This window comes from Vitis riparia, chromosome 10 (genome assembly GCF_004353265.1).
Source record: "Vitis riparia cultivar Riparia Gloire de Montpellier isolate 1030 chromosome 10, EGFV_Vit.rip_1.0, whole genome shotgun sequence".
NCBI lineage: Eukaryota > Viridiplantae > Streptophyta > Magnoliopsida > Vitales > Vitaceae > Vitis > Vitis riparia.
Genome location: NC_048440.1, coordinates 9,540,694 through 9,684,872, shown reverse-complemented (window position 1 = coordinate 9,684,872; position 144,179 = coordinate 9,540,694). Strand labels below are relative to the sequence as shown.

Below are 144,179 nucleotides of genomic sequence, written 5' to 3'. Positions count from 1 at the left end.
TGGAAAAGTGAGGGAAAGCCTTGAAAATAGTAAAAATATAAATGAATGCATGTGGGAAGAATTATGATGTGTTTTTCGTACCCACGTTTGAAAAAATTAAAAGAAAAAAAAAACAAATCTAAGTTAGTGTTTAGATATATTTTTCACTTTTTTAAAAATTAGAAAATTTTATATAAAAACAGCACATCTAATGTAAAAGTATATATTAACCTTAATAGTTATAAAATTTATTTTCAAAAACTTTAAAATTTAAGGGTTTGTTTGATTACGTCTTTTTAAACTTGTTTTTGAAAATTGTTTTTTAGCATTTTACTTAAAAATAATTTTTAAAAATAAATTTTAAAAAATATGGTTAAACAGGTCCATGTTTTCCTTTTTCTTTTAAAAATTAATAAAAATAATTTATACTTATTCTCTCAAAATTGTTATCTATTTGACTTTGTTCTTAAAAATTATTTTCAAAAAATAATGGTCAAATAATTTTAGAAAATTTTAAAAATAGTTTTTGTATTTTAAAAATAAAAAATTATTTTTAAATTACATGACCTGACTTTAAGATGTTATAATTTTTTTGAAATAGTTTTTAAAATTAGTAATAAAAAAATGCTCAAGAGTTTTTATATCTTACATAAAAATTACTATTATTTTTTATTTTAAAGATAGAAGATTCGAAAGTATCAAAATAGATATTAGATTGGTAAAATCCAAATTTAACACATGTGACTAAAAATAACTAAAATATTGTACTTTTAATCATCCAAATGTTATATTTTTATCACTGGGGTAAATTTTAGGGATAGAAGTACCATCTTTCACGATTCTAGGTATATATGTACTATCTTAAAGATACAATGCATTTGAATTATCTTTAGTGGGTTTTATTTTCTTCTCCTCTTTATTATAAGCATGTGCGTAAAAACACGGGGTGTGAAGGGCTGTCGGGCTTTGACCAGGCCAAAGTCTGTGGTTAGATGGTGGAGGGAGGGGTTGGAGATGCAGAACATGGGGGGCTGCGTGGAAAAATTAGCAAGAAGAAAAAGCTAAAAGTAGAGAGAAATGAGTGTGGACACTTGAGCCTTGGCCCTTCAATATTCAATCATGGATTATTCCCTTCTGCTGGCTGGTTCACATTCGAAGTCTTGAAGTTTGAAGTTTTAAGGTTAGAAGACTCGGAAGAATCTAACCTTCTTTTCCAGAATAAAACTTAAAATAAAAATAATCATATTTAGTTGTTCCAAGAATCTGACTTTCCTACTCAAAAGCCTTTGTCGATGGTGCCCAAGGTCATTGCTCTCTCTCTCTCTCTCTCTCTCTCTCTCTCTCTCTCTCTCTCTCTCTCTCCGTTGTTCCAAGAATCTGACTTTCCTACTCAAAAGCCTTTGTCGATGGTGCCCAAGGTCATTGCTCTCTCTCTCTCTCTCTCTCTCCGTTGTTCCAAGAATCTGACTTTCCTACTCAAAAGCCTTTGTCGATGGTGCCCAAGGTCATTGCTCTCTCTCTCTCTCTCCCCGTTGTTCCAAGAATCTGACTTTCCTACTCAAAAGCCTTTGTCTATGGTGCCCAAGGTCATTGCTCTCTCTCTCTCTCTCTCTCTCTCTTCCCGTTGTTCCAAGAATCTGACTTTCCTACTCAAAAGCCTTTGTCGATGGTGCCCAAGTCAAGGTCCCTCTCTCTCGTTTTAAGAAACATGTTTGATCTCTCTCTCTCTCTCTATTTTTTATTTTAACAATTAATACTTTTTTTCTCCTTAATTTTTTCAATAGAAAAGAAATTAAATTAAAAATCAAAAATAAGGAATTCTAATAAAGTGTTTACAAAACTATTGACTCTCTCTCTATTTTTTATTTTAACAATTAATACTTTTTTTCTCCTTAATTTTTTCAATAAAAAAGAAATTAAATTAAAAATCAAAATAAGGAATTCTAATCAAGTGATTACAAAACTATTGAAAATAAAATGGGAATGAAACCAATTAATTCATTTAGGTCAAATTTGCTATGCGGGAAAGAGGAGTGAGAATGGAGATCTCATTCCCATTCTCATCCACTCCTGTGTTTCGATAACTAAGCAAAGATGGGAATGAAATTAAAAATAATTTTAAAGAAAATTAAATTTCACTTATAAGTGGAATTTCAATTTATCCTCTAATAAGAAGTATTTTAATTCCTTAATGCAGTTTATTTTAAACACACTTTTCAAAAATTAAAAAATCAAAAAATGTTTTAGATAAATAATTTTTAAAAATATTTTTATTTAGATTTTGTAAAAAAAAAAAAAAAAAACGTGTAAATTTCATTTACATAATAGAAACTAACTTTAATTCAAGTTTTATTAAAAATAAAAATGGTTTTATAATTATAATTAAATTAAAAAAATTAATAAAATATTAATATAATATTATAATAAAATCATAATCTATATTTTTATAAATATTATAAAAATATAGATATTAATATCTTATTAAAGAATAATTGATTTATTTTATTAAAAATAAATAATAATAATATAAGATTAATAATTGCTAATACTATTTAAATGAATTTAAAAACAAATAAAGTTTAATTTTTTTTTAAGGTATAAATGAATCAAAATTTTTATTACATGCATATCTTTAGTATTGAACTAATGACATTCTAATTTTTATTTAATCTTTGAAAATTTTTATATAATCTATAATTAATTAATCAGTTTTTAAATTTCAAATTATTCTTAGAAATTAAAAGATTTATTAAAAAATTTAAAACATTAATTATATCTATTAATTTTTATAGTTATTATAAATAAATATTGAGTTTCAAATTATTTTTAAAAATTGTTTCTCTTAAACAATAATCAATAATGATATAAATTTTTAATATAAATATGTTTTTAAATTACACACCAAAATAATTTTTATTTTGAAAACTATGCATAGGAGGTTTTTTTTTTAATGAAAATAATTATTTTAATATTAAAATAAAAATAAATAATCATTTCAACTTTATATTCCTAAATACATCCAAAAGCATGAATTGAAATCACCAAATTTATTCATATTCAAGGTAGAATGAGAATGAAATAATCAAAATATCCATGCTAATTCCTCGTTTCCACATATCCAACATACTCTTAAAGTACTTACCGAAAGGAAATATTTCATAATAACAAGTTTATATAAAATATTTTGATATTTATCATTGCAAAAAATAAAATTTATCTATTAAATATATTGTTTTTTTTTTGTTTTATAATGTTATTTGATTAAATAAATTTTGGATTAAAAAATAAACTTTTATTTATTTATTTAAGATAAGTTTTGTTTTTATTGTTAAATGATAGAGCATAGAAATAAACTTATTTCTTGAATTTATTATAATTTTTGGATAAAAATATATTCCTATTTATAAAATTGACATTTAATTAATCTATTCTCTCTACCTTAAAAAATTTATTATTTATATTATTTAATTATTTTTTATTCTACAAACTTGTTTGAATATGGGAAGGATCAATTTCATTTCAGAATACCCATCTTATCATTTTCTCTCTCTCTTTCTACCAAACCTAATTTTAATTTCTTTTTCTCTTTTTTTTTATCTTAATTTAATTTTTATTCTATAAAAGTGTTTGGATAATGGAAGAATCAATTTCATTTCATAATAACCCTCTTAGCATTTTCTCTCTCCATTCTCTCTTTAACCAAACCTAATATTTTTTTCTTTCTCCTTTTCTTCCACTTTCCCCACGATCTAACAATAATTTTCCCTTTTTTATTAAATAATAATTCAAGATTTGAAAATACAATGAATTTGCCACTATATTAAATAAAATAGTGTAAAACTTGAAGCGAACATCTATCATTTCATTTTTTTTTCTTCACAATCAAATAGAAAATTTACCATTATTACAATCTACACAAGACGTGACTAAAAAATTTTGACAATGCTCTCTTCTTTGTCCCTTGTTTCCACATCCATAAAAAAAATGATGAAAAGAAAAAAAAAATCATTTCTATCAAACAAAAAGTATTCGTTGTCATCAAATAAAAATAATATAACATATAAAAAATAAATAAATATTAGAATTTTATTTGGAATTTCCATTTTGTTGCATAACTAATCATGTGCTTTTTCTAATTCTTGCTTTAAGTGAGGAATAATAATAACTAAAATGTTTGACAAAATGAAAATTATGGAGTTGGTGTAGACTTGCGATTTTCATGTGGGTTCTTATTCAATAAGACTCGTTTTCTCAGTGTAAATTTGATTTTTTTATAGAATTGGAGTCACTACTTATTTTTAAAAAAGAAATAAAATAATAAATAAAATTCTAAACAATTGACTCCTTATTTTTTGAAAAATGCATCTTTGAAAACCTGAGCTTAAGTTTGGAGATTGAGTTACTTGTTGGAAAGGTACCATAAAGGTCCTTTTAAACCCTAAAAGCAAGTCTCTACTAACGAGGTTGAGGAAAGTATAGTAATTAATCGATAAATCATGGATATCAAAGGAAACAAAGATGATTACATCTAAAACCAAACAACATGCTATTCATATTCAAACAATCATACCAAAGTAATCAATCACGCAAGAAGGATATAAGCATACTTGGGCTGCATCGCAAAGCACTTTCATAGAAATATTAAAAGTTAGTTTGACAAAAACAGTGTACAACATGTATTGCATCTCAATCAGGGAATCAAACAATGAATCAAGGCAAATAAGGCAATATCAAACATGAAGATGTTCACATACAAAGTAAGCATATTCACATAGTTAAGAGATAAGAAGGTGATGAACGTACTTAGATAGCATACACAACTTACAATGCACTTATACATAGCTAGATGAGTTAGCATACAAGCAATAATGATAAGTGGAAAAATAACATGATCAAAAACTCTAAATGTTACATGATATATATATATATATATATATATATATACAACTTAAATAAAATGTAAAGAAACCTAAGTTAATGTCAACCATCATATAGCACATGTAAACAAACTTATTGTTAAAGTTAAACTATGTACAAGAGAGCTAAAATACCAAAATGAGTGTCAAAATCAAAGTAAGCGCAAGGGATAGAATGGTTACTATCACTTGAAAAATCCCAAACAAATATCTAAAAACATTATTTCAACATGAAAAAAAAAAAAAATCATACAACATCCCCATTATATTTACATTACAAAACACAAGTCAAAGCCAAGCCAAGATATGTCCAACAACACCGGATTAAATAACAAAATAAGCATTATACAAGAACTTTAGCATGCGGTCAAAATAGGAAGGTTCACAAAACAAATCCTAAAAAAAAAAATCTAAAATGTGAATTTAATTACAAAAAAATTTCAAGAAGCATATCTTACATGTCTAGTTTAGCATCCAAATGGCCACAAATGTTATTGAAGTTCTAATTAATCACCATTTATATAAAAAAAAATCTTTTAAATGGTCCAAGATAGGATTGAATTCAATGGCATGCATAGACCGGATTTTTTCGCCAACTTAGATGTATGATAAAATCATTCAAAAAATCACATAACATATTCATAAAAACTATTTTATAAAAATAAATAAATAAATAAATAATATCAAAGCAAGAAAGCATACAAATCACTTTTAAAAACAATAAAACCACTCTTCTATTCAAAGTTAGGGCAATGTAGTGGGTAAACAATTCAAAATTATCTCTCCTAATTAAAAAAATATTTTTAAATATTTTATGTATCTAAAATAATCTTGAAAAAGTCTAGAATCCAAGAAAAATATCAAAATTATTTTTCTTAAGAAATTATGAGATTAAACTAAAAAAGAAAAAGAAAAAAAAGTGCGAAAAAAAATTATATCAATAACTTCTTTTTTTTATGTTTTTTTTTAAATTTTATTCACCCTTTACAAGAAAAATAAAGAAAAAAACAATTTAAAAACATTTAGATGTCTTAGAGTCCCTTTTCCCTTGATTGGATTTAAAAGGTAGGAGGAGAAAATAATAAAATAGTAGAAAATTCAAATTCTACTATTTATTTTTATAAAAGAATAATTTTATACTCTTTTCAAATTGTTTTCTCTCTATTTATAAGAGAAAAAAAAACACGAATAAAATTGAAAAAAAGATGAGATAAAAACTTCACTCACCTCATCAATTTTATTTTATTTTTTAAATTTTATTGACCTTTTATAAGATTTTAGCTAAATTTACTTATCCATCATTGGTTATAATTTTATCAAACGTGTCTCATGTCACCCTTACATCCACGTTCAATCATTCTTAGCCATGTTTTCTTTGACTAAAATATCACAAAGGGAAAGCAGGTAACCTAAACCCTTAAGTGTAGTCAACTTAGTTTTAGTCCTTTTCATGCATACTTTTTATTTGATCATGGATGGATGATTTGTTGGACTTTTTATGGTTCTCCCTTCCCTATCAATGGAAAACATGAACCTTGAATATATACACACCATGCATGTGCACTTCTAATCTTCTCCACAGAATTAAGGTCATGCATGACGCAAGAGAGTTAGGCAGATATTTAGGGAATTAATTTGGGAAAACAAATAAAAAATTAATTTAATTTAAAGTTTATTGACATTTTAAATAGGTAAAAACCAAATCAATTATAAACATTTAAAAAAAAAAATTATAACCTAACCCATTAAGATAATACCACTAACTAATGAGAAAAGTGTGTTTTCATATACTCGTATGCTAAAAAACCATAAAATAAGAATCCAAATTTATAAAATATAAATTTCAAACAACTATTTAAAAATAATTAACATTACACGCATTTTTTGGTCAAAAATATTATCTTAGATTATTCAGATGCTATCTTTTAATGATATAATTAATCATTTTAGGTATCACGTTTGATCAGTAAGACCATAAAATTTGAATTATTTTTAGAATATTCATATTTTATAATTAATTTTTATATGAGGGCATGGAAACTCACTTTTTTTAAAAGTTTAAAATTATTTGTATTACCTCTATCTTAAATCTTAAAACAACTTACCTTAAATCTTAAGTTAAAAAGCAAACAATCCCGATCTTCATAATAGTTAACCCATATAACAACTCCATGCATAATTTTTTAACATTTTTTTTCTTGAGCTTAGTGATAATGCACAAATATGAAGAGAAAAATATTTGAGTTAAATTTTAGCTTCAAACCTAATGAATGGAATTAAACTTTCATAAATTGTAAAAACTAAAACTTTAATTTTTCAAAAACTAATTTAATTCATTATCTTGCACAAATCTATTGTTTTATCAAGGAAGTCTAGAAATTAAATTTCTACATACTATCAATTCAAAAAATATCCAATGGAATGTTTGAATCTTTTGTTAGCATATCTACAAAAAAAATTCATAAGCAAAATCAGATTTTCATGAAAAATGAAAAAAAAAAAACATAGCATATCATTTTCATCTACTTTAAACAATTTATATGTGAATCAAACTTAAAATACAATATTTTTCTTCACTTTCTTGGCTACCAAATAGTTTCAGAAGCAAGAAAAATGGTTTTAAAATATATATATATATATATATATATAAAATTCATACATACAAAAACCTAATTTCTAACAACATTTTCCCAAAGAAAATGTGAAAATGAAGAAGAAAAATATATAAAATGAGATTATTTGCCTCTAATGTCTCCTCCAAGTAGATATGAAAATCTCTACTCCTTGGTGTTTGAATCCAACATCTACATCATTTTCTCTTAATAAATTTTCAAGGAAGCAAAATAAGAACAAGAAGAAACCTCTAAGGAAAAAATGAAGAGAAATAGTTTTTCTTTAGATTTTTCTCCTTTTATATTTTCTTTTCAAATTTGATTTGACCTAACTATCCTTATCTACATTAGAAAGTGACCAAACTACCCTTGATTGCCACAAAAATTTAAGGCATACTCCCCTTATCTTATAGTGCTTATGTTTTTATGTGTGACATTTGACAACCCTTAATTGTGACATGTGGTGCTTTTAGTACATTTAATTATTTTACTAAAATTTTATTTTCTCTAATTTTAAGATACAAGCATATGGAAAAATGAACATTTTATTTCATTTGAACTTGGAAGGCCAAGGTATTCAACCTTCTTACACTTAGCTTACTAGGTTCTAATGAACCTTTACAATCTCTTCAAGTATCTAACCAACTTGAAGTCTTTTCCCTTACAATGAGTAGATGAGGAATGAATTTAATATTTCTGATCCTAGAATAAATTTAGCTTAAAATACAAGAGAAAGCTAGGATGATTTTGAGATGCACTAAAGAATTTTCAAGTGTGAAATTAATGTACTTGAAAAAAGAGCCTTGAATATGAGAAAATAAAGGTTTTTCAATTGAATGCTATTATTATCATCTCTATAAATGTTGTAAAGCTCTTCAATTTATAGAAAATTAATTCTAGAACCCAAAAAGTTACATGACACCCTCGATCAATCGAGTACCAGTTCAATCAGTTAACTAGTCATTGGACATTAAGCACTCTACAACTGACCGTTGAGATTTCTAAGCTCAACCAATGGTGCAATCAAACCTCAACCATTCCTTGACTAGTTGAAGCAAAGCCTTAATTGACTACACACCAGCTATTAAAAGAGAAGAATGAAACATGGAACCATGCCTTTGACTAGTCGAGTCTAATAGGTTGAGTCGGTTCCCCAACTAATTCAATGAGTTTTAGCCTCCCTCAATTGGTTGCACTTAAAAGTTCCTATAAAGACCCAATTTGAAGTTTGAAACTTCCAACAATTTGTGTGACCCTTCTTAAAACTTTTTTAAGTTAGTTTAAAAAGAATTTGACTCAAGGTTTTGCATTAAAACAAATATTCATCCAATTTTATAATAAATACATTGTTTTTAAGCTTAAGTGAGAATGAAAACTAGCTTTTAAGTGCATGAGAAAAGTTTTAAACCTAACTATACTAATAAATAGCATTTTAAAAATTTTTCCTAAAACACTTTGAGTCTTAAAAAAAAAAATTCCAAGTCTTTGTTACAATGAATTTCTTCCATAGTTCTTTAAAGTTTCTTTATATTTTCTCATTTAAACCTAAAAACTTCACTTCATTTAAATCTTAACATTATTTTATAATTATTAAAACCTTATTAAGAAAATATATATAAACTTCTATATATAAAAATATAACATTTTGTCTCAATTTTTTAAATAAATTTTAAAATCATTATTTTTTTTCAATGTAAGCTGTTAAGAATTTCAGGAATCTGATATATATATATTATTTTTTTTAATTTTAAGAATAAGTCCAAGTGGGGCTGAGATTTAAGACAAAAGTATATGGCAAAAGTGACAAAAACAATTAATACTCTGGTACATCCCTTTTGTAGCCATTATTTTATAACAGAAAAACAATTTGCTTCTCGTGCAAATCCTTTGACATCTTCTACTACCTCCATAAAAATAAATAAATAGAAATAAAATTAGGTGAAGCTGATTGACTTTTATTGCTTTGACATCGTAATATCATCCTTTCCATTGACTAAAATAATAATTGAGCTTAAAACAATTGTTCACCATATGTGACATCCCATTTCCTTGTTCCCAAGATCCAATAGGGGATGATACAATATGGGAAAGAATTAACACCTACCCACCGTTTCTAACCTTTGATTTTTTTATTTATTTTTCCATAAATCTATATATGGGTAATGAACTATAGTATTATTTCTCTAGTCAAATTAAGCATACTGAGAGTCTGAGACTGAGGCTGGATTATATCTCTATTTGAGAGGTGGGATGCTCTGCTCATTCCTGAAAAAATTAGTAGGATCCACTGCAGTCTTCACCTTCACCAATCTATCAAAATTGTTCATGAAGTACTTGGCACCGTAAACTTTGCCTTCATCGTAGGACCAGGTCTTAGTGACCCCAATGTCAACGTCTCTGTAATTGAGAAATGAACCTCTTGGGGACTTGGAGACGAATGGGGTCATGTAACTGTAGAGCCTTCTTATCTGGGTCATGTACTCTTTGTCTGCTTCTTCACCTTCTTCGCTCCAGTTCACTGAGTACTGGATCTTGTATATGTTCCCAGCTCTGTGGGGGAAGGCCGTTTCTGAGCTGGGAATTTCGCTCATTCGCCCTCCATATGGGTTGAACACCAGCCCTGTTTTGCCTATCGCAATCATCTTCTTCCACATCCATTCCAGTCCATCCTTGGAGATTGGTGTCTGCACATAATCCGACTTCCTCTTCAAGAAGTTCACTGAATCCGGAGTCCTGCTCAGCAGAGCATCAGCTGATGTTCCATTATCGAAATTACCCCAGTACAGAACTGACTCAATCCAGCTCATTTCCATGCAGTCCTCTTTCTTCAGCCCCAGTGCAGGAAAATCCTTGTCCATGACAGACAAGAGCCGAGCAGCGTCCCCGAGAAACAGCGAAACAAACGATGCTCTGATAGTTCTTTTCTTATTCACGGTCACGGGTTGCAGGAGAACCCTAATGAACAGATCATTGTCGATCTTATCGGCAACGAGTTGCCATTTGTACACAAGGTCGGTGGCATTTTGGTCCAAAGTCCTCTCTACCCTGAAAACTGTGACAGTCTCGGGGACAGCAACGAGCTTGATTTTGTATGCAAGTATGACCCCAAAGCTGGATCCACCACCTCCTCTAATGGCCCAGAAGAGGTCCTCTCCCATGGCCTTCCTATCCAGAATTCTGCCATTCACATCCACAATTTTGGCGTCCACAAGCTGATCAATGGACAGTCCATATTTTCGCAACATATTGCCATACCCTCCCCCACTTATGTGGCCTCCAGCACCCACAGTTGGGCAAACCCCAGCTGGAAATCCATGTAGTTTGCTCTTCTCCCAAATTCTATAATAAAGCTCTCCAAGAGTGGCACCTGGCTGCACCCAAGCAGTCTCATCGCCTATGTTAACGTCGATGGCCCGGAGATTGAACAAGTCGAGGATGAAAAAGGGGATATCCGAGATATACGAAAGCCCATCATAGTCGTGGCCGCCGCTGCGGATTTTCATCTCCATGCCGACGTTTTTGGAGCAAAGAATGGCAGCCTGGACATGGGATTCAACCAAGGGGGTCACAATGATGAGGGGTTTGGGCGTGGAAGATGTGTTGAACCTTCGGTTTCTGATATAAGATTGAAGGACTGTTGTGTAGGAAGAATTGGATTGATTATAAACTATTGATGAAGCCGGTGGAGATGGATCTGAATGGCTGGCTAGGCACTGAATAAAGGTGTCATAGACTGAATCTGAGGCTTCGCATGATGACGACGATGAAGAGAAAAGCAGAAAACCAAGGAGGAACACAAGCCCGGGAACAGAGGCAGAGCTTGCTGTCCTCATATTTGCCACTTTTTTGTTGTAGGATTCAATAGGCAGAGGCGTTGGGGACCCTTTTATAAAGACCAAGTGGACTTTCCTTCTGGCCCCATGCATTAAATTTAGGAAAAAGTAAAAGCAAACCGCCTTGGAAAATTCTTACAGGGAAGAAAAGAAATATGGAAACCTGTGATAATAATAATAATAAGCTTCACTTTTCTGTATCATACTTTTATAAAATTTAGGAGCTGAATAACAGTAGTTGAACCCTATTAATATGCATCGTATTCAGAAAGAAGGATCTGACGGATGGGGATTAGTTTCAATGGTCACACTATCATGCCTTGATTTTGTTATGAAGGAGTTGTTCCTAGTCTACGTAAAAGGAAATTTTAGTTGCCATTTTGTTATTATCTTAAATTCAAATTTGGAAACTCACTTTCTGTTTGGAGTCTTAGAAAATCCCTTTTTTTGAATGGTATGAATATTGTGTTGACCAAATCCGCGTGGTACTATCGATGGCGCGAGATTAGTCATCGGTGCTAAGCTTCTAGGCGGCCGCGGAAGGCCGGCTGAACTTTTCATTTTGTTTTACATGAAAAAAAAAAAAAACAATATGTTTTTAAATGATTTTATAAAAGATACCATATTCATTTTTCATAAATAGTCACATAATATTTCAAAATATTTTCTAGAAAAGGTTACCTTTGGCTTTCTAACTTAAAAAATCTGAGCATTTGTTTACATACATTTTTATTTTTTATTTTTTAAGAAAGAAAATAATATAATTTTTTAAATAAAATACAATAATTCTTTTATATTTACATTGAAAAAGTAATTATTTTTAAAATTCGATCACATAAGTGTAGTAGTAAAGACTTTTTACTATCTCAAATTTTAAAATTTTTTAAAGTAATGTTTAAGAATATAAATTAAGTTTATATTTTTTTAATAAAAATTTCTACTTTTTATATGAAATTTTTATTTTTTAAAAGAAAAAAAGCATAAATAATCACTAACCTTTAAATCATCACCTTATATATTAGATCATTTTTTTATAACATAACAAACTACTAAAAATACCATAAAAATGTTCTATCCAAATAATAATTAAAAAAAGAGCTATTAAGAAAAATGCAACTAGAAAAAAAAATACCTTTGTTAGAATCATTCCAAACTTGTCCTTAAATCTTTTGTTTTTCAAGTTGAGATTTTTTTAAATATTTTTTTTCTAACTACAAAGTGTAAAAATTTTGACTTTTATACAAGATTTAAATAATAAATGACACTTTCACAATATTCAAAGTTTAAAAAAATGTAGACCTATTCATACTTCAATTTAAATTATCATACATTGACATTTTAATGGGATTGAAAGTGACTTTTATTTAAACAAAATATATAATTAGGTTAACATATATTACAAATTAATTGGTGATATGAAGAAAGAATAATTGACAGTGATTTTAAAAAACGTTTTTAATTCTTTTAATATTTTAAAAAATAAAAATAAAAATTTAAATATTAAACAAATTAAAAATATTTCCTAAAATCATCTTTAAATATAATCAAAATTCCCATGTAATCTAAATTTAGGGATTTAGTATGTTACAAATGTCATCGTATCAAATAAAGTAAATATTTATTTGATAAACTCTCTTTTGAATACAATTGAATTGAATACTTTATAATATTTTAAAAAGTAAAATCATATAAGATGTTTTCTGCATTTAAAGATGGTATTTCTCTACAAGTCTTATGTAATATGTAGGGTTAATTTTATTGATATCCCTTGAAATTTAGTGTAAATCCATTAAGCTACCACAAGTTTCAAATTTTATCGGCTAGCACCCATATAAATATATTTTATATATATTTTTTTATTTGTTAAAAAAGAATAAAATTTAGTTTTTAGAGAATTATTAAATATTCTTATTTAAAATATTTAATAATTCTAACCTAACCCACTAAGATAATACCACTAACTCATGGAAAAAGTGTGTTTTCATATACTCATATGCTAAAAAAAACCACAAAATAGGAATCTAAATTTATAAAATATAAATTTCAAAGCAACTATTTAAAAATAATTAACATTACATGCATTTTTTTATCAAAAGTATTACTTTAAACTATTCAGATACCATTTTTTAATGATATAAGTACTACTTTTGATCATTTTAGATACTACGTTAGATCAATAAGAACATAAAATTTGAATTATTTTTAGATGATTCCTATTTTATAATTAATTTTTATATGAGTACATGGAAACTCACTTTTTTTAAAAAAATTAAAATTATTTGTTTTACCTCTATCTTAAATCTTAAAATAACTTACCTTAAATTTTAAGTTAAAAAGCAAACAATCCCGATCTTCAGAATAGTTAACCCATATAACAACTCCATGCATAATTTTTTAACAATTTTTTTTCTTGAGCATAGTGATAATGCACAAATATGAAGAGAAAAATATATGAGTTAAATTTTAGCTTAAAACCTAATGAATGGAATTAAACTTATGCTAACTCGAACGGATTTAAATTAATAATAAATAAGTTTTAATTTAATTAATATGGACCAAATCCAACCCAACATGAAGCTCTCCATCGCTTCAGTCAAAATGCTGTTATTATCAACTTACATGGCATGTCTAAAGTGCCAGCCCTTTTAAATAACAAGAAGGAAAAGAGAAAAAACTTGGAAAAGTGAGGGAAAGCCTTGAAAATAGTAAAAATATAAATGAATGCACGTGGGAGGAATTATGATGTGTTTTTCGTACCCACGTTTGAAAAAATTAAAAGAAAAAAAAAAACCAAATCTAAGTTTTTGTTTAGATATATTTTCCACTTTTTTTAAAATTAGAAAATTTTATTGAAAAACAGTACATCCGGTGTAAAAGTATATATTAACCTTATACTTTTATAATTTATTTCAAAAACTTTGATTATGTCATTTTAAACTTATTTTTGAAAATTGTTTCTTAGTAATTTACTTAAAAACAAATTTTAAAAAATATGGTTAAACAGGTTTATGTTTTTCTTTTTCTTTTAAAAATTAATGAAAATAACTCATACTTATTCTCTCAAAATTATTATCCATTTGACTTTGTTTTTAAAAATTATTTCCAAAAAATAATGGCTAAATAATTTTAGAAAATTTTAAAAACAATTTCACTTTTTAAAAATAAAAAATTCTTTTTAAATCACATGGCCAAACAGACTTTAAAATACTAAAATTTTTTGAAATAGTTTTTAAAATTAGTAATAAAAAAGTGTTCAAAAGTTTTAATATTTTACATAAAAAATTACTATTATTTTTTATTTTAAAGATGGAAGATTCGAAAAGTATCCAAATAAATATTAGATTGGTAAAATCCAAATTTAACACATGTGACTAAAAATAATTAAAATATTATACTTTTAATCATCCAAATGTTATATTTTTATCACTGGGGTAAATTTTAGGGATAGAAGTACCATCTTTCACGATTCTAGATATATATGAACTATCTTAAATATACAATGCATTTGAATTATCTTCGGTGGGTTTTATTTTCTTCTCCTCTTTATTATAAGCATGTGTATGAAAACATGGGGTGTCAAGGGCTGTCGGGCTTTGACCAGGCCAAAGTCTGCGGTTAGATGGTGGAGGGAGGGGTTGGAGATGGAGAACATGGGGGGCCGCGTGGAAAAATTAGCAAGAAAAAAAAGCTAAAAGTAGAGAGAAATGAGTGTGGACACTTGAGCCTTGGCCCTTCAATATTCAATCATGGATTATTCCCTTCTGCTGGCTGGTTCACATTTGAAGTCTTGAAGTTTGAAGTTTTAAAGTTAGAAGACTCGGAAGAATCTAACCTTCTTTTCCAGAATAAAACTAAAAATAAAAATAATCATATTTAGTTGTTCCAAGAATCTGACTTTCCTACTCAAAAGCCTTGTCGATGGTGCCCAAGTCAAGGTCATTGCTCTCTCTCTCTCTTCGTTGTTCCAAGAGTCTGACTTTCCTACTCAAAAGCCTTTGTATTGTTCTGTCTCTCTCTCACACACACATACATGGTTTAGACACTTGTTTTAAGAAACATGTTTGATCTCTCTCTCTCTATTTTTTATTTTAACAATTAATACTTTTTTTTCTCCTTAATTTTTTCAAACAAAAAGGGAATAGAATAGAAAAGAAATTCAATTAAAGTCATTATATATATATATATATATATATATATATATATATATATATATATATATATATATATATATATATATATTAAGTTTCAAATTAGTTTTAAAAATTGTTTCTCTAGAACAATAATCAATAATGGTATAAATTTTTGAAACAAATATATTTTTAAATTAATACCAAAATAATTTTTATTTTGAAAACTGTGCATAGGAGGTTTTTTATTTAAAAAATAAAAATAATTATTTTAAGATTAAAATAAAAACAAATAATTATTTCAACCTTATTCTAAATACATCCAAAGGCATGATTTGAAATCACCAAATCCATTCCTATTCAAGGTGGAATGGGAATGAAAACAAAATATTTATTATGAATCATTATTTTCATATATCAAACACTCTTTTAAAGTACTTACAGAAAGGAAATATTTCATTATAACAAGTTTATATAAAATATTTTGATATTTATCATTTCAAAAAATAAAATTCATCTCTTAAAGATATTGTTTTTTTTTTTATTTTTTTTATAATGTTATTTGATTAAATAAATTTTGGATTAAAAAATAAACTTTTATTTATTTATTAAGATAACTTTTATTTCTATTGTTAAAATGATAGAGCATAGAAATAAACTTATTTCTTGAATTTATTATAATTTTTGGATAAAAATATATTCCTATTTATAAATTTGACATTTAATTAATCTATTCTCTCTATTTTGAAAAAATTATTATTTATATTATTTAATTATTTTTTATTCTACAAACTTGTTTGAATATGGGAAGGATCAATTTCATTTCATAACACCCATCTTATCATTTTCTCTCTCTTTTTACCAAACCTAATTTTAATTTCTTTTTCTCTTTTTTATCTTAATTTAATTTTTATTCTATAAAAGTGTTTAGATAATGGGAAGAATCAATTTCATTTCATAATAACCCTCTTAGTATTTTCTCTCTCCTTTCTCTTTTTAACCAAACCTAATTGTGGACCCCGCATTTCGGTTCATGCGTTTCCCACTCGAAGGCGAGCTCGATTTTTATTTTGAAAAATTGATTTTATTTGATTAAGAAAATGACTTGGAGTCACCACTTATTTTTGTTTTATTTTTAAAAGGGTAAACAAAATAAGAAAGAAAACCCTAAGTGCAACTCCTTATTTTGGAAAATGTGATCTGCGAAAAACCGGATCGAGCTCGGGGGTCAGGTTACTTATTGGGAAGGTACGGTAAAAGACCATAGCACCCCTCTAAGTCCCTAAAGTCGGGTCTCTACTAATAAAATGAAGCTGACGTGGCAATTGACGAGTAAATCAATGAATACTCAAAATGATCATGCAGGTGTGAGAATCAATACATATATATAAAGTGACCAGAGTGAGAAAAGGTCATACCTTGGCGTCAAACGATCAATGTGCTATCAAGAAAGATGGTTAGTACACAATTAGAGAATAATGACATGTACGTCAAAGAGCAGGATAAATCAAACATGTATGATAATCAAATCGAACAATCAACCAATCAATCATCAAAAACATATATGTGGGGCCCCCCACCAAAGCACATTTGTTTTTGCATGAATTAATTCTATAAATCCCATTATGCGGAATTACGGAATTTGATTCTTGCTTGTTAAAAAAAAAAAAAAAAAAACATTTTTTTTTAAAAGGTCATGAAAGATTCAAAAACAAAAATGGAAGCAAATTTTATTAAGAAGAGATTTATCGACTTTAAGATTACTAAAAATAATAATAATAATAATAATAATAAAATAAGTAAAATAAAATAAAATAAAGTAAAAATAAAATGATAAATGAAGCAATAAAATGAAAATAAGATAAAATAACGAGAAGGTTAAGGAGTAAGAGAAAACTACTTGAAGATCATATATTTTTTAAAAAAATCAATTTTCGGCAGTGGAGATGAAGAATTTAAGGAAAGAAACATCCACTTGTTTTAAGACTAGCTCACCCCAAGGTGGCCATGCATCTCATGAGAGAAAAAGGATGGGGCCCACGGTTAAATTATGTCTTCTTCACCATACGTAGCACAATTATCAAAATCAAATATTGACTCATGTTACCCAAATTCCTCCATGCAGTCAATTTTCGCCTCTTTGATTGTGCTAGTAAAAAGCCTATCCTCTGCAATCTCAACATGTGTCTCCCTTTACCATTCGGAGTAGCTAAACCACTTTCATAACTTATCTCCTGTCGGAGCTCTTTCTTTAAGCTAGTGGAAACGCCATTCACAATGCCTTCAACCTCGCATGTTTGCTGATTTTTCAGAAAGAGCAACTGAAAAACTTTCAGAAATTCTTTCCTTGCTGCCACAAAAATTCGTTCGGTGTATTCTTCAAGCCCAGAGCGTCATCGGTGCAAACCGAAGCAAGTGGCTTCCATTGTTGCCGCTGCTGAACCCACCGGAACCACCACCAGCGCTGCCGCCTATGCCGCATCCCAGGTTTGGGCTTGCGAAAGGGGCCCTCGATCACTTTCTCCACGACCTTGTGTGGACCTCGCATTTTGGCTCATGCGTTTCCCACTCGATGGCGAGCTCAATTTTAATTTGAAAAATGATTTTTATTGATTAAGAAAATGACTTGGAGTCGCCACTTATTTTTGTTTTATTTTTAAAGGGTAAACAAAATAAGAAAGAAAAACCCTAAGTATGACTCCTTATTTTGGAAAAGGTGATCTGTGAAAAACTGGATCGGGTTCGGGGGTCAAGTTACTTATCGGGAAGGTACGGTAAAGACCATAGCACCCTTCTAAGTCCCTAAAGTCGGGTCTCAACTAATAAAATGAAGCAATCATGGCAATTGATGAGGGAATCAATGAATGCTCAGAGTGATCATGCACATGTGAGAATCGGGACATACATAGACAGCGATTAGAGGGAAAATGGGTACATACCTGGGCAACAATCCGTCATGCGCTATCAATAGAGGGGTTAGTGCACAATTTAGGAATAATTTCTAGCATGCATGTCAGAGAGCATGATAAATCAATCATGTATCAAAATCAAATCGATCTATTAGTTAATCAATCGATCAGTCACATATGTGGGGCCCCCACCAAAACCCGTTTATTTTACATGAATTAATCCCATAAATTCTATTGTTTGGAATTACGAAAAATTCGTTCATGCTTATTAAAAACAAGAGGAGCAGAAGATCGTTTGAAGACCAGAATGGAATTAAGCTATTTGAGAGAAAATCGGATTTTTGAAATTCATTTGAAAAATTGGAATCTCGAAGGTCACTAGAAAATTAGAGTTTTAGAGTTTATTTGGAGATTAGACTTTTAGAGATTAAATGTGAGAATGAGAATTTTTAGAAACTGAATTTGAAAGAGGTTAGGATTTTGAAAACGATTTGCAGGTTTGGGATCTTAAAGAAAGGTTAAGTAGTGAAAATTGGGACTTTGGGAATTGAATTTTGAAAGAAATCAGAATCGTAAGTTATTTGAGAAGTAGAAATTATGAAAGTCGATCTATGAAAATTGGAAATCTCGAGAATCATTTGAAGACGGACTTTAATAAAATGGTAGTAAAAATAATGATGATAACAAAAGAGTAACTGGGTAAATACGGTAATCGGAACATTAGGAATTGAAAATTAAGTTCGGAGGTAGGACACTTGGAATTTTAGATAGCTAAATTTAGAAATCGGAATTTTGAAGAATTAGACTTTAATGATTGAGATTTTTAAGAGAAATAAATAGGTAAATATAGAATAATGTTATTAATTAATTAAAATGATATTTGGACATATGAAAGTGAATAGTGAGATCTGTAAGATTAAAAATTAAATTTGGAAAACGAAATTTTGAAAAATTGAACTTTAATTATTGGAATTTGTAAAATAAATGAATGAAATAATTATAATAATAATAATAATGAGAATAATATTTAAACGAACGAAAGTGAATAGTGGAATTTTTTTAGATTGAAAATTAAATTCGAAAGTCAGATTTTTGAATAATTAAACTTTGATGATCGAAATTTTTAAAAGAAACAAATAAATAAATATGGAATAATAAGAATACTAGCAAAAAATAATGTTTCAACGAATGAACGTGAATAATGGAATTTTTGGAATATTGGAACTGAAAATTTGAATTTTGGGAAAATTAAATTTAAAGTTAGAGTTCTAGAAAATTATTTCGAGAATTGAATTTCGAAGAATTAGATTTAAAATATTGGAGTTTTGGAAAATTGAATGTTAGATCTGAAGTTTTGTAAAATAAATTTAGAAATCACATTTTACGAGATTATTTTGGAAAGGGTATGTGTGTATATATATATTCTTAAAAATAATAAATAAATAAATAAATGGACAAATAAAAAATATTTGAATAAAATAGATAAAATAAATGAATAAATGAATGAATTGGAAACAGTGGGATTTTAAAAGAATTATTTGATGACGGGACTTTAAAAAAAAATGAAATTTTTGACATGAAAAATGGGATTAAGAAGATGGCACGTGGGAGACAATGGAAAAAATAATAATAAACCATCTTGAAGCCTGCTGGAACCATGCCACTAATGAAAAATAAAAAATAATAAAAAACTCATGTCTTTGACTTTTATCCACCAATTTGCTTAAACAATGCCATCAGTGGGAAACAAAAGGGCTTCGCCATATCCCTCCCTAAGGCAAACTCCAGCACCTGTTTCCTTAAAAACTCCTCATTAAACTTTGACTTCAACCTGAACCCAGCTGCCATTTGCATAAACATAGCTGCCTCCGTTGGACCAACCATGTTTCTGCTGCATGCATGCATGAAAGTAAATGGAGCAAGTGGGCCTTGGCAGTGGGCTTAGGGGGGTGGCCATGCGAAATGAAGCCATGCGGTTGGATGCGCGCATGAGTGCGCCTAAGGTGGATAGGGAATGATGATGTCGCTGCAGAAAGACGAGAATGAGACGGGACATCTTGGTTTTGCAAGGGCTGCCAGTCAGTGAGTTTTCCACCAACCATCAGAAGAGAGGGAAAGCGAAGGAGCTTCAATGGTTGCTCGGCTGCATGCGTGCCCCGTCCCTGGACCCAGCAAAGTGGAATTCCTGGGCAGCCTCTCTGCTCTGTTTGAAGTGCCCGAGAGCCAAACGTTAGGCTGGAAGTGCAGCTGCGTGCATGGGGTCTCGTTTGTATGAGAATGGTGGAATATGAGAGGGATGAGTAGGCATGGTGGATACGTGGTAGGCATAGGCATAATGGAAATACGGTACCGGTGTGCTTGAGCATGACATGAGTAAGAAGGGTGGAGAGTTAGAGAGAGAGGCATGGTATAAGAAAGACGGAACGGGTTAGTGAGCTGGATGGATGGGTATGAAGAATGTTAGAGAGAGAAGTGGGTTGCTTCAGGCTTGTTTCATGCAAGCTGGGAGGCACGTTGGGTATAATGGGCAGCTACCGCCAGTTTTGGATGATGAACTCTTTGCATGCAAGCTTCTCTGTTTACATATATTAAAAGAAGAACAAAAATTCTAAAAACAGAGCATATGTCTCGTCCGCGTCCCTGCTTCATCTGAAAACATGGGTTGCTCAATCGGTTTTATCAAATACAAGAAACAGCCTTTGTGTCTAGGTCTTCATTCACAGAAAGAATCACAAATATAGGAGCCAAAGCAACAAAAAAAAAAAACGAGGGAAGGATAATCAAGGAATAAGGAAGAAAAACATGAGTGTATCAAGCCTCATGTCGGGTGGTATCCATGGACAGATACAGGTGAGAAGATCTCAAGCCAGTGCCACAAAATACGTGAGAAACAGATCTCGTTAACTCCAAACTAAACCACAAGGATAACGGCAAAATCAACAACAACAAACAAGTGATCCAGAAAAATCAATGAAATTCAACATGAAATCCAACCCAAACTGATGAGCAATGCAAAGCAAACCAAAATGAGAAAGGGATGAGGAGAATATGAATCAAAGGGAGCAAGAGACTCACCCCAAACTCAACTGCAGCTGCCTCCTTTCTCTGTCATCTCCTTCTCTAGTCAGTTCCCCTCTAATGGCTTCCTCCTCCTCAGATATCAGACCCCCATCTCGTATATGTTTTTTCTCTCCTGTTTCTATCTTCCACCGCAAGCCACTACCAGCTCCACTATTCCTCCATCAGCAAGCATGGTCGGCCATCACCTTCTCCTGCTGTTGCACGTCTCACGCAGTCGGGCTCCATGCCTAGAGAGGGGGCCCCCCACTCTCTTAAAAAAAAAGATGCAATGAAGGAATGAAAGAAAACTAAAACTCTCCCCCCGGGCCCTCACCTTCACAGGGGTCTACACCTTGACATCGTGTTTTGGTGCTCCTTCTCAGTACCCGCCGACATGCGCTTCAGGCTTAGCATCGCTGTGTACCTAGGTTGCCATGAGAGATGCCCTTAGCTTTGCACTTGCCATTCTTTCCTTTTCTGGAATTCCCTCAAGAAGCTTTAAAGAGAGTTTGAGAAGCTCTGACGAGTACGGAAGTATCATAAACTTCAGATTGTACACAGCCGAGAATAGAACCTTATCAGTGGGTCAGATTCAACTCTTCCATTAACTTCACTTGCCACATCTTCATGGACTACCCGCGCGTAGCCTCTGCATGAACCCTTAGCTGAAAGATCTTGTCTCCGCCACTGCCACCTTAGCCTGAGATGACATTGCATCACCCACAATATGAAACGAAACCACATGGATGCCACCAGACTTGATGGTTTCGGGGAATTCGACGTCTTTGAAACTGAATAGGATTGATAATGCTACTCCTTCACGTACAGCTTCGTCAAAAAGTTCAGTATGTCAGCACAAAATACCCTCTCTAAATCCCGTCACATATGGCCAACCAAGCTCTAAGCGCACCAAACATCTCCATGCTCCTCAAGCTGGTACAACAGAAGCACCCCTCTTGTACAACTACTCATCCAGAAGTTTTGCAAGCTCCAGATGAAGCTTGACTCTCTTTGATCTTCTTGCTTTGGCATGTGTGATCAAGAATTGGAGACACCTGTACCAGTTGATGGCACCAGGTCCAACGATGCCACTGCCTGGCTGGTTCGTTAATTTCCTCAATTGTTAAGCTATCCAATATTCAAAGAAAATGACTTAGACCACTTGCTCTTCTCGCGTGTTTCATGGCTCTTTTGGCTTGTATCAGAATCGAAAATCATCACTGAGAAGTTCATCATCACTATCATCACCAACAGCAATTGCAGCCACTGCAACACTGCCACCAGAAGGAACTGAGGCCAACTTCTCTCACCCAGATGTGATAGGCTCTGTTATATCTTTGCCCTTAATTTATGAGAAAAGAAACTCAATTTCCATCGTCATCAACTTCAGCTCCAACAGTGCCAAGAATGTCCTTCAAATCATTGGCCGAATGACGGGTGTTCCTTCCCAACACAGCCAACAAATGCGCAGCCATCACCTTCATCTCTGCTCTAAACAAACGGGTGCGGCTATCGAAGCTGAGAAGTTGGAGAAATGAGGGCGCGGAGTGCCTCTGGCAGCAATAGCAACAGCATCAGCTGATAAAGCAAGGTGGTCCTCTCACTCCCCCTTCTTTTGTGCCTCGACTGTTACAAGACGAGTGATGGGAGAGCCCCTAATAGCACAATATAGATCATCATTGATAGTACTGTTGAAGGAATTGTGATTTGGTCTATGATTGAAGACTTGGATGATGAAATAGGCAATTCCTTTCATAGCCTCCGCACCTAGTTCATCAGTGAGACCTCTCTTGATTCTTATCTCCTTCAATGTCAACAAATATGTACGAGCATCTGGAGTACCTTGAGTTCGGGTTTGAATGGTGTACTGAATTCTTTGGGATTTTGCAAACAAGTCTGTCTTCTCTCTTACAATCTTCGTAACCTTTGCATGCCCAAAATAACCACAAGAATCAAATACGTTGCACTGGTTATCGTCTGTTTGCCACCCTGCTTACCAATCATGCTCTTGGCTTGTGTCGGAGACCCTTGCATATGCTCTATGGAGGTGTGCCAAAGAGCCCTGTGAACTCATCTCGTCTGGAACTTCATACCCATAAGCACTCAAAAACTCTTTACGCCTCATATTCATATGCCCAGCTCTCCTCAAGTAGACATCAAAACGCGGGAAAGAAGAAAAACACAAAAGAAAACAAAACATAAACCAATGAAACAAACAAAACAAAACCAAAGCCGTGTTTCCTGTTTAGATCCACAGGCTTGGTTGTAGGTGGGTGAACTAGAATGTGTCCCAAGGAGATAAGAACTAAACAAAGCAACTGTTGATGCATAGCACCAACTAAAACAGAACCATGCTATTCTCAAATCATCCTAAAGAAAATAGATGGGATAGCCACCAATAAAATCCATGAATCATACAGGAGCAATAAAAAAAAGAGAAGTGAACGTATAAGCAGTCAATCCACAAAAAAAGAATGAGACTATATACTCATAAAGAAGAACGAATGATCTATGACAGTCATACCTCTCTTTCCTTCTCCCTCAAACTCTCTTTGTCTGGCCTGTTCTCTCCAGCTCTCTCCTACTGAAAAGATCCATCTCCTTGAAAAACTCCCCCCAAAGGCTCCTTCTCTCAGGTGTCCTCCCCTCTTGTTCTGCCTCAAAAGCACCCGAAAACCTTTCTCCAACTGTGGAAGTATTTCCCCAGCAAAGACTAACCAGACTCCTAGTTTTTTTTTTCCCCGATCCTCTCTAATGGCTTCCTCCCCTCAGGTATCCGACTTTCCCTCGTATATCCTTTTTCTCTCCTGTTTCTATCTTCCACAGCAAGCCACTACCAGCTCCACTATTCCTCCATCAGCTAGTATGGCTTCCCTCACCCACTAGCATGGCCGGCCATCACGTCTTTGCCGTGTCTATGAAGCTGCTCTCCTTGCAGAAAGGGGTCCCCCCACTTGCCTAGGGTGCCGCTAGCTGCTGGTTATGAGGAGGCCCCCTTCCAATGTCATAAAAAAACTAAAGGTCCCCGACTCTTGAAAATGGGGGTCTACACTAATATTTTTTTTCTTTCTCCTTTTCTTCCACTTTCCCTATGATCTAACAATAATTTTCCCCTTTTTATTAAATAATAATTCAAGATTTGAAAATACAATGATTTTGGAATTATATTAAATAAAAAAATGCAAAACTTGATGCGGGCATCTATCATTTCATTTCATTTTTTTTTTTTCTTCTTTCACAATCAAATAGAAAATTAATTTACCATTATTACAACTACACAAGACGTGACTTAAAAAAATTTGACAATGCTCTCTTCTTTGTCCTTTGTTTCCTCATCCATAAACAAAAAAAAAAAAAAAAAAAAAAAAGATGAATAAAAGAAAAATGAAAAGAAAAAAAATGCATTTCTATCAAACAAAAAGTATTAGTTGTCATCAATAAAAATAATATAACATATAAAAAATAAATAAATATTAGAATTTTATTTGGAATTTCCATTTTGTTGCATAACTTATCATGTGCTTTTCTAATTCCTGCTTTAAGAGAGGACTAATGATGACTAAAATGTTTGACAAAATGGAAATTAAGGAAATGGTGTAGACTTGCATTTTTCATGTGGGTTCTTATTTGACAAGACTTGTTTTTTTTTTAGTGAAAATTTGATTTTTTATAAAATTGGAGTTGCTACTTATTTTTATTTATTTTTAAAAAAGAAAATAAAATTCTAAACAATTGACTCTTTATTTTTGGAAAAATGCGTTTTTGAAAACCCGGGCCTAAGTTTGGAGATTGAGTTACTTGTTGGAAATGTATCATAAAGGTAACACCCTTTTAAACCCTAAAAGCAAGTCTCTACTAACTAGGTTGAGGAAAACATAGTAATTAATCGATAAATCATGGATATCAAAGGAAACAAAGATGATTAGATCTAAAATCAAACAACATGCTATTCATATTCAAACAATCATACCAAAGTGTTAGCCCAAGGGTTCTCCTAATCGGGTTTTGATGATAACAAATTATGGTTAAGTGACTAATTGTTTTAAATGGTAAACAATCTCAGGTATAAATTCGAAAATTCATCAAATGACCAAATGGATACAAGATCAAGACTTTGGGAAGACTTTTGATCATAGAAAACGAATGTAAGATGAATGTATGGGTGCATTTAGGATTTTCATACCATTTCATACATCTTAGAAAACTCGGTTTATCCTTTAAAACTTCGATTTCATTAAAACCCGAGTTTTATCAAATGTACCTTAGGAAAAACTTTTTAAAATTGACACATTATTTCACCTAAAGACCTTACCTAAGTGTTAGAAAAGAAAGGAATTAAAAAAGGAAGGTTTTTGGGGTCAAAAGGCTGAACCAATCAAGGCTCTAGCCAACCGGCTCAATCGGTTGGAGAACTGGTCAATCGGTTGGGGAACCGGTCAACCGGTTGCCCTTGTCCGATCGAGGTCCAATCAAGGAGTGCCAAAAACACTCTCTCTCATCCAGTAGCTTCCTCTTCCTGGTTGAAGTTCACCCCTTCCTGGTCGAGGTCCGGTCGAGGTTTGGTTGAGGTTCAGTCGAGGTTTGGTTGAGGTTCAGTCGAGGCAACGGTAACCTACCAAGCATTAAATGCTCCAACGACTAGTGAACCGGTCAACTCCTAACTCGATTGGTCAAGGCTCCCTTTTGCTATTTTTGGCTCCCGAGCTTACAAACTTATAAATTGAGAGCTCCACTTCATTTATGAATAAGAAAACACTTGCAATCAATTGTCTACCTACCTATTCTTGACCCAAAAGCTCTCATTTCTTTCTTAGTGCATTAAATCATCACTTGCATATCCTTTAGTGCACTCTTGTGTGTCATCCTAGCTTTGTCTTGTATTTGAGTTATCCTTAAGCTAGGTTAGGGGACTTATTCTTGTAGAAACTGAGTATTAAAGCCTTCAAGAGGTTTGAATCTTGAAGAGATTGTGTAAGAACCCATTGGAGCTAGAATCCAAGTGTAAGAAGATTGGAAGTTTGGTTGAAGCTTCAAGTTAGTGGAACCCTCACTCGGTTAGGAGATTGAGGAGAGTGGACGTAGGCAAGAAAGTGTCAAACCACTATAAAACCCGAGTTTGAATTCTCTAACTCTATTTCTTTATTTTTGTTTATATTGTGCTTGAACTTGTTGTGTTTGAAAAGATTTTAAAAAACCCAATTCACCCCCCCCCCCCCCCCCTCCCCCCTCCCCTCTCTTGGGTGTTTTTTCTTAATTAAGCATAACCTTTATTTTCTCAATTGGTATCACAGCTAGACCTCTTGTTTGAGACCTAATAGTCTAAGAGGAAATGATTATTCCATCAAGCTCATCTCACACTGAAATTTTTTCAAAACATAGAGCTCCATTTTTTATGGGAACCGACTATCCCTATTGGAAAACTAAAATGACTTGGTTTTTACAATCAACCGATTTAGACGTATGGGATGTCATTGAAGATGACCCAACTTTTCTTACTAAACTAGTTGATAAAGTCTTGGTTCCAAAACCCAAGCAAGAATGGAATAAGCTTGATAGAAGAAATTTTCAATTAAATGCTAAGATTGTTTTTACTTTGCAATGTGCTAATGATAGAAATGAATATAATAGAATATGTCAATGCAAATCAACTAAAGAAATTTGGAGATTACTTGAGATAACTCATGAAGGAACAAATCAAGTGAAAAGTCAAAAATTAATTTACTTGTTCATAACTATGAATTGTTTTCAATGAAAGAAAATGAGACTATTGTTGAGATGATTACTAGGTTCATTGACATTGTCAATGGTCTTGAAGCTTTGGGAAAAACCTACAAGGAATCCGAGAAGGTGATGAAGATATTGAGGTCTCTCCCATCAAAGTGGCATACCAAGGTCACCGCAATTCAAGAAGCAAAAGACTTGACTATGCTACCTATGGAAGAGCTCATAGGGTCATTGATGACATATGAGATTAACTTGGCAAAGAAGCTATAAGAATGTGAAGACAAAAAGAAGAAGAACATAGCTCTCAAAGCTACAACCAAGGAAAAAGAAGATGTTGAAGAAGAAAAACCAATTGAGGAAGATGACGATTTAGCCCTCATCACAAGAAAACTTAACAAATACATGAGGAATGAAAGGTTTAGAGGAAGAAAATTCACCTCTAGAAGAGACCTTTCTAAAAAGGAATCCTCATCTCATAGTGACAAGAAAAAATGGGAAGAGAAAAGAGATTTGGTGTGTTTCAAATGCAAAAAACCGAGACACATCAAATATGATTGTTCTCTCTACAAAAGTGAAGCCAAGAGAAGAATGAAAAAGGCAATGATGGCCACTTGGAGTGAAAATGAAGAATCCTCCGAAGAAGAAAATGAGAAAGAAGTGGTAAACATGTGCTTCATGGCAATAGATGATCTTGATGAGGTAAACTCTAACTTTAGTGATGAAGATATGCATGATGTTTTTGAATAATTATATGAGGATTTTGAAAAACTTAGTTTGAAAAACCATTCTCTTAAAAAGAAAATTTAAGAACTTGAAAAAGAACTTGAAGAAGTGAAAGAAAAATTTTCAATTGTTGAAATATCTAAAACTCATCTTGAAAAAGAAAATGAGATTTTGAGAAGTGAAAATAAGATTTTGAAAAAGAAAAATGAATGGTTGACCCCCTCTCTTTCAATTTTCTCTTGTGGACAAAAATCTTTTGAAATGATCTTAGCTAGCCAAAAATGTGTTTTTGACAAACAAGGGTTAGGATTCAAATCCTCAAAGAATCAAAAGTATTTTAAAAACTATTTTGTAAAATAATCCTCAAGTGCAAGTCCTTCTACTATTTGCAACTTTTGTGGAAGAGAAGAGCATATTAGTAGCACGTGTCCCTTAAGAAATGGATCTCAAAAGAATTCAAATGCTAAGGTTAAAAAGGTTTGGATTGAGAAATCCAAGGTCACTAACCCTCAAGGATCCAAAAAGATATGGGTATCTAAATCAACTTGAATTTTATTTTGTAGGGTTCAAAGAAGAATAAGTGGTTCTTGGATAGTAGATGCTCAAGACACATGGCCGGGGATGGATCCAAGTTTGCTTTCCTTACAAAGAGAAAGGGAGGATACGTTACCTTTGAAGACAATGCAAAAAGAAGGATCATTGGTCAAGGCAACATTGGTAATGACACATCCTCTCTTATTGAAAGTGTTTTATTACTGGATGGTTGAAAGCATAATCTTTTAAGCATTAGTCAACTTTGTGACAAAGGTTTTAAAGTAATTTTTGAAGCATCTCATTGCATCATCAAAGATATTGAAAATAATAAAACCATTTTCATAGGTCATAGATGTGATAATGTTTATGCTATAAATATTTCAAAATATGATGGTCATGATAGATGCTTTTCAAGCATGCATGATTAAAGTTGGTTGTGGCATAGGAGGTTGGGATGTACTAATAAATGGCATTTTAAAATTTTTCCCAAAACACTTGGAGTCTTAAAAAAAAAATCCAAGTCTTCGTTACTATGAATTTCTTCCATAGTTCTTTAGGTTATGTTTGGTTCCCGGAAAATACCAAGGAAAGAAAAAAAATGCAAAGGAAAATGATTTTTTCATGATTAGTTGTCATATGAAAAATATCAAAGAAAATCAAATATAATTAAAACTAATTAGAAGCTTATATATTTTTAAATTAATTAATCTTTATATTAATGAGTTAAAATAAATAAAATGAGTTTGAAGTAACAAAAAAAATAATTTATCAACTTTTAATCTATTTTTTTATTTTCCTTCACTTTTTCTTTCCTTCTACTTTTCCTTTGTATTTTCTTTCCCTTGCATTTTCCTTCAAATTTTCTGGGAACCAAACATAGCCTTAAAGTTTCTTTATATTTTCTCATTTAAACTTAAAAACTTCACTTCATTTAAATCTTAACATTATTTTATAATCATTAAAACCTAATTAAGAAAACATATATAAACTTCTATATATAAAAATATAACATTTTGTCTCAATTTTTTAAATAAATTTTAAAATCATTATTTTTTTCAATGTAAGCAGTTAAGAATTTCAGGAATCTTATGTATATTTATAAATTTATTATTTTTTAATTTTAAGAATAAGTCCAAGTGTTGTACAATCATATGGCAAAAGTGACAAAAACGATTAATACTCTGGTACATCCCTTTTGTAGCCATCCTCTTATAACAGAAAAACAATTTGCTTCTCGTGCAAATCCTTTGACATCTTCTACCACCTATAACTAGTAGGACCATGATATTCCTCCATAGAAATAAAATTAGGTGAAGCTGATTGACTTTTATTGCTAATCAGCCAATGCTTGATCGTAATATATCATCCTTTCCATTGACTAAAATAATAATTGAGCTTAAAACAATTGTTCACTATATGTGACATCTCATTTCCTTGTTCCCAAGATATAATAGGGGATGATACAATATGGGAAAGAATTAACGCCTACCCACCGTTTCTAACCTTTGATTTTTTTATTTATTTTTCCATAAATCTATATATGGGTAATGAAATATAGTATTATTTCTCTAGTCAAATTAAACATACTGAGAGTCTGAGACTGAGGCTGGATTATATCTCTATTTGAGAGGTGGGATGCTCTGCTCATTCCTGAAAAAATTAGTAGGATCCACTGCAGTCTTCACCTTCACCAATCTATCAAAATTGTTCATGAAGTACTTGGCACCGTAAACTTTGCCTTCATCGTAGGACCAGGTCTTAGTGACCCCAATGTCAACGTCTCTGTAATTGAGAAATGAACCTCTTGGGGACTTGGAGACGAATGGGGTCATGTAACTGTAGAGCCTTCTTATCTGGGTCATGTACTCTTTGTCTGCTTCTTCACCTTCTTCGCTCCAGTTCACTGAGTACTGGATCTTGTATATGTTCCCAGCTCTGTGGGGGAAGGCCGTTTCTGAGCTGGGAATTTCGCTCATTCGCCCTCCATATGGGTTGAACACCAGCCCTGTTTTGCCTATCGCAATCATCTTCTTCCACATCCATTCCAGTCCCTCCTTGGAGATTGGTGTCTGCACATAATCCGACTTCCTCTTCAAGAAGTTCACTGAATCCGAAGTCCTGTTCAGCAGAGCATCAGGTGATGTTCCATTATCGAAATTAGCCCAGTACAGAACTGACTCAATCCAGCTCATTTCCATGCAGTCCTCTTTCTTCAGCCCCAGTGCAGGAAAATCCTTGTCCATGACAGACAAGAGCCGAGCAGCGTCCCCGAGAAACAGCGAAACAAACGATGCTCTGATAGTTCTGTTCTTGTTCACGGTCACGGGTTGCAGGAGAACCCTGATGAACAGATCATTGTCGATCTTATCGGCAACAAGTTGCCATTTGTACACAAGGTCGGTGGCATTTTGGTCCAAAGTCCTCTGTACCCTGAAAACTGTGACAGTCTCGGGGACAGCAACGAGCTTGATTTTGTATGCAAGGATGACCCCAAAGCTGGCTCCACCACCTCCTCTAATGGCCCAGAAGAGGTCCTCTCCCATGGCCTTCCTATCCAGAATTCTGCCATTCACATCCACAATTTTGGCGTCCACAAGCTGATCAATGGACAGTCCATATTTTCGCAACATAGTGCCATACCCTCCCCCACTTATGTGGCCTCCAGCACCCACAGTTGGGCCAACCCCAGCTGGAAATCCGTGTAGTTTGCTCTTCTCCCAAATTCTATAATAAAGCTCTCCAAGAGTGGCACCTGCCTGCACCCAAGCAGTCTCATCGCCTATGTTAACGTCGATGGCCCGGAGATTGAACAAGTCGAGGATGAAAAAGGGGATATCCGAGATATACGAAAGCCCATCATAGTCGTGGCCGCCGCTGCGGATTTTCATCTCCATGCCGACGTTTTTGGAGCAAAGAATGGCAGCCTGGACATGGGATTCAACCAAGGCGGTCACAATGATGAGGGGTTTGGGGGTGGAAGATGTGTTGAACCTTCGGTTTCTGATATAAGATTGAAGGACTGTTGTGTAGGAAGAATTGGATTGACTATAAACTATTGATGAAGCAGGAGGAGATGGATCTGAATGGCTGGCTAGGCACTGAATAAAGGTGTCATAGACTGAATCTGAGGCTTCGCAAGATGACGACGATGAAGAGAAAAGCAGAAAACTAAGGAGGAACACAAGCCCAGGAACAGAGGCAGAGCTTGCTGTCCTCATATTTGTCACTTTTTTGTTGTAGTATTCAATAGGCAGAGGTGCTGGGGACCCTTTTATAAAGACCAAGTGGGCTTTCCTTCTGGCCCCATGCATTAACTTTAGGAAAAAGTAAAAGCAAACCGCCTTGGAAAATTCTTACAGAGAAGAAAAAAAATATGGAAACCTGTGATAATAATAGCAATAAGCTTTACTTTTCTGTATCGTACTTTTATAAAATTTACGAGCTGAATAACAGTAGTTGAAGGATCTGACGGATGGGGATTAGTTTCAATGGTCACACTATCATGCCTTGATTTTGTTATGATGGAGTTGTTACTAGTCTACGTAAAAGGAAATTATAGTTGCTATTTTGTTATTTTCTTAAATTCAAATTTGGAAACTCACTTTCTGTTTGGAGTCTCAGAAAATCCCTTTTTTTTAATGGTATGCATATTGTGTTGACCAACTCCGCGTGGTCTACTATCGATGGCGCGAGTTTAGTCATTGGTGCTAAGCTTCTAGGCGGCCGCGGTAGGCCGGCTTAACTTTTCATTTTGTTTTACATGAAAAAAAAAAACAATATGTTTTTAGATGATTTTATAAAAGATACCATATTCATATTTCTTTAAATAGTCACATAATATTTCAAAATATTTTCTAGAAAAGGTTACCTTGGCTTTCTAACTTCAAAAATCTGAGCATTTGTTTACATACATTTTTTATTTTTTAAGAAAGAAAATAATATAATTTTTATATAAAATACAATAATTCTTTTATATTTATATTGAAAAGGTAATTATTTTTAAAAGTCTGTTACTATCTCAAATTTTAAATTTTTTTAAAGCAATGTGTAAGAATATAAATTAATTTATATTTTTTTAATAAAAAATTCTGCTTTTTATATGAATTTTTTTTAAAGAGAAAAGCATAAATAATCACTAACCTTTAAATTATCACTTTATATATATTTTTTAGATAAATTTTTTTTATAACATAGCAAACTATTAAAAATACCATAAAAATGTTCTATCCAAATAATAATTTTTTTTTTTTAAAAAAAAAAGAGCTATTAAGAAAAATGCAACTAGAAAAAAAATACCTTTATTAGAATCATTCCTAAACTTGTCCTTAAATCTTTGGTTTTTCAAGTTGAAATTTATTTTTAAATATTTTGTCTAACTACAAAGTGTAAAAATTTTGACTTTTATACAAGATTTAAATAATAAATGATACTTTCACAATAATTTTTATTCAAAGTTTTAAAAAATGTAGACCTATTCATACTTCAATTTAAATTATCATACATTGAAATTTTAATGGAATAGAAAGTGACTTTTATTTAAACAAAATACATAATTATGTTATTGTATATTACAAATTAATTGGTGATATGAAAAAAGAATAATTAACAGTGATTTTAAAAAAATATAAAATACTTCCCCTTTTAAATATAATCTAAATTCCCATGTAATCTAAATTTGGGAATTTAGTATGTTACAAATGTTGTCATATCAAATAAAGTAATAATTTATTTCATAAACTCTTTTTGAATACAATTGAATTGAGTACTTTATAATCTTTTAAAAAGCAAAATCATATAAAATGTATTTCTCTACAAGTCTTATATAATATGTAGGGTTAATTTTATTGAGACCCCTTAAGATTTACTTTAAATTCACTAAGCTATCACAAGTTTCAAAAATTTCATCGTTTAGCACTCATATAGATATATTTTATTTTTTAAAAAGAATAAAATTTAGTTTTTAAAGAATTGTTAAATATTCTCATTTAAAATATTTTTATTTGAAGTTTATTTAAAATAAATAAATTTTATAAATAATATAAATTCTTAGGGGTTATAATTAATGAAATTTAATACCAATGATAATGAAATGTATTTACATCAAATAACAGGATCTGGAATAAATAGACCCTAATATTTAAAAAATTTAGATATATTTAAAAGATATGTATCTTTACTGCTACTACTCAAGTGACTCTCCCAAGGGAAGAAGTAGTCAAACTATGGGGAGGTGGGGATATTATATATTCTTGGATTGTATTTTATTAAATAATAGTAAGAAGAATAATAATCTCACCTTTGAACTATCTCCAAATGTTAGAATGGATGGACAAGTCCACATTGTTATCACATGGAGCCCACATGTGATTTAAGCATAATTGGTAATCAAATTTAATTGGTTCAATTTCTTAAGAAGGAGAGGAGTGGACTAAGAATGTGGGTTGTTAGTTTATGTTCTTGAGCACATAGGCTTGAGGATTGAAGATTAAAGAAAGTCGGCTCTCTTTTGTGAAAAGGTAAACCCTTTATCAATTGAGTTTAATTTTCTTAGGTATGGTGTCTACATGTAATGGATTTCTATTAGTCATAAAATATTCCATGATTGATGCCATCAAATCTGTTCAATCAATTTGTAAATTCTAACATTTGTTTCCAAACTGTCATGTCTCATGTGTAAGTCGTTGTTGTTGTTGTTTTTTTTTTTCTTTTTGTGTGTGTGATTTTATACATGTGTGCATGCTATTTGAAATCAACTTTGGAAATTTAATAATGACTATAATTTTTTTAAAACCAAATAAAACTTAAAGTCGTCTTAAAATAATCGGTCACGATAAGCTATTCATGCATTTAAGGAAATATCTAAATTTTCTAGTTCGCAAACTTTGACTTTTGAGATTTTATTTCATACCTTCACAAATTTTTATTTTTAAAATATACTTTTTTTACAAAAATATTTTTAAATAAAATTGACAAATTATAGTGACATGTATAGGTTTCGACTGACATTTTAATATTAGTTTTTTAACTAAACTTATTTTTTTGTAAGAAAAGTAGCTCAAAATAATATGGGTTTTATCTTAATTAATGATCAAAATTTGAGGATCAAATAAATTAAAATTTTCCATTTATGATAATATATAGTCACAAAAAAAAAAAAGTTGGCAGCCAACCAAATTATTAATAAATAAGAACTATAATACATATTGCGTCTTCCACATAAACTATTTCTAAATAAAAATAAATAAATAAATTTGAGCCATTTAATTGTACATTTTTTTTATAGTAAAATTCAAAATACATGAAGAGATTCTAGCATTTACATAATAATAATAATAATAATAAGAAAAAAGAAATGTTAGGGGGATATTTTGAATAATGCACATTGATTAAAGAGTGGTTAAAGCCCTGACAATTGTTTTCAATAACAATTTTATATTTTTTAAAACAAAAAATTGAAAAATAGGATTAGTAATCAAAAAGTTATTTTCTATTTTTTTTATTTTTTATTATTGAAAAATAAGTTATTTTTAGAGAATATCTTTTAGTTATTTTCAATTATTTTTTAAAATCTGTTTTAAATAATAATTATATAAACATATATGATGATTAAACATAAGTTATGAACATAAAAATTATTTTTAAAATATATTTAAAAATATTGAAAAGATGTTTAAAATAATTTTAGGTTTTTAAATAAAATTTTATTTTATAAAATATTAAAAATTATTTTAAAAAATTATTCTTAAAATCTATTTTTTTAAATTATTTTTTTTAAAAATGTCAATGTGAATGGGAGGTATACGCGTAGAAGGTGAGGGTCAGAGCCCTCAAAAGTCAAAAAACCAGTGGCGGAGGGTGGATTCAGACTTTTCAAAGCCGACAGCCTTTTGAATATTTTGGGCACTGGGACCGGGGACCCTCGACCCAACCACCATTGCTGTCGGGCCTCGAGTTCCAATTATTTTCCGCCGCTTACCCAAACCACACGTCTCCCACGACCAAAACTTCGGCCTCACCACCAGTATTCTGCTTTTGAATACAGAACATCTCATTCAGTGAATTTGTGGTTAAGCTTTCTCCTCATCCTTAACGATGAAAGTATCGGACTCACAGATTAAATTCGATTTTATGGATTTATATGGATATTTTGACAATCTCAAAATATATAAATTGATTTTATTAAAAAAAATGATTATATATATATATATATAATTATTATATTTAATAATAATATTATATAGATCAATAAAAAAATATTTATTATTAAATTATATAAAATACTATTCAATAATAATATTATGATATTTGATTATAATATATCTAATTTTAAAATATATTTAATATTAAAATTATGAATTATTTAATTTAATCATATTAAATAATGCGATAATTTTATCATCAATTAAATAAATTTTTTTCATTTAATTATAAAATAATTATATTTATTATTTTTTAATATTTTTTTTATTTGAGGACTTTTAATGTATATATATATTTGGTGTGGTATGCTTAATAAGGGGCAAATCTGTCTCAATGGTTGGTTGAGGTTCATGGTGAACCTTTTATTTGGGGTACCTTGATAAATGAACGAAAATATCATGATATTTTAATCCGTCCCCTTAGCCAAACAAAACATATCCTTTAGAGGTATTTTGTAATTATCGTTCAAACTAACTAATCATTATTTTAAAAAGAATATTTTATTTTATTTTTTTCAATTTTCAAATTTAAAGAAATTAATAATTAATAAGACATCGTCTTAAATGGAAGGTATAGAGGATATTAGAGATGATTTCTAGAAACAAGTTTTGAAAGTGAGTTTAAGTAGTTTTTATATACTTCACGGCTCTTCTTCTGGCCTCCATATGGGAAGATGGTTACGACTTGTCCAAGGATTGGCCATAAATTTTAGGTTTATTGTGGTTGATTGTTATCTTCTTTGCCTTTTACCTCTCTCCTTAGTCAACTCTAAACAAGCTGACAGCGCTATTCTCGAATAAATTATAATTATTTAATAATAATATTCATTAAATATTAAATTAGCTACGATAATTATATTATAATGACCTAATATTAAACCTTCATCACATCTTGAATATGATAGTTGTGATAGATTCTTTTTCACTTGACATTTTTTACCATAGTGAAAATATTTAATTGGATTTAGATATTCTTTAACGTGATATTTGATTTTTCACTTAATTTAACTTAATTCCAAATACAACTTAATACTAATAAGTACTCTATTTTGTTTACTATTATTTTATTTTTCTTAAGTATTAATAGGGGGAAGGTTGTATTGAGATTTTATTTTGGTTGTTTTAATGAGTTTTTTTTACCATTAAGCAAATAATAAAATATTTTGATTTTTTTATTCAATCAATTTATTTTTTATATATATAAAAAAAAATAAGTAGAAAAATAAAAATAAAAACACACAATTTAATGTCTAAAAGCAAAATACATTCAATAATAAGTCAAAAAAAACAAACATCACATCCTTTGCTCTTGTTGCTTCCCCTATGTTCTATAACCAAGGTTTGTACACAAACTATACTAGAAGTCATCCTTTTCATTTCTTTATTAAAACATCGCTCTAGGCCTTACCACACAATGACATAACATGATTTCATTTATTTTTTTGCAAATTTAGATTTTACTTTTCTGTGGATTTTTTATTTGTAGCCATTGCTTGTTTTTAAAGGATGTGACAGTAATTTTAGAAAAGTATTTTTAACCTTTTCATCACTTGAAATTTTTATTTTTCAAGTATTGAAAATATTAAAAACACTTTATAAAATTATTGTCAAATACGTTTTTAGACTCCATTTGATAGTGATTTTAAGAAACTTTTTAAACTTTTTTAACGTTTGAAATTTTTTATTTTTAAAACATTAGAAATATTAGAAATACTTTCAATAATTACTGTCAAATAGACTCTTAGTCTCTTCAAAATCATTCCTAGACAAGCTCTCAATCCAGTATTTAATGGTCTTACAAAACTGTCACACAGGAAACTTTGATTGCTATTTTGGATTTTAGAGTATACAAGAAATTAAACTAAGAACTGTCCTATCTTCTGCAAGAAGGTGAACCAGTAGCCTAGGAATTAAATAATCCACATGAAAAAAAGGGTTGTGCAGAGGCAGAGTTTATATAAATAATGCATCCAAAAGAAACTTCCGTTAATTTAGATTAACTCTGTCACAATTTGTTTAAAAGGAGGCAAGTAACTTGATGATGCAGTAGAATTTCAAAAACCAGACATCTCCTGAACAATAGCTCACTGGCTGCAGCAATGCTAGACTCTCATCCTCATATGGCCTTTGATTCCAAGGTGAAAACCAACCATGGAGACACTCTATTATTCCAAGATGCATTCTTAGATGAGAACATTAATTAAAGATTTAGCAGTTTTAACCATCCAAAGTACGAATTTTAGACAGACATACCACTACGAAACAACCATAAAGATTAAGATTAGTAATTTTGCTATTTGATGTCATTGAAAAGAAAAGACACTGAAATTCCATAGATTGAATTGATCAGATTAACAAAAAGAAAATGAGAAAGATTGGATCAGATTAAACATTTCAAGGAGAACTATCAGCAGTTCAGCAAATTTTCAACCTTCCAAGATCAAATGTGACATCATCTGAGCTATAGTAATGTTTGAATAATAATAAGCTGCAGCAAATTTTGTAATTTTTAGCATTTGATTTCATTTCAGAGGAAAGAAGACAAATTGAAGACCAGTAAATTCAATTCTGCATATAAGTAGAAGGAAAAAAAGAAAAGTTTAGACCAGATTAGACCTTCTGAATAGAATTATCTGCATTTTATAAGCATTTTTTCAAGCTTCTCAAATCAAATCTGATATATTTGAGCCATCATCACAGTATATACAAAGTATTTGAGAAAAACAGAAGAAGATGAAGACTCGATTAGATTAAACCTTCCAAAACATTTTATATGCAATTTTTACAGATTCCAAAACCAAATGTGGTCTTATCTAAGCAACTATATGTTGTAATTCGAACAAATAGGAGATTGGAAAAACCCCAACAGCTTGGGGAAAAAAAAGAACACCAAATGACATCACAAAAAATGTCCTTCAAACTCACTCCAAAAGTGAAAACATTTGGAAAAGAACTGTCAGCATTCTATATGCAAATTTTCAGCTCCCAAAACCAACTGTGAAGAAGAAGCATCAACCCCAACATTAAAGAAAAAGAAAAAAAGAAAAGGAAAAAAAAGGAACATTTGGGGAAAAAAGAGCTCCAAAAAGGATAATCATACCACCACTTAGCCAGTAAGCATTGAGCCCCCTAAAGGGAAAGATACCAATGAATACAATCCTTAGCAAATCTGCAATGGGGCAAAGTTCTGATTTGTTTTTAATGTTTTCCTACATTTTCTAGGGGGCTATGTAAGTTCCAATAATATCATATTGTGATCCTGTTTGCTAAAAATGCCATTCCAGTAAAGTTGGAAGAGGAATAAACACAAAGTTTAGTGATGATCAATAGAATGGTGGTTCACAACAAATTGATAGAAAACCAATTAATTAAAGAAACATCAAGTAAAAATATACTTTACAGACTAACCTTCTGATTCTTCTCTAGTTCCATAATCAAATATTTATTCATGCAGAGTTGCATACTGACTGGAGCTAATAACAACTTTTTCTACCATGATGGCTCTACTCTGCCATTACATAATTCCTATTTGTAACAGATGGAATGCTTTGTTCATACCTAAAGAAATTGTCTGGATCAACCCTGCTCTTCACTTGTACCAATCTATCGAAATTGTCCTTGAAATACTTGGTTCCCCAGATACTAGCTTCTTCATAACTTACATTACCATTTTGATTGACGCCTAAGTCAATATCTCTGTAGTTCAGGTATGAACCCCTTGGTGAATTTGAAACATAAGGTGTCATGTAGTCATAAATCCTCCTTATCATATTTAGATTGTGATCTGCAGCCTCCATGCTTTCTTCTTTCCAGGTTACCGAGTATTGAATTTTGTAGATGTTCCCTGCTCTATGAGGAAATGGAGTCTCAGACTCTGAAATCTCGCTCATTCTGCCACCATAAGGGTTGAATGTCAAAGCTGGTTTCTGTAAGTCCATCATGGTATTCAATATCCCTTTTAGATCTGCCTTTGATATGGGTGCCTGCACATAGTCTGATTTCTTCTTCAAATACTTTCGTGATGGGGGTGTTCGATCGAGCAATACACTGATTGGTGTTCCCTTTACATAATTGGACCAATAAACAATTGATTCAACCCAACTCATTTCAATGCAGTTGTTGCCATTTATGCCCAACTCAGGGAAGCTTTCACTCATAAGAGCAAGAAGCTTTTCAGAATTTCCAAGAAACAAGGAGACAAATTTAGCTTTTATTGTCTTATGGTCTTTCCTATTAACTGGCAGTATGACAACCCTAATGAAGAGATCTTCATTTATCTTATCCGCTACATATTGCCATTGATGAAGAAGGTCAATTGCACCTTGTTCCAATGTTCTTTCAACTCTGAAAACAGTGACAGTTTCTGGAACAGGAACTAACCTAATTTTCCAGGCAACAATCACTCCAAAGCTAGCTCCACCTCCTCCTCTAATGGCCCAGAAGAGATCTTCTCCCATGGACTCCCTATCTAGAATTCTCCCATTTGCATCAACTATCTGTGCATCAAGCACATTATCAACAGATAGGCCATATTTCCTCATCATGTTCCCATATCCCCCACCACTGAAATGGCCTCCAACTCCAACAGTGGGACAAACCCCAGCTGGGAAGCCATACAAATTGCTCTTCTCTGCAATTCTATAATAAAGTTCACCCATTGTCGCCCCAGACTGCACCCATGCCCACTCATTCTCTATATCAACACTCACTTCTCTAAGATTGAACATATCTAGAATAACAAAGGGAACATCAGACACATATGAGAGGCCATCATAATCATGACCTCCGCTCCGAATTCTAAGCTGCAAACCATGGATCTTGCAGCAAATAATCGTGGCTTGGACATGAGACACATGAGAAGAGGCTACAATAAACGATGGTTTTGGGGTTGTGGATGACATGAACCTGAGGTTCTGTATGTATGACTGCAAGACATATGCGTATGAAGAATTAGTGGGGGTGTAGAAAACACCTGAGATTGGTGGGGAGGGCGCTGAGAGGTGTGAAAGGCATTGGAGGAAGCTGTCATGGACTGGATCTGACATAGTCAACGAAAAATGGAGCACAAGAGCCGAAAGTACTGAGAGAATTGCAAATCTTGAAGTCGCCATTTCATCTACTGCTCAATTCCATTGGAGAGATCTTTCTAAGACTCCATGGAAAGTATTTGGGAATGATTAAGACGGTTGAAGGGCGTGAAAGGGAAGGGTGAAAAGTAGGAAATAACCAGGAAATTTCTCCTTTCAATCCTTAGATATGGCCACCACCATAACTCAATTCTAAATATCTCACCAGCTTTTCTGTTTGCTTTTGCCATAATTTTGTAAAAAGGGAAATCAAAATAATAGTTACAGTGGAAAAAAACAAGTAAATGAAACATCTTGGAAGTTGATAAAAGTACTAAATTGTGCTGGTAAAGGCAGAATATGCCTAAAAACTGACAACCCCTACCAAATTACTGATTTGTTATTTTGTGATAAAGTTTATTGACCAAAAAAACCAGTTCAGTATAGCCAAAACCGCGTATGGAAAATGGAGTTTTTAGCAATATTGTTTGCTTATCCCTTAAGTCTCTGTCTAAATACTTAATCTGCAAGTCACCCATTAAAATAATGAACAAAACCCATTTACCATTGAGAAATTCAATTTGTTAAAAAGGGTCAACTATTGAGAATATCACCGGGTTCTTGAATGCATCTCACCTGTTTGATGAAATGCGTGAGCCATCATAGTGGCCTTGGACGCAAAGGGACCACAAAGCTTCATAACGGCTGCCATTTGGGTTCCTAATGCCGCGTCAAAAAAATTGACTAGTATCTGTTTTCTTATCATCTTAAATGGATTAATTTCACTCCTACTCATGACGAAAATACACTCAATTATTTGGCTTCAAATTTTATGACTTTTATTAGTTTATACATGCATTTCATTTATAAAATTTATCTTTTTAGAGAGAATGTATTTGTGTTTAATAATTTTCTAAAAAATATTTAAAAAAAAAACCAATAAATTTTATAAATGATATATATTTATAGGGGTGTTAACGGATAAACTTTGAAACCAATAACACACTTCAGAAAAACTAACCCTTTCCTATTATTGTTGAGGTAAATCTAGGTAACATATTTTTTAAAATTATATTTTAATTTTACTTTTATGGTAAAATGACATTTTCAAAATACAATTATAGTTTGACTAATATTTTATTCTTGAAAAAAAAAATGGCAATGATACTAAAAAATTAAAATGAAAATCGCACGGTATGGATTAAGGTATTTTCTATATTAAAAAGTGGAGATTTTAGAAGCACATCATAACATTGTTTTGATTGAAATATTGAAATCCAATCCTCATATATAGTATTTGTGATCAACTATTAAGAAAAACTTCAATTAATAAATATCAAATGAACTTAATTAAGGTATTAAATGATGTCATGAGCTTATCATATATTATATATGTTGCACTCTGTGTTTGGTTCCCGGAAAATACTAAGGAAATAAAAAAAATGTAAAGGAAAATGATTTTTTCATGTTTGGTTATCCTATGAAAAATATAAAAGAAAATAAAATATAATTAAAACTAATTAAAAGCTTATATATTTTTAAATTATTTAATCTTTATATTGATGAGTTAAAATAAATAAAATGAGTTTGAAGTAACAAAAAAAATAATTTATCGATTTTTAATTTATTTTTTATTTTCCTTCACTTTTTCTTTCCTTCTACTTTTCTTTTATATTTTCTTTCCCTTACATTTTCCCTCAAATTTTCTGGGAACCAAACATAGCTAGAGAAATCTAGTCCAAGCCCCAGCATGCGTCTAAGATCCCAAGTGCAGTAAAAAAACTAGATGGGCCTTTTCAAATTTTATTTTGAGGGAGAGGGAATAAGGAGAATCCATACCTCAAAATTTGGATGTTCCTAATTTTTATTTTTCCAATTTCAGTAGAATAGCTCCAAAAACCTAAAGATTTTTCACCTTATCTCTCTTTTGTAGAGCATGACAATAGAGATGGGTAAATTTCTCTCTAAAGAGATGGAAGCTAGCTTTTTTTTTTCTCTCTCTTTCAAAGACAACGGTGAATTAAGGTGTCTAACCCTAAACCTTAAGAGGGTTCATATAGATCTCATTGTGGGCTTAAGTGAGTTAAGCTCATCTTGAGCTCGAGTCATTTAATTTAGTCCACTAGATCCTAATTAATAATTTAGCCTTTTTAAACTTTAATTAATTAAATAAGTCATTCCAGAAATACAATTTATAATCTCTTGTGCAACCTTATATTTTTATCAAAACACTTTCATGTGCACATATGATAAAAACCTAAATATCCCTTAAAATAACATACCACCAAAGAGTGTGGGTTTGAGTGGGAACCATTAGGATCCATATGAAAATACAAATCATCCAACTTTATCAAAACTGTTGCTAAGGCCTTAGCCATGAGTTTAACTTGCATTTTCGAGATTTATCTCAAGTCTAAGGAAAAAAAAAGTGCAAGTTGAATCACTTTAGATTTTGAAAGATTAAGAAAGGGTTATGAGGAAATGAACGAAGCAAGACTCATGTACTATGAAGAAAGGCAAGCGAACATGGATAATGAGGCATGAAGCAAATTCATTAAGTTGAATGGAAATTTGGAACACAAAATCTGGTGGTAACATGTACTTTGAATTTGAGGCAAAATTTGGAGTACTTTCCGAAGTCCATTTTAGGAAAACTATATATTGTTACGAAGCTCTGGAAGTTAAAAATCCAATGCTTCAAACATTGTGCAAATTGGAGCTAAAACAAAGAAGTTATGACCATTTGAAGATAATTGTGCAGAGATGAAAGACCATTTCGAAATGATTTCGAAATTCCAACTTATAAATTCGAAATCCAATTCGAAATGACCCCAATTTCAAATTCACACACTACCACATTGATATTTTGTCTCCTCTACTTCAGGAATTGCATCTTGGGCATTTCATCTACCCTAAGTGTGCCCCACACAACTAGAAATCACTATTTTATTATTATTATTTTTAATTATTTTAGGTAATTATTTGTAAAATAAGTGGCCAATAGGAACATGTCACGTGTTAAGTTTTTTGGTGGAAACTATAAAAACTCGATATTTAGGTTTTCTAGGTAGTTCTTGATTTTTTTGGAGGAGTGGAGATGGCTTGACGATTCTTGAGGGGAGAAAAGAAGGCCTTAAAGGATTTTCTTGGTTTGTTTTCTTTATTCTTTTTATTATTGAACAAATTATTGTTTTTAATTTCTTTGAAATCAAGAATGGTTTTTTCTTATTCTTTTATGACCTATGTATGTGAGGACATGCTCATAAGATGTTAAAAAGCCAACTTGGGGGTTCAAGTATGAAAACCAAAGGGCTATAAACTTGCAAGAACAATGGGTAAATTATTATGACAAGAGATTAATTATTGATTGAGTTACAATTTATCAATTTTTATCTTATCCTTATGAGTTATTTTAGGGAATGATATGGTAGGTTATTACCTGATATTAGTGATTCTTTATACCACTTGATCATTAGTTATCCTGGTCTTCCCTATCATTATTTTCCCTAAAACAAAGCTATAAGGAGTAGGAAGGGTTAAAAAGCCAAACCTTAAACTAGTAATCAATCTCATTCATTTGATGGTTTTAGAAATCTATTTAAAAAAGGGAAAAATTAGGTTTCAGATGTAATTTTAAGTTATAGAACTCAAGTTGATTGCGAGCGGCCAAGAATCCTAAAACCCTAAGATCACTTTACTTAAGAAACTCTTGTTCTCTCTATTTCTATACCTTCAGTTAGATTGTGGAAAGCCTCAAACTTGAATTAATTGAATTAAAAATCAATAATTATTCTATAATTCAAATAGGTTTATTTTAGGAAATTTTCATCCATATTTTATTCTAATTTGTTTAAATTAGATATTTCTTACCTTTAGTAAATAATTAATCATTTGAATCTAAGAACAAATATATATATTAGAGCTGATCTCAAAGGATGACAACCCGAAATACTACAAAACCGTGGTAACTCCATCTTTGGTTTTTCTTTACCAAAGTTATCATGTATTTAGGCTTTAGTATTTTATTTATAACAGAGATTTACGGTCACTCACTCATAATCCAATTTAATTAAGTCGACATCCCACTATAGAGAGTTAATTATGTTGACTTCTCAAATCTATGCCAAGAAGTAATACCAAATTTTCTCAAAAATTAATTTTTAGGGTTAAAATACTAACCTTAAGTTTTGGATTTTCCCAAACCTTAAATTCCAAGTATTAAGGAATCGAATTGATGTCCTTGGAAGTCTCGTAGACCCATGATCGTCTACTTGATGACTCAATTTCATTCCTTAACACACAAACAATGGATAGTTAGGGAAAGCGGAAGCTAGGGCTCTCTTTTTTCTTTGGAATGTGGAAGACAAAGGTAATGAAAACCCTAACCTTTAAGGTGCATTTATAAGGTTTCTAACTAGGCTTAAGTGATTTCAACACTTAATCTAACCCCACAAGGCCATTTAATTAATCAATTAGCCCAATATAAAAATGTTGTTCACTAAAACATGTATTAGAATATTGTTTTTAAAAGCATGACAAAATGTAACAAATTTGAAATTCATTCTTTATTTAATAATATTTTAGATTCACTTTTATCTATCTTTATTTCATGTATTGTACTTTATGAACATTATTGTCTAACATCTTTTGCATTGTATATGACTTGAGTGCATTAAGAGTTGCACAAAAGATCCAAGTCACGAGTTCCTTGTAAGTGAATGACTTGTTCACAATTAGGGGATAGTTCACTACAATATTTAATAGGTTTCCTAATTGGAAGGATGATTGGTCTTAATCATCGAGATGAGTTTCCTATGGCACTACAAGAAATAGGATTTTTGGTGATGGTCACCAACCGTCACCAAATCTTATCAATCAGTGACCAAAACCTATTGTCACGGTCTTATGAAACCGTCTCAAGCGTTACAGTAAGAGGCGTAGGTAAATGTATTGGTCACGGTTTTCTAAGTGATCGTGACCATATGATTTTTTTTTTTTTGACCAAAAGTTAGGAATACTTTGTTGTTATTTTAGCTGATTTAGTCACGGTCAAGTAATAAATAGTTACTAAATGTACACTTATAGCCACGAGTTAAGTTAGCCACTATGACTATATGTAGGCTTATGGTCATGGTCAAGTAAGTTATCGTGACTAAATGTCAACTTGATGGATTAAATGTAAACTTATGGTCATGGCTATGTGAGTGACCGGGACTATATGTAATCTTAGGGTCACGGTTAATTCCTTAACCATGACTAAATATGGGTCTATGGTCACAGTTAATTAAGTGACCATGACTAAATGTTAGGTCTATGGTTGTGGTTAATTAAGTGATTGTGACTAAATGCGGGGCTATGGTCATAGCTAATTTAGTGACTATGACAAAATGTACACTTATGGTCACGACTATTAATGACCGTGACTAAAATTAATCATGTGATGTTCTCCCCGTCACTAAATTTTGGTCATGGTTCATTACTGATCGTGACTAAAAGAAACTTATGGTCACAATTTTTTAATGGTCATGACTAAAATTTGTTATATTTACACATTAGTCTTTTATAAATTCAGATTTTCCAAACCTATTATAAACCTATACAAACTCATTTTAGACCTGTATATGCAATTAAGCAATTAAAAAAATTTTAAAATTCAAAATTTCAATGCAGTACAATATACTACAATCAATTATCCCAAGCTAGTTAAAAACTTATATATAATATAGGTCATTAAATAACAAAAACATAATATAACAAAAAAAAAAGAAAAAAAAAATAACAAAAGAGATTCAAATTCAGTTTCACATTCTAACATAATATAACAAATCAACCAACCAAACATCACATAATAGTCATAGAAAACAAAAAAGGTTAGGATAATCCATCATATAAATAAGCAACATAATCTTCAAAAAAGTTAAGAGAATCTATCATATAAAGATGCCGCATAATCTTCAAATTTCTACTGCCTTTGTTGAAATTGTTGCATTATTTGCATCATCTGTTCTTGAATTTGTGCTTGCATTTTTCTTTGCATTTCCATTATTTTTTCTTCAAACTCTTCTTTCACTTCTTCTCGTGTCTTCCTTTGAACTTCTATCAACCTTTCTTCAAATGTTTCTTTTACATGTGAGAGTTCCTGTTTCACATTTGAGAGTTCTTCAGTTGCTGTTGTAAACTTTTGTTCTATAGCTATTAGCATCTCTTAGGCATTTTCAAGTTATGTTGAAAGACTAGCTCCTGATCGCCTTCTACTAGTAGAACCAAATATTGAGGTAGGAGTAGGACCAAATCCATATCCTCGAACATGACCATGCCTTTCTGGACCCATGACTTGAGTATATATCTCATCTACAAATTTAGATGTTATAGATGTAGATGCTACAAATGTAGATGCTCCAAATGATGTAGAAGTAGAAGAAGATGTCCTATCAGGTTGAGATAGTAATTGCTAAAATTGATCTTGAAATTATAAAAAACAAAAATAATTGTTAGACTTTTAAAATAATTTAAGTATGTGGTTATAATTGAAATACAAGTATATAAAATTTATTTATTTCATTACCATAATCTCAAAATGATCATCAACAGGCGTCCCATTTTTTGTTTGTCAAAGCAAACATTTCAATTCTATTAGGCTTACTTCGATCTTCTTTCTTTTGTGCCTATTCTTACAAGTAAAACAATTGAATTATTTATGTACAAACAAATCATATTAATAATAAATTTCCAACCTATTCATATCGCATTTGAGCATAACTTTTTGATCCCAATGTATGCATTATTAGTTGCTTTGCCTTATTTGCCTTGTTTTTCATTTTTTATTTTTTATTTATGAGGATATCTACATCAATTAAAAAATAGCATGTCACCTATATAGGTAATAGAAACATAATAAAAGTTATATACATGAAGTATTAGGTTAGATATAACTAATAAATATCATTTTATGTGAATATGAGTATCATAAGATACACTATCAAGAAAAGATCATTAAATTTAACTTGGCCTCAAGTGTACCGCAAAAGTGGATGAGCCACCTCCAATCATCATCCTATAAGTGTGGAGGTCGATGGCGTAATCTCTCATCATCTGTATTATAAGGGCTATCATACTTGACTTTCATTTTATTTCTCTAGCTTCTAAACAAATTTCCACAACATTGGAGGACTCTTACATGTTTCTTCTAGTTCATATTTTTCCTATATTACATTAAAATGTCATGTATAAATAAGAGGTATCATTTTTAAACTTACAATTTAGATTGAATAGTAACTAGCATATACCAATATTAAGGCCCAAATCTTTTCCTTCACATCTTCACTAACATGATTCCAATCTTGAACTTGGATGGGTACATTGTGTTGAGATCGCATCAATGTCCCCATATAGCTTGACAATCTTTCTCATCTTCCATCATAAACAACTTGCCATCTGGTATTGAATCGTGTAGTTTTTTTTTCCCCTGGTTTCATGCTAAGTAAATCTAAGTTGCGTGTTGGGCCACATGTCCTCTTTTTGCTAGAGGAGGAACCTATTAAAAGTAATAATGATATTAAAAGAAACATAATTTATTTATCTTATATAAAATTAAACATTACAAACCTATCATTCAAGAAATTAAACATGTAAATACATTTATCATATGTAAAGTTAAACATAATCTTCTTAATCATACCAACAACAGAAAGATCTAAAGAATTAGAAGGACCATAACTACTAGGAGTAGTAGTTGCAGTAGGCTATATGTTTGAGAGTTGTTGTAGATTGTCCAACTCATTTTCTAAAGACACTGTTTGTACTCTTCCTCTTCAATGTGACATTTTCTACATAATAAAGTAAATTCGAAAATGTAATATAAAATGAGTTACATAAATAATATGAAATAAATTACAATTTGTATATCAAATAATCTATATTTATGTGCTTACCAATATTATTAGCTACACATCATCTATATCATCATCATGAATAAATTCATTATCTCTTTCAACAATGTTTTCTTGTTGTGATATTAGAATATCCATTTGGACAGTTTCTCCTGTAATATCATTTCTATTTCAATTGATTAAATCATTTTCGACCAACTCATGCACATCACGTTGACTATGAAGTATTATAGGCTATTGATATAACTTTGGATCATTAGTAGATACTTTCTGATTGATATCATAAACCCCTCGAGTTTGTATCTCAACAACGGTGTGCCAACTTTCCTCATTTGAATTTTGAACATAGAAGACTTGTTTTGCTTGAGATGCAAGCACAAATGGTTCATCTGTGCATATGGTACGTTCAAAATTAAAACATGTGAACCCATATTCATCATTCTTTATCTCTTTTCCAATATTGATTACATCCCACCAGTCACACTTGAATAAAATAACTCTATTTCCACTAAGGTAATGTAACTCAATTGCATCAGTTAGCATACCATGGTAAGAAACATGACCAGAAATTGGGTTCATATCTCTTGCACTTGCAAGGCCTGATACATTTATGGTCACAAAAACTCCACTATTTTGAGTTTTTTTTTTTTCCCCTTTTCTCGTTCTCTTGTTGAAATATGAACCCATTAATGATGTTTCCTCTATAACATGTAACTGATGTACTTAGTCCATGAGACAATGATAGCATGTGTTTAGAAATTGGACCTTCATGTCGCATTTGTATAATCTATAAATTCAAATATAAGATGTTAATACATATATGTTTATTAGATAATAAAAAAATTTATGTAGTGAATGTACTTACATGTTCTTCAAACCAATTAATGAATTCTCTTGTGTGAATCAAATCTACATCTCGTGCACGAATACGAGGCTTAGCCCTTATGGATTGCTTATGCTCTCTGAAAAATAATAATAATTATAATGCTCATAAAGACCAAAATTAAATTTTTGCATGAGAATTAGTATAACTTTTTATTCAAATAAGTGTCTTACTCAATAAATGATGTCACTTTCTCACAATTAGTCAACACATAAATGTGCTTGGGACCATTCTTCTGTGCTAAGAACACGAGATGTTGACTTTCCTATTGTAGGTCCCATGCATTTGAAAATGGTTAACTCTCCATTTGTTATGTTATTTTCAATGACATTATTTCTTTCTTCACGATCATGATTTGTTTCAACATCATACAAATATCTTAAATAAAAGGATGTACATTCTTCTGCTATGTACCCCTCTGTGATAGAACCTTCTGGATGACTCTTATTACGTACATAAGACTTTAATGTGCGTAAATACCTGTCATTCCACAACATGATAGATTTGTTTCATGAACTATATAAAACCTAATATACATAAGATTAGTTGAATGAGAACATATCGCTCGATAGGATACATCTATTTATATTGCACTAGTCCAACGACCTTTACCTCACTTGCAAGATGAATAGGTAAATGCACCATAACATCAAAGAATGATGGAGGAAGTATTCTTTCTAATTTGCAAAGTGTGACTATTATGTCATTCTCAAAGTGCTCTAATTGATTAGTCTTTAGCACTTAAGAACACAATAGTTTGAAGAAACTACATAGTTCAACTATAACAACACAAACATTCTTATGTAAAACTACTCAAATTGCAAGTGGAAGGAATTGTTGCATGAAAACATGACAATCATGAGACTTCAATCCAAATATCTTTCTTTCATTCACTTATACACATCGAGAGATGTTAAAATCATAACCATCTGGACCCTTCACTTCTTTAAAAAATTTACATAATTCATTTTTCTCATTTGAAGTTAGTGAATAACATGCAACAAACAATATAACCTTATTCATTCTTTGTATGGGGTGAAGTTGATCTCTAATACCCATAGCTAGCAAGTCAAGACAACTATTGAAGTTATTCTTCGATTTACCATTGATACTTAATAAGGTGCCAACTATATTGTCACATATATTCTTTTCAATATGCATTACATCCAAATTGTGACGCAAAATGAAGGTTTTCCAATATGGAAATTGGAAATATATATATATATATATTTTTTTTTTTCCAGTTGTGCTCAAGTTTAGCATGTTATCTTTTTCTTTTAGCTGACATCTTATTTTTTGATGTTTTTCCTAAAGTAATATGTTTCATTCCATCTAATTGATGTAGAAAATATTATCTAGACAATAGTTTAGGTGTTGCTCTATGCTTCTCATTTCCATCAAAGGACTTTTTATCACGTTGAAATCTATGATCAATCGGCAAAAAATGACGATGGCCCATGTAACACCATTTTCATCTGTTTTGTAATAAATATAAAGAACAATCCTTATTAGAAATAGGACAAGCTAATTTCCTTTTAGTGCTCCAACTTGGAAGATTTGCATATGTAGGAAAATCATTAATGGTCCATAATAAAGCTGCACACATACAAAAATTTTGTTTTGTTGAAGCATCATATGTTTCAACTCTAACCTCTTATAAGTCATTCAACTCATCTATCAATGATAAGTATATGTCAATCTCATTCCTAGGTGTAGTTGGACCAAGAATAAATAGTGACAACATGAAGAATGTCTATTTTATACACATCCAAGGTAGTAAGTTATATGGAATAAGAACCACAAGCCACATGTTGTATGAAATTGACATATTCCCAAAAGGATTGAACCCACTTGCTAAACTAAGCCTAACATTTTGAGGTTCTAGTGAAAATGAAGGGTGTACGTTATCGAAGTTTTTTCAAGCCAAAGAGTCCTCTAGATGCCTCATCATCTCACTTTCCATGCGACTATCAACATGTCATTTCATGTGAGAAGCTGTCTTAAATGACATATATGACATTTAAAGCCTTGGTTTTAAGGGAAAATAACGCAAGAAGTTAAGTTCTCCCATCATGCTCATTTCGAACTCACTATGCATGCATTTAGAGAATTCTTCACAAAGAGAAACATTAGTAGCTCCAAAAATGATATCATCAACGTATATTTGTACTAAGAGCATGTCATTTTCTTTGGTTTTTATGAAAATAGTTGTGTCAATTTTTCCCATTTTAAAACCCTTTTTCAAAAGAAATTTCCTCAATCTTTCATACCATGCTCTAGGTGCTTGTTTCAAACCATAAAGTGCCTTTTTAAGTCTAAAAACATGATTAGGAAAGTTAAACTTTGAAAACCGGGTGGTTGTTCAACATATACCTCTTCATTTATAAAGCCATTTAAGAAGACGCTTTTCACATCCATTTGATATAAAACAAAGTCTTTAAAACATGCAAAGGCAAGTAGCATCCTAATGGCTTCCAATCTAGCTACGGGAGCAAAGGTTTCTTCATAATCCATCCCTTCTTCTTGATTAAAACCTTGGGCTACCAATCTTGCTTTATTCCTTATAATTATGTCATTTTCATCCATTTTGTTTTTAAAGACCCATCTAGTTCCAATAACACTTTGATTTTGAGGTCTGGTCACTAATTCTCATATTTCACTTCTTTCAAATTGGTTTAACTCTTCTTGCATCGCAATCATCCAATTTTCATCAACTAGAGCATCTTTTATATTTTTAGGTTCAATTTGAGAGATAAAAGCAAGATTATTGCAAATATTTTCTAAGAGATGATCTAGTTCTTACCCCACTAGATGGATTACCTATAATTTGATCTTGTGGGTGGTTGATGACAAACTTCCAATCTTTAGGGAGGTCTTGGCTTGATTCACCTTGCATTTGTTGAGGAGGAGGTAGTGCCAAAGGTGATTCTTCTTTCTTGGGATCCTCTACAACTTCTTCTTATTGCCTTCTATCTTCAATTCGTAATTTTCCCATGGAGGTCTCCAAGCTTAAATCATCATCAAAGCTCTCTCTTTCTTGGAGAGAATTGTTAGATTCATAAAAAATAACATGGATGGACTCCTCAACAACCATGGTTCTTTTGTTAAAAACTCTAAAGGCTTTACTTGAAGTTGAGTAACCAAGAAAAATTCCAACATCCAATTTTGCATCAAATTTTCCAAGATTGTCTTTGGTGTTTAATATAAAGAATTTGCACCCAAAGACTTTGAAATAGCTAATGTTGGGTTTCTTGTTTTTCCAAAGCTCATAGGGAGTTTTCTTAAGAATAGGCCTTAATAAAATTCTAGTTAAAACATAACAAGAAGTGTTAACCGCTTTGGCCCAAAAGTATTTTGGTAAATTGTTTTCATTTAGCATGGTTCTAGCCATTTCTTGAAGAGTTCTATTTTTGAGTTCTATTTTTCCTTTCAACTACCCTATTTTGTTGAGGAATTCTAGGAGCCGAAAAGTTGTGGTTAATACCATGCTCATTGCAATAGTCTTCAAAATCAATATTTTCAAATTATCTCCCATGATCACTTCTTATACAAGTAATTGTAAAACTTTTTTCATTTTGAACTTTGTTGCAAAACTTTGAAAACTCATAAAAGGCTTCATTCTTTTGACTTAAAAATAAGACCCAAGTGTATCTAGAGAAGTCATCCACAATAACAAAAGTATAAGATTTTCTTCCAAGGCTTGGTGTCCTAGAAGGACCAAATAAATCCATATGCAACAATTCAAGAGGCCTAGTTGTTGAAATGAAATTTTTGTTTTTAAAAGAGTTTTTGATTTGCTTTCCCATTTGATAAGCTTCACAAACTGTCTTTTTGAAACTTTATTTTGGGAAGGCCTCTAACAAGTTCATCTTTGTTGAGTTAGGAAATGAGGTCCATGTTAGCATATCCCAACCTCCTATGCCACAACCAACTTTGATCATGCATGCTTGAAAAGCATCTATCATGGCCATCATATTTTGAAATATTTATTGCATAAACATTATCACATCTATGGCCCATGAAGATGGTTTTATCATTTTGAATATCTTTGATGATGCAATGAGATGCTTCAAAAAATCACTTTAAAACCTTTGTCACAAAGTTGACTTATGCTCAAAAGATTATGTTTTAAACCATCCACTAATAAAACACTTTCAATAAGAGAGGATGTGTCATTACCAATGTTGCCTTGACCAATGATCCTTCCTTTTGAATTGTCTCCAAAGGTAACGTATCCTCCATTTCTCTTTGTAAGGAAAGCAAACTTGGATTCATCCCCGGTCATGTGTCTTGAGCATCCACTATCCAAGAACCACTTATCCTTCTTTGATCCCTCATCAAGATCATCTATTGCCATGAAGCACATGTTTGCCACTTCCTTCTCATTTTCTTCTTCAGAGGATTCTTCAATTTCACTCCAAGTAACCATCATTGCCTTCTTCATCCTTCTCTTGGCTTCACTCTTGTAAAGAGGACAATCATATTTAATGTGTCCCGGTTTTTGGCACTTGAAGCATGCCAAATCTCTTTTCTCATCTCATTTCTCCTTGTCACCATGGGATGAAGATTCATTTTTAGAAGGATCCCTTCTAGAGGTGAATTTCCTTCCTCTAAACCTTTCACCTCTCATGTATTTGTTGAGCTTTCTTATGATGAGGGCTAAATCATCATCTTCATCACTTGGCTTTTCTTCTTCAACATCTTCTTCTTCCTTGGTTGTAGCTTTGAGGGCTATGGTTTTTTTCTTTTTGTCTTCACCATTTTGTAACTTCTTTGTCAAATTGATCTCATATGTCATTAATGACCCTATGAGCTCTTCCATAGGTAGCTCAGTCAAGTCTTTTGCTTCTTGAATTGCGGTGACCTTGGTATGTCACTTTGATGGGAGAGACCTCAATATCTTCATCACCTTCTCAGATTCCTTGTAGGTTTTTCCCAAAGCTTCAAGACCATTGACAATGTCAGTGAACCTAGTAATCATCTCAACAATAGTCTTAGTTTCTTCATTGAAAACAATTCATAGTTATGAACAAGTAAATTGATTTTTGACTCTTTCACTTGATTAGTTCCTTCATGAGTTATTTCAAGCAACCTCCAAATTTCTTTAGTCGATTTGCATTAACATATTCTATTATATTCATTTCTATCCATAGCACATTGCAAAGTAAAAACGGCTTTAGCATTTAATTGAAAGTTTCTTCTATCAAGCTCATTCCATTCTTGCTTGGGTTTTGGAACCAAAACTCCATCAACTAGTTTAGTGGGAAAAGTTAGGCCATCTTCAATGACATCCCATACATCTAAATCAGTAGATTTCAAATACCAAGTCATTCTAGTTTTCCAATAGGGATAGTCGGTTCCCGTAAAGAATGGAGCTCTATGTTTTGAAAAATTTTCAGCTTGGGATGAGTTTGATGGAATAGCCATTTCTTCTTAGACGATTAAGTCTTTAAAAAAAAAGAGGTCTAGCTTTGATACCAATTGAGAAAACAAAGGCTATGCTTAGTTAAGAAAAACACCCAAAAGAGGGGGTGAATTGGGTTTTTAAAATTTTTTCAATCACAACAAATTCAAACACAATATAAGAAAAGTAAAGAGATAGAGTTTAGAGAATTCAAACTCGGGTTTATAGTGGTTCGGCACTTCCTTGCCTACGTCCACTCTCCTTAACCTCCTAACCGAGTGAGGGTTCCACTAACTTGAAGCTTCAACCAAGCTTCCAATCTTCTTACACTTGGATTTCGACTCCAATGGGCTCTTACACAACCTCTTCAAGATTCAACTCTCTCGAAGGCTTTTAACACTCAGATTTTTACAAGATATAATCCCTCAACCTAACTTAAAGATAGCTCAAATACAAGACAAAGCTAGGATGACACACAAGAGTGCACTAAAGGATATGCAAGTGGTGATTTAATGCACTATGAAAGAAATGAGAGCTTTTTTTTTATCAAGAACAGGTAGGTAGGCTATTGAATGCAAGTGTTCTCTTGTCAATAAATGAAGTGGAGTTCTCAATTTATAGGTTTTCAAGCTCAGGAGTCAAAAACAGCGAAAGGTAACCTCGTCCGGTCGAGCTAGGGGTCGACCGATTCACTAGCCGTTGGAGCATTTAATGCATGACATGTTACTGTTGCCTCAATCGGATCTCGACCGGTAAGAGAAACACCTCGACCAGGAAGAGAAGGCTACTGGGAGAGAGAGAAGGTTTTTGACCTCCCTCGACCAGTCCTCGACCGGACGAGCACAACCAGTTGACCGGTTCCTCAACCGGTTGAGCCTGTTGGCCATAGCCTCGACCAGTTGAGCCTTTTTTGCCCCGAAAACCTATTTGTTTAATTTCTTTCTTTTCTAACACTTAGGCAAGGTCTTTAGGTAAATTATTAAGCCAATTTTGAAACATTTTGCCTAAGGTACATTAGTTAAAAACTCGGGTTTTAATGAAATCGGCATTTTAAAGAATAAACCGAGTTTTCAAAGATGCATGAAACGTGTGAAAATCCTAAGTGCACTCATGCATTCATCTTACATTAATTTCCTATGATCACAAGTCTTCCAAGCGTCTCGATCTTGTATCCATTTGGTCATTTGATGAATTTTCGAGTTTATACCTGAGATTTTTAATCATTAAACCAATTAGTCACTTAACCATGGTTTGTTATCATCAAAACCCGATTAGGAGAACCCTTGGGCTAATAGCTTCCTCCAAGAAATGGCGGCTATGGGTAGGTTTTGTGAGAGAGAAATGGTGCCCTGTTTTTGTTTGGCCGTGGGTTTTAGGGAGGGAGAAAGAGTGAGTTTTGTTTTGTTTGGTTGTGTGGGTACAACTATTAATGAGTTATGTATGGAAAGTAATCAAGTGTAAAACATTTTGAAAGTATTAATAGTATAAAGACTTTATAGATGCAATGATAATTTGTTTTACATTTATGTAGTGTATTTTAAATATTTATGGTTAAAATGTTTTACTAAAATGTAACAAGAACTATTAATTTTGAAAGTTCAAAAATTTTATATTGGAAGTTATTTTAAAATTTTTATTAAGTTTTATCAAGTTTTTGAAGTTTCAAAATTATCAAGTTTAAAATTTAAAAATTTTATATTAAAAATTTATGAAGTTTTATATTTGAAATTTTTTATTTTAAATTTTTTATCAAGTTTTAAAATTTAAAATTTTATAATTATATATGAGAAATTTATCAAGTTTTATATTTTAAAATTGCTATTTTCAAAGTGTTATTTTAAAATTTTTTATTAAGTTTTATCAAGCTTATCAAGTTTTAAAATTCTAAAATTTATATTAGAAATTTATTAAGTTCTATATTTTATAATTTGAATAGTTAACTAAAACATTATTCTTGTTACATGTTTAGTAAAATTAAGTTTACTAAAAAAAGAAGTAACCACATAGAGAGATAAATTTGAATTGAATACTATAAATTGATAGATAATATTAATGATGATAAAATTTAATAAAATTTTCTTATAATAACTGGTCTTATTATCATCCTAATTTAAAAAAACATATCAATTGGATATTAAATTCTTAATGTCTTTATATAAAACCTATTACTAACAATTATACAATAAGAAAAATAGGTACTTTATATAAAACCTAATATCATTAACCTCTTATTAATAAACCTATTATGAAGATTATTTTGATCTTAATTGTTAATAGTAAAATTTAGTTATCACTTTTGTTAGTACTTTAAATATAATAAGAATTATTTGTCATATATAAATTTTTTTTTTTTAATTTGCTAACTCACTTGTATTTAAACTTTTTATCAAATAATATTAAATTGAACTATCATATTTTTAAACTAATATATTAAACTTTATTTTACTTCTTATTAAAACATTAATCATAACAAGGAAATTAAATAATTTTAAATAAAGAAAAAAAAAAGGTAACAAACCAATCTGTTTCTTAACTTAAAAAAATATAATAAATTAACTTTGAACTTTTTATAATTAATATGAACTATTATTATTACCATTAATGATATATAAGATTTTCTAAGAAATTATAATAGGTAACCCAAAAATTATTTAAAATAAATAATAGACTTTGGTCATGATTGTGTGAACCCTATGACCATAGGTTCAAAATATTTAAAATAAATATTTGTGCATTTGGTCATGGTCAAATGTGAAATTTGTGACTATAGGTTCCCATACAATCATGGTCAATTATATATATATAGTGACGGTTTCACAAAAAACTATGACTAAAACATCATTTTGTTACACTTTTTGTCACAAATGATAAAATTACTATGACTAAAATTATTGACGCCAAAATTTCCTTCCATAAATTTACAGATAGTCACATTCAAATAAATCCATGACTAAAATATCCTCTCATCAATCCTTTTGGTGACGATTGATAAAATCATTGTGACTAAACATGTTTTTTTTCCACCCTATATTGATAAACACATATAGTCACAATTTTACCCTAACCGTGACAAAAGAATATCTTTGGTCACAATATTTTATGGTCGTGACTAAAGATTCGTCATTAAAAACCTTTTTTATTTTTTATTTTTTATTTTTTTATAGTGTGGTGAGTGTACTAGAGTGTATATTTTACATTGGATATGACCTACAATATGGTTATCAGGTAGTCATTGTGTTGTCTCTTAACCTTGAGAGAATACTAAGTTTGTGCCCAAGTTAGTAGTGACTTTGACATAAAGGTGAGGTCTTAAAGTGATTATATATTTCATATGGATTATGTTATTATTGATGGAAGTTAGTAGCAATAAGTGTTATCAATAGAGGCACCATGATATTTTATGGGATTGAGACAAAGTGTCCTCTTGGGTGATCCTCAAGAGGTGTGTTTATGTAAACTATGGTCATAGTAGTTTTTTAAGTGGAACTTGACATAAACTCTTTGTGAGCTAAAATATGTAAGTTGATCACACAATAAGAGGATCTATAACGCGAAGATAGTAAAGGTAATCTTGAAAGGTTGATAGCATTCTACTTGTTAGACGATGAACACCAATTCATAGAGAGACTAAACGAAATGGATAAAATGTCATAGACCCCAACACTTTGTGTCTCGTAATCATTTATATAGGGTATGCAATTGATTCTTTGTAGTGGGATGTTGAATTGACTTCAAAATTAGATTTTGAAGGTGCCAATACTATCCTATGGGTCCCAAGGTCCCTACTCAAACTCATATATCTTGTTGGCACGGTTTATGAGGATTGGATTGACTCTTGATTCACTTATGTGCATAAGGTTATTTTGGTAATTATGTAAGGTTGCACATGAGTTAGTGAACAACATCTTTGGATTGGGTTAATTGATTGATTAATTAAATGGTCCCTGTGGGGTTAATTAATTAATTAGGATCCAATTTGAATTAGATTAAGTGACCTAAACTCATGTGGGCTTAAGTCACTTAAGCCCCTTTAGGATTTGTATAAATACTTCCTTAAGGGTTAGGGTTTCCATGAATTTTTATTTGCACCATCCAAAGAGAAGAGAGAGTCTTAGCCTCCACCCTCCCAAATTACCCATCGTTTGTGTGCTAAGAAATGAGGTTGAGTCATCAAACGGAAGATCTGGGTTTACAAGACTTTCGAGGGTATTGATTTGATTCTTCAACATTTGAAATGTAAGGTTTGGGAACATCTAAACCTTAAAAATCAATTTTTTAAAATGATTGATATTGCTTCCATTACATAGATCTAAGATGCTAACAATTGGTATTAGAGAACCATGTTATAAGCATGTGTAAATCTTTGTTTAGGGTGTACTAACATATTTTTTGTAGTCTTAGTATCATCCCATGACCAAATGACGCATGCATGCTATTTTTTTTTTATTTGCAAGTGATGATTGAATGAGGCTAATTATTTTCTTTATTTGTTTTTTGATAGATCCGATTGTAAGATCCATTAAAGGAGGAACATAGGTTTTCAAGCTTTCTTGTAAAATTTTGATCATTTCCATAGATTGAGAATTAAGCTTCATTATAGAAGAATATGATTTAATTTTATAATGTAAAGTTAAGTTTTTTTATCATCTATGGAGGACTACAAGAGAAGAATTCTTCAATAATGTCAATAAAGATTTCATCTTTATTAGAGCATCATCTATGAATCATTCAAGAATTTAATGGCTACAGAAAATGATGAATCTTTCCTTTGAATAAAAAAAAAAAAAGGAAAAGAAGGATTCTTGAATTTTTTTTATTTTTTTAGATCCATGGCAACATAGTAATGTGGACTTTGACTCAAAATAAGGGCAGCCTCCTATGAGTTCCTTGGGTCAAGCTACATATGTTTTGAAACTTAAGAAATTAAGAATTCAATGCTTCAAACGGTTTACAAGTCAGAGTTGAAACAAGGGAGATATGACCATTTGAAGCAAGGTTGCGTAAAGAGCATGTTGTTTCAGGATTGAGTTCGAGCCAAATTCCTTTTGGTTGTTTAGGCTCCGTTTTGGGCCTCTTGTTGGACTCAATTTGCAGCAGAAATCTGGTACCTCACAAACTGAACATGGATCCACAAAGTTGCTATTTTTTGGTAGCAAAAGTTTCTAATTTTTTAGTTGAGAAAGTTGTATTTTTTATAACAAAAGTTCCTAAATTTTTTGCTAAGAAAGTTTCTATTTTGCATGCACAATGGACAACCATATAGGAACATTATTTTGGCAAGTTTTGATGCCAAAAGTTGGAGTCAAGTTATGGCATGTTGAAGACCAATGGCTCTTGAGCACAATTGAAAAATTACTTGTGAAAAAATATCCCTTGGTCATGAACTCTTTTTTATTATTCCATTTTTTTATGCATATTGATTATATTGCATGTGACGAGAAATATTTTCAAAGTTGGTAATTTTGGATTTTCTTATGAAAAATAAATTTTCATGAGAAGGTTATGATTGCAAATCTCTGTTATAAATAAAATATTAAAGCCTAAGTACATAATAACTCTGGCCAAGAAAAACCAAATATAAAGTTACCACGACTTTGTAGTATTCCAATTTGTCGTCCTTTAAGATCAACTTTAATATGTTTATTTGTTTTTAAATTCAAAGGATTAATTATTTTCTAGGGTAAAAATACCTAATTCAAATAGATTAGAATAAAATATAGATAAATTTTTTCTAAATAAACCTATTTAAATTATAGAATAATTTTTTATTTTTAATTCAATTAATCAAGATTGGGAGTCCATAATCCAACTTCAAGTATAAACCTTTAGGCGAAACAAGAGTATGATTTAATAGTCTTAGGGTAATCAAAACGCATGGTTTAACAAGGTTAACCTGAGTTCCACACTTCAGAGTTGATTTGTATCATATCTTTTAATATTTTATTCCATTGAATTACCTAATAGATGAATGGACATGAAATCTAGGTTTAGGTCTAAGATCTTTAGGCTTTTACCACTCTATGTAGATTTGCCTTAGAGTAGATAATAATGACAAAACCTTTTATAACTAGCGATCAAGAATTACCAAGAATCCCTAGTATAAAGGAATATGCGATCGTACCATTTCCAATATGACTTTTAGCTTCTTATGGTCATGTCCTCACATACATAGACCATAAAAGAATAAGAAAGAACTATTCTTGATTTCAAAGGAATTAAAAACAATATTTTATTCAATAATAAAAAGAGAAAGAAAGCAAACCAAGAAAAACCTTTAAGGTCTTCTTTTCCTCCCCCACCCCCCAAGAATCGTTGAGCCATCTCTCTTCCTACAAAAATAAATAAATAAATAAATAAAATCAAGAACTCCCTAGAAAGCCTAAAAATTGAGTTTTTATGGTTTCCACAAAAGAACCTAACATGTGGCATGTTCCTATTGGTCACTTATCTTACAAATAATTACCTAAAATGACTAAAATAATAATAAAAGGATGATTTCTAGTTGTGTGGGACCCACTTAGGGTGGATGGAGTACCCAAGATGTGATTCTTGAGGTGGAGGCAAAACATCAAAGTAATAGTGCATGAATTCGAAATTGGGGTCATTTCAAAATGGATTTCGAATTTATAAGTTGAATTTTGAAATGGTCATTTAGTTCTACACAATTGTTTTCAAATGACCATAACTTTTTCATTTTAGCTCTGATTTGCATATCGTTTAAAGCATTAGATTCCTAACTTCCCAAGCTATAAACCAATATAAGCATGCCTAAAAATGACATCATAAAGTACTCCAAATTTCACCTCAAAGTCAAAATATATGTTGTGCCCAGATTTTGAGTTCCAAATTTCCATGTGAACTTGATTGCATTTGCCTCAAACCTCATCCATTATGGTTGCTTGCCCTCTATCTCACTCCATAACATTCATTGCTAGTATTTAATACCTATGAGTTGCTCATCATGTCCTTGCTTAGACTCCCCATGGTTCATAAGTCTGAGTCTCTTAGTTATGCATGTTTAACCCCTTCTACATCCTTGGTTGATAATGACTTTTGCACTTATCATTTTTTTTATCTCTTAAACCTGGGATTAAGCTCGAAATAGAAGTTATATCCACAACAAAGGTTTTAACATCAATTTGAGTTAAGTTGGATGATTTGAGTTTTTTATATTGTATAAATCATATAATAATGTAATATTGGAACACTTATTTTGACTCCAATTAGGTTATTTTCAAATTAATTTTTTATTCAAAATTGGAATGGTGCTACAATTAAAGATTTTTTTTTTATATAGAAAGATTTTCTTTAATTGTGAGAGAATCTAGTTTCCTTTTCTGAAAAAATCCTTAGAAAAATCATTTTTTCAAACTTTTTTCTTGCAATTTTTAGAAAAGGAAACTAAATTATTTCACAATAAAAAAATCTTTTTATATAAAAAATAAATTTTTTAATAATAACACCATTCCAATTTTGAATAAAACTTTAATTTGGAAATAACTTTCTTATGAAAATTTATTTTTCATAAGAAAATCCAAAATTACCAACTTAAAAAATATTTCTTATCACATATACAATATAATCAATATGCATAATAAGGAAATAATCAAAACTAGTTTGCATGGCCAAGGGATATTTTTACACAAGCAAATTTCCAATTGTGCATAAGAGTCATTGGTCTTCACCTTGTCATAACTTGACACTAACTTTTGGCATCAAAACTTGTCAAAATAATGCCCTTATACGACGGTTGTCTATTGTGCATGTAAAATAAAAACTTTCTAAACCAAAAAATTTAGGAACTTTTGCTACCAAAAATAGAAACTTTCTCAACTAAAAAATTAGTAACTTTTGTTACCAAAAAATAGTATTAATCTTTAGATAAAAATACTAACCTTTAGGTTTGGATGATCCCAAACCTTAAATTCCAAGTGTTAAAGAATCAAATCGATATCCTCAAAAGTCTCGTAAACCCACGACTTTCTATCTAATAACTCAATCTCATTCCTTAGCACACAAACAATGGGTAGTATTTGGGAGGGTGAAGGCTAGGACTCTCTTTTCTCTTTGGATGGTGGAAAACAAAAGTGATGGAAACCCTAACCCCTATGAAATATATATAAGGTTCTAAATTGAGCTTAAGTGACTTGAACCTACATGGGCTTAGGTCATTTAATCTATCCCAAATTAGGTTCTAATTAATTAATTAACCACCATAAGACCATTTAATTAATCAATTACATATTTTCTTTTTTTTTTTCCCCTAAAATAATAATATACAACTATTATTTTTTTGTTCAAAAATTATAATCTCAAATAATTATATTATATACATTCAAATAAACTAAATAATATTTTAGTTTTATTTCTTCCTTTATTTATATTTATATTTTTTTTTATTTTCAATATTTTGCAATATTTTTTTTCAACAATTTAAGACTAGTATTAATTTAAAAAAATATATAAGATAAATTCATAATCTTGGATAATGTTATTGTAGACCCCAAAATTTATCCGTAGATTTTGAGCCTAATTTTATCTTTAGATTTCAAATTCGTTTAAATTTGAATTTTTTGGCTTACTCACCCATTTTCTATTATTTTTATTTTTTATATTTTTATTTATTTTATTATTATTATTATTATTATTATTATTATTATTATTATTATTATTTTCTTCTTTTTTCTCTCTCATCCATTTTCATACTTACCCCCACATACCCACACTTTCTCCATTTCCTCTCCCAGCACAACATCATCTCCTCATTTCCCATTTTCTCCATTTTTTTTCTTTCTCTCCACCGACACCGACACCCACATGTTAGCTGATTATAAGCTAGTCGTTGTCATCCAACCGATGACACCACCTCTGACAGCCGACGACCACGTCTCATTTCCCTCATCTTTCATCTCACCACTTTCTCTATCTTTTCATCTTATTCTCTTTCATTTTTATTTTATTTTTTATATTTTCTCAACATATTACCACCCGCAACCTTCCTTTCATGGTCTCCAAAAATGGGTAAGTTTATTTATGCATTTCTTTATTTTATTTTATTTTATTTTTTTCTTGCTTTGTTTTCAATAGTAATAGTTTATGAGATTTGGGTTTATTAATTAATATGAAATTTGGGCCCATTTGTTGTTGATGAAATTTGTTGGTTGGGTTGATAATTGATATGGGTTTGCTCATTTGAATTAATTAATTTGGGCATGAGATAATTGTGGTATATGTTAGATGTTATTTTGGGCTTTACAATTATATTTTTATTTTTTTTATTTTAATATTGTTGATATCATATTTTATGCAAAAATAATAATTTACTACTAATAATTGTTTTTTATCAAACCAATTTAAATAAATAGAATAATCATCATTTGTTGTTGTTGTTGTTTATATATTATTATTATTATTTCATTCTCATTTTACTAATATTTATATTTACAACTACTATTATTAAAATATTATATAATATTTTTTATTTTGCTTTTAATTTTGATTTTAATATTTTATAAAACATATTATTTGATAGATAAACATAAGCCATATAGTATTATTTCATATGAATTATATAAAATAATATTACTTTTATTTTTTGAATGATTTAATTTGTTCATTTTTTTTAAATGATAATTTACAACAAATATTATTCTAAAAAATGCAACATAAATCCAAATAAATTAAAAAAAATTATATAATAATAAAAATCATGCATTACAAAATAAAATGAAATAAAAATAAAACAAAAATATTACTTGTGAATATGAGTAGTGTTGTTGGCATTTGAAGGAATGGAGAAGGCATGCAGAGAAAGTTGAAGAGAGGGTAAGAAGGGATATGGAAAGAAATATTTTACTTAGAATTAATATAAAAAAATTTATATCATAAACCTCTAAATAATAAAATATAATTTTTAAATTTAAACCTTAAACTATCAAATGTATTATTATAATTAATATTTAAAATCATTAAGGATATTATTTGTGGGATAATATTTTCATTTTTGTCCATTATATATTTATGTTTTTATTTAATTTGTTATTATTAACTATTTGTTATACATTATCATTTTAAGTTAATAAATATGGAGAGATTAGAGAGTGAAAAAATTGAAATTAAAAAAGTTTTATGAGAGAATATATGAACATATTAAAAGAAATGTGAAAAAAAAGAAAAATAACAATAAGAAATATAATAGGTGAAAATGGATATGGTGGTGAAAGAGGAAAAAAAGCAAAAAGTAGGAACATGACAAGTTAGATGTATGAGAGAGTTGATTTGAGAGAAAAAAAAAAAAAAAAAAAGTGGTAGGTGTACTTAACAACTTTTGAAGTTGAGATGTGTGAGAGAAACAAAAAATGATAGGTGTACTTAACAATGGTTGAAGTGGTAAGTATACTTGTACTCAACTTTTGAGGGTAATTTTGAAACAAATTCAAAAGTACTATCTGAGTGCATGAATAGGTAATATGTTTTCCTACTTTACACTAAAATTGAAAAAGTAAAAGCAAAGTTCCAAAAAAACTTTTTTTTTTTTTTGGGTGATGTATAGTCTCAAAAAACTTAGATAGGACAAAAATAAATTTATTCTTAACTTTTCACATCAATCCATATTCTTCCAAAGTATGCTTTACATTACACATAACCCTAACCTCTTTATCTACATTCACATTCAATTCATTTACTTAATTGATCTTTCAATTAATTCACATCTTTTAGATATTTCTTTTGAATATGAATAATACATGTATTACTACAAATTTAAATATACTATTGAAAAGACAAAAATAGTCAATTAAATATTTAAATTTTAAAAATTTCAAAATCACTCTTTTTTGTTAAATGCCTATTGTTTTTATTCATACAAAAGAATATTATTCATTATTCTTTTTTATTTAACAAATTTTAATAAAAATAAAATATTAAAATTCATATGAAAATTATATATCTATATATATATATATTGTTAGCCCTAGGGTTCCCTTAAGTGAATTTTGATGATAACAAATCATGGTTAGTTCACTAATGAGTTTAAAATCAAGTCAGATTTTAGGTAATATTTGGGAAAATCAAAATATTCATCAAAGAACCAAAAAAGTTAAAGATATTCTCCAAAAGATTAAAAAAAAAAAAAAAAAAAAAAGTGCAAGTCTAAGTGTGCATAAGTGTCTTTCAAGCTTAGGAATCATATGTAAGATGTTCACTTGGGTACACTTTGGTTTTCAAATCCATTCATGCATCATTTTCTCATACTCTCTCTTTGGACTCTAAAGATTATATTTTTTGAATTCAAGTTTTAATCCAAAATCTTAGGCAAAAACCTATCAAACATGTTTTATATAAAGATGTTGCCTAAGTTTTAGAAAGGTTTAGTCTAAAAAAGGAAAGGCTTTTGAACACTTTTTATCCAACCAATCAAGGGTGTGCTCAATGAGTTTAGTCGGTAGGGGATCGGGTCAATCAGTTACCCTTTCTTGGCCAAGGACCAATTAAGGTCATACAAAAATCTTCTCTCTCTTCTAGAAGGCTTGTCTTCGAGATCGAGGAGAAGTCTTTCCTGGTCGAAGGTAACCCTTTCCCGATCGAGGTTAGGATAAGCCCTAACGGTCACCCGCACTGCATTAAATGTCTAACGGCTAGTCAACTGATCAAATTAGAGCTCAATCGAGAAGAGCCAGTTGGTGTCCTTTTAGGTGTTTGAGGCTAGAAACCTATAAATTGAGAGTTTCACTTCATTTATGAGGTAGAGAACACCCACTATTAACTCTTTACTTACGTGTTTCTCATTAAAAGCTCTCATTTTTCTCTTTTTAGTGCAGTGAATCCTCATTTGCAAATCCTCCTAGTGTATCCTTGTTATTCATCCTAGCTTCCATTATACTTGTTCATTTATTGAGCTAGGCAAGAGTGTTTTCGTTCATAATTATTGAAGTAAGGTTTTGAGTGTTTAGAGCTTCAAGTTGAGGTTATACTTGAAAGGAATTTATAGTGTCTATTGGAGTTAGAAATCCAAGTATAAAATATTAGAAGCTTAGATAAAACGTCAAATTAGTGGAACTCTCACTCAGTTAGAGTTTGAGGAGAGTGGATATAGGTAAGGATTGTCAAACCACTATAAATCTTGAGTTTCCATCCTCTATCCCTTATCTTTTTACATACATTGCTCTATATTTTGCCTAAATTTAGTATGGTGTTAAAAGTTTTCAAAAATCCAATTCACTCACCCTTCACCCATTTTGACTAATTTTCTTAATTAATTAGCATTTAAATTCATATACCCACACACACAATTCACCATCCCTCATGGGTGATTTTCATAATTAATTAGCCTTTAAACACACACACACATACACACATTCTTACATATTCTTTAATTGGAAAATATTCAAAAGAATAAAATACATTGAATATTATATAAAAAATGTTGTCTTCTATCATTCATATAGAATAAACCTTTTAATGATATATGTAATGACAATTTCGAATAATTTAATGATAAGTTATAAATAAAATAATGAAAATTGAATAAATTTATGATATTAAATAAATGAGTAGGAGTATTTTAGGCAAAACTAAGTGTAAAACACTCTTACATTTATAGACAAATCTAATATAACACAATAATAAATAATGTAGTAAGAGAATGAGAAAACATTTTTAATCTTCAATGAACGCACATGAAGAGTGGACATAATTTAATTTTTATTTCAATACTATATGCATTTGTTTTTTTGATAGGCATTTGGACTTTTAATTTTCTATATATTAATCAATACTTCAAATAAATTTTTTAAATCGGATTTTTTGAAGAATATCAATAATTTAAGGAAATGAGTTTTTTTTTTTAACAATAGATGTGTTATCATTATGTTGGATAAAAATTGAAACAATATATAGATTTGTTTTCTGATAATCTCTATTTTAAATAAGTTCTTTAAATTAGATAAGAGTTGAAACAACATATATATTTTGTTCTTTTTTATAATCATCTAGATGGTTAGTTTTCTATTAATCACTCTTTCATATAATTTTTTTTATAATCATCTAGATTTTTATTTTTATAAAATTTATTACACTAACTTTAGAGATTAGACTATCAATAATTTAATATTTGAAAATTAATTTTAATTATTAATTTTAAATATTTAGTAATAATTTATACCATATTACTTCATATTAGTGTCATTTCTGATTTTTTTTAAAATATAAAATTTAAGGATTATTACATTTGGTGAGTTTACTCTCTCTCTCTATGAGATATTTATAATAATTTAATGTTTAAAAATTAATTCTACTTATTAATTGCTAATGTGTAATATGATCATATTTGTTTACATGGCATCATTCCAAATGAATGATTTTTTTTTTAATTTTTTAAATTCAAATTTTGGTATTCATGGAATGATATTTTTTAATTCTTTAAATTCCAATTTTAAAGATGGTTAGAATAAAAAAAATCAAAAGATAATTAATAATTATGAAAAATTAAATTTATTATTTTAAATCGAAAAAACATTTGCGAATTTTTATTTTTACCATATTTCGTCATTCAAAAAGCAAAGAGGGTAGTTGAAAAAAAAAAACTCCTTCAAATAATTTTTAAATATTTTAACATTACTTAAAATAACATATAAATATATAAAATGCATAAATAATTATTATCACAATTATCATCCCGACTTTTTCTCTTTATCTCTCTATTATATACCTTGTCTCTAAATCATACCTTTCCTATAGGAAAAATATTAAGACCATTGATACTACAAATCATAAAAAATTATAAAGATTTTTTTCCCAAATATAATTAAATGAGAATAAAGATAAGTACGGATAAATATTTATTATAATTTTGAAATGTAATTATTTATAAAATAAACAACCCACTACAATCCTCAAGAAAATAGTAAAATACAACCCTTAATTTGCAAAACCAATCCATAAACTCACTGTTTCATGAGATTTGGGAGATAAAATATCAAAGAGATCACAACACTTGGAAACTTAATGTTTTATGAGATTGAAGAGAGAACATACTAAAGAGAAGCATATTGTAACAATCATAAAGAAAATCATAATTATGAAGACAAGTCACAATCCTTTTACGATGTTGATTTCCGTCATTTGTGAACTCTATAAAACTTGTTGGGAATTGTCCTTAATTCCTAATTAGTAAAGATTCCTTTTTGTAAAGAATATTGTATAGAATATTTCCTAAGTTAATATATTATTGTAATATTAGATTTTCTTATAGAATAAGGAAAGTTGTTGGAAATATCTCTATAAATATTCTAGGTCATGAGGAGAAAAAGTCATGAGATGGAGATGAGCTTGTTGAGACTACACGGGGTGGATAGAGTTGTGAGGAAGAACGGGAGGTACCCGGTGGAGAGAGAGGGCTCGTGATAGGGTATGGATACAAAGAGTAGGGAAATATGGGATGTTTTGGGAACCCAATAGATGTATCTGGTTATATCTGTAATATTCTTTATTATACAGTGGAATGATTCTCCCTCATCCGTAGACGTAGGTATGGTTGATCGAACCACATTAAAACCTTGTGTTCCCTATGTGTGATTGTTTTATCTTTGTGTTCTTGAATTAACCTTGTTTGCATGAAAGCTTTTGTTGTCATAACAAAACCAAATAATATCTCACAATAAGAAAATGAAGCGAGTAAATAATGATCCACTTAAAACCAAGTAAAATGTCAAAATGGGAAAAAGAAACTGACAAATAGAAACTTAAAAAGAGTTAAATAAAATTCAAAATGAGAAAAAGAGTTTGGAAAATCTCAAAATGAGAAAGAAAAAAAACAAGAAACTAGAGACTCAAAAAGAAGAAATGGTTTATATATGATAGAATTTTAAATTTTTGGATAGGTGTCAACTCAAAAGACATCAATAACATAAATGAGGATATAAAAGAATAATAGAATTCTTAACTTTTCGGATAGCTATCAACTTAAAAGACATTATTGACATAAACGAAGATATAAAAGATGAGGTCATAAATGAGAGTGTGAATTGAAAAGACATATGACATAAAGGAGAATGTGAACCGAAAAGACATCATTATTTTATTGATGGCACAAATGAGCACATATTAAAGAAAGTGTGAACCGAAAAGACATTAGACATAAAAGAGAATATGAACCGAAAACATCATTGTTTTATTTAAAAGGTTTTTAGGTTTTACAAATTACTTAAAAAGATGTAAGTAGATATTAGGAAGATGATAATACCATTTTAGGGAAAAAAAAAAAAGTTTACAAACACTTCAAACGTTTTTATATAGTATTGAATTGATATTAAAAAACACATGAAAAAAATAAATTAATTCAAAACAATGGCTATTTGTATTTCATTTTGAAGAAATCAAAGAAAATGATGTTTATCCAAATAGATTTTTAAGAAGTAAAAAATTATATCATTATGAAATGTTATTATTTTTTTATTAAATTATGATAATTTTTTGAAAATAAATTTTATCTAAATCAAATTTTTGTAAACATTTATTATGTTTAAAAGTTTGAAAAAGAATAATGTTTATCTAAAGAAGTTTGGGTACAAATATTTAACATGTTTTAATTATTTTAAATAAATTATGTTACAAATTAAATTAAGAACAAAAACTAAATTATGATAATTTTTTTATCAAAAAAAATTGGCAATAATATTTAAATCTAAAAACCAATTTAATTTAAACAGTGCATATTTATTATTGATGAATAATAAGATTTCCGATTACCTTTTGAAATGCCCAAAATCTAGATTGGTTGTTTCACTAGCCAAATTTTTCGCCTCAAGTCATGAATGAAACTACAAATATGAGAACCATTTGTTTTTCACAGTACAAGAGTCTTGACCTTCGTTTTCACGGAGAAGACATAATAAATTTAAGAGAAATGACTTTTTGTTTTTTCAGAAGAAAATTTATTATTTCTTATGTTTTCTGGGGAAAGAAGAAAACGTATTTCTTCACCTTTGTTTTCAAGAAAAGAGAAAGAAAATGTATTATTTCTCTCACTAGTTTTCCACGAAGAGAGTTTTCTTTTAAGAGAGAAAAAAAAAACCTTTTTTTTTTAAATAGTGGCAGTTTCTAGATAGTTTTAAAACTCCCAGAAACCGCTCTCCTTATTTCTCCCATTAATTGGGTCAGGTCGGGTCAACCCACTTAGGCACCCAAACCCAACTCCAACAGTTATTATTAATTTTTTAGATATTATTTGAATCATTTAAGTGACTAAAAACCAATTTAATTTTAAAAATGTTTTAAAAATAATATTTGAATCATTTCATTTAAAACAATCTATATTTGTTATTATTTAAAATTTTAAAAATATTATTTGAATCATTTAAGTGATAAGACTAAAAGGATATAAGAAAGATGATAAGGTCATTGTAGGAAAAAAAAAGTCGACAAATACTTTGCTCTTTTTATATATAGTACAAATATATATAATATATATTATAATTATAAATAATATATCGGTAATAATTATAATTATTTTTATGTATTGAATTTAATACATAAAATCAATTAATTTTACAATAAATACATCTATAATTGTTATAACTAAAGTAATGAATGTCACCACATTAATTATAATAAATGTTAATTAAGTATTATTTATGAGTTCCATTAATATTCATTATTGGGAATATTAATGGAAGCCATTTGGAAAGCCTATAAAAAGGCTTCTCATCCCCTGTAATAAGCATCCCTAAGCAAGAAAGAAATTTCTCTCTTTCTCTCATTTTCTCTGTCTTTTATTCTCTCAACTTTCTCAACTCTCTTCTTTGATTCCTTATTCCCATTATATATATTGTTAAAGTAAGATATATTTTATCTCTACTACTTTATTTGCATTGCATTTATCCCTATTTTACAACAATAATAATTTTATTGTTAAAATATATTATTAGTTAAACTATTATTAAAAAAAATAAGACAACATGAAAACATTTTTTTCTTTAAAATTAATTTTTTGAAATTGTATCTTCAAGAGACAATTTTATCTTTTAAAATAAATAAATAAATAGAAATCATCTTTTGAAGAGATGATTTTTGCTTGAATTTTTTATTAAAGAATTTTTAGAAATTGTCTCTTCAAGAGAAGATTTTTGCCTATAATTTTTTTTTTTTTAAAAAAAATCGTTTATGCAAGAGAAGATTTTAGCCTATAATTTTATTAAAAAAATAAATAAATTAGAAATTATCTCTTCAATAGATTATTTTTGCATATAATTTAAAAAAAAAAAAAAAATCGTCTCTTCAAAAGGCGATTTTTGCTTCAAATTCAAACTCTCTTTCACAATAGGCAAAAACTACAATAGATCTAAAAATATTTTTTCCAAATTTTTTATACTACCGTACACTTATCAAAAACTCCCTCGTAGTAATTTTAATTAGCTTCAAATTAGCATATAAATTACTTTATAGTGATTCTCATTAATCCTAAATCAAAATAAATTAATTTATAATTAAAAATTTTCAAAGTTAATATGTAATCATTCTCATCTTATATTTTATCTTCTTTCTTATGTTAATATTTTCAATGTCCAACAACATGGAGTCCAAATATACTAACTAATCAAACAAGTTGTGTTTGTTGTGGTTTTGCTTATTCAAGGTTATGTTTAGGCATTGTGTGTTTTTATTATAACAAAGATTCCACTCTTATGAAGTTTTCTCACCAAGTGGTTTGATTTTCTTTTTTCAAAATAATTTCAATCTTATTTATACAAAAGTTGTGGAAAATTTTTATGTGGTATGATTGGAGTATATGTTCTATTGTGTGGCAAATTGGTAGGAAATTGAAGAAGAAGAAGAGCAAGATGAAAAGAATCATGTTTTTTACTATTTATTTTTTAAAATTACCTTTGGTTACCATGTTGGAAAAGCCATGCATGTACTCAACAATAGAGATTTGTGTAGACCAAAAAGGGATCATTTAACTTTGTTCAATGAGAAATTTCCATGGAGAAAGTGCTTTTAATCATTAAAGTTATACAATGTTTATTTTTATATTTCTAATTAAGTTTGTGTATACATTATTAAGTTTTTTTTTTTGTGCTCTTTTGGGTGTTTTTTTTTTTAATTTAATTTTGTTTTTTTTTTCTTTCTTTTTTTTTTTTAAAAGATTGTTAGGGCCAAGATAAAAAAAATGCTTTGGTTTGGGCATGTCTAGTAAATTAATTTAATAATTTACTCATTTGATTTAAGTTATTAAACATATCAAGTATGTTTTATAATAACTTCAAGTTAAAAATGAGGCTGATAAAAGTAAAGACATTTGTAATATTTGACATGAAAGAGCAATGTTAAATGCATTCATCACTTGGAGTTATGGGGGCAAAATAGGCCTATTACGGAAAAAAAAAAAAAAAAAAAAAAAAAGCCGTTTTCCCATACTTATGTTCAAAATGGTCCTTTTGTTGCTACAAAGGAGTCACCTCATTGCTATTATTTTATTTTAATTTAAGTTGAAGCCACAATTGTCAAATGCAACTTTATTTTTGAACTAAAACTTCAATTACCAAATGTGGTTTTATTTTTTAATTGAAACCTTAGTTGTCAAATGCAACTTCAGATTTAAACTGAAACCTCCATTGCCAAATACAGTTTTAGTGTTAAAACCGAAACCTCAATTGTCAAATACGACTTCATTGTTAAATTGAAACTTCAATTTCCGCTATACCAATGTCATTTTGGCCCAAAATTCCATCATTTGTGATGAAAACAAAGAGATAAAAAGGGTGTAATAATGTAGAATCACCTACAAGAAATGTCTTCTCCACCAATGATGTTTTATCTTCATTTTGGTATGAATGAATATATCATAAGAAATTTCATGTGAGAAGCTAGACAATATTTGAATCATCATGGAAATTAATAAACTGATCTTATCAACATAGGGGAAAAGAACTCATGTAATAAACTTCAAACATATTAATAAATCCAAAACCAAAGTGTTCAAATCAAATAAATCATATCACAGGATCATACTCATCCTGCTAAAAGAATGAAAGAAGTTTCAATTCCTGTATCCATCCCTCAATCCCTCCCAATTTTCAATGATACATTATTTATCTTTCTCAGAAGGAGGAGCAGTTCTTGGTCTTGTATCTGTAGAAAATCCTCTTCTTCTTGCTCACACTGTTCTCAATGGTCAGCACAACCTTCCCTGGTTCATTGTTGCGGAAAGAGTTGCGAACAGGCTCCTCCTGTGACCCCATCTTCTTCCCCTTCTGGATGATGATGGTGTAAGATCCCTCGTCCGCCGGCACGAATTCCTCCTTGTAATTCACTTCCCAACCCAATACAGTCAGATCCCATACCAATGTGGTTCCAACCTGTTCAAATCATCACACACCGTGTCTTAGTCCAGCGTTTTCCAAAGGACATATATAAGAAACTTGGATCAAGTCATTTCTACATACCTCGGGGACAGGTATCTCGATTGTTTCAGTTGATCCAGCCTTGACAACGAGTTCTGTAACTCCACCATCTTCAATGGAGAATTCGGTGTCTTTCTCCCTCTTGAGCCCACCGTACTGGACCGGGATTTCCTCCACACAGATGTACCTGTAATGGAGATTGTGGTTAGATTCATAATCGGGACTTGGATCAGGAATGGTGATGAGTTGGTGCTTACTTGAGAAGTGTTTCAGTGACTTTGGATGGGCGAACAAAGACGAATTTGCTCTTGGTCCTTTGTGTCAAGAAAGGGGATAAGAGGGCGTTCAAGGCATAGTACCAGAAAGGAACATTTATGAAGATCTGCAACCAAAATTATCAATACTTCTAATTAGGTGAAGAGCGCGAATGATACAATATTTAATATGTCATTTTTCTATGAGAATGTTGCAGTTTGGGTATGAGTAAATCTTACATTTCTTGCGACAAATTCTGGGTAATTGTCCTGCAGAAGGCCAACAGCTTGCTTTGTGGCGATCCGGATCTCCTTCTTGGAGGGTCCTGGGGAGTTGCTGAGATCATTGATTTGGAGCAAAGAGGTGACACCGCCAGGCTTGAAATCGAGCTTCTGGATTCCCTTCTCCATCAGCTGGATCCTCCATCTCAAGAACTGGTTGCGCTTCTCCTCAGTCCCAAAAGTCTTTTGATACAGCTCTTGATTTTCAAGCACCCCATAGATGTTGTAACAGATGGGGTGACCCTCGCGATCAACTCCATTCATGTATGCAACCGAACTGATGTCTTGTCCCAACTCTTCCTCCAGGATGGAATCCGTCTTGAACTCCTTCCTCCACTCTAGAGTTTTCTTCAGCATCTCAAAGGCCTCGTTCACCTTAAACTCCCTCGCCCTCAGGAACTTCAGGAGGATTACATCGTTTCCCTCGGCGCACTTACTGGGCAAAAGGGGCACACCCCACAGGGTGATATCCCGATCCACCACCTCCTCCGGTTTCTCCACTTCGCTGCTGCTTTGCTTGTCTTCTCCTTCTGTCTTCGGTTCAGCTTCTTCTGGGGCTGCGTCATCGGTGGCTTCGGGCTCCTTCTCTTTCTCCTCAGCGGCGGCAGACTGTTCCTCCTTGGATTCACTTGCAGTCTCTTTCTTGAGCTCCTCCTTCTTGAAGAGAGTGTTTCCAAGGATGGCTTCTTCGAGTTTGGATCTCAACTCGATCAGCGCCTTATTCTCATTGTCCTTGAGATCAGAGAGGAAATTGCTCTCTTCCCTATAGGAGGAGCTCTTCTCAACTGTTTTGGGCTTGGCTTCATTAACTTTCTCCACAGCTTTCTCCTCCTCTGGAAGAGAAACAGAAACCTCAGTCATTTGGGTGTCTGCAGCCTTAACCTCAACGGCCTCAACACTCTCCACAGTCATGGCTTTGGGCGCAACAACTCACAATCAGTGAAGACAAATGAAAAATGAAGCAGCCCACTTCTCTCTCTCTCTGTAATCCGAGGGCCTTGTGTGAGTGTGAGAAGGGTGTCAGTACAACGGTTATATATTTCGAAATTTTCCAGCAGAAAAGTTAGAAAAATTAAATAATAAGAATAATAACAAGGAAAGAAGAAGAGGCCACAACGGTCACATATCTGTAGCCACCGCATAGGAGCCGTTGGGATTCTTTCCCGAGAGCAGTGATAGCCTGGAAGACAGCCAAAAAACTGCCTCCATTGGGTCCCACTTCCCATATGCTACACCTGGCGGCAGCTTATTGGTCGGATTGTACATTTTTTAGAGCAAGAGACACAACCTTACCCTGGGAACTTGAGCTGCTTTTTAGATGTCTCCTACCGTCCATTTTGTATTGTATTACGAGGTGAATTCATGTGAAAAAAAAAGTTTAAATAAAAAAAAAAAAAGAGAATTGATTAAAAATAATAATAAAATAATCTTTATATAAAAAAAATATGATTTTTTTCTTAAAAATTAATGTTTATTATATTTAAAAAGAGTTATATTTTAATCCTATTAAGAGCATGACATATATATTAAGTTCAAATCCCATAAGATTATCTTTAAGAAAATTGATAGTTAAATATGGGATCTTGAGAGGATTTTTGTTTTTATAAAGTAATATATTATTTCATTATTTTATTTTAAATCATTTTATCATTATTTTTATATTTTTAAATATATTTTTATTTTTGGATATATATAATTCTATTTCTAGTCAAATTCAAAATATAATGTCAATTCATGTGGACTATATTTATTTAAAATTATCATATTTCATATTTTCAAAAATAAAGATTATTTTTCCAATTAGGAATCCTTTTTATCAATTTAATTATAAAAATAATTATCACTTAATATTGTTATTTTTATTGATGGTAAAAAATGAGTAAAGAGGGAAAATTAACCATATAATATGTCATTAAATTCAAAAATCTGTAGATTACCTTTTTAACATCATATATTTACCATAAAAAAATAAGTATTTAATTTGATAATATTAAAATCGTAAGCAACAAAATTAAGTATAATATCCGTTGTTTTACAATCATGTGATTAAGTTACAAAATAGGAATTCAATTTTATAACCGTTATCCAAAAATAATTAGTTCATTGAAACCCACCAAGATTTTTGAGAAATTCAACTGAATTTCAAACAAAGATTTGGAATGGAATGTAAAAATAATTTTTATTTTGAAAAAAATTATCTTTGTTTTTTCAAAAATATAATTAAAAATAGGTTAAAGACATTTTAAATTTTCAAAAAGATTTTTGTTCTCTAAAATATCAAAAAAACAATTTTTAAAATCTATTTTTCAATATTATTTTTACAAACAGCTACCAAATACACCTTAATTTCCTTGTTTTTAAAAAGTAAAGACCATCTTTTGGATTTAGGGATTACTTTATTTATTTATTTATTTATTTATTAATAAATAGCCCAACTTCAAATTATGTCAAGAAAATAATAATAATAATAATAATAATCATTCATTGAATGCTTTAAAATAAGAAATATTTGCGCATGGATAAACCTTTCCTTAGCTTATTGGTTTATACAGAGGGTTTGGTAGAAGAAGCAAAGGGAAACTTCATAGCTTAAAAGACAAACATGAGGTGAATTTGAATATACAAATAATTTTGTATTTGCCTTTTACAACCTCAATCATTGCATCCAATCATTGATTTTTAATCATATCATTCTATTAAATGGAGTTCATACCATATAAATTTACATTTATAATAATTAATTTCATTTTAATTACGCCTTGACCCAACATTGGGTCAAGATTTAGCTGTCATTCGTGTGATCGGGACACAGCTCTTAAACAAAGTGCCCCATTGCAAAGCATCTTTGTTCTTCTGTGCCTGCCCTTGACTTTACCCGTTAACATGCCAATTGGCAAAGGCTGTGGGCATTATTGATTGGTTGGCAAGCCCACGTCCTCATGTGCTGCATATCCTCTCTACAAAGATATGCAGATTTCCATTTATTTTTAAGGTAATAAATTGTATTCTAATGCAACTAGCCAGTAGAAAGGGGCCATGTTATTAGAAGAATTGGTCAAACAAATAGGAGATGAGTGGGTGTTGGGCCTGTTGGCAGTTGGCACAAATGCTTTGAGATTTGGACGGTTGGGAACAATAATGAAATGAAATGGAAACACCGGTGGTACCAATTTGTATAATGGCTTTTACAACCCAATGCCATTGCCAATCCCACAATCACATGTATGATGTCATACAAAATTTAGGGTATTATTTGGTGCTGGAATCTCTCAAATAAACCAATGTATTGTTGAATAGGTATGCTTATGTGAAGCATAGGTTGGCTAGCCTAAATGCATGAAAGACACTATCAGTTCATAGTAAATAAAAAGATTAATTTCATTTAAATTGTTTTGAGTACTAAGTTGAAAAATAATTATACAAGTATAAAAAATAATTAAAAATTAAATATTACTTATAAAAATTATTTTTAAAAAGATAAAAAAGAGGTTAAACTTATTTATTTCCCAAACAAACTTTTATTCTATAAAATATTAGAAAATTATTTTAAAAAAATTATTGTAAAATACTGTTTTTGAAAACAATATGTGAACAGAGTCTTGGGATATGTTTGACAATTAGTTTTTAAAACAATTTTTTATTCTCCAAAACAAAAAAAATAAGAAAACATATTTGACAACCAAAAATAACAAAAAATAAGATTTTTTCAAAAAACATCTTTTAATTGTTTTTTTTTTTAAGGATTGTTTTAAAAAATATTTGTATGTAGAATGATTAAAAATAAAGCAATGGATGTAAAAATTATTTTTTAAAATATTATAAACAAGTTAAAAATATTTCAGTATAAAATCATCTGAGTTAAAAATTGTTCTAAAAAACTGTTTTAAAAAATAATTACCAAACAAACCTTGAAAACTTATTTTTATAATTCATTTTACAACCCTCAAATGAGCCTCATTTATAGGTATAGCTAAAAGGAAAAATAAAAACAAAACAACGGGTTAGGTCTCCATGGGATCCGTCCCAAGTGAGGGCCAAGGATGGAGAGTGATAATCAAGGCTAGGGACAATGAAAATTATATATATATCTCGAATTTCTACCCTAACTGGGATTCCCCATCCCTACCTTTGCCTAATCTAAGATGGAGAATGAGGCGGGATGAAGAATAAATTTACTATAGCGTGGACAGGAATGGGAACGGGGGGGTAGCCTTCCCCGACCCCGCCCCATTCCCTTTACATACCTACTCATTTATGGGTAAGTTACGATGAGCTCAACTAAAGCTGTGAATTGGTTTCCAATCTATGGCAGGCAATTTGAATTCACAACAAAAAACAAGCTATGAAATATGAAATATAGAGAAAAGGCTAGAAAATGTAAGGGCGCTTCTGCAACATTACCCACAGATTTAACTGGAAAGGAGAAGTTCAGATTCATCTACATTTTCCTTGTTCATTCTATAAGACAGCCCTCTAAATGGGGTAACATCTAGATTTGAGAAAACTGCAGAATATATGCCAAATCACTCAAAAACTCCCAACCTGGGTTCCAATTTCTTGAACCACCTGTCCTTGCTTATTTTCCTATTTATTTATTTACTTATTTTTCATTTCCTTGGTTACAATCTTCAGATCGGTACTCATAATGAACGAACAGATTCACTTGTTCAGAGATGAAAGAATCAACATATAATGAATGAACAAATTCTTGTTTGGAGAAAAAAATGCAAAACAGAACATGCATCATTTAGGTCTTTAGATTGTTGACTATACGACAGAACCAAATATTTTACTGAAAATAGTGAGAAAAACCGATCATACGCTTTGCAGACAAAAATCTAACAATGCAAAATTTGAGCTTAATACTCATCAACTGTAGCTGGGTAAAATATATACCTTCATCTTTGCTCTAGATTTTCTAGGTAGTCATGAAGAATCCACTGTTTCAATCATTTCAGTTTGTTGTAATCTGCATAACCAGATAAGAAGGCCCCCTTCATGTTAAGACTATAGACATCAGTGGATACATGTGTAATCCAAGCCTGTTCTTACTCCAACCACATAAATTATGCATCTCATTCTCCAGAAGTCTCATCAATGTCTGTGTACACACCACTTATCCTGCACAATTGGCATCAAACTAAGCTTACATTCGCAACGTTTCAAACAATAGGGTGAAATTTAACAATGATTTTGCACATAGACATCAGAAGATTGCAGGATCCAGATCCTCCTATCTTATGTCATGCACAACAAGAAGATTCATAGCTACCATCTCTACTTGGCAATCATGCGGCATGAAGATCACCAAAGGGCTATGAAATCATAGTTATACTTCTCAGGAGTTTCGAAAATAGGCACTAGCTAAGCAGAACTTTCACCTCAATCTTTGGAAAATTAGGCAACTATTATAGGTATGATTCAAAGTTGCGATATCAGCCACTAACTCAGGAATCATTTAAGTAGATCAATCTTGGGATCACAGATTGGTCAACATTGAGCCACACACAATATGCTGGTTAAAAAGATCAAAAAAGTTCTAAAAGAATAATGAAGATTTTCAGAAAAATAATTACAATTTGATGGACTCAACAAACTAAAAAAATAAAAACCATCTCTTACATTAGACATTTTTTTTAAATAATCATGAAAGCACATGCTTATATTGGTTTATATAGTACTAAAAATTGAAAATTCTATTACTTCAGGCATAATTATTTTTCAGCTAAAAACATACATTAGTCAATTTCATATTGAATGATGTAGTCAAAATGGTTTTGAAACTTATATAGGCTTTTCTGACACCCTGCTGCAACTTGGTCATTAACTTGGCCATGTTGATCACAACTCAGCCAACACTTTGGCTGTACTGACCATGACTATGCTGTATCAGCCAATTCATTGTGGCAATTAGAAACAATCTAATACCAGGTCTTGGTATCATCTCAGTAACAGCTGTTATGGATATAATTGGCCTACTCATATCAAACTTGGCCAAGTCACATCAGACTCGACCTGTCCTTTGAACGTTGATCCTACACAAGGCACTTTCCCTTCTCAATTATTGCATGTATTGGGTTGGTTAAACTAAAATTAAGTACGAAAACCTCAGAGTTGAATGACTAATATCCAAGGCCTAAGTGCTGAAAGTCTATTGATACTGCCAGAAACTGTTTGTTTCATAAATTAAAAATCTAAAGTTTAAAACATTGTAATTTACAGCTGCTGCCTTTATACTATTATAATGACATTCTTTCAACAATATTTACATAAAAAATTTCAAATATTATAATACGCTTCTTAAACATTTAATATGTCATATTCTTGGCCTAATTGTATGAGCAGAAGTTTGATGTAAGAAAATTGTGGAGGCAAAAGAAGGGAAAAAGAAAATAAATAAATAAACCATCATACAAAATCCCTGAAAAGAGAGGGCCTGTTTGAAAAAAGCAAAATCATATTACCAAAGATAAATATATACTCTTTCACAAAACTAAGCACAATTCAAATCTTTGTTTCCAAAAATTCACCTACAAATTACAGAAAAGTCATTATTTCCTCTCCCAAATTCATAGGCAAAACAATTCTGTGTGTTTATCATCATATAAACTAAACCTTAAAAAAACAATCATTATTCTTACAAATTCACAATCAAAATATCGCCATCTTCACATAACTAAAAACAGAAAAACTTGACAATAAAAATTATAAGTTAGAGATAACCTAAGAGAGAGATTGGATTTCTCATACAGATTTGGATTCAAAGCATATGGTTTCAAAAAATAAAAATGGAAGTAGCACTGAACAAATTAGACAGCTTTTTCTTTTTGGGTTAAATTTTGGCACTCAATATGATTATCAGACAGAGTATTACTCCTCTGGTTTCCTGGGAAAGATATTAATGTCCCTAAGGTAATGGGCATGCTGCAAGTCATTAGTGCAATAAACACTAAGTGCAATTATATATGCCACAAATACTAAAAGCAAGTCATTATTGCATTAAACACTAAAAGCAATTCCACAAATATGCCATTGAAGTGTTCTTCCTCAAACTTGAGTAAACACAATGCAATAATGAGAAAAAGAAGCCCCATACCTATCATATGACAAGAAGGCATCACCTATTGTTCCTACAACTTTATTCCGTACCTTTCGCACACAAACCTGCAAATTGATAATTTAAGAATAAGTTTCCATTCCTGAACCTTGAAAAAGGGCCAACCACCTTTTTGTCCTTTTTCCAAGAACAAATAAATAGATAACCAATAACAAATTGATAAAATAAACTTCGTAAATGAAACCTACTTGCACTTGATCAATAGGCCCAGCTTCTGGATTTCGATTACGATGAATAACAATTCCATTGTCACATTTATTTATGAAGTGTGCACTTCCACTGATATCATACATATTAGGTGGACCCCCATTCCATTGGTGCAACTGGTAAGAGTCAAAAGGTCAGAAAAATGAAGATACAGGTTAGCAAAATAGAGGTCACAAGGACAAACCTGTCTAGGATGTGCTACAAACCAAACGTGACAAGAGTGATGCTGAGCAAATCGCTTGATCATTGTCAGCATCTGACTCACATACTCTGTTTCCGTCCTGTACCACATTAGGTTAGTGTTGGGATGCTCTCTAAATTTATAGAATGCACCATAAGAGGAGCCCTCAAAGTAACAAAGGGAGTATGAGAAGAAATGGATTTAAATCTTGTTAGATAAGTAAGCAATTTATTTATCAACACAAGTATATGAGAAAATTCTCATTGGCGAGTTTAAAAGAGGTTATATAAAATCCATTTACAAAAGATGTTTCCTTTTTTCTTTTTCTTTTTTTAATTTTTACTTATGCAAGCTTGTGTGAAATCAAAAACTTGAGCAATGATACTGGACATCAAATGTTGCTGACAAGAAGGCCAACCAGAGTAGAAAAAGAAAAAAGAAGGAAAAAAAGAACAGAAAGAGAGAGAGAGACCAAAACCAAAAAATAAATAAGTAAATAAATACAACCCAGAAAAAGTTGAGTAAACCCAAATTTTGACAGATCTGGCTGAAAGCCTAATTTTGCTTGATGTATTTATTGATTATCTTTTACACGAGTCAAAGAGAAACTTTCATTCTTCAAAGTTAATGTATCTAGGTTCACTTTCCCAAGGAGCACAGTTTCTAATAGACACATATGGTAAATTCTCTTTCAGATCTCAAGCTTATTTTTCATAATTTGGGCTTTTAATAAAGTCATGGCCCTCCCATTATTTTCACACCCATCAACACATGAAAATTTCATTCAGATCTTAAAAACCCAGCTTATTTCCATCCTTTAAGCTGATACACATGCAAAAATTTCTCTCAGATCTTAAAAAACCAGCTTATTTCCGCACTCAGCTTAATTTTCATGATTTGAGCTTTTCATTTATTCATGGCCTTCCCAGTATTTTCACATGCATCCTGCCATCTCTTAGAGAGCCCAGGCAGTGATCAGAAAAGCCTGGCATAAACAACACCTCCTGCACCATGTTAGGAAATCTTGAACCAAACTCATTCATGAACTTGCCTCTGTCTAATCATTTGTAGGCCAGATTCTCTTGTATATTGTGCCATGTGAATAAGACTTCTAATGGGAGGATCAGCCAAGAAGGCTCAAAGTATTGGCCAAGTCCAGTACAATTCAACTGAGTCATATCCGCCTACATCAGGTCTGAAGCATCTTCAATATCCGAGTTATGATTCAACATAGACTTGACCTTGAATCAGCTGACTTGGCTTATTTATTGAAACAACTCACTTGACTCAAGCGAGTTTCAAAAACTGACGTCAAGTTAAGGCACAAAAATGCCCTTCCTTCTGCCCATCTTTGTTTCTTCGTAATGTTTTTATGGTGCTTTTAACTTGAGAGGCAATAGTTTCGTTGCCAGTGGTCTTCCTTCCTCTGATCTACTTCTTTGTTGTTGGTGGTGAGTCAATGACATGGTGTAGGTTATTTACACGTTAATTGTATATTTAGAGATTTTTTTATCAGAAATAAAAGATATATTAAATATGATAAAAGAACAAGAGAAGGATGAGAGGTCCTTCCCTCAAAATATAAAACTCGATCAAAGTAAGACTATACATCTTCACTAGATAAGGAGAACTATACACATAGGCATACACAAATGTCCTCAAAACCGAACTCAACTCCGTTCAATGTTATCCACCTCCTTTGAATTACAAATCGAAAGCCAACTAAGTTGAATAACATTAAGTGAAACTCCTCTAAAAGCGACAGTACAAGAGGCCCATAGAGAGGAATAAACGTTAAGAATATTCCATGACATCCTCTCCATTCTCCACTTTTCCTCAAAAATCCCAACATTTCTCACTTGCCACACAATCCAAAGTACAGTGAGGGCAGCGATTTGCCAAAGATTCTTGCCTATGATGGAAGTCCCCAACCCTCTAAATGAGATAGTCATCATATCACCAATACTCCTGGGCAAAGCCCAATCCATCTTGGCCAGACTAAAGAGCTTATGTCAAAGCCTCAATGTTAAAGGGCAATGTAGAAAAAGATAATCAATTGATTCTCCACTTTCCATGCATAAAATGCACCAATGAAGACTAAGAGAATTGTCGGGTCTTCTCAATGGTAGCATGTCATCAGTGTTTTCTTTTCCAATGAAATTCATTTGGAATTCATGGGTGTAGCCAAAAGTGAGCTTCTTTGTTTGGGAGGCAACATGGGAAAAAGCTTTAACCTTGGACCAAATTCAGAAAAAGGGATGGTCTTTAACAAATAGATGTTATCTTTGTCAAATGCATGAAGAATCCATAGATTACATCCTTCTCCATTGTGTAAGGACAAGGGCTTTGTGGGAGATGTTCTTTACTCTTTTTAAGGTATCTTGGGTGTTTCCTTCTTCATTTAGAGCAACACTTTTGGGATGGAATGGGTCCTTTGTGTGCAAAAAGCATAAGAAAGTTTAGAGAGCAAGCTCTCATTGAGGGTGGGGATGTTTTTTGTACCTCCATTTTGGCAGCTTTTTTTGTTTGAGCTAGGTAAGGCAAGTGCATTTATCTTATATATCATGGGTCGCTATTTTGGCACCTCTTTTTACTATATATACTCTTATCAAAAAAATATTTAGAGATTTCAATTTTTATACTTCCTATATTAGCTTTCATATTTGATCCTAGTTATTAGGGATTGACCATTTTAATTTCAATAAGCAAGGAGAAGATCTGTAGCTATCACATTTAGCTCCTTGATTTTAGGGATTTGCTTATTATCATTGCTGCAAGTTATGATCATATTGTAAGGATTTGTTTTGTATTCTTCCTTCTATAATTTTTCTCTTTTCTTATATACATTGTAAAATCTATTAAGTAAATATACAAAAAATAAATCTATATAAATCAGCAAAGGCTCGACTTGGGCAAACTATAAATTGGATATTTGGTACAGTATATGGTATTTTATTAAGAGGCATTAAGAGGCTTGAGCAGAGGATTAAATTGGGGAAATATCAATTGAATAGTTGCTATAGTATATGGAATTATATTAAAAAAGATACATATATATTGTGTATTTTATTCGATGTCTATATGGACATGGTAAATATGAATTGAATATTTGGTATAATATGTAGTATTTTTATGAATGTGGGTACTGGATATATATGCTTATATGTGGGTATTTTTTGAACTCATGTATTTATATGGATATTTTTATGAATACTAATGGAAACAGCTATTATTTTAAAATATATATATATATATCATTTAAAATGAGGGTTTTGAACTCGTGTTTTTATGACTATTTGATATTATCATATAATCCTTAATATTATTATATATCAATCTAAAAGCCTTTTTTTGTGAACTTTTTGGACAATGTCAAATGTGTTGAATTATTTTATTAATTTTTTAAAATTCATCTAAATGCATTTATTTTTCTCATAATATTTGTAATTTTGGTCTATCTTTATAACATTTAGTCTAACATATTTTGCATATCGTTTGATACCAACCCAACTTACCAAGACCGATGTTCCTCAGCACCTTCCGAGCTAATGACCAATACAACAACTTTGAACTATGTAAACCAAGCAGAATCCCTAGCTGGACTATTAAAGAACTACATGCTTCTAGTGATTCTGGAATCACCTAGTTTCACACTACAGCCCCTGATAAAATTGAGATCTCCTTGAAATGCCAAATAGTGAAACCTGGCCCAAAGATAATTTTTTATCTTCTCAAAGTTATGCTTAGGATATAATTTATTGGCTATATATAACTGTTTTTCATGACAACATTAAAATAAGGCAACCTCAGTTTGTATTCTGAAAATGTATGTAATCTGTGGGAATACTTCTTTTTGGAGTGGGTGGTTGTGATCTTTTTCCAATCAGATCCAGTGGGCTGTTGTTTTGTATGTGTGCTTGTGTTGCTTATCAGGTTTGCTGCTAGACTCAAACCCAAAATACAACCAAATGAGAAAAGATCACAAACAGCACGGTTCAAGAGGCAAAAGAGGTGAAGGACTCACTGGCCTGGAGGACGCTGATGATCAAGTTCATTGTATGGATCGATTACAAGCCCACGCACTCCATGCCTTAGAACTGCAGATTTTGCAAGATCAAGAACCCATTTTATATTTGGAAGAGAATCTTTCTCGCACCTACTCAGCACAGCATGTAAATCAATTCAAACAACTGTAATAGTTCAATAAACTTACAAGCAACAGTAGGAACATAAAAAGGAACTGAATAATTTGAGTAAACATCATCATCCAAGAGTATAAAAGGGTTCACTGAATAAACTCTGCTTCAGATAAAAATAAACTCAGCAAGAAAAAGTACACCAATGAATCTAACCACCTAAGATAAATTTAGTTTCATGGTCTAAAATAATGCATTTCATAAGAGTCTTTTAATTAATTCACTATAAAATTCTTCAAATAAAGGCACTCTAAAAGGATATCCAAGGGGACCAATACCTATAAATCATCAAGGTTGATTGGCAGAAGATTGTTGCAAGGAAATTTTATATATATATTTGGATAGATAAATTTTGTGTCTCCACAGGGACTTGAATCTGGAACCTCCCACAAACCCTCCCAATTCTCCACCACTTGAGCCATGCCTTAAGGGCAAGGAGATTTTATAAATTATAGAATTAAGATGGGTGTGAAATGCTAATTATAAACAAATCCTAGCCAGAATAGACAAAGCATGTATTTAAGATATGCATTTTCATTTTTTTCCCTTTTTTTTTTTTTGTGGGAAGTGCTGTAAGAATATAAGGCAAACTTCAAAGCATTGAATCCATATGGATCAACAAAACCTCAGAAAAGCCACCACAAAAACAAGCAAAATTTAGTGGTTAAGGTGCTGTCTTTGTTGCTGTCAAATGGAGAGAACAAGAAGATTAGGGTAACTTTCACTTGCAGTAGGAAGACATGGTAATCTCTCTGATGAAAAAGTTAAATGGTGAAATTTTGGTCAAATTTCATTACTGTGGATGGATGAAAGATAACCAAGACATCAGGCTTGAGGGGTACACGTCCTGAAGGAAAACAAATCCCCAAGCTTTCCAGAATTAATCAAATTTCAGGTGGCCAAGGCATTTTGTTAATCACAACAATAGCCACACATGTTCAAAACAGTTACAACCCTAATTCTGACACATAAGGCATGCATATATTACTGTGGCAAGGCTATTGGCATGTATGTCAATAGACACAAATTTTCATTTTTTTTAATCATTATTATTATTATTATTTGACATGTGTGTGTGTGTGTATAGGAAGTAATTTGACAAACTAGAAACAAGAGTGGAAAAAAATGAATGTGCATGCATGCACAAATCTTGGGTTGGATGTTAATTTGTGAAATGCCATCAAAGATGTGACAGGCACAGACACAATAACACAGACAGACGAATGCATAGGCACACACACATGCACATGGAGACGATAACACAGGCATACACAGATACTCACAGAGACAGGGATGCATGCAAATACACACGCACAAACACATACACAGGTAGACATAGACATGCACATGCGTGGTGCACACACACACACAGAGACCCAAATAGACGTCTTTGCTAGTTAGGACAGTTAGCCACTAAGCTGTGAAGCTAAACAGTAAACACACTCCCCCATGCACAAATTCACACACACACATGCACATGTCTTTGCTAGTTAGAACAGGGTAGGTTGTTAATCATTGAAGTATAAACAGTAGACGCACATGCACACATACACGTCTTTGGTAGTCAGGACAGGATGTAATTAATCCAAGAAGCATAAATAGCGAGGAGGTGAGACGATGAGCACATGCACATGCTCACACACTTTATTCTTTGCTAGTAAGGACAGACTTGGCAAGCTGGAAATGCAGAATTAATCCATGATGCACAAACAATAAGGATGTGAGACACACACGCTACTCTTTGCTGATTAAGATAGGCTTGGCAAGTTGCAAATGCAGCATTAATCTGTGATGTGTAAAGAGTAAAGGATATGATACACACTATTTTTTGTTAGTAAGGACAGACTTGGCAACTTGGAAATGCAGAATTAAGGACATCATCCAGAATTGAGTGAAGTGGATATGAAGTACAACCCCTTGCCACATCAATAATCAGGTGCGCAATCACTAATCATGGAATTGAACTCCTAGGACAACTCTGCCTGAAATATGCACAGAGAAGTTGAAAATTTAACTCACCGTATAAGATAAAATGTTTCACTTAACCATTTCTTCCCTAGTTCAAACTCCTCAACAGTCATTCGTTCAATAGATTCCCCATACCTATGGTGAAGCAAGAGAAGAGTTAATGATCATAGCATGCACAAGCGAATATGTTAGTTATAAATAGTAAAAATAAAATGATGCAAATTTTTTTTTTTTTTTGGATAGGTAAATGAGAGCTTGTATTAGAAAAGCCTAGAATCGGTGAAAACAATACACACGAAGAATACAAACATCGCCCAAGTAATTAGGCAAAAAGAAAGACAAAAAACCTTTCCCCTAACTAGACAAACAACCATTCTATAAAGTCAAACATAGACAAAAAATGATCCTCTAAATACACCCTAGCCCAATTCACAAAAGTGTACAAAAAAGAATGTTTTATAGCTTGGTCGGACAATATGGTATCATTGAACACTCTTTCATTTCTTTCCTTCCATAAAGTCCACATTAAGCATCAAGGGGCAGCCCTCCATGCTTTCTCCCTTCTCTTGCCCACAAAAGCACCATGCCAACTAAGCAAATTCCTTTTAATTGAGGAGTGCAAGACCCACTGCACACTAAAAAGAAAGAATATCAAACTCCATAACACTGTAGCCTTTTTGCACAAGGGGATTAAATGATTACTAGTTTCCTCTTTCTTTTTACACAAGTAGCACCTGTTCAGCATGTTCCATCCCCTCCTTTCGAGCTGATCAATGGTCAAAATTTTGTTCCAAGACGCTTCCTAAGAAAAAAAACTCACCCTCATCAGAGCCCAAGACCTCCAAATAATACTCCAAGGAAAAGGATCATTAAAGGCCCTCATGAAAGAGCTGTAAAGGGATCTAACAAAAAAATGTCATTCCTACTTTCTTTCCAACTCAAAACATCCTCCACGTCTCTTCTCATGACCAAAGGTTGCAGTTTTCAAAACAAGCCCTCCACCTCTTCCATCTCTCAATCATTAAAATGTCTTGAAAAGTGAGGATTCCAACTACCTAACTCCCTGCCCTCCTCCCAAGCATCTAACACCCACTCATCCTTATTAACCGCCAAAAGGAATAAATTACGGTAAGCTTCTTTCAACATTTGGTCCTCACACCACAAGTCCTTCCAAAACTTGATCTTTCTCCCATTCCCTACAATAAAGCGGGATCTACAACGAATACCCTCCCATTCTTTTCTAATGGCTTTCCACACCCCCACACCGTAGCCTCCCCTCACTCCTCTTGAACACCACCCTCCTTCATCTACCCCAAATTTGTCAATGATGACTTGTTTCCAAAAGGAATCCCTTTCTACAACAAATCTCCAACTCCATTTCCCAAGTAAAGCTTTGTTTAGGGCCACAAGACTACAGATTCCTAAGCCTCCCTCTTACTTATCAGCACAAACCAAACCCCAATTCACCAAATGGGGTTTTTCTCCAAGGCACCACTACCCCACAAAAAATCCCTTTGAAGATTTGAAAGAGACACCCAAAGGAAGTCCCAAATAAGAAGTGGGAAGTTTCCCTACCCTACACACCATTATCGAAACAACATCCTCCAAAGACTCCATCCTTCCTACGGGAATAGACTCACTTTTATCTCTCTTCACTTTCAAACCAAAAATCGCCATGAACCACAAAAACTCCAAACTCAAGTATCTTAGTTGGTCACTATTGGCCTCACAAAAAATTAGAGTGTCATCAACAAACAAAAGATGGAGCAAATACCTCCCTTCTCCACTGTTTCTTCCCACCTTAAACCCCCTAAAGAAGCCCCCATATCTGGCTCTGAACAATAGCTGACTAAGAGCCTCCATGACCAAAATAAAAAGATAGGAAGATAACAAGTTGCCTTGTCTCAAGCCCCTAGTGCTGCGGAAAAAGCCCGAAGGAGTTCCACTGATTAAAACTAAGAAGCTAGTTGTGGAAATACACCACCTGTCCAACTAATCCACCTCTGCCCGAACCCCATATTAGACATATTAGAAAGAAGGTCATTCCAATTGACATGGTCAAACACCTTCTTTATGTCCAATTTTAGAAGGAGGCCAAGGAGATTGTCCTTCAACCTAGAATTCACAACCTCACTTGAAATAAGCGTAGCGTCAAGAATTTATCTACCTTGAAAAATGGCATGCGGGTTCTCTAAAACCACCTCTCCCACAGCTAACTTCAACCTATTTGTCAAAAATTTGGCGAGCAACTTGTTCAGTCTCCTAATCAAAATGATCAATCTTCAAATCTTCCGCACCCCCTTTTTTTTTAATCAGAACTGGAAAAGTAGAGTTTAGACTCCTCTGGAACGTGCCAAGGCGAAAGAAGTCTCCAAAGAAAGCCAAAATCTCAACTTTGGTAAAATCCTAACAGAAATGCCAAAACGCCATGGTGAAGTCATCTAGACCTAATGCTTTATCACCAGAGAGGTTGCATAGGGCTTCAAACACTTCTTCTGAAGAAGGCACCTCTAAACTTCTAGACCTTTCTTCCCTCAGAACTCCAAAACGTAAACCCCCAAAGTGCGTTCTCCAATCCCCATTTTCCATCAACAAAGTTTGATAAGCCCTATGCACCCCAGCCTTGATCTCTTCCTCATCAATCGAAGTAACCCTATTAATTCTCACCTTGGATAAAAAATTTCTTCTCGCCCAAGCATTGGTCATCTTATGAAAAAACCTGGTGTTTTTGTTGCCCTCTTTTAACCAAATTTCCCTAGATTTCTGTCTCCATGAAGTTTCTTTAAATAAAACTTATTTCTTGTACTCCTCCAAATCCCTCTTTCTAGTCTCTACCTCCTCGAGAAAAGGCTTCTGGTTTTCTAAAGGATACATTGCTAAAAACTTCTTTATTCCACACTCTAAGATCCTTATTTAAGAGCCTTCAACTTCTCAGCAAGGCAATGACTGCTAAACCCTGCAATCGAGTACCCAATCCACCACTTTCTTACCAACTCTTTGAACCCATCGGTCCCATCCATCACGAGTCACATATTTTCAAAATGGAAAGGAGTCTTGCCTTTTTGAACCCCTCCCCCCTCCAGAATAATGGGACAGTGATCACAAACAATCCTAGGGAGTGCACATTGAAAGACACCCGAAAAATGGTCCTCCCACTCATCAAAGACTAAAAAGTGGTCCAACCTTGAAGCTACTTGAGAATTAAAGCCACCACACCACGTGAATTGACCATCAGAAAGAGATAGATCCTTCAGTCTCAGTCCCTCAATGACCTCAAAGCACCTTCTCATCTCTGCTGTCAAATTGAACTCATTCCTCCTTTCCCTTAGGAATCTAATAGAGTTGAAATCCCCCCCTACACATCAGGGATCATCCCACAAACCTTTAATTGCACCCAATTCATCCCAAAAATCAGTTTTTTTCCTTCAAGAGGACTAGACCATAAACACTAGTGAACACCTAGACAAAACCATCTTCCACATTCCAAAAACGACCAAAATTGGTGAATCCTCTACACTCCAACTTCAAAAGATCCAAAACTCTGTTGTCCCAAAAAATCAAAATGCCTCCTGATGCTCCCCTAGCATCAACTGCACCCCAGTCCAAAAAACTTCCCACACCTAAACTCACCACCTTTAACAACGTCTCCTGCACCTTTGTCTCAATAAAATAAACCAAATCTGCCTTCTGGGATCTAACCACCAACTTAATCATCTTCCTTTTATCCCGGTCATTGACCCCTCTAACATTCCAAAAGAGGATTTTGATCTTCATCAGTCAATTGGAATCACTTCCCAATTGTTCCTGCCACTCCTTCTAGAGGCAGTCGTAGGATCTCCATAACTAACCGTACAATCCATTCTCCTAAGCCCCCTTTCAAATCATGAAACGAACACCAATTTCTTCTTCCTCCCTTTGCAAGGGATCCCGCCACAAGCCTTCTTCCTTAACTTCCTCAGCAACAAATTTCTTCTTTGCACCCCTCAACCGACATTCCCAAAAATTTGCTAAACTCTTTGAACTTGGAGAGCTCCTTATCAAAAAGCAGATACTCTCCAAGGGAAGCATTCTGAGGGAAAACAACCTTTGAACCATCATGCAAAACCATAGATAGAGACCCCTTCACAACTTCAACCCCTATCTCCAGCACACCCCCTTCTCGCTCAGGAGATCCTCCCCAAACCTTCACAAGATCCACAGTCCCTTTGCAGTCCCCACCCAGATCGACAAAAGCTGACACCCAAAAAGGAGTAGAAGAAGAAGTGGCCCCTTCCCCCCAGGAAGAAAGGGACGAAGAGAACGTACCTTGGAACTTGAGAGCTTTTTCTAGAAAGGCATCATCTACTAAGGGCTTCAAGGCCACCTCCAAAACCGTCAGGTTTGACACACAAGGATTGAGACCTTTAAAAAACCCCATTGCAGTCAACGGACTGCTAAGGCATTGATCGTGGAGATCTTCTATGAGAGGAGAGTGAGAAGTGGACCCAGAAAAAGAGACCCCAAGAAGCTTCTCCCCTCTCCTTAAAAGGCAAGCCCAACCCACTTCCAAATGGGCTTTACCTAAGGGAGGCCTTTTAAGGCAAACTCGCTTCTCTGAGCCCAATAAGGCCTGGGATCCAATAGCATGGCCCAACACCAATGTACCCGCTCCACTAATCTCTTGCCCATCACCAGAAAGGAACAGGCTGGCCTCTGCACCTACAATTGCTCCCATCCCATCAGGAACAGTGCCCTCTCTCCCTTTTGTAGGGATCAAGGGATCATCCAACACCACCTAGCCAACCCCTTTCTCAAAGAGATCTCCAACCACTCTCTAAGGGACACATGACCCAACCTCACCCTCATCCCTTCCCCCCCCACCCTTCCTCTGCAACGCCGCAAGGGTTACACCTTACTCTTCCATGGAGGAGTCTCCCACCACAGCTAGATCGCGATACAAGTGGAATCAACCACCACCTGCAGAGAACTAGGGAGATTCCACCCTCTGACTCTAATGAGAACCCTGGCCCACTACAAATTCCCGTGTTCCGCCATATCCTCGTCAATGTCCACAAAACAGCCACATGCTTCCCCTAGTTTTTTGAACAAAGATGCAAAGGGAGGCTTAGAATTCTTTCACTAGTGTGTTTTTTTTTTTTTTTTTTTTTTTTTTGAATAGGTGTATTCTAATACAAATCTCCTAAAACACTTACCAAGTTAGGCCTTGTTGAGAGGCCCAAGGCTCCTTATAACCAAGCCCCCTAATAATCTTGTTAGAACAAATAATCAACAACCTTGCCAAATGAATCTTCTTGTCCAAACGCAAACCCCCCACCACCACCCAGGATAGACCTCTCCCATTCCTTTGAAGCTTCTTCAACCTAGCAGCAACTAAACATCAAATTGTAAACAGCAGCTTGCATTACATAGGCAACCCCCATGGGGTGCTCTCTAGAAGGTTAAAATGCCCTCAATTTGATGAATATTTGTCTCAAACACCCACCTATCCCCTTTTACGCCTCCTAACTACCTACTCTAAACCAAACCCTCTGAAATTTGCCCACAAGGTTTTATATTAAAAAAATAATCTCCAAAGTTAAATTCGTGTAGGAAGAAGGGAAGGAACCACTCCTGCATCTCTAATTAGGAGCCAAATTAAACACTTTTCCACATCATTGGAATTGACACAATTTTGCCACGCAACTGAACACACCTAAGAAATCTCAATTAGGTCACCTCAACCACAAAGTGCAATGACATAATCTGCACAGAGAAGATCAGAGGCCCCAAACTACTTCCATGACTAAGATGAAAAGGAAAGGTGATAGACAATCACCCTGTCTCAATCCCAAGAAGCAACTGAAAAACATGCCAGCCAACCATTGATCAGAACTGAATACTCAAGCAATGAAAAAATAAGAATTAAATCCACCTCCTCCATTTCTCACCAAAGCCCATATGCTACAACATTTACAAGGAAATCCCAGAGCATCTAAGCATAATGCTTTTGAACTTCAAAATAAATCCCAAAGTCCTGCTCCTGATCCAAGGCATTGATTATCATATCAACACAGCATTAAGTATCTGTCTTCCCTCTAAAAAAATATTTTAAGATGAAGCAAGACTCTCCTCACTACATGATTTATCCTCAAAGCATTCCCTGTTTGAATCACCACTCTTATTGCAATCATGAAATACAACTCCAATCATTATAGAGGATGGTTATCATATCTTCCCTGGAGAGAAGGATCCCATTAAGGACCACTTTCCTGTGATGATGGCTACAGCTATAAGCATTTATTACATCACAGAAATTATGGTATTCCTATTCCTCTTCATCTTTCTAGAGGATGGTTCTCATAAAACAACACCATCTTCCCTCAAGAGAAGGATCCCCATTAATGATCATATTCTGTGATGGTTGCTTCAACAATAGACAGTTAATATATCCCAGAAAACTATAGCATTCCTATTTCTCTTCAACCACAACTCGCTCGATTTATTCCCATAGAAAATCATTTTCATATCAGCTCACCTCTTGAAATCCCTCTTCTTTCACATCTTACCCTTTAACAATAGACAGTTAACATATCCCAGAAAACTATGGCATTCCTATTTCTCTTCAACCACAACTTGCTCAATTTATTCCCATAGAAAATAATTTTCATGTCAGCTCACCTCTTGAAATCCCTCTTCTTTCACATCTTACCCTTCATTCTAAGGATAAGCCCTCCTTGTTTGTCTGGTTAAACCTAGCTATCTTCAACAATCATTAATTTCCTCACCCAACATTTCCAAACTCTTCTCCTCCATTGTCTTAATTCCCCTTTACACTTGTCCAATTGACCAGTTAACACATAACTATGAAACCTCCATGCAAAAAATCCCCCCACCAATCCCCTGATTTTCCTTTCTTTTTTTCATAAAATCCTCCCCCTTGAGACACATGTTCCAAACCAAGAAGGAAATATCCACCTCCTCAAAACTCAATCAACAGTCAAACTAAACACGAGCATGACCAATAAGGGACTAAAAATAATGCTGAGCTATAATCCAATGAATCACTACTCTCCACCAGCCTGTTGACCAGAGTTAAACATTTCCTACCACATTAAAGTTTGGACATAGTTATGAAACTCCAACTGTCATAAGTGAATATGCTGTAAGTAGTTGAACACGGGATAACAAATAGGTCCAAAATGCTATGGTGAGCAATAATGAATGATATTGACTTGAACTTACCCTGCTTTAAAGAAAGGCTTCTTTATGCGTTTTTCCAAAAGTTTCCTGGCATGCTCCCGAACCTAAAAACCAAATTGGACAGGAATAAGCATGAATGTTGGTAGAAAGTTGCATGCATGAACGACACTGTGTTGAAAGATATCTCAATCAATTCATCAAATAGTTCATGCATGTCACAACCGTCCATGAATAACTACTATATTAATCCAACTAACAATTAGGAAGGAAAAGTCAGATCAGTTCTACACAGTGGCATTGATCAACTGGATACCTATGCAGACCCATTAAGAATATTCTAAAAGCCCTATTGTTTGGCATTGATTAACTGGATACTTTAATTGAGTGTTAATGTATACTTCTTCCATGCTATAATAGACAGAAAATAATTTATAAAATCAATGAAAAAAAAAAAGATATTTGGTACTAGAATTATGAGGACCCAAAAGTCAGTAGGAGAGTACAGGAGAACAGGAAAACAACAAATATATAGCAAGGTCACAGGCTCACAACAAGATCAACAAGTAAATTATCTCTAGAAGTTAAGCAATCCTCGAGAAAGGCCCCTAGCATCAATTGCTTGTCACTTGCCCAACTACTCCACAACTTGGTTGGATAATCTAAAAATTGTTGAGACTCCTTCCACTACAAGAGCGTTAAGAATGTTAACTCTTAATGACCTCACCCCATTCAATCACAAGGTTACAATCTCTACCTTTTGGCTAACATGAGAGCCACTAGCTTGAAGAACACCTCACACCACAGTGTCACAATGGTTTCTAAATACACCAACAATCCCCCAATGCCCCTGGTTACCAAGGAACGCTACCAAATTAGGGCAATCAAGAGGAAGGGCTTACCACTCTATGCAGGTACCCATCACTCCCCTGATATAGCTATAAGTCTTTCCCAATCCATCATAACCAAGGAAGCACCCAGAAATTCCTTAGAAGCAGAAAACCAGAAGGACCTGAGGTAGTGGATGGCTTCCACAAATACGTTGAAGATCTCCACTAATCTACTAAGCTTTTGACAAATCCTTTCCAACAAAATCCCCCAATGGTCCAAAGTCCCCAGACTGCACAAGCATCATTTGGAGCTCTTGTGTGCGCTTTTTTTGCTTGGGAGGCGACTTGGGGGGAAGCCTTAAATTTGAATCTTGTCCAGAGGAGGGGGTTTTCTTAGACAAATAGATGCTTTCTTTGCCACTCTGAATAAGAAACCATTGATCACATTCTTCTCCATTGTACAAAGACAAGGAATCTTTGGCAACTGTTGTTTACTCTCTTTGGGGTGTCTTGGGCTCTCTCCTCTTCAGTTAAGGAGATGCTCCTTCGGTAGCATGGGTGTTTTTTGGGTAAAGGTCACAAAAAGCCTTGGGAGGCTGCCCCCTTATGTATCTTTTGGACCATTTGGAAAGAAAGGAACATGCTTGCTTTTGATAATGCCGAGTTATCGGTCCAAAGGATGAAAACTCTTTTGTTGGTAATTTATGGTCTTGGACTAGGGTGTTTGTAGATATAAACCCTAATTCTCTTATTAGCTTCATTGATTGGCTAAGTTCTAAATGAGGGCAGGTGATTTTATTGTTTTCTCCCTCCCCCACTTGACTAAGCCTTTTGGCAGCCAATGTATACTTCCAATATACTTTAGGACATTGTTTAGGCATTTCCCTTTAATAAATACTCCTTGTTTTACCTATCAAAAATAAATTAAGGAAACAACATGACAAATAAACAGGAAACATAGATATCAGAAGCAAAGAGATGTTGTCGATTTCAGGTTCTGATTTCCAGAACAGAGTTGTAATAGAGGGATCATGAAACAAGGAAATAAGAAATCTCTCATCTCTACCACTGGAAACAATATATATGCTAGGATATTGGAGAAAAAGAGACTGATCCCCCATCATAGATCTTCCCATAAACAAATTTTGAACCATCCCCAACTGAAAAGTAACTAAAATAAGAGAAATCATGATAACTCTAGGGAAGAACTTTACAAGGAGATCCATTCAACCACCTAATCCAAACAATTTTGTCTCATTTATGGGGTTGTAGACCATTTATGATTTGGATAACCTTGTGCCACAATGATTCACTCATCTTAGAGAATCTCCATAATCACTTACATAGAAGAGTTATATTCCTCAGTGTCATAGCACCATCCAAAACCACATAGCTCCTTCACACTTTAGTTTGTGACCTAATTCCAACCGATCAAGTGATCTCTGTTCCCTACCCCCAAATCTGGAGTGCAGGAAGTCAATGTTGAACACTCTCAATCCTAGACATAACCATAACAAAGACCTTAAAAATAAGTAAAGAGTACATTCAACATTATTCGAACATGCTTGAACGCGCATGTTCTCTCAACATGTCATTGATAAGGATGAGGGAGCACAAGAAAGACTATTCAAGGAGAACAAGAATCCATTTTTAAAACATGTAACTGAAACAATTTATTCAGGGGGAAAAAAAAGGAAGGAAAAATGAACTAAGGATAAAGTCAAGGAAAATAAAATTAAAATTAAAAAAAAAACATAAATACAGAAACGATAAAATAAAAAAATAATAATAAAAAACTAAACCAAGTGAAAAAAGACATCCCATGCAGAAGCATTAAACTTGAGGGTGAAGAAACCCTGACAAACTCCTCAGACAAAGAAGCATCTCTTTCTAGTCTTGTCATCCACTACTTGGTATGCAAACTTCAACTTCCAAACAAAAGAATCCCACTCCTTTGGAAAAGTCAATCATTGACTTCCATTACTCTAGGAAACCAAAGAGAGAGGAATCACTGAATCACCTTTGACACAGAAGTTGCTAGTGTCTAAAAGGATGCAACCTTTGTTTGCTAAGATTAAGCAAGAACCTCTGCATCTATAATCCTATGACGATTGCATCTCTTCCAAATGCCAATAGGTTGAGCAGCTTGTTTAACAGGTATACTTGCTGATTCTATATAAATCCCATGAAGAGAAAATACATTATCTAAAAAGGCTACCAAACACAAATATAAGAACAAACATAGTGATACATTTATGTGAAGATATGTTTATATATTCAATTTAAGATAATATCATTTGATTTCCAAAACTCATCTCTAATATAAATGCCCACATTTCACAGCAAATATCTAAGATTAAAACAAATAGTTCAAACAGAAACAAGATAAATTTAAGTCAATCATAAACTACCTTGTTCTCCATAGAGCAAAGTGCAAAACTCCAACCAACACTTCTATTAATATTACATAAGAGAGCATCAATCCACTCACTCTTGCCTGAATTGGGGACCCCAGTCACTACAGTCAACTCTCCTGGCACAACCTGATCAAAATAAAAAGTTCAACAAAAAGAGTGGATTCTACCTTTAAAACTAGTCACTTATACATGTTCATGTTACCCAACGAGTTTTGCATGCTTTGATCACAAAACTAAAATTTAAAATATAAAAAGCTTCCACTTACAAAATAACAAGGGACATCAACACGCATGCGTTAATATAGTTTTGGATGCATAAGTTTGGGAATAATTGTGCTTTTATTGCATGAGCTTAATCTACTAGCATAGATTTTCTTGACAGCCAATCAGTCATTGTAAGGCATGTGGCAGATTTTTTTTCCCTGCTATCAACTGGCTCATAAGTATTCAGTATCAGTTCATGGAGGAGGTATAGTTGAGAGTCTGTTATCAGATAATCTAGAACCTTTTGAAATTTGGGATGAGGGTCACTAGTTTTTATTCTGCTTCCAGGCATCAAATGATTTATTAAAAAAAATTCCTATTTTTGACTTTTATCCAGATATATTAAACTAATCTTTCAGTCACAGAATGGATGATTGATAAAGGCAGTGAACAAGCAAATGGAACTAACCCCTTCTCAGGTTCGGTTACTGAGTGGGCTTCAACATCAAGAATAAATGATTTTCAATTACTAGGTAGGTTTCAATGTTAAGAATAAAATATTTCCAGGCCCCTTTATCGCTTAAGATATGCAGTTCAATACCTTCGGATAATATTTAGCCACCATCTTCCATGAAGAATTCACACATAAAACATAAGAATCAAAAGGCAGTTTTGTAATTCAAAAGGAAAATTATACCCTCTTATCAAATGGATCCTAAGAAGATTCAAACTACTAACCCCTCAAATACAAATAGACCATAACACTAAATTGAACTTAAGATTTAACAAAAATGTCTGTTAGACCTAAGTTCAGAGCATCCTTCCCTGATGTATCCAACATTACATTTGACTATTCTTCTCAAACCACTCAATACTTCAAGGTACACTTAAATTTAATATATTCTTCAGAAGTAATGACAAAGCCAAAGGAAGGTTAAAAATAAAATTTATAAAGCAATCAAGACATAAATGAAATATTGTACTTACATTGTATAATCCATTCAGACCCCTCCATCCAGTTGAAACACCAAGCTCAAAACCAAGAGTGTGATGATAATATCCATCAATCTCATTAAAGTAATGGCTAAAGTTGAACAATCCTTGAATAGGATATATCTCAGCATTCTCAATTACTTCTTTCAGAACATCAGGTCCTAAATACATAAGCACCTGAGAACATAATTTAACAAATAATCAGTGTTTCAACTTTTATCTTTGCAAGAGAGAACTACACCAAAATAAATGCAATGGTTCCCAGAACAAATATTTTTTGCTAGAACCTGGCAATTGAATGTTTATCACAAGCATGAATGCCAGCTAAAGTGCACAACATGCATCACAGACAGCATGATGCATAGACAACAGTTACTGTGTCACATTTATTATATATCCACTCAATTAATGTCATTTTTACTCTCTATCCTTTCTTAGAATAAACATAAAGCAGCTAATGGGTATCAGATGAAGTTGGGGAAATTATCAAAAGATAATACATATGATGGAAGGACAACTTGACACACTGGGGAAACACAAGAAAAGTCCACCAACTTCATATTGATACATATGCTACAAAATGCAGCAAGACGTTCTCAGTATTTGATGGAGAAACTTTAATGATTTTCACCACATAATGAACTCAATCAAATTATTAATAACAAACATGTAGTATTTCAAAGGGAAACCTCTAGAAATAAAATTATTATTAAATAATGTAGTCAAAACACCCTAAAATTTTCTTACAAATAAAGCTAAAATTTTAACATTAAACTAAATATTGCATTATTATGTGTGCAGACATTTATATCAAACCTCATTCGCATCTTTGAAATGTTCAACTTCATTTTTCTTAGGCCATTTTACTCGCCAACATCTGCCATCTCACAAAAAATGAGGAGTTATCAGAAATTTTTCAACGAAGTAAACAATATCAGAACACAATCATGTAAACCTTTCTCTTCCAAGGCGGCGAGCAAGTTCTTCAGCTAAGGCAAGACCAGGTGCATCCCCATCAGTTGCAAGTATAATGCGAGATGCCTATAATATTAAAAATAAATAAAAGACCTATCATTTCTGCATTAATTCATTGTAACTGAAAACCATAAACCTCCTTTTACCAACCTTCTCCAGGTACTCCTTGCAGTTCCATAGATACTGATATTTTATGTCCTAGCTTTACAAAAAATATGGAAGGGGCATCAGATCCAAATTCTCTATACAAAAGTATATAAAAAGCATTAATGCTTTACATTTATGAGGCAACACAAGGGGCAAAAACTGACATCTGAATAGAGAAACCCCTACTAAGAGCCCCGTGCATTATAATTATAAGACTAAGAGCCTGGACAAACAGAAAATATTAGCCAAAAAAATAATGAAAGCATGATAGAGGATGCCTAGAATTAGTATCATAATGCAATCTGTAGATATATTCATGCAAAGAGAAGTGAATCCCAAAATGTGTAGTTATACTGTACAGTTTATATTGCAGTGCTTGATAACAACCCCAAGACTCGAGTTGAAATCATTTATTTTTATGGGTAAAAAGCAATATCATAAAAGCAAGGCACTCCAAAGAAGCGTCCCAAAGTAAACAGGAAGTATACAAAGGGCACCTAAAAAGCACCTCAAAAAAGAGTAGGGGACTCAAGTTGAAATCAATTGACGACAACCAAGTAGCTAAGAGAACATGGATATTCTTTTTTCTCTTTTTCAATATTTTGTATAAGGGAAAAATACTGTAAAAAGGCTAGGGATATCAAAGAAGGATGGGGTACCTTTCCCACATAAGTTGACGTTAGAGAAAGAAAAAGAAGAAAGAACCAGGAAATTAACATTTAACACTAAATGTAACAACTAGAGATCCAAACCAAACACCCCACCCCGCTGAACAAAATAAAATAAAATAAAAACTACCAAAGATCAGCCTCCCTACTTAGACTATGAGGGGAGATGATAATCCTCAAAAGGGCCTGAATTCTCCTCAAAACAGTCACCAAAACTTCCAAGGGCTTCTGCTCCCCATGATTCCAAGGAAAGAAACACTTAGGAATCTCTTTCCATAGGGAAACTCAAGATGCCCAATTAGATGTCATAATCAATCTTCCAAGAGTGAAAACAGCTCAGCCTTAACAACTGCCCTAATGCCCAACCAAGTTGAAGCTCCCAAAAGCACAACCATCAAAATTTAGCTTAATGCCACCAAAAGGACTCTGTTAGATTGACTTGTAGGTAAACTAAACTACCTCACCATTACTCGTCCAGACATTTCTTTTCTTGTAAGTGTTGTTAGTCAATTCCTACAGTCACCATGTGATAGCCATTGGGATGCTGTAATCCGCATTCTTCGATATATCAAAAGCACACCAGGCCAAGGTGTGTTGTACGAGAACAGAGGTCATACCCAGGTTGTTGGTTACACAGATGCAGATTGGGCTGGCTCACCCACGAATAGAAGTTCCACTTCCGGGTATTGTGTTTTTATTGGAGGTAACCTAATATCCTGGAAGAGTGAGAAACAAAATGTAGTGGCCAGATCTAGTGCTGAAGCCGAGTATCGAGCTATGGCTCTAGCAACATATGAACTCATATGGTTGAAACATCTTCTTCGGGAGTTGAGATTTGGAAAGAATGAACAGATGAAGCTCATCTGTGACAACCAAGCCACTTTGCATATTGCACCCAATCCAATTTTCCATGAAAGGACCAAACACATTGAAGTTGAGTGTCACTTCATTAGAGAGAAGATCACATCAGGATGTGTGGCGACTAGTTTTGTCAATTCAAATTATCAACTAGCAAATATTTTTACTAAATCTCTCAGAGGTTCTAGAATTAAATACATTTGTAACAAGCTTGGTGCATATAACATATATGCTCCAGCTTGAGGGGGAGTGTTAGATAGTGTACAGTTATTTCAGTTATTTACTTTTCCTTTTTTTTCCTTATTGTATTGTGGGTCCCACTAGCATGTATATATATACCCAAGTCCAATGTGTATTATTAATAGTTTTTAATAACAAAAATTAGGGATTCTCCCTTTTCTTTCTTTTCACAAACTCCTGTGACAAATAATTTCCTCCTTGATCTTCCTACTCATGGAAGCAGTTTTCAAATCATAGAAGTGATAATCAACTAATCAAAAAGAAAACAATATATCGCATTATCTACCATAGGTCCCTTTTTTTATGGGTAAATTTTTGTCCCCATTGTGACTTGAACCTGGAACCTCCCACAACCCCTCCCCATCCCTTTACCACTTGAGCTAGGCCTCAAGAGCATCTATTTTTAGGTCCCTTTGATCCTCAAAGATCTTGGCATTCTTTCCAGCCAAATCACCCATCAACTATAAGAGCACACCACCAAAGCACTCGAAGTATACCCCTTGTTTTTAAAGCCCTGAAAGGTTATGACCAGCATACTAGAGATGTCCTGAGGGGTTTGCCAAGGATTTGGATAAAAAGGTATGGCAGCCAAGGGGGTGTTAACCATTGTTCTGCTACCTATATTTACTTCCATAACAAACCATAGAAGAACTTCACTTTTTTAGTCATCTCTAAAGTCACTTACAGACTAGGGCCATATTTTCAAAGAACCATGCGTAGACCTACTCTCCTTTCATGCTAACTTAGGTTTGCACAAGTCTCATGCCTATCTAAATCATCTCTGATGTCTTACCCATGATCCTATCAAAGAAAATTGCCTTGAAGTTTCTACATTGTAGCTGCCACCATTTCTGTCATCTGTCAACTAGTAAAATGTGTGCACACTGTCTTCCTAGTTTTTGGTATCACATACCATATTAGATCGTGTATCATATATCTTATTTTTATCACATTTCATATCATGTTATATATTTGTCAATAATCTTACATAAAAAAAATAAAATAAAAAGTAAAGAATAAAAGACCCATTGGGAAACCAATAAGCTGATACTCCTTGATTCGGAGTGTCACCTTCTTTCTAGTAAGGATCCATTAGAAGAGTCCTCTGGCATTGAACATTACAAACCATCTAATGGACAATTTTGATTGAGAGCAATGTCAAAAAAATTTTACAATACAGAGCTCCACTGAAGAACTAGTGGACAAAGTCTGTTCCTATTCTTCTCTTCTCTTTTTGATAGGAAACGATAACGGAATATATTGATAAAAAGAAGATACAATTAGAAGGATGAGAAATCCTCCCACCAAAGAAAAACAAGACTACAAGTAATCAAATATAAGATATACAACGAGAAAAAGACTAACGGCCTATTTACACACCGCTAACCAATCAAGTTGTAACACGTTAAGAGGTATCCCCTTAAAAACCTTAGAACAAAAAGCCCATAGAGAAGCCAAAAAACGAATAGAATCCCAAAGATACCCTGAATTCCTTGCTTTATCCTCAAAAATCCTTGCATTCCTTTCCCGCCACACCACCCACATTAACGCGATGCACGCGTCTTGCCATAAAACAACCCCTCTCTTAGAAGATCCGAAACCATGAAAATTAGTAAAAAACATGTCAGATATGCTCCTTGGGGAGACCCAATCCATCTTTGCTAACTGAAATAATCTGTGCCACAACCCCTTGGTCAAAGAGCAATGGAGGAAAAGGTGATCTACTGTTTCTCCATGCTTCATGCACAACTTACATATGTCGGGACTAAGTGCTTTGTGGGGTCTCCTCAATTGTAGCAAGTCATTAGTATTAACCTTCTTGTGCGCCACCAACCAGACAAAGGACTTGACTTTGAAAGGGACTTGAAAATTCCAGACAAACTTAGTAGGGAACACTGGAGGCGACTCAGAATATTGGGATAAGGCCAGAAAGAAAGATTTGACTGTGAAAAGACCTGAAGGAGATAAGGACCATGATCTCTTATCTGGAACCGAAGGAGATATGTGTAGACGATCAAGAGACCGCATAAGGCTTTCTAAATCTTCTATCTCAGGATCAGTAAGATTTCGGCGAAAATTGAAATTCCAAGAGAAAGGACGGGAATATCCGAGAATTGATGAAATAGGAACATTTTTATCCGTGACTACGCTAAGTAATCTTGGATATTGTATTCCCAAAGGTTGATCCCCCCACCACAAGTCATCCCAGAACCGAATTCTATCCCCGTCCCCTACCACAAACCGAGTAAATTTGGAAAACTCTTGGAAGACTAGTGCAATGGCCTTCCAAGGACAACGATGAGACCATCTAACAATATTGTTGACATCCCAGCCATTGGAGTGAGAACCATAAATGCTTAAGATAACCTGATGCCACAGAGCAGAACCCTCCCTAGGATATCTCCACAACCACTTCCCTAAAAGAGCGACATTCCTCATAGAAATCTTTCCGAAACCCAAACCCCCTCTCGACTTCGGTTTGCACACAACGTCCCAATTAACCAAATGGTCTCTTTTGCCTTCCCCTACGCCTGACCAAAGAAATTCTCTTTGCATTCTCTCAATTTTTGCTGCCACAGAAGCGGGAATCTTAAAAAGGGAGAGAAAGTAACAAGGCATATGGGTTAGACAAGATTGAATGAGAGTTATCCTACCTCCAAAAGATAAATACGCCTTCTGCCATCCATCTAATCTCCTTGATATCCTCTCAATCACAGGATCCCAAAAGCCTCTCGCCTTAGGATTCCCTCCCAGAGGAAGACCTAGGTAAAGTATAGGCCACCCAGAAGCCTTGCAGTCAAGCATCTCGGCCAGCCTAGAAAGGTGATTCTGTTCAATATTAATGCCATAGATGTTGCTTTTATCAAGATTAACTTTCAAACCAGATATATATCCAAACACTAGCAGAACATTCTTAAGCGTCATCATATCCTCTTCTCGAGTACTGGAGAAGAAAATGGTATCATCTGCAAATTGTAAATGGGATACCCTTGTTCTGTTCCTACCCACCCTGAATCCTTCCAAGACGTTTCTCTCCTCAGCTTTCAATAACATCCTACTCAATACATCTGCCACTATAGTGAACAAAAAAGGTGATAAAGGGTCGCCTTGTCTTAAACCTCTAGATGCCTTAACCCACCCTTTCGCATTACCGTTCACTAGGACTGCATAAGAAACCGAGGATAAGCAACCTCTCATCCATTTCCTCCATCTAAGACTAAACCCTTTCATCTCCAACACATGATCCAAAAAATCCCAACTCACATGGTCATAGGCCTTTCAAAGTCAATTTTAAATACAACTCCTTCCTCCCCTGTTCTTCTTTTCTCATCCACTATCTCATTGGCTATGAGAACTGCATCCAAAATTTGTCTCCCTTGCACGAAGGCTCCTTGAGTGGAATGGATAGTCTCGTGAAGTACTCCTCTTAGTCGCCCTGCTAACACTTTGGCTATTATCTTGTAAAGACTAGTGATCAAGCTAATGGGTCTAAAGTCTGAGATTCTCCTTGACATGCTTTTTTGGGTAACAAAACTATAAAGGAAGCGTTAGTGCTCTGATTGATAATTCCACTCCTATGGAATTCTGCAAACACTCTCACTATATCCTCCTTTATCACTTCCCAACAGTCTTGAAACACTGCAATGGTAAAGCCATCCGGCCCAGGAGCCTTATCCCTATCCATTTGAAAAATGGCCTTATAAATCTCTTCTTCAGTAAAGGGGGATTCCAATCTAGACGCATTCTCACCAGAAATAGGGACCAATCTAAGCCTTCCACTCTCCACGATTCTCCAGAAGGACTCGCGTAAAGCTTTTCGAAATACCTTAGGATCTCCTCCTTTATACTCTCTGGATTATTCAACATTAGACCACTTTCATTCTCCAACTCCTTGATAAATTTCCTATTTCGCCTGCCATTGGCCACCTTATGAAAAAATTTTGAGTTGCAATCCCCTTCTTTTACCCATTTCACCCTAGCTTTTTGTCTCCAATGTATTTCTTCTCTCAAAATCAACTCTTCTAGCTCCCCTTTTCTTAAAGCTCTTTGGACTAAAAGTTCATGGATAGTCCCCCTTCTTGCTCCAAGGAATCAAAGTTAGCTAAGACAGATATATATCTTTTTTCTTTTTACTTATCTCTCCAAAAGAAGTCTTATTCCACTCTTTCAATTTGGCTTTAACGAACTGTAATTTCCTCATGAACTTGTGTCCTTCCCACCCATTTCCTTGAAACTCTCTCCACCATCTTCCAAAATTCTCCTTAAAACTAGAATGTTGCAACCACATATTCTCAACCTGAAAGGCGTTGGACCCCACTTGAATGGATTGGTTTCCAAAACAATCGGCCAATGATCCGAAGTCCACCTTGGCATACTCCTTGAAGACTTGAGGAAATACTTGTTCCCACTCATTTGAGTACAAGAAGCGATCAATCTCTTGCATACTGGATTCTCTTGCATGTTTGACCAAGTATATGATGCACTCCTTAAAGGTGAATCTATCAATTCGCAATCTCTTATGAAGTCATCAAATCTTCATGCTTGGAGTTAATCTAGAACCACCCAATTTTCTGAACTTCTCCTTATAACATTAAAATCACCGCCCACACACCAACGCGGATGAGAGAGCCCAACAATGTCTGAAAGCTCCACCCAAAAATCCTTCCTTAGAGCTGAGTTGTTTGGGCCATAAACTGCAGATAACCACAAAGATTCGCATCCATCCAACGCGAACTTGATTGAGACCGAAAATGAGCCTAACACTACCTCTCCTTACGCAACTTTTTAGAGTCCCATATTACCAAAATCCCACCCGAAGCCCCACTTGCCGGAAGGGCTGCCCAATCTTTATTTCTAGCTGACCAAACACTACCCACAAACCTTCTGTCACACTCCTCCTTTTTAGATCTGAATCATCACTACATCGGCTTTTCTGATCTCAGAAAATCCTTAACCACCCTTCTCTTTTTCTTAGAACCCAAACCCCTGGTATTCCAACTGACTATCTTCATATAAAACTCTCTGACCCTGATCCCGGACCAAATCCAGTTGGTCTCACAATCCTGTAGAGCATCTGCTCTTCCTCCTGGAATATACCTTGATATCCAGAGACTTTAAAACCTCACGTACTTTTGCCATTTTCCTAGGGGATAGTCCTTCTATTTGGAACTCGCCTGGAGGAGAGCCCGCACAGGCTCCAGATTAACTGCAGCCTGACTGGAAACTGAGAGAGGGTTGACGCTCTCGCACATCTGGTTGGGACAAGCAGGCTGGGTCACCTCCATTTCTGAAATAGGGATATCAACAGGATTTTGACCTTTAAAGCATCGTTGACTCTTTTGAAAAAGATTTGAATTACTCGGTTTTCCGTAGGAGCCAAAGATTGAGAAACTGAAACGGGAAGAATGGTGGTAGAAGGACTCAGAATGGGGACGGAAGGTTCAAGAGGGAATTAGTGAAGCCACTAGAAGAGGAATAAGTTGCTGTGAAGACTGAAAAGTGAAGGATTACCTCCAGAGACTCCACAACCATCGAACCACAATTCCCCAACAAGTTAGGCCTTACCTCTGGTTTCTGGCGAAGAAGGCATAACCATGGCTGCTGAGCCACGAGGAACAGACCCCACTCGGCCCAAAAATCCTTCCATATCTTCGTCAGATGAAGCTTTGTTCGAAATCCCTTCCTCTCTCGGCTCCGAAGCCCTTTCCCCTAAATTTTCTTGTGAATCCTTGGAAATCGAGAGAAAAAAGAGAGCTTGCACTTAAATCTCTTTCGCCTGAGATTCGGCACCTGAATCTTCTGCCCTTAAGTCCTCTTCACTATCCACCTTGTTTTTTCCGCGCAAAATGGGCTCGCTGCTGCACCGTAATCCCCGTCGGTGCTCTGAGCTTGGGGGAAAGAAAGTTGCCCACAGCTTCCTTGAACCTTGCATCGCCTTCTTCTTCGCTATCCTGCTCGACTGGACCTCGAGGAGTCCGGGGTCTGATTTCCCCTTCTCGTTTGCAGAAGACGAGTCTTCTTCCTTGCGTAACGGAGCCCCAGACTCAAATGGAGTGAACCCTTCTGGGCTTAGGCCCAACCCCATTGGCCTTTAAGCTTGCAGCCCGTTGTATCTACTTTTAGCCCAGGCCTTGCCAGCGACTGGGCCCTCCTCTCACAGGCCCGACAGCCCACATCGTTGATATCTTCGTCTTCTCCGGCCCACTTTTCTCCTGCTACTTCGATCCCGTCCATCCCATCTGTTTTCAAACACGACTGAGACGGGAGTTGGTAGCCCTTGTCACATTTGCCGGCTGAGGTAAGCATGGCCTTACCCTTTTCTCCCTCCTTTCTTTGTCTGCTGTCTTCCCCGACACGATATCTCTCTTCCGCCGTTGATCTTCCACTCTCCCCTCGTCTTCCTCCACCTGTCCCCGAGTGAGAAGCGACAGCCACCCGAGTCGACTCACCTTTTTCGCCACCTCTCCTTCTTTCTTCATCTCCGATCACTACGACGACGACTGTAAACACCCAATCCCCATCAGACACTTCTATCAGAGCTGGAAGGATTGCCCTATCCCTCATTGTGATCTTTAACCTCGCCCTTCTGAGATCGAACAGCTTCAACGTGCGCCAATCGATTTCATTTACTGTCCCCCATTGTTCCACAATCTTCTTCAGGTGTACCTCCGACCATAGGTGAAATGGCAGCCCCCTTAATTCGATCCAGCCTTCTCTAAACTTCCCGTCTATTTCCGCGTTCTCCTTCGGCGACCATCTTCGCAACTGGATGAAGTTCCTTTCCCCAACCTTTATCATCCTCAAATCATGGAGAAATATAGCTTCCTCGATTGTTTCAACAAAGAAAACACCATTTCTATCTGAAATGGGTACTACCGTTACAACGCCTTTCTTCCCTAAGCTTCTCGCCACTGATCTTCCAACCTCAGCCCAATTCTCCCTGTCAAACTTGCTTTCACACACCACAGCTCGTGCCCATCTCCCAATTGGGACTAGACCACCTCCTCTTGGTCCTTCATCACTGACTACCTTCGCAAATGATCTGTGCATCGATCCTTCGTACTTGTGAGGCCAGCTTTCCCCTCTTATATTCCTTCCCTTTTCTGTTACATTCGGATAAGGGGCCATCAACAGAGACAATAACGCATTTTTTATATTCTCCCAACCTCTGCCCTTGTCACCCTCAGGAATGATCATAATGGAAGGCTTTTTGTTGGTAATAAACTCCGAGATCCTAATAAACCTTCCATGGTTGTTGAAGCCAACTTCCATCAGATGCACCCTGCTTTTTCCTCTGAATTTTTTGTTGAACCCCATATGACTCTTCAAAGTTAAAGCTTTCGTCAAATAATCAACCAACCACCCAACAGCTTCCCTTTCAAAACCTAATGCGAAAACAGAGCCTCTACTTCTCTCTGTTATCGAGCACCATTCGCCTCCTTGCTCGCCTTCCAACCTGATCAGGAAAGTCTTCCTCTCAACCAATACCTTCATCATCCTCTATACTCCTCTATCATGTTACCATGGGTCTCTTTAGTCCTAAATAACAAAAGAAAGTATATTGCATCTTTCTCTCTACAGGGATCTTTCTGGTAAAACAATCTATTCTTTCTCTTCTCTTCAGGCCACAAGGATTAAAGATTTGTAAGAATTCTTTGGATAGGAGTGAGTTTGCTTCCTAACTCAACAAGAAGGGATATTTCATGAAAAAGTTTGTTGTATATAGGCAGGGATTAAAAAAGCAGATTATGTCAGAGACCATTCGCCAAAAAAATCAATTATCAACATTGGGTGAAGGGATACATCAACATATTAAAAAAATCAACCCAAAGACAAACACACAAACCTTTTCCTCAGATTCAAACACTTTTGTAGAAACTGATGGAGGCGCTCCATCAGGGACACTCACACAATTGTAGAATCCAGCTTCTTCCATTGAAAGTTTGTCTATTTCACCCTCAACCTAAATCAAACATTAAAATATCAGGTGAAATATTTTTCAAATAACTGCCCACAGCAAGTGGAGAGAACATTATTTACAATGATTATATCACTTGCTTCCTTTATATCATCCACACCATAGAATATTTTTTCAGTGTCCTTTTCCTGCAGACCAATAGCAAAAAATGAAGAGATCAAAATTGGAATAACTTCAAAATTTGTCCCTCAAAGCAGAAAGAAATGTTATGATAATAGCATTAGAGGAATTATGCAACTAAAGAACTAAAGTTATTAACAAATAGGAAAGGCCATTTCCCCAAATATCAGGAATGAAATCCCCTACAGTTTTTTGTTTTTTAGGTGGTAAGAGATGAAGACTAATGAAAAGAAGAAATGCAACAAGGAGACCTCATCAAGGATAAAGGAAAAAGGGAAATACTAAAAAATGACAAGAAACCAAAACCAACTTCTTCAATTTGGCAGATAAGATTTGACAATATGATGCAGATGAGATTCAGGCAATGGAGGTCCCTTCCACAGGTTTAAAATGCAGCTAAATTAGATATCATTCCCTTTTATTAACCACTGTTTGTCAGTTACTTGAAGTAGATATCCAAACTAATACAAAAATACCTGCCAAAAATTCTTGTTAACATCCCGATATTTGCAACTCACAAGCACCCCATTTCTTCGATAAGTAAATGCAATAATAAACTGTCAAGAAAATCAGAAACCATCAGACATATCAATAATGGTCACATTTAGACAAAAGCAACAAGAATAAAATGTTAATCACTGGAAGGAAACTAATGTTTGTTATGTTGCCTTGTAGCATTATGATCCCTCTTTTCTTAGTTACCCTGATTGAGAAGAACAGGAGCCACTCAGTCCAAAATGAGGCAGAAAACCATTCATCTTGTCCCTCTTTTGCAACACAATAACTGAGGAAAACTTTAGAGCCATTTAGATTCACTTTGCACCATTAGAACTTATGAAAAGAGATCATAGCTAACACTCCTGACCTTTATATCAGCCTCACCAGAATTTGCTAATCCAAATCCAATTAGTACAATGCTAAGGACCAACCATTTGTCATATTTTTAGGTATGTTGCCTATAGAAAAAACAAACCAGTTGCCTTATCTCAATCCCTTGATTCACGAATCCATACTAAACCTTTTCCTGGACATCAAAACTCAAAAACCAAACAAAAAGGAAGAGGGAGGTAAGGAAAATGGCCCCTCTCTCCTTGCTCTGTTGTATTTGAGAGAATAGAAGAATGGCCAAGTTTTTAAAGAGGAGCTCACAGATTAGAGCTTGAAGGAGATCTTCAAAAAGTCCCTTTTGGAGTGGACTAAGGCCCCCATGGGGATCGACAAGTCTTCCTCTATTGGACTTTTTAGACCATCAAAGCTTGGGTTAGTTTGCATTCCTTGTTTGCATTTTCTATTCTTTTTGTGGTACTCTCTATATTTTCCTTGTACACATGGGCGGAACCCCATTTTTGTTAGGCACTCTTTAATGTGCCTCTATACACCTAGAAAAAATTCATCAAAAACAAAGTAGCTCATTGGTCATAGGATTAACTTTTGGCATAAAAGATATCATAAATGAGCTCTATTATATAGTGTTTTCATCATTAAACACCTTTTACAGAAAAGGTGAGACCAGAAAACCCTTAAAAGTCAATTCATCCTGATCAATGTCATTGAAAAAGAGAATTCATATATACAATTAGGGTGACTCAAACCCCATAATTAATCATTAAAGATAAATGAAGGTGACACTATTTTTCTTGAACTGAGTGCCAATATGCACCTGATCGCCATATGACTTTTGCATGACAGAATTTCTTGCCAATGTTTTTTCCGATATCATTCGCTCTCCAAAATATGCAACTAGCTGAAACAAGGACAATTAGGAAATATTAACTATTTTGCATAAGGCAAACAAAATAAATTTACTAAAAATATTGCTAAACAAGACCATCATAGTAAAAAATAAAAATAAAATAAAATAAAAACTAGTACTCAAACTTGAAATAATAGTAAGAAAGACCTTTAGGGGGGAGTATTAGCTTTCTAGATAGAAACAACTAAAAAATTTACAGAAATATAATAAATAAAAACAAATAAAAAAGGATTTAGGAAAGAGAAGCATAGAGAAAACTTTGTGCCATTGAGAGAAAAATGTGAGGATGGTGTTAGGTGAAGTTTGGTTTTCTAAAACTGCAACAGGCCATGGTATGCATATTTTATTTGAGTTTGCAGATGAAAACTTTCAGCTTTCATAATCATAGAACATTCCAGATTATAAGGGCTTATCTATTAAGTCTTTTGTTGAAAGGGAAGTCTTGTAGAAGAAAGTTCCACAAATTGGGGGGTTATGAAGAAGGATTGTGGTCAAAGTTAGAGGATATTCAGAAACTTAAAAATTCTTTTGTCTGTAATTTATGGTGTTGGGCGAGAATGTATAGTGGAGAGAGGTCGCTGTCTCTTATAGGCTCGTTGGAGTGGATAGCCTCCACTTAAGGGCGGGTGGGTTTTTTGTTGTCTTTTTGGTGGTGAGGCTTAGCTAATTTGTATACCCCCTGTATACGTGTGGCTTTTTGGCCTCTTATCAATATATTCTGTGCTTACTTATCAAAAAAAAAAGTTAGAGGTCCAGGAGAACTCCCTTCCCATTTTGGCTGGAATTCTGTGGATAGATTGATTGATAAAAACCTGGGCATTGAAGGCATTGCTTGCATCAATTCTTTCTCACCAATGGTTTCTCAAAATTGAATTATATCAAGAAAACAAAGGACCAATTTGTTTTTGAGCGATGAGGGATCAAATACCCAATCATCATCATCAAACTTCCAATTGTCCTATGGATGAGCCTAATCTCCTAACTTCCATGACATATTTACAATCGAGCAAATGATGAAATGTAGAGAACAAGGGTACAATTTTTTTTTTTTTTTTTTTTGATAGATAATAGAGAACAGGGGTACCATATAAATCCTATTCATGAAAAAACGTAGTGCATGATAAGCCTTTGAGGCAAGGCTCACATAGAAAGGATTCGAGTGGGATGGAGAATGTTCCAAGTTAAATTCCACATAATAGGAAAAAAAAATACCTATTAATAGAAATGTTATGTGATAAAAACACTCTTAAAAGACCAAACTGGTTAAACCACCCAATCAAGATCATTGGCAATAAGACAAGTGAAAAGACAAACCTCACTACAAAGTGGTTTTAAACCCAAACTTTCTTCTGTGATTTCTCTTTTTGGCTTAATTTTGGTAATTTGGTTCAACCTTCCATATGATGAGCTGTCATTTACAAAGGCCTGCAACCAAATGGAAAACATTAGGCAAGGGGATCTCACAACCAATAATGAATCCAAAATTTTATAGTAAAAATTAATTATATATCAAACTTGTGCGACAGAAGTATCTTACCCGTATGTTACCTCTCGACCCACATTTTCCTCGATGACACATCCATACAGCATGATCCCTATGGTACTCAAAAATGTTTGTAATTAGATATGAGTGGAGAACTATTGAAAAACAAAAGAACATTTAAATTTAAAAAAATGTAACATACCCATCTAAAGTGATGAAAAGAGATAAGCTTTTCTCCATTGAATCACCACCTTTACACTAAGGTGCCAAGAACAACATGTAAATACATATTTTACATTGAAAATAAAAATAAATAAATGAATGAATTAAAAAATTAAAAACATATATTTTTAAAAAAAAAAAAAAAAAAAAGCTCAACAAAAATGAATTTGCAAATAAGAAGCTAAAGGACAAATGAAGTCACATGTATCCGATTTGTACTAAATAGAATCCCCCCAACATACAAAAGGTTTTTGTAAGAAGTATTCTTTAGATGTTTGATCATTTTTATTAATATAGGTAATCTATCTGCTCACTAATCATTTTCATGGGTAAACCTTTTTTTTGCAATGGACCGCAAACTTGGGAACCTCCTACAACCCCAACCCAAACCCTGACCACTTTAGCCAGGCCTCAAGGGCTACTCACTAATTGTTGTTTGAAATTGGATCCCTCCTTTTTTCTATCTCTTCTCCTTTCAGTATGAATCCCAAACTGCCGCCCCTTAAGACAAAGCAATAAAGGAGACATGATGTAGGACAACCCTAGGATGGTTGCCTACACTCAAGGGTAGGTGGGCTAGGGTTTTATTTTTAGGGTGTAAGGAGAGGAACAAGGAATAATCTTTATGGTAAAGAAAATTATAAGATAAGAAATAGAGAGAAAGAAGAAACAATGAAGAAAAGATGGAAAACCTTAGAGTCTCACTAAGGCCTTCTAGGAGTCTCACCTAGAAGAAAAATCAATGGAGTGTCACCATTGAGGGTTGCAACCTTACAATAAAAGAAAGTATAATATTATTCATCAAATTCATTCCTTTGATTTACATTGATTAGCCTATTTATAGGCTTCTCTAAGAAATCCAAAGTCTACTAAGACTTTAATAACCTATTATGATCTTAATTCTAATTATAACATCCAAAGTCTACTAGGACTCTAATAATCTATCATGACTCGAATTCTAATTATATTATAACTCAACTAGCTAATCCTAATTAGACTCCAACAAATATTAATCATAATTTAACTCCAAGTAATATTAATCCTACTTTAATTACAACTAATACTAATTCCCTTTCTTGATATATATCTTGAATATTCATCCTCATCAAGACAACTATTCATCCCCTATTCTCCAACTCCACAACAATCTTTTAACTCCAATAATTTATTTTTTTAGTTTTCCATCTTTCATCAAACATGGTCAACATTTCCATGCATTGATGCAAGACCACCATTTATTAGTGTCAATTGCCTCTCTGAAGCACTTTCTCTACCACACGTCTATCACTCAAAAAATTTGTACCTTTAGATAGTGGCAGTCTGTTTTTAAACTAATTGTGTCATCCTTTTCTTATTGAGCCAGATGAATCGAGGGCCTTAGGTCATACAGTAGTTTTCCCTAAAAAAAGGACCATAAAAAGACTTTATAGCCTGTTTAATAATTAAGTCAGTTTTGAAGATAAACCATGAAAATTCTAATACCATATAAAATTATCCACCTATGTTTCAATTGGCAAATAGATGACTCCAGGTTTGTTCTTATTTACCCTGTTTACCTGATATAATTCAATTAGAGAATAATCCAGTAAATCAAAGCAAGAATTTGTAAACCTATATGTTAGATTGAAGTCATCACCTGATTGTTGTTTGGTAGCATGAAGATGGTGTTCACTGTACACATGGAAATCCATAAACCCACTTTTGGGTGTTCCAATTCATTTTATCTATAACCCTCATCCAACAACAAACATAGCAGCAAAAAATAAATAGAACTTAGAAACATATACCGTGGGACACGTCAAGTGACTGTACTGCCCAGTTTTAAGCATTTGTGTGTCAAAGCCTATCACCTCCAGTTTCTTCTTCAAAATGTTGAGTCGGGCGGAGGAATTACTGGTGTCTTCTGGGTTCTCCGAATAAACTTCAAGAACCAAAGAAAACCAAAAAATAAAATAGTGTTCAATAAGCAATTCCAAAAAACAAAACAAGGCACGCGTTCACACACACATATATATGAGAAGAGAAGGAAGACCTGGTCCGGCGACATTGGAATGGGAAGTATAAGGTAAGGCGAAGGTTTTGAGGGAGATTGGGAGGATTCTGGAGTTGGGTTTTAAAGGAAAGGCGGAGATGATGCCGGGCGAGGAAAGGTTTAACTTGAGAGGCAGCGTGGAAGGAGTGGGTTTGAGGAGGTGTTTGGAGGCCATGAGGATGGTGCGTGAAGAGGAGATGACTAGCCTCTGTTGTTGAAGAAGAAGCATTTGAGGGTCTGAGACTCGGAGTTTGAGAAAGAGCGGCGAAAAGGGCATCAACAGAGTGTTTGTTCATCAGCAGTGCTCCATGGCCTCTGCCCCCTGAACAACTTGGGAACGCTCTCCCTACCCTCTCCTTTTCCCTCTCGCACATTACGCCTCACGCCCCATTGGAAGCGGACAGGCCTTAGCCCAATTCGCTGGAACTAGGGCTTTCGGCCCAGGGTCTCTCAGGGTCGGGCCGCTCTGGGCTCTTTCCGCATTCAAAATCTATTCTTCTATGTTTATACTATATATAAAGTGTTTGTATACTCTCTTTTTTTCCCTTAAATATCCTTATCATTTCATTGATTTAGGTCTTCTTATTATTTTATTTAATTAATTTAAATAATATTTGTCTTTTTGAAAGACCTAAAAATTAATTTAAATAATATTTCTCTTTTAAAAAATTTATCATAATTTAATTAAAATAATTTTAATATGAAAGTTTAATTATATTTCTTCCTTACTTTTATTTTATACTTTATACTTTGATATTATCTATTTCATGTAAACATCACTATGGTAAAAGATATTTCTTTAAAAAAAAATTAATAATTTTTACATAGAAATCCACCTTTTCAAAAAAAACAATTTTTTGGATCATTTTTGTTATATATCTTATTCTTATCCTATCTCATATATAATCATTTTTAAAAAAAATAATATTTTAGTATGACCATAATTATAAATGTATAATAAACTTATATTTTTAAATGAAAATTTTGAAAAAATATTATATTTTATTAAAATAGATTCACAACAATTTTTTATAGAATTTAAAAAAAAATACAAATAATTATGATAAATAATTCTTCATTAGAGTTCGAGATTTAAAAAGTTGGTCTTTTAATCTTATTAAATTGCATCTTAAATATATTCATCCCACTAAATTCTATTATACTTTGATGTCAACCCTTATGTTATTAAATTGCATCATAAATAGATTTATCTCATTAAATTCTATCATATGTCACCATCTCCTTTTATCTATTACTCCTATTTTTTCATCTTACTAAATTCTATTATCTTATTTTACATCTCATTAAATTTGACTATGTTTCTATCGTTGCCTTTTAAATTTTGTTATCTTATTTTGTCTCCCTTTATATGTTATTCTTATTTTTTGTTATGATATTCTATTACTCTTATTTTATGTTATGATATTACTGATTTACTTCGATATTTTAATTAAATGATATTTTATTTAAATAATATTATTTTTAAAAAGCATCACTTTAAAAAATCTATATATATATATATATATATTAAGTCTAAAAGAATAATCACCTCTAAAACATCTTATACCCAAAAAAATCCACCTAAAAAAATGTATTCTTCTCTAGAAACCCCTCCTTCAATAAATGATAAATGCTAATGGCTTTTCACTTCATATTTCACCTTATATGGATGGTGTCTTTTCAGTGTCAACATTAAAAAAATTTATAACTTTCATATGTAATGTATTTTCAATTTTATTCACCTATAAATAAACTCATTTTCTCAACCCGTAAAGAATTCATTTTTATTTCTCTCCCCTCTCCTTTTCATTCTTAGATTTTATTTGCTCACAAAAGGACGAAAATTAGTATTTTCTCATTGTTAGATTTTATTTGCTTACAAAATGACACAAGTTGTCATGAAGGGTTTAGCCTCTTTTTTTTTTGGTAGATCATATAGTCCCAGCATGAGATACGACATTTGCTTTGCACTTGCTCTATTGCCTAATGCTAGATTTTTTATTTTATTTTTTATCTCTCTTCAACATTCTTTGATATTATATCTTTTTCAACATAATGATTGCCTTCCTTATTCATCCCTCCTCATTCTCATGAAGTTTATCTAGTTTTTTTTATCTTTAATGAATTAACACTGTTTTTTATGAGATTGATTTTGTTAATGGATTGAAAATGGTATTGTATTTATTCTTGAAGATTATATTGAATTTGTTTGTGGTTCACATTATTTTATAAATAAATAAAGTTTAAATTTGTTAAGACATTGAGTTTTGTTTTTATGTTGACAATTTTGTTCATTTTTTTGTTTGGTCATAGAAGTTTTTTTGGATAATGACTTACTCTTCATTGAAGATCAAGGGTGGTTGTTTGTCCAACCAAGAAGTCACAGAAACATCTAAAGAAGTTTTGCTTGTGGCAAATTAGGCTATGTTTAGGTATTAAGTGGATTAGTTTTGTTTTGAACTTAAAAGGCTTTAAAATTGACTTTTGAAATAGAGTAGGACCACTCAAGTAACTTGGAGCGATCAAGCACTCCAAACTGCTCAAGCGAGCCATACCGCTTAAGCGCTCGAGGTGCTCAAACGATCAGTAAGTTGGCTTGAGCAATCATGCATATTCTGTCGAGATTTTTCACATATGGTTTAAAACTCTTCCAAAATCGAAACTCTTTAGGTTTTGCCTACAAATACCTCCCTTTTTAATCCCTTGAGGGTTAGAGATCATAGAGATCACATTAAGATCATTTAGAGACCTTTCATTATTTAAAGAGGGTCTCCTAAAGACAAAACCTAAAGTATCATACTATTCTCGATCTCTCATTCAAGGATTCGATCTTTGAATATTGGTTTGAAGACCTTCGGTGAGGCTAAAATGATCCACTAGAGTAATTGAAGGTTACTATGTCGTAGATGTGAATCAAGTTGTAGGCATTGAAGAGTAAATCTCGAAGGTAAAACGGCCAGGTGAATTTGTATAACTTGATTTTGTATAGTGAATTTAGATTAGTAGGTCTTAGAACTCATTATTTTTTATCTTCATAGTTAGTGTGAGGGTTTTCCAAGTCTCATTGTCTATATTTTTATAGTTGATATTTTGTTTGAATTGCCTATAATTGATAGAAAATATTATTTCTACCATTTCGCAGGATAAAAGAATAAGATATAACTTATAAATTTTTATTGAAAATTTTAAAATCATTCATTCGCCCCTCTCCCCTCTAAGTGTTCCTATTGGACTTTCGATTTTTAATGGTGATAAAAAAAGTCCCCAAGTAACTTAAGGTGAGTTTATGTAAGTTGAAAGGTGCTTAGGTGACCAAGGGCATGTCTAAGTGACCTAAAAAGTGTACATGAATATGCCTAAGTATTTTGTCCTAAAGGTGTACCTTAAAGAAGCTATTCTAGAAAGAAAAAAGAAAAATCTTAGATCTAACTCAAGTAAGAATGACAACGGGGCAGGTTCGGGGATTACCCCCATCCCAACCCCGCCCTGTTTATTAAAAACAATTCTCATCCCCGCCTTGCCCCATTTAACTTTTTTTTTTTTTTTAAAAAAAAATTACTTTTAAAATTTTTAATTACATTAAAATAAATATATTTTATAAATAATAAAATTATTATATTTTTTATAACTTATTTTATTAAAATTTTTTATTATTATCTATATATTAAAAATAGTAAAATAAAATTTTAAATAAAATTATTTTTTAAAATTTAAATTTAATTTAATTTTAAAATTAATTTTATATATAATCGAGGCGGGACGGGTACCCGAAAAAACCCGCCCCATTGCCATCCTTAAACTCAAGGTTGTCATGGGTCACAATGAGAAACCATATAAATCCCTCAACCGGAGTCTCCAAGGTGGCTAAAAGGACAAATTGTGTGAGTAGTAATGGGCTACCAAAGAACTATTGTGGAGTATCGAAAATAGCACTTAATAGAGCATGTGCTAAGGGGATAAAATAAAGGGTTCACAAATAGGTTCATCCCATCAATGAACCATTAACTAATTGTGAATTTCAAGATGAATCTAATTTAATTTCATCAAAATCTATGTATAGAAAATTGAATCAAAATATTTAATATAAGAAAACTTTTAAGAAAAGAAAACTTAATGTAGTCATTAAGACCACTTTTAGTTCTAACTAAAATGAGTATCTTTTTTGTTGTTAATATTGATTCAAAAAACATGATTGTCATATATTTGATATTCAAGTTGGACCATTAAATTTGATGGGCATAATACAATTAATTCAGCAAAAATTCTTAATTAAAGGTTATTTGGGCAAAAAAATTGCTAATAGTATGGTGCATGTTTGACATTACATTGAAAGTAGAATGTAGGACCATTGTGATCTATATTTGTAATTTATTTGTTCAAATTACATTACTTTTGGAATTTAGAGTGATTGTGAGTAACTACTTAATGAATCTAGTAAAAGAAAACTCAAGTCATCATTATAGATGAAGTAAGGGAATGTTGGAATTAGAAGTGGTTTTAGGTGGTGTTTGTTTTTTAGTTGAATATAAAAAATAAAAATATTTGACTTTTTCTATTAAGTTGAAAGTAACTTGTTGATATCAACTAACATAACTAAATCAAACCCATGGATAATAAGTTTACTTTAATTATATTGATTGATATCAAAGAGTTACTTTTATCTAAAGAGAAAAAACCAAAATATTTTGCTTTTTTTATTTAGCCAAAAAACAAACACCACCTTAATGTATGTCCATATTAAGTTTTTTTTTCTCAATAGTTTTTATTCAACTTTAGTGACATTAAATTAAATTCATCTTAAAAATACATAACACTTATTAAGTTCATGTTCTAATTATTAATTAAAGATTCAAAGTATCAAACTAATGGTTTATTGATGGGAAGAACCATAAAACACTTATATACAAAAGAGTTCTTGATCCCTTTGTGTACTCATATTGTTTTAGAACATTTTACATACTCATCATTAAGGAGTGCATAAAAGAGAGTAGGACAATGAAGTTCAAGACAATTACTTGAAGATCTTTAAACCATATTGAAGTTAGAATTTGGGTTAAAGCGTGCTTTCTTCTTCATATCCTATGTGTTATTGAAAATTTTCTAACAAAGTCTTGGTATGATATATGACCAAGAGCATCAGGTCTAGAAAATTTTCTAACAAGGTCCTAATACTATATATGAAGACTTTTTCAATATTTTCATAAAATCTAACAACTAATATTTCTATGATATCTGATAATTCAATGCTTACTAAATATTGTACTTAGTTTACATTATAAAAAGTATTTGAAAAAAAATTACAACAATGCTAAAAAGAATTCAAATTCTTTTATTTGATTCATTATAAAAAGAAAAAAGAATTTAAATATTAGAATTTATTTAAAAATTTATATATTTTAAAATTTTTAAACAAAAATAAAATAAAATTAGAAAGCATATACAAAATTTAATTGAATTCAAAGACTTTGCTTTAGAAGTGTTTTTAAAAAAAAGTTCTAAAAAACAATTTTTGAAAATTGTTATTTGATGTTTTGTAAAATAAAAATCTGTTTGGAAATATAAATTATTTGTAACATATTTTTAATGCTTTTAAATATATTTTAAAAATAACTTTTATCTATATTGTTTTATTTTTAATTATTTTTTATATTTATATAATTATTTTTAAACAATCCTTAAAAAATAAGTGAAAATAAATAAAAGATATTCCTAAAAACATCCAAAATTTTAATTTTAAGATTTATGATTATTAAACGTGTTTTCCTAAATTATTTTAAAAAACAATTACCAAACCCAAACATTTCCTTTATTTGGACCCTTGACCCTTTATTTTCTTTGTTCACTTCTTTTGCCTATTAATTTGTTCCTTCCTAATTTTTTCTTCTTCAAAACTCAACCTTAGAATCCAATTCTAAGGTGGAGGAAAACGAAGGGAGGACTATTTATTTTATTTTATTTGTTTGGAAAATAATGAGATGTAGGGCAATAGCATCATTAATGTCTTTCACCCAAAACCACTTCATGGAATCAGATAAACTAGAGTTACGGTGGAAGAGATTTCAAACATGAGATTTTTTATCAAATGAATATGGGTTTTGTTGACTTTTATACATATTTCTTGTTGAACATCGGAGAATTAAGCCTTGTTAACTATTTTTTTTTTAAATAATTTAAAAAATAGTTTTTAATAACAATTTTTAAAAATTATTTTTTAATATTTTGTAAAATAAAAATCTATCAAAGAACTTGAAATGTTTTTAACTTATTTTAAATATTTTTAAATATGTTTTAAAAATAATTTTTATATCCATAACTTTATTTTTAATTATTTTATATGTTTGTATAATTATTTTTTAAAATAATTTTTATAAAATAAGTGAAAATAACTAAAAAATGTTCAAAACATCATATTTTATGTTTTTCATAATAGAAAATAGAAAATAGAAAACAGAGAAGTATTTTTAAATGTGTTTTTAAATCTTTTCGTTATAAATAAAAAGTTGTCAAACATGTCGTTAGTTATGCCTGACAAATCATAACGGTCATGAGAAATTTTGGGAAAAAAGAATCAATTGCCAGCATGCACTATTAATTAAAGAATAAAGGGAGTTCATTTTTCTCTTTTTTTTTTCTTCAAGTATTTTTCAGCTCCGTACGTCCAAAGAGGAAAAGTCTTTATTGTTATTATTATTTAAAGAAATTCAACTTTTGAAAACTTTTCATAATACTCGAGAGTTTGAAAACCAAAGGTAAGAGTTAGAAATTAAAAAATAAATGAATAAACATACAAAAAAAAAGAAAAATCTAACAATTGATTGAAGGTTTGCTCTGAATGGCCTTTGCAGGGAAAAGAGGAATGACACACCGGTGACTAACAGTGGTCGAACGTCAGCAATTTTGTCATAAAATGAAATTAGGAAAAAGTATATATAGCATGCTCCATTGTTAGGAAATTTTAACTCTCCAAAATTGGATGTGGTCATGCTTGTGCTTGAAAGTGGGAAACAGAAACAACTACATCGATTGGGGTTAAGACACAGACAGTTCGACATTTGGGTAGCTTGAATACAATCAACAGTTCATATGGGACTAGATTTCAATGTACGTACATATGGGCCCTATACAAGTATACAACTGATAGGCTTGTGTAATAATCAATATCCCATGCACAAACTATATGCCCAAAAAATGGAGAAGGCTAGGCAAGAGGGAAATCAATCTTTTGAAGGAAAATCAGCTTCAACAAATCAAGGGACACTAGCTATAAGGCTTCATTAATTAATTAGTCCTTTATTTTGGCCAACATGAAATGACTTATGATTGTCCTTTTTTAAAAAAAAAAAGAAAAAAAGAAAAGAAAAATTGTGATGTGTTTGTCAAGCTTTGTATGTAATTCGTGGTAGACTTCAATCACAATAATCTAGTGTGGTTGTGGGAAGTGGGGGAAAAAGAACTCAATGAGATTAGTCAAGTTTCAAGTGTCAATTGCCATGCATGTTGGGTTCTTCATTTCTTTCCTTGAATTTTCTGCGCCCATTTATTGTGGAGAAACTTCAACCTAACTAAATGCTTGAACTGTTCTCCTTAAGAAAGATGGAAAAGGCATCACAAATTCAAGCATCCCATGCACGTTCACATTCTCTGTTTCAAACAGGCTTAAGATATGGAGCTGTTTTCTCCCCTTTACACACAAAAAAAAAAATACCAACTTAAGATATGGAGACTCCAAGTTCTTCATTGCTTTCACTTGCTCTTGTTCTTCTCTTCTCATTTGTCTTGGCAGCTTCAGCCGATGTTCATGAGAATTTTCTCCACTGCCTTACCCTTCAATATTCTCAGAACACCACCCCAATTTCCCGAGTCATTTACACCCCAAACAACTCCTCATATTCATCTGTCTTGCAGTTCTCCATACAAAACCCTAGATTCCTGTCACCTGCCACCCCAAAGCCTCTAGTCATTATTACACCATTGTATGAATCCCATATTCAAGTAGCCATTAATTGTTCAAGAAAACATGGCATGCAGATTAGAGTTCGGAGCGGGGGTCATGACTATGAGGGCCTTTCTTATGTTTCTGATGCCCCATTTTTCATTCTTGATCTCATAAATCTTCGATCCATCAGTGTAGATGTGGCAAATAGCACTGCGTGGGTCCAAGTTGGTGCTACTATCGGAGAACTTCACTATAGAATCGCTGAGAAAAGTACTACTCTTGGCTTTCCAACTGGTGTTTGCCCTACTGTAGGTGTTGGCGGACACTTCAGTGGGGCAGGCTGTAACTGTCACACCCCAAGACCCACTCCAAGGGCGTGACGATCATTTTACACTTCAAACCTGAAAGCTTACAGTATAACCTGATCCAAACAATTATTTTGTAATCGGAAGTTACCAATTACCAAATATCTGTTCAGAGTAGCGGAACAAATCTAAAATCCTCAAAATTCAATTTCAAAACTAAAACATCCACTATCCAAAATCCATTGTCCAAATATTTGCAAACTTAAACAATTCAAGTACTAGAACAAATTTCAAAATCTCCAAAACTCAACTTTGATCTATCATAAAATTTGAAGGATAAATATCCAAATAACTTCCAAATACCAAAAGATCCAAATGAACACAACTAACAGTTAAACAAAATCCAATATAAAATCCTAAGTCAAATCCTAATGATGACCATTCCTCAGCCTAGCCATTACTCCTCACCCGAACTAAGGGTATCTGAAAAGTAGTCAACAAATGGGAATGAGCTCACAGCCCAATAAGGAACATTAATGCAGTCCATGGATCAAACATTTCAAACTCACTTGCAAAATAAGAGATATTGTAATCAATCATTTTCATAATGCTGTGAGTAAATTTTTTTTTTTTTGCCAATACATTCAAAATTTCTAACTTTATGCATTTATTTCTGATTCAAACAATTTCATATCAAATTCAGTCAAAACATTCCAATAATTTATTTATTCTGGTCATTAAACATCAAAGGGTGCCCAGTTAGGTGAGACTTTTCAAATGGGTGGTTAGCCTCAAATTGTTCCTTTAAGGTGTACGAAACCAAACACTACTAGTACTAGTAACCTCTAACCGAAACTCCTAGAGGCTGTGGTTCAAATCAATTACATTCCCCACCAAGAAATGTAAAAGTCAACTATTATATCCCATTGACAAGGGTCAAAAGTCAACTATTATATCCCGTTGACAAGGGCCAAACAAACCAGAGTCAAATATTTATTTCATTTATTCAAATTTACAACATATAATATCTCCACATTTATTTGTCAAAAACATAATATAAAATTCTAACATACTTTTTATGCAAAACAGGTTTGATCCATGCATAAAACGGAATATAACTCAAACGTTTTCAAATAATGTAAATATATATATATATATATATATAAATTGTTTCAAAAAAGAATTTAACAACTGCATTAATTTTTCTTACCTCAAAAGAAGTCCTCAAAAACTTTGGAGAGAAAATAATCCTGAAAATTTACTCTTCATCTAACAAAATATAAGAGGAATACTATTACTATTTATCTATAATTTAATTAATCTATTCCTTATTGAAATAAATTAATAAATTCCCAATTTGTTTCTAATAACACAAAGTCCTGCCATTATTAAATAATACAGTACTCAGTACTCAAGCACCCATCAAAGTCTAACAATACGGAGTCCTGCTACTATTAAATATTACATACCCAAGTATCCATCAAAGCCTAATAATAGGGTATGTGAAAATCCACCAACTAGAGTTCAACCATGAAATCCTTACAAAAAAAAAAGTGGATCACAGTTCCCACACACATGCAACCAGTGCACACGCGTTTTTTTTTTTTATAAAAAAACTTAAGATCTCCCAAATTCCAACAATAAATCAAAATCTTAAATTTTCACTATTTGATATTAAAACAAAATAATAATAATAATAAACTAAACCTAATCTAAATCGAAACCTTCACAGGAATCTTTTTTTTTTTTTTTCAAAAAAACTTAAGATCTCCCCAATTCCAATAATAAATCAAAATCTTAAATTTTCACTATTTGATATTAAAATGAATTAAAAAAAAATAAACTAACCCTAATCTAGATTTAGGGTTTTCCAAAAAAAATATATCTAATGTGCTTGAAATTAACTAATGAATCTAAAATAATAATCTAAGAGTTAGAATCTTACCTATAGAGGTTTGTTCTTCAAACCCTGAAATCTGACCTCAACTTCACGTTCTCTGGAAACTCTCTGCTACATTTTTCGATGGCAGGTAAAAGTCAATTCCATTGTAGAGCCGTATGCAATTCGCAAAAGATGCCTGTACGGTTGTTCAATTCTATCTTTTTTTCTTGTTATTCTTTATCTCTTCTCTTCGACTCATCATACGAGATAGAGAAATCATTTATTATGTTATATCATCAGGGTAATGATCCATCAACCGGCTGCCGCTTTTTATGAGGCACAAGCCGGAGAATTTGTCATGGAAGCGGAAGAACTACTGAAACTGCACGAAATCATCACAAAGGTTTATGTACAAAGAACGGGCAAACCCTTATGGGTTGTATCCGAAGACCTAGAAATGGATGTTTTTATGTCAACAACAGAAGCCCAAACTCATGGAATTGTTGATCTTGTAGCGGTTCAATGAAAAAAGAAAGGATTTCGTGCAAGAATGTGATTAAGAAAAGAATAGGAAGAAGAGAATTTTCTATTTATACCTAGGGTATTATTCGTAAAATTACCTTTTCACCCCTTTTCCATTTTATTAAATTAATTAATTAATTAATTGATTTAATATTATTATTATGAATTTCCTAAATTACCCTTTTAAAAAAAACTTGGGTGTTACAATAACACCTCAAAATGTACTCTAAAGGCAAAGTAATAAATCACAAGTAATTAATTAATTAATTAAACTCATTAAGAGTGAAAGAGTCATTTTACAACTAATAATCCTAGATATAATTAGATTTTCGTATTGCCTTCTTAATTCAAAAAACTCTATCAATCAAAATTAGAGAATTAGAGATCCTAGGGGTTAAGGGTTAGAGGTTTAGAGTTTGAAGTTCGGATTTTTTTAGGTAAGATTTTAACCCTAAATTAATATATTATATTTATTAGTTAGTTCTGAATACGCTAGATATTCTTTGATTTTTTTTTAATTTAGATTAGGGTTAATTTATTTTTTTAATTCATTTTAATATCAAAATATTGTAAATTTAAGATTATGGATTGATTTATTGTTGGAAATCGGGAAATCTTAAGTTTTTAGAAAAAAAAAAAAAGATTCTTTGGAAGATTTCAATTTAGGCTAGGTTAATCTATTTAAAAACTTTTAAGTTAAAATATTGAAATTATGAATATTGGTTGTTTCATTGATGAAAATAAGAAAATTCAATATTTTCTTAAATGAATAGATCTAAGCATTGAAATTTTAAAAAATAAAAAACATAAATGAGTAAATAAATATGTTATTAAATGTGGCTTAAGGGATTGGAAAATATTAAAAAAAGAAAAAGAAAAAAAAACACATGTGCACTAGAGGAAAGTTTTTTTTTTTTTAAAAAAAAAGGGGAAGAAGAATCCGTGGATGTGGAAGATGAAGAATGGTGAAAATAATAATATTAATAATAATTAAGATGTATGCACTGTGCATGGAGTATGTGAGTTTGATGGATGATATGTAAAGTTATATATATATTATATTGGTAGTTGTGTGAGTGTTGTTATGGTAGTTGTGTTTGGAAAATATGAAAATGATAGAATAAATTAGGTATAAATAAAAGGAGGTGAAGTACAAATTAATTAAATTTATAGTATTATAATTAGATTAATGATAAATATTAAGTTAATAAGTAGCATAAAATTTAATTAGTGAAATAAATTGTAGTTTAATTAAATTATGTTGTGTTTCAAGAAATAAATTGAAAATAAAATTTAAGTTTTATATGAATTAGAAATTTATAAATTTTCTAAAATATGAATAGATTAAATTATCTTTCATAATTAAAAACATTAATTTGAATACCTAAAATTTTAGGATTGTCAAACCTATAATTTTAGATAAATATTAATGATTATTTTTCTTATACTTTGTTAGGTGAAGAGTTGATTTTCTAGAATTATTTTTCTCCAAAATTTTTGAGGACTTCTTTTGAGGTAAGGGAAATTAATACAGAATTTGTAAAAGAAAATAATTTATACATATATCTATATATATATATATATATATATATATATATATATATATATATATATATATATATATATATATATATATATATATATATATATATAATTTGAAATGTGTAATTGTTAATTTTGCTTTTAAGAATGGATCAAATATATTTTTGTATGAAAAAATATCTTATAACATTTATTTTATTTATATCAAAATATTTGGGGATTTTTTGCTTTTGTAAGTTGGAATAAATAAAATAAAGAATTTGACTCTGGTTTGTTTGATCTTTATCAACAAGATATAATAGTTGACCTTTACATTTTTATGATAGAAAATGTAATTGATTTGAATCCTAACCTCTAAGGGTTTGATTAGAGGTTACTAATACTAGTAACGTTTGATTCCATCCACCTTAAAATGAATATTTGAGACTAACCACTTATTTGTAAAGTCCCACTTAAATGGGCACTATTTTTTTTTTTCTTTTTGATAACCAGAGTGAAAACAATTGAAATGTATTTGATTTGAAATGAATATGAAATGATTTTGATAGATATGAAAATGTTTGATTAAACACTTTAAAATGTATTAGCATATTTGTACTCAAAAGTTCTTATGAAAATGATTTTACATTAAATCTCCTATTTATAAGTATGATTGAAACTATTTGATCCATGAAATTGTATTAATATTCATTATTGGGCTTTAAATTCATTTCCCTTTGTTGATAATTTTTTTCCAAGTATCCCCAGTTCGGGCGAGGAGTGAAGGTTAGGAGGGGAAATTGACTTGTTAGGACATGTGTCAAAACTCTCTTTATTTTTTAGCATTGTTTAGATGTTAAAATTTGTTTTCCATTAGTATTATTTGAGTTTGGAGTTATTTGGACAATAACAGTTGGTTTGATGTGTTAGTTTCAAAAAAATTATTATTTGGAGATTTTAGAATTCTTGTTCTACTACTCTGAACGACAATTTGGTAATTGGTAAATTTCCAGTTACAATATGAATGTTTGTGTTGTTTCCACTTTGAGCTTTTGGGCTTGAAGTGTGAAATGACCGTCATGCCCTTGGAGCGGGTTGTGAGGCGTGACAAAGGCTATGGAATGTTGCTACGTAAATTCGGTCTTGCTGCTGATAATGTGATCGATGCACACTTAATTGACGTTAATGGTAGAATTCTTGACAGAGAATCCATGGGGGAGGATCCGTTTTGGGCCATTAGAGGAGGTGGTGGCGCTAGCTTTGGAGTCATTATTGCATGGAAAATAATGCTAGTTCCAGTTCCCTGCACTGTCACTGTATTCACAATTTGAAAGACCTTAGAACAAAATGCAACAATGCTTGTCCTTTGATGGCAGTACATCGCGGACAAGTTAGATGAAGACCTCTTCATCAGAATCATCTTAAGAAGGGTGAATTCCAGTGAAGAAGGGAAGAAAACAATAGAAGCTTCATTCAACTCCTTGTTCCTTGGTGGGGTTGATGAGCTCCTTCCACTGATGTAGGAGAGCTTCCTAGAATTAGGCTTGGTGAAAGAAGATTGTATCGAGATGAGCTGGATCGAATCCATCCTCTACTTTGCTGGATTCCCAGGTGGGGCTTCCCTGGATGTTTTGCTGGAGAGAACTCCTCTCACCCCGAAGGTTTTTCAAAGCCAAATCAGACTATGTGAAGGAACCCATTTCCGAAATCGGGTTAGAGGGGATATGGAGGAGGTTTTATGAAGAAGAGGCTGCAACAGCTGAGATGATCTTCAGTCCTTATAGAGGAAGGATGAATGAGATCCCGGAGTCCAAAACTCCATTCCCTCATAGGGAACATATATAAAATCCAGCACTTGGTGTATTGGGAAGAAGAATGAACTGAGGCATCCATTAGGCATATGAGTTGGATCAGAAGGCTTTACAGTTACATGGCTCCCTATGTTTCAAAATCTCCAAGGGTAGCATATCTCAACTATAGGGATCTTGACATAGGTACAAACAGCAACAAAGACAACACAAGCTATGCACAAGCAAGCATTTGGGGTGTCAAGTATTTCAAAAACTACTTCAACAGATTGGTACAAGTGAAAGCCTCGGTTGATCCAATGAATTTCTTCAGGAATGAACAAAGCATCCCACCTGTTTCAGTACCATGGTGGAAGAAGAGAGGAAACTAGTGATCCTTGGCTAGAAAACAGTACTCCATCTGTATATCTTACTCCTTTGTATAAACATTGAATAAAGTCCATAACATGGACATATATTGATTTTACTGTTGTACTCTTGCATAAATAAAGATCAGCTCAAACACTGTTTACTAAATTAAAATTAATTATTTCATTTGTCCTTCATTTTATATCCCTATCTGCTACACTGGCATATAAAGGGAACCGTTTGGCATTAACTGTAGCTTCTAAGACACCTCCATTTAAAAATGATATTTGAAAAGAAAAGCATTTTGAAAAATAAAGTGTGTTGTAAAACAAGGACAAATACAATACAAATCAAAATAATAGAGCTGAAATATATCTTACTTTGATAATAATATATAATAGGGAAGAAGAAATCAGATAAGAGAGTTGAGAAAGTTGAGATAATGAAAAACAGAGAGAATGAGAGAAAGTAAGAAATTTCTTTCTTGCTTAGGGATACATATTGCAGGGCTGAGAAACCCTTTTATAAGCTTTCTAAATGACTTCCATTAATATTCCCATTAATTAATATTAATGGAACTCATAAATAACATTAATGGTTTCCATTAATGAGTATTAATGAAAGTCATAAATAATACTTAATTAACATTTATTATAATTAATGTAATGACATTCATTACTTCAGTTATAACACTCCCCCTTGGATGTCCACCACATTGAAGAATATGCCTTATTAAAACCTTGCTAGTAAAAAACCCTATGAGAAAAACCTAGCAAAAGAAAAAAAGTACAATATTCTTATAATTCTTTAAGTTGCTCTTGGTATGTTAGGACTGCCTCGTTAAAAACCTTACCAGTAAAACCCAATAGGACAAAACTTGGTCGAAGGGAAAAAAGTACAGTACACTAACACCCTTTTACAAGCATAATCCCCCTCATGTTGATATCCTTAAGTTGACTCATTCCAATCTTGTGTATTAACTTCTTGAATATTGAGGTTGACAACAATATTTTGAATAAATCTGCTAGATTATCACTTGAGCGTATTTGTTGCACATCAATTTCACTACTCTTTTGGAGTTCATGTGTATAAAAGAATTTTGGTGAAATGTGTTTAGTTCTATCTCCGTTAAGATAACCCCCTGTTATTTGTGCAATGCATGCAACATTATCTTCAAATAATATTGTCGGGTCACCTTTGATAGAGGAGAGTCCACATGATTCCTGAATATGCTGGATAATAGATCTTAGCCATATACATTCATGACTTGCTTCATGAATTGCCAATATTTTTGAAGGATTTGATGATGTGGTCACCATTGTTTGTTTGACAGATCTCCATGAAATAGTAATACCATTGCAATTAAACACATATCTTGTTTGTGACATACCTTTATGTGAATCTGAAAGATATCCTGCATTTGCACATCCAAATAATTGTTGCTTTGATTCTCTTGAGTAAAATAGTGGTACTTTTAAGATACAATAGTACTACTTTTAGAATAGTGGTACTTTTAATAGCAATACTTTCAATACACTTTAATAGTACTTTTTTTTTTAATAAAATATTGATACCACTAATTTAGCATAGTGGTACTTTTAATAGTGATATATTCCTTATATTATCCTGGTAAGAGTATTAACAACATGTTCATAAAAACTAAATAATGGAAAACTAGTAACAACACTGTCATAGGGTCTATTCACCCTACAAAAGCAAAGATAGATAAAGATGTTAATGGAACAATAATAAGAGTTTCACCCTTTAAGACTAAGATAGAGGATAAAAGAACTACTAGTGTAGTAGATGTTAAAAAAATCTTGGAACAAAATAAGGAGCCAAGGTAAAGTGTGTTTAGGGCAGGTTTTTGGGTGATTACTCACTAAGGTTTGTAAATCCGCAAATAGGCTCTAGATTAAGGATTTAAAATGAGTTCAATTTTGATATCTATGTCTAGGAAATCCATCAATCCCCAAGAAGCTGTAGTAAACAATGAAGAGATTAATTATCCTAAGACTTAAAATGAATTAGATGATTGGAAATTACCCAAGGTATCTAATCAAAAAATTTATAAGAAAGGAACCTTTAAGTTTTTCTCTGATTACACCATTAAGATACTTGAGAAAACCATAAGTTTAGAGCAAGATGATCAAGTGAGAAGACTCTTGGATAGTAAGTCCATAGAGAAACATAAGAAAGACTACAACTTCATACACTTTGGTATGATTCAGCTTTGAACTTGAAGGCTTACATCTTGAGAGAGAAATAAAAGAGGATGGAGTTTAAGGTGGAGAATGAGAAAATGGAAATTGACAGATGCTTACAATTGAGAATCGAGCCTCCTTAGGCAAAATAAGAATTTTAAACAGTTCAAGCAATCAATAGTTTACTGTTGACTTTTTGGCATGAATAGTGACCACTCGTGAAGTGAATAGTGAATAGTAAAAACGACATTTTACTATAGCACTTCTGACTTTTCTAACCAAATCTTACTTTCGGTGGCTTACTATGCTCCTTTTGACTGCTTTTGACTAGAATCTTAACTGTAAATTCATGATGAAGGACCAACATACTTTTGGCGCAAACTTGACTTAAAGTTGATGGAGAATCTTGGGCTGACAATAACTAATTACAATCATGACATAATTCCTACCTTTGGTGAAGTGATAGCTTAATTATCTTGATTTTCGGATGAGAAGGAGAATGGCATCACAATCATTTCTATTATCCAGGAGATAGTTAGTAGAAGAATCATCTGATTTAGTACCACCATCATCTTCAAAGAAAAGATTTTTTTTAAAATTCTTAAGGAGTCTTGGCCGCAACAAGCATTGCTTGAAGTTGTTGTTTCTTAAGAAGAAACTAGGACAAGTCATCAGACGTTGAAGCTTGTGACGGATGCTTAAGAAAATATTGTTGGATAGTTTGCACAAAAGCATCATTCTTTAGGGCACCCCATCACTTAGTCTTAAAAGTTCTTCTAAGAGAGAGAAGAGTTGAGGATTCATCTTCAATTATCATATAGTCCCATTGGACTATCCATGTGAGAGCAAATTCACTAAAAATATTAGTAGTGGGGAGAAAGGTAGAAGGTCTTTAGGGGCAACAAAGGATTTCTTAAATAATTCAAAACCATCAAGGATAGGTTTTGAGAGAATCTTAATAGTAGGACCAAAATAAATCCACCAACTATGGAACCAGAAAGGAAAGGAAAGTTGATGCTTGGATGAGAAATAGAACATCCATAATGACAAAAGTCTTTGTTTTGGATAAGAAAAACATTAAACTAGGCTCTTTGGCAATCACAATAGTTATAAGATCTTGGTCTTGAAGGTTTGGTGAATTCTCTTGAGAGATTAGGGTTCCATCCCACTGCTTAATTGTGAGAATCTTGTAAATATGGCAAGTTGATATATATATAAAAGAGATTGGTATCTCTTTTCCAAAAACCATGTCTATTGGTGTTATTATGCAATAACATACATTCAATTCACGTTATTTCATTATTTCATGTTTTTAGAGAAATGCTTGATAAATAATTACTCTCAAAATAATACTTTAAGGGAAAACTATTTCACTAAAAACATACTTTTATTAAAAAAAATACTTCAAATAAAAATTTTATAAGAGTGCGTTTGATATTAATTTTAAAAAACGCTTATAATATTTCTAATACTTGAATAATAAAAAATTTTACTTGTTAAAAAAATAAGAAACGTTTTCTAAAATTACTACAAAATGGTCTTTGGAATGAATTAGTAACAAGATTAAACTCATTATATTGTATTCCAAAACCATAATGAAGATTTTCACATTTTCTTGTATTGTATTACAAGAAAAATTATGTAATGCTTGTCGGCACATCACATCAAAATTATATGTTTTCCACAAGTGAACCCTACAGGCCCCAGGCAACAATTTTTGACAAAAATTTATTCAAAATTTCTCCTCCAACACAATTCAAATTAATTATTTCATCTATTTTTAGTACATCATATTTTTTATGGGTTAGTGTTGAAAATGAGGATAATTTCCTTATGTTATTCTTTTGAATGTACTCAAATTTTGAACATAAATTAAAAAAAAAAAGTGTAACCCATAACAAATAGTTTCCTTCCTTGGGATTTTCATGATTTTAATGTACAAAAATTTTCATATTTTGTTGGCATTTAAAACTTTTATCAACTATGAAAATGAAGGAAGTAGATTCAAATAAACTAAAGAAATAGAGTGACCACAAAATTATTATAAAAGAATAATTTATAACAAAATTTATTTTCCTTATAGATCCGAAGCCGATAAAAATAAGAATTATAAATCAATAAATTAAATTCTTAGGTCCATGCCTTGATTGTCCTTTAAGGAGGAATGTCTATAAATTTCTACATTTTATTTTTTATGAAAATTATGGTTGTTTGGTGATTATTTTTTAGAACAGTTTTCTATTCTTCAAAAAAAAAAAAAAAAAATGTTTAGTAACCAAAAATTGTTTTTTTTTTATTGTTTTGACTTGTTTGTCTGAGTTAGAAAATAATTATATAAATGTGTAAAATAATTAAAAATAAAGTATTTGATATAAATATTATTTTAAAATATTAAAAATAGGTTAAAAAAATTTTAAATACCCAAACAAAATTTTATTTTACAAAACATCACATAACAATTTTCAAATCTGTTTTAAAAAATTATTTTTCAGAACTATTTTGAAAAATAGTTACCAAATAAAGTCTAAACTTGTATTTTTATTTTATATATGGTCAACAAGGAAAATTGAAAATTTAAATTAGAATAAATTTTATTTTTTTTACATAAAAGGGGCATGCGTTATGAAAATTAATCCAACTTTGGATATAAAAATAAAATCTCAAGTCATTCCAAATCTGATTAAACCTCCCCAAATGGATCTTATTAGGGTCGGATAAGCATTGCCAAATGAGTATTGTTAGGAATATGACATGAAGCACGGCTTAAAATACACATTGTCATCCTTAATTCTTGATCATATAATTTATGAAGTTTCATAAGTTAAGAATATTTATAGATTGTGTTTGGTTCTAAAAAATTGAGGGAAAATGTAAGAGAAAGAAAATATAAAAGAAAAGTAGAATGAAAGAAAAATTAAAGTAAAATAAAAAAATAAATTAAAAGTTGATAAATTATTTTTATTTATTATTTTAAATTTATTTTAACTCATCGATATAAAAATTAAATAATTTAAAAATATATAAGTTTTTAGTTAATTTTAATTTTATTTGATTTTTTTTTTAAATTTTTTATAGGACAATCAAATATAAAAAAATCATTATCCTTTACATTTTTTTTTCCTTCCTTCATATTTCCCCGGAGCCAAATACAACCATAGTTGCTTATAGATTGGAAAAAAAAATATTCTAGCTTAAACCTAGCACTAGTTATATAAAATATGATAACCATGTCTTCTAGATAAGATCTCCGCGTAAACAATAAAGGTAATCCATCAAAATTTTGGTCACAATGTTGGCCATCAAACCTTCCAAATTGTGCTTTATAGCTAGTTGGACAAACAAAGATTATGAACTTATGATAACGTAATTAGTGTGAAAGCAATATTCATCTTAATAATCGTGAAACATGTCAAAGCATTATAGGTTCACTCCACCGAAGAAGGAAAGGATAAACGAAAGAAAAAAAAATTGTCTTTATTAATTTCTAATAATCCAGAATCCAGAATGTGACTTTAGGTGAGTACGTAATCGGCCGTATAGATTTGAATTAACGTCTTTCTCTTGTTCTCCATCTCTCCGTGGGTGTTTGACATATTCAGAGTTGATTAGAGAGGCTTTGACTTGACATCATATAGGTAGACTTGGAATACTCAATATATTAAAATAAAAAGATACTTAAAATTTTGAACCAATTGTTTGAAAGTAAACTGGGTTTGGGGGCTGAGTCCACTTCAAATTTTGTGGTTAAACTCTATAGAAGTGTCTGGCCTGCATGCAGACATTACCCAATATTTTCATTGGAACATTAACATTATGGTTTCTCTGATACGTATGTCATGTAATATTTGACATGGCAATAGCTATCTTCCATTTCTCTCTTAAGAAAAGTCAACTCCAAACAAAATTCAAGGTTTTATCATGCATTTTAGTATTAAAGATATAAATTCTTGGTCGGTAATTGACTGATGGAATGGGTTGATTCAGGAGATTACTTGTCAAACTTTTTGGTTGATTATTTGTTGCTACGTGTCAGCCTAATCAGCAGGGAAATTGGCACTGATGAAATTACTTTCTAATCGGACTTTCTTTTCCAGGATAGATTTTTGGCTTAATTCTAAAATAATGATTTTTGGGTTTGTATAAGTATATTTATTAAAATAACTCAATATTATAATTTAAAAATAAAAAATGAATTTAAATATTAAATCAAAATAATTAATTTATTTTTAATTACATATATTTAACGAAAGTAAATTTTATAATTATAACTTTATATTGATAACCCATCTTTTATAATAAATAATTTTTTAGCTATCTTAGGCGTCTATGATACTCTATAAATAGTTGTTTACGGAATAAATTTGTTATTTAACATTAGTACAAATATCAATATTAGTTAAAATTAATCAGACTAAATATTGATGATTTAGAAAATTATTTTTAATTTATTAATTTAAAACTAATTATTTATTTTTTACTTTAATTATTAAGATTATTTAATAAAATTAATTAAAATCATTAAATAATAAATATTAAATTTTATTAAACAATGTATTTTTTATTTAAAGAATAAAAAATAATAATTACTTAAATATAAAATATAATAGGACTCATATATAAAGTACGAACTTATTTTAATTTTTAAAATTTTAAAATTTGAGATAATAAAATTTTTTAATCCCCTCATGATTTCGTCTTGGGCACCATGTTGCAGACAAGAGCTATCAATGGAGTACTACCAGCTCCTTAGGATTAGAGATGAGTGATCCCTTTCAGTGTTATAAGGCTTGAGGGGGCATCTTGTAGTTTAAAGTCCCACAATGAACTTGAATTAACCCATAGCCAGGAGATGGAGTAATTCTATGGGTGTTTCCTCAACGCACGCCAAAGCTCAGACCACTTCTTTTCTACCACATGTTGAAGTAAGTACTCCCGCTGCACCCTTCTCTCGCATCTTTCATCACTTTTATTTCTTGATTTGACAGAAGCCATTGATAATGTTTTAAAGAATAATAATTAACAATTTCTTTCACTTACTTTTTACAAAGTTATATATTTATTTATTTATGTAAAATATGAAAAATTTTAATTTTTTTTCTATTTTTAAAATTATTATTCATAAAATCCATTTGAAAATATTTAAAATTTGCTTCAAAAAATAATTTAGAATAATTATAAAAAAAATTGTTTTTTATCATAAAAAATCTATTATGTGTTTTCTTAATTTTTAAAAATTGGTTTTTTCTAAGAATAAAAAAACTGTTTTAAAGAATAATTATTAAATAAGATTAATATTTTTTACGTCTACCACGTTGGTATCACCAAGTAGATCTATGCTAATTATATTTGGTTCCTTTTTTTTTTTTTTTTAATTATTATTTGTAAATTTCCTTTTGGAGGAAAAAATGAATTTTGGGATAGTCTTGAGCTATGATTGTGAATATTACAAAAGCTGAACATACAAATGGTCGTATAGGAGATGAAGACATTGCCAACATCTCCACAATGAGTTGATGGATCGTGTAAAAGTAAAATAAACAAAGGATCCTTTCATATGATAATGCAATTACAGAATGTCAAACGCAGATTGAGTTCCACTCACCAATTCCTGCTTTTGAATTTCCATGGTCAAATTGGGAGGTGACTTGTATTGTCTTCTTACCTCTTCTTTTATTATAAATTCCAATCCGAACTAGGATCTTGTAGTACCATCTCAATACTCTCTTGCACACAGAAGAGGAAACCAGAAATGGGAACTTCAAGCTCTTCAATGCTTTCATTGCTTTCAATCATTCTTTTGCTATCTCTTTCATGGGCAGCTTCGGATTCTGTTCATGGAGCTTTTCTCCAATGCCTTTCTAACCGTTCTCAGTCTTCTCATCCCATTTCTGCAGTACTATACACTCCTGATAACTCTACATATTCGTCTGTTTTAGAGTCATACATTAGAAACCTCCGATTCAATACATCTACAACCCCTAAACCGCGCCTTATCATCACCGCCACCCATGAGTCTCACATACAAGCTGCCATTATTTGCTCTAAGAAGCATGGCTTGCAGATGAAAATTCGAAGCGGTGGCCATGACTACGAGGGCGTGTCTTATGTATCCGATGTCCCATTCTTCATCCTTGATATGTTCAATCTTCGATCCATTAGTGTGGATATAGAAGATGAGAGTGCTTGGGTTCAGGCCGGAGCAACTCTTGGTGAAATTTACTATAGGATTGCCGAGAAAAGCAAGACTCATGGCTTTCCTGCTGGTGTATGTCCTACGGTTGGTGCTGGTGGCCACTTCAGTGGTGGCGGTTATGGTAATATGATGAGAAAGTACGGGCTGTCTGTTGATAACATTGTGGATGCAGAGTTGGTTGATGTTAATGGCCGACTTCTCAACCGAAAATCAATGGGGGAAGACTTGTTTTGGGCCATTAGAGGAGGAGGTGGAGCTAGCTATGGCGTCATTGTTTCTTATAAAATCAAGCTTGTCCAAGTTCCAGCTACAGTAACTGTTTTCCGAGTTGCAAGGACCTTGGAACAGAATGCAACAAACATTGTGTATCAGTGGCAGCAAGTTGCAGATAAGGTTGATGACGATCTATTCATCAGACTAACCATGGATGTGGTGAATAGCAGCCGGAGTGGAGAGAAGACAGTAAGAGCTACATTCCTCTCCTTGTTCCTTGGAAGTTCTGAAAGACTTCTCTCCATCATGAACACGAGCTTACCAGAGTTGGGGTTGCAGAGCTCAGACTGCACTGAGATGAGTTGGGTAGAGTCTGTTCTCTTCTGGACAAACTTTGCCATTGGAACTCCTGTTGAGGCTTTGCTTGATCGAAACCCTCAAGTACTCACCCACTTGAAGAGGAAATCAGACTATCTGAAGGAACCAATTCCAAAGGCTGGTTTGGAGGGGATATGGAAGAAAATGATCGAGCTACAGACGCCAGCTCTGACCTTCAACCCTTACGGTGGAAAGATGGCTGAGATTTCCCCGTCTGCAACTCCTTTTCCACACCGCGCAGGGAACCTATGCAAAATCCAGTACGCCACAAACTGGGATGAGGAAGGGAGTGAGGCGGCCGAACGATACATAAACTTGACCCGACAGCTCTACAGTTACATGACTCCCTTTGTTTCCAAGTTCCCCAGAGAGGCGTTTCTCAACTATAGGGATCTGGACTTGGGTATCAACCACAACGGTAAGAACAGCTACTTGGAAGGAAGAGTTTATGGGATCAAGTATTTCAAGAAGAATTTCAACAGGTTGGTGCGGATTAAGACCAAGGTTGATCCTGGTAACTTCTTCAGAAATGAACAAAGCATCCCAACTCTTCCCTATTAAATGGTTACTAGATTTCTGTCTCTAGACAATACCTTTCTGATTGCTTCAATACATGGTATAGAAAAGAAATAATAAGTGGAGAGCTGTGTTTCATCACTGCAGATCTGCATGCTTCATTTTTTCTTTCATGGTACAAAATAAGAACACATTGTTATGTAAAGCAGCTGTGGTATCCGAAAATTCATATATGTCGCTGCATTTACAACTTATTTGGGGTGAATTATATCATTCAGGGCCATAGGTTCAAAACCCATTGATTTGTCCTCCTTAATGCAAAGAAAGTGCTTACAATTATTATTATAAAAATATTGACTCGCCAAATCTAAGTATTGATATGCAAAAGGAAAATTTTGAACCATTGGATAAAAATATAAATAAATGAAGCATGAATAAAAAAAAATGCAGCTAAATACAAAACATGAGACCCAGTATAAACAAATAAGACCCAGAGAGACATTTAAATGAACAAGGCAAATTCTATCATATGTTTGATTTCGATAAGCTTTGAGAAAAAACTGACCTCAATATCTTATTCATCTTTGAGAGGAGTACATCTAATATATAGAGGTACAAGAAAAATTCTAGAGAATAGGAAATAAATCAAGAAGGTAAAAAGGAAAATTGTACAAATAAAAAAATATATGCAACTAATAGACAATGCTCAATCCCATAATTTATGCCCATGAAAAATGTTGTCTAATATATTTCAACATCCCCCTTAACCTCAAGATGGTTCAAAACTGAATGTCTGGAGTTTGGACACAAAAAATTGAAAGCGATTGGTTGCATGTGCCATGGTAAGTAGATCAACAACTTACAACTCATAAAAAATATGAGATAGGGGATGAAACTAGCACAAAAATGATGTCAAACAAAGAGATAATTAATCTAATGTGTTTTGTACTCTCATGAAAGACATCATTGTTGCAACAAAGAGAAGTGGACAAATGTGGTTCAATATCCATATCATTAATTAGTAATTGGTGGAGCGATAATCTCCTTTATAGTAAACAAGCCACTATCGCTTGTTTTTTGCTTTTCCAAATGATCGATGAATTGCCTAAGAAAATGTAGAACCCTAGAGTGGAGCGGCAAATGTTGCCATCACCACCCCAATTAGAATCAAAATAAGCTCAAACTTCATGTTTGGAATTAGATGAGAATACTAATCCTTGATTCATCATACTGTGTATATATTAAAGGATTTTGACAACTGTAGTATAGTGAGTAGATCAAGAGGAAGACATAAACTAGCCGAGAATATAAACATCGATCATGACTAATTGACCAATTTAATTCTCTATTGTGTAAGATTACTAAAACCTAAATACGAAATAATCTTGGTAAAGAAAAACCAGAGGAAAGGTCACCACGACTTGTAATATCCTCTAAGACCAAAACTAATGTGTGTAATTACCCAAGTCAAAATAACAACTAACTTGTTGAATCTAAGCTAAACCCTAAAATAAATAAATGAGAATGAAATTAAAGAATGAATATCTAAGATAGCCACTGAACCTAATAAAAGAAAAATATCTAGAGAGTTCACAATTTCGATTTGAAGAACTTTGAGAGAATTGACATCAATATAGATGAATTTAAATCTAAAACTCAAGTTTTTCAAATCAATTTAGACTACAAGCATAAAAAAATAACACTTTTAATCTTTTGTTTTTAGTTTCAAAATCCAAGTAGATGATTTGTTTATTAGAGTCCTTTCAAACCTCGTGCACGATTGATCTAAACTCATTATCCAATGATCAAGGAATAAATAAGTATCAAATGACCTAAATAAAGCAATATCTATCCCTCAATTTAGAGCAAACTATTAGAGATATTAGTTCTTATAATAAACCTAAAACTAAGATTGGAAGTATTTATGGAATATTTGGTTTTTCATTTTTAAATGAAAGTCTTTTTTAGATGTTGGAATATTAAGAAAACATTATTCTAAACCTTGGATCAATACAACGTATGCATCTATCTTCCTAGGAATATCGGATCAATGCAATGAAATCAATAAAGTCATAAAATACTAGATCTAGGTGCTAAAAAACATTATCGATCAATGTAGATAATCTTGAAGGCCTCATGTTAGATAAGACAACTGAGAGTATTTGACAGGGCTATTAATTGGAATGATATTCATGGAACACCTATAACCAATTTATTGACCAAGTTTAGGATGCTAGAGATTGAGAGATACATCGATATTGGTTATCCCTGCATACACCTGTGTCTACTTAGTACAGTTATGAGCGCTCATAGATTGGATGAGGCCCAAATGATCATGTTGTTCCCTATGTCTTTGAGTGACGTAGTTTAGTGAGTTTTAAATCACTTGATTCCTCTCACTATAGGACTTAGGATGACTTGGCCTAGAAGTTCTTATGACAATTTTCCTTTAACACTCTCGTTGATGTGACTAAGAGAGATTGGAGACTCTTAAGTAGAGGCCAGATGAGTCGATTACTTCCTTTATCTCCCATTAGAGGAAGAATATTGCTTAGATTATTGACAAACCTACTGAGTGAGAGAAAATTAGCATGATAGTGAGAAGCTTACAACCCAAATTTGTCGGACATTTGATGGAGTTCCCACACATTGATTTTAGATCACTAGTTTAGGTGCTTTATAGTATGAGAAGGGTATTTCTTGAGGGTTGTGGATAGATTCTTCTCCTACTAATTCTAAGGAGAAGAAACCTTTAGGATGATAAAGGTCAAGGGATGTTGGTGTTATTTTTTCCACTAGACAGAGACTTCCTAGATCCTATCAGCTAGCTGCATAGACTTCAGGAGCTTACTTTCCCTCTTCCCATGGTTAGTATAGACCACATTTTTTTTCTTGGCCTTTTGCTTTAACATATCTACATTCTATGTTACCATAACCATCTACACTACTTAGGTTGCAAAAAGGCCTCTTATTTCATATCCTAGGTCTAGATCTCCATAGGATCCTACTTCTTTTGCATTGAGGGTATCATGAGGGTTCTCTCAGCTGGGCATGCCATTGAGCCAAGCTTTTTAGAAACTTATGGAGGCTAGATTGTTGCTGCATAGACTTCAGGAGCTTACTTTCCCTCTTCCCATGGTTAATATAAACCACTTTCTCTCTCTCGACCTTTTGCTCTGACATATCTACATTCTATGTTATCACAACCATCTACACTACTTAGGTTGTAGAGAGACCTCTTATTTCATATCCTAGGCCTAGAGCTCCACAGGATCCTACTGCTTTTGTGCCGAGGGTATCATGACGGTTCTTTCAGTTGGGCATGCCATTGAGCTAAGCTTTTCAAAAACATATCGAGGCTATATTATTTACTACTTTGACTTCTAGAGCACTACCTCGGTAGATTTTACCCCATTTTAGATTAGATCCACACTATTCAATCCACCAGGGTCTAGACACATGATATTGATCACTACACTTCTTTGAGGCATGCTATTTATGACCTCATCGATCAGGATTTGGTTAACTTGGGGCAACCAAGTGTAACCACTAATCCATCGCCATCACATTCTACACATATAGTTCTACTCCTCGTAGGTAGTATTCATTTTGTTGAGGATGATGATAATATCCATATGTTGAGCTCGGGAGCTATCGAGCTAAGGATCATAGTGTTGGATGAGGGTCATGAGATTGATGGAGTTACTCTAAGTCCACATATTTTCACAATCTTTAGTTTGATTTTGGATGTGGTCTCTTTTCAATTAATTCATACTTCATCAGTGACTATTGCA

At 32.5% G+C, this 144,179-nt stretch overlaps 7 protein-coding genes and 1 pseudogene across 8 annotated transcripts; 2 read left to right on the top strand and 6 right to left on the bottom strand.

The window, feature by feature from the left end:
- Positions 1-9,441: 9,441 nt before the first annotated feature.
- Positions 9,442-11,359, bottom strand: LOC117924354 (berberine bridge enzyme-like 21). The gene has a single exon (XM_034842968.1). The coding sequence runs from the start codon at positions 11,338-11,340 to the stop codon at positions 9,742-9,744; it is 1,599 nt and encodes a 532-aa protein (XP_034698859.1). The 5' UTR covers positions 11,341-11,359; the 3' UTR covers positions 9,442-9,741.
- Positions 11,360-29,765: 18,406 nt separating this feature from the next.
- Positions 29,766-31,670, bottom strand: LOC117924156 (berberine bridge enzyme-like 21). Its single transcript, XM_034842736.1, has one exon. The coding sequence runs from the start codon at positions 31,633-31,635 to the stop codon at positions 30,037-30,039; it is 1,599 nt and encodes a 532-aa protein (XP_034698627.1). The 5' UTR covers positions 31,636-31,670; the 3' UTR covers positions 29,766-30,036.
- A 7,284-nt stretch (positions 31,671-38,954) lies between these two features.
- LOC117922892 (berberine bridge enzyme-like 14) lies at positions 38,955-40,896 on the bottom strand. The gene has a single exon (XM_034841101.1). It carries the CDS (start codon positions 40,725-40,727, stop codon positions 39,120-39,122), a length of 1,608 nt encoding a protein of 535 aa, XP_034696992.1. The 5' UTR covers positions 40,728-40,896; the 3' UTR covers positions 38,955-39,119.
- A 32,836-nt stretch (positions 40,897-73,732) lies between these two features.
- LOC117924399 (patellin-4) lies at positions 73,733-75,812 on the bottom strand. The gene is made up of 4 exons (XM_034843038.1): positions 74,753-75,812; positions 74,516-74,640; positions 74,301-74,445; positions 73,733-74,213 (listed from the first exon to the last, which is right to left on the bottom strand). The coding sequence occupies exons 1-4, from the start codon at positions 75,704-75,706 to the stop codon at positions 73,956-73,958; spliced, it is 1,482 nt and encodes a 493-aa protein (XP_034698929.1). The 5' UTR covers positions 75,707-75,812; the 3' UTR covers positions 73,733-73,955.
- Positions 75,813-79,468: 3,656 nt separating this feature from the next.
- Positions 79,469-116,910, bottom strand: LOC117923593 (twinkle homolog protein, chloroplastic/mitochondrial-like). The gene is made up of 21 exons (XM_034841956.1): positions 116,560-116,910; positions 116,315-116,448; positions 114,508-114,563; positions 114,360-114,417; positions 114,137-114,247; positions 112,730-112,813; positions 111,546-111,626; positions 111,012-111,077; positions 110,818-110,934; positions 101,209-101,256; positions 101,039-101,124; positions 100,900-100,960; positions 100,078-100,260; positions 98,881-99,012; positions 95,685-95,746; positions 88,515-88,598; positions 86,324-86,455; positions 82,303-82,399; positions 82,100-82,234; positions 81,891-81,958; positions 79,469-79,915 (listed from the first exon to the last, which is right to left on the bottom strand). Exons 1-21 carry the CDS (start codon positions 116,834-116,836, stop codon positions 79,870-79,872), a joined length of 2,118 nt encoding a protein of 705 aa, XP_034697847.1. The 5' UTR covers positions 116,837-116,910; the 3' UTR covers positions 79,469-79,869.
- Positions 88,639-93,259, bottom strand: LOC117923594. Of its 2 annotated transcripts, none has more exons than XM_034841957.1 (2): positions 89,198-93,259; positions 88,639-89,098 (listed from the first exon to the last, which is right to left on the bottom strand). In XM_034841957.1, the coding sequence occupies exon 1, from the start codon at positions 93,175-93,177 to the stop codon at positions 92,419-92,421; it is 759 nt and encodes a 252-aa protein (XP_034697848.1). In that variant the 5' UTR covers positions 93,178-93,259; the 3' UTR covers positions 88,639-89,098; positions 89,198-92,418. The 2 variants fall into 2 exon arrangements, with proteins under 2 accessions (XP_034697848.1, XP_034697849.1); XM_034841958.1 differs by having other exon boundaries at positions 88,639-89,091.
- A 7,365-nt stretch (positions 116,911-124,275) lies between the features above and the next one.
- LOC117923071 lies at positions 124,276-130,604 on the top strand (annotated as a pseudogene).
- An 8,203-nt stretch (positions 130,605-138,807) lies between these two features.
- LOC117923376 (berberine bridge enzyme-like 8) lies at positions 138,808-140,683 on the top strand. The gene has a single exon (XM_034841635.1). The coding sequence runs from the start codon at positions 138,835-138,837 to the stop codon at positions 140,428-140,430; it is 1,596 nt and encodes a 531-aa protein (XP_034697526.1). The 5' UTR covers positions 138,808-138,834; the 3' UTR covers positions 140,431-140,683.
- Positions 140,684-144,179: the final 3,496 nt, after the last annotated feature.

Coding starts and splice junctions, on each gene's coding strand:
- LOC117924354 (XM_034842968.1), bottom strand. CDS start 11,340: ATGAGGACAGCAAGCTCTGCCTCTGTTCCCGGGCTTGTGTTCCTCCTT.
- LOC117924156 (XM_034842736.1), bottom strand. CDS start 31,635: ATGAGGACAGCAAGCTCTGCCTCTGTTCCTGGGCTTGTGTTCCTCCTT.
- LOC117922892 (XM_034841101.1), bottom strand. CDS start 40,727: ATGGCGACTTCAAGATTTGCAATTCTCTCAGTACTTTCGGCTCTTGTG.
- LOC117924399 (XM_034843038.1), bottom strand. CDS start 75,706: ATGACTGTGGAGAGTGTTGAGGCCGTTGAGGTTAAGGCTGCAGACACC. Junction 74,641..74,752: donor CAGAATTTGTCGCAAGAAAT/GTAAGATTTACT, acceptor TTTTGGTTGCAG/ATCTTCATAAATGTTCCTTT. Junction 74,214..74,300: donor TCGAGATACCTGTCCCCGAG/GTATGTAGAAAT, acceptor TGATTTGAACAG/GTTGGAACCACATTGGTATG.
- LOC117923594 (XM_034841957.1), bottom strand. CDS start 93,177: ATGGGAGCAATTGTAGGTGCAGAGGCCAGCCTGTTCCTTTCTGGTGAT.
- LOC117923593 (XM_034841956.1), bottom strand. CDS start 116,836: ATGCCCTTTTCGCCGCTCTTTCTCAAACTCCGAGTCTCAGACCCTCAA. Junction 111,627..112,729: donor AAAAGTCATATGGCGATCAG/GTGCATATTGGC, acceptor TTTTCTTGACAG/TTTATTATTGCATTTACTTA. Junction 111,078..111,545: donor TTAACAAGAATTTTTGGCAG/GTATTTTTGTAT, acceptor ATTGGTCTGCAG/GAAAAGGACACTGAAAAAAT.
- LOC117923376 (XM_034841635.1), top strand. CDS start 138,835: ATGGGAACTTCAAGCTCTTCAATGCTTTCATTGCTTTCAATCATTCTT.